We start from the raw sequence: 116,257 nt of genomic DNA, 5'->3' as shown, positions 1-116,257 counted from the left end.
GAGATGTCAGGAGAGATTACAGGTCCTCTATGATGGAAGAAGCATCAAATGTACAAGAGTCACCTACTGCTAAGTAATGTGTCACGTAAGAAGAATGAGGGACATCAGAGCTGCTTTCTTCATATTCTGCTTTTCCCCTCCATACAAAAAACCCTTCAGTAATACTGCCCCTATATACAATAATAAAACTACTATAATATTGCATCATATATATAACAATATAACTACTATAATACTGTCTCCTATGTACAAGAATATAACTACTATAATACTGCCTCCTATGTACAAGAATATAACTACTATAATACTGCCTCCTATGTACAGGAATATAACTACTATAATACTGCCTCCTATGTACAAGAATATAACTACTATAATACTGCCTCCTATGTACAAGAATATAACTACAATAATACTGCCTCCTATGTACAAGAATATAACTACTATAATACTGCTCCTATGTACAAGAATATAACTGCTATAATACTGCCTCCTATGTACAACAATATAACTACTATAATACTGCTCCTATGTACAAGAATACAACTGCTATAATAGTGCCTCCTATGTACAAGAATACAACTGCTATAATACTGCTCCTATGTACAAGAGTATAACTGCTATAATACTGCTCCTATGTACAAGAATACAACTGCTATAATACTGCCTCCTATATACAAGAATACAACTGCTATAATACTGCCTCCTATATACAAGAATACAACTACTATAATACTGCTCCTATGTACAAGAATATAACTACTATAATACTGCTCCTATGTACAGGAATATAACTACTATAATACTGCTCCTATGTACAAGAATATAACTACTATAATACCGCTCCTATGTACAAGAATATAACTACTATAATACCGCTCCTATGTACAAGAATATAACTACTATAATACCGCTCCTATGTACAAGAATATAACTACTATAATACTGCTCCTATGTACAAGAATATAACTCCTATAATACTGCTCCTATGTACAAGAATATAACTACTATAATACTGCTCCCATGTACAAGAATATAACTACTATAATACTGCTCCTATGTACAAGAATATAACTCCTATAATACTGCTCCTATGTACAAGAATATAACTACTATAATACTGCTCCTATGTACAAGAATATAACTACTATAATACTGCTCCTACGTACAAGAATATAACTACTATAATACTGCCTCCTATGTACAAGAATATAACTACTATAATACTGCTCCTATGTACAGGAATATAACTACTATAATACTGCTCCTATGTACAAGAATATAACTACTATAATACCGCTCCTATGTACAAGAATATAACTACTATAATACTGCTCCTATGTACAAGAATATAACTACTATAATACTGCCTCCTATGTACAAGAATATAACTACTATAATACTGCCTCCTATGTACAAGAATATAACTACTATAATACTGCCTCCTATGTACAGGAATATAACTACTATAATACTGCCTCCTATGTACAAGAATATAACTACTATAATACTGCCTCCTATGTACAGGAATATAACTACTATAATACTGCCTCCTATGTACAAGAATATAACTACTATAATACTGCCTCCTATGTACAGGAATATAACTACTATAATACTGCCTCCTATGTACAGGAATATAACTACTATAATACTGCTCCTATGTACAAGAATATAACTACTATAATACTGCTCCTATGTACAAGGATATAACTACTATAATACTGCCTCCTATGTACAAGGATATAACTCCTATAATACTGCTCCTATGTACAAGGATATAACTCCTATAATACTGCTCCTATGTACAAGAATATAACTACTATAATACTGCTCCTATGTACAAGAATATAACTACTATAATACTGCCTCCTATGTACAAGAATATAACTACTATAATACTGCCTCCTATGTACAGGAATATAACTACTATAATACTGCCTCCTATGTACAGGAATATAACTACTATAATACTGCTCCTATGTACAAGAATATAACTACTATAATACTGCTCCTATGTACAAGAATATAACTACTATAATACTGCTCCTATGTACAAGAATATATCTACTATAATACTGCTCCTATGTACAAGAATATAACTGCTATAATACTGCTCCTATGTACAAGAATATATCTACTATAATACTGCTCCTATGTACAAGAATATAACTGCTATAATACTGCTCCTATAGATAATATACATGACATAATACACAATGCAGTTTTGCAGCTTTACAATAAATTACACTTTATTTGGAGGATTATAAATTACAGGACGTTGGAGGAGACATTTCGGTGATGATGACCTTGGTAGCGGTATAGAGGTCAGATTACAGAGGTATATAAGGATATAGATATATACGGGGAAGTTAACCCTTACACCATCCTTTTTCTCCTCGGCAGTGCTGTCCTCCATCACACACTATTACATTATGTCCTCGCGGTGTTTGTTCCCTTCCCCTTCTTTACTTCTAAAGTGACCTTTTTGTCACCTGGAAAATACAAAAACTTTCTATATTATGTACAGTAATGTACAGGCGGGCTGTCAGGTCAGTGCTCTGCAATATGGCCGCCCACACTGTAATGATTCCCTTATAATGGGACCTTCTCTCACTAAACCTCTGGCTGTGTCAGTATGGGGTCTAGATATCACATGGTTACTTATGCCCCTCCCCTCTGAGAACTCTTGTCCAATCACAAGAGAAGTCACAGCCCTGAATGCTCACAATCAGGAAAAGACTTCCTTATAAAGTGTCGGGGGGAGGGGCTTACTTCGAGGGATATTTAAAGGATGTGTTGGCGTCCATTTTTTCGGACTCGATTGGACAGATGATTTAAATATAACAAAAATTGCCAAAAAAATATGGTCATAAATCTCAATTCTAAGAGCGGTGTAACATGAAACCTTGACCTGTCACCCTGAGCAACCGACAACTGATAGGTATAAAAGGTGACTGGTTGCTATGGGTGACAAGCCGGTTTACATGATAGATTTTTTTCCCCCCTAATACAAACATTTTCTTTGGTTTTTTTGAAACAACGAAGATGGTAAAATTGTCGCCTTCCGAACGTCCCGCGAGTCCTGCCGCCGCTGCTTTCTGTACAAAAATGTCAGGAAGTTAAATACAATAAATAATAAATAAAACTACACAATGGTGGATGACGAGCGGCGGGTAAGGGGCGGCTCCGCCATCACACTGGACGTCCGCCATCTTGGTCTTTGTTTAAGTTCTGTACAGGTTTTGTCGGCTGTGTCCAGGTCTGGGGCCGATGCTGAAAATTTCTGTCTTTTTGGCGTTTTATGAAATCGCCCTGTGGCGTCCTCCGCCATCGTCCCTCGTTACTTAGAACAGATTTGTTTTAAGGACGTTTGGTTTCCGATGAAAAGTGGAGAGGACGCCGGCAAAGGGTCCCGGCACGGCATCGGCAGGCTGCCAGGCTTTCAGGAGGTCTGCCGTGCAGGTGCTGCTGCTGGTGGGGACTCCAGGCCACACTGGGGGCTTCAAGGTCTGACTGGTATGACTGGGGGGAACCATGCTCACTCCAGTGCCCGGGCTGGGGCTCAGGCTGCCCCCCGGACTGTTGAGGCTAGTCGCGGTGGGCAGGGAAGCCGTGCTGTCAGGGGTTGGGCTGCAGTTGGATTCCTTGGACTCATCGTCCTCAGATGATGATCTTGGGTCGGACTTTTTGCTGTTGGTTCCTCCACTGCTGCCGCTTCCAGTTTTGGAATTTGCCGCCCTTTCTTGCTTACGGAACTTAGCTCTTCTGTTCTGGAACCAAACCTGAGGAGGGAAGGAGAAGAGTGTAAGACAACTCATAGGGGCACCCCAACCCGCCGCCATCTCAGATACAACTGAACGTGTGTACAATAGTGAGTGCAGCTCCGGAGTATAATACTGGATGTAACTCAGGATCAGTACAGGATAAGTAATGTATGTACACAGTGACTGCTCCAGCAGAATAGTGAGTGCAGCTCTGGAGTATAATACAGGATGTAACCCAGGATCAGTACAGGATAAGTAATGTAATGTCTGTACACAGTGACTGCACCAGCAGAATAGTGAGTGCAGCTCTGGAGTATAATACAGGATGTAACTCAGGATCAGTACAGGATAAGTGATGTATGTACACAGTGACTGCACCAGCAGAATAGTGAGTGCAGCTCTGGAGTATAATACAGGATGTAACTCAGGATCAGTACAGGATAAGTAATGTATGTACACAGTGACTGCACCAGCAGAATAGTGAGTGCAGCTCTGGAGTATAATACAGGAGGTAACTGAGGATCAGTACAGGATAAGTAATGTAATGTATGTACACAGTGACTGCACCAGCAGAATAGTGAGTGCAGCTCTGGAGTATAATACAGGATGTATCTTAGGATCAGTCCAGGATAAGTAATGTAATGTATGTACACAGTGACTGCACCAGCAGAATAGTGAGTGCAGCTCTGGAGAACAATACAGGATAAGTAATGGTCTACTGTTTATGGATATTATTTCTGTAGGTAACCTGTGATGGGGGTTCAGTGGTGACATAATGTATCCGGTCCCTCCTATAGTCCCCATTGCTTTGTCTCTGTATAGTTACCTGCACCCGGGCCTCAGTCAGGTCAATCTTGAGCGCCAGCTCCTCTCGGGTGTAGATATCTGGGTAATGGGTTTCAGCGAATACCCTCTCCAGTTCCTTTAGTTGGGAGCTGGTGAAGGTGGTCCGGATCCTTCGCTGCTTCCTCTTCTCATTGATGCTGGAGGGGTCGGAGAAGAACTTGTAGGGCACTGAGAACAGAAGGAGAAGGGTGAGTCTCACTGAGAGCAGCCCCTGATGTCTTACAGCACAGGACGGTGCTTGTCTGGGGATTGGAGGCTTTTGCTCTCTGGTATCAGGCAGATGGGACTGTTCTCCCTCCTCAGTTTACACAGAGTCCTATCCAGACCCTGTAGACCTGACCAGTGTGTGTGTTATAGGGACACTGCGGCTGTAAGCAGTTGTCCTACAGTTTAGCCTTAGGGTATATTTATTCTGAGAACATGGTAGAATGAATGCAGGTGAGGATTTAGAATGGTGGAGGCTGGCAGGCACCAGCGAGGGACACTGGAGGCTGGCAGGCACCAGCGAGGGACACTGGAGGCTGGCAGGGACCAGCGAGGGACACTGGAGGCTGGCAGGCACCAGCGAGGGACACTGGAGGCTGGCAGGCACCAGCGAGGGACACTGGAGGCTGGCAGGCACCAGCGAGGGACACTGGAGGCTGGCAGGCACCAGCGAGGGACACTGGAGGCTGGCAGGCACCAGCGAGGGACACTGGAGGCTGGCAGGCACCAGTGAGGGACACTGGAGGCTGGCAGGCACCAGTGAGGGACACTGGAGGCTGGCAGGGACCAGTGAGGGACACTGGAGGCTGGCAGGGACCAGTGAGGGACACTGGAGGCTGGCAGGGACCAGTGAGGGACACTGGAGGCTGGCAGGGACCAGTGAGGGACACTGGAGGCTGGCAGGGACCAGTGAGGGACACTGGAGGCTGGCAGGGACCAGTGAGGGACACTGGAGGCTGGCAGGGACCAGTGAGGGACACTGGAGGCTGGCAGGGACCAGTGAGGGACACTGGAGGCTGGCAGGGACCAGTGAGGGACACTGGAGGCTGGCAGGCACCAGTGAGGGACACTGGAGGCTGGCAGGCACCAGTGAGGGACACTGGAGGCTGGCAGGCACCAGTGAGGGACACTGGAGGCTGGAATTCACCAGTGAGGGACACTGGAGGCTGGCAGGCACCAGTGAGGGACACTGGAAGCTGTCACTGGCACAGATGGCAGCTCGTGGCCTCTGGCAGGTAGTATGTGCTGGGCTCTGTAGTCCCCCTCCTGGTCTGGGTGGTCAGAGCTCTTCTGTCCATTATCCAGTAAGAAGCAGTAATTAGACTCATTAAAGGGGCCGTGTCCTCATTTACAGTTGTAATAGCCCCATCGCACAGCTGCAGTGCCGGCACAGGCGGGAGGCGACCTTCCATTCACATTCCACACATTTAGAATGGGCTGGGAGGGGCCCCCGGCTGGGCCCCTGCAGTGAGGGCGCTGGACACAATGCGAACACTTCAAAGGAAGGATCAGTCTCCAGGGGTCTCCACCACTTTGAAGCCTCAGTCCTCATAGGGAGTCGAGGAGCCTCCCCCCCCCCACACACACACACCGGACCCCCATAGCGAGGACACACCCCATCACTGCATTTACTGCGCACCCCTAATTAATAGACCCCCCTCCCCCAACTATAGCAGCACCCCCGAACCCCAACACATCACCGGCATCTACCCTTCTATTATTTCGGGATAGTGATCGCATCCTAATTAATAATTATAATAATAATAATAATAATAATAATAATAATAATAATATCTCCGACAATTTACATCAACTGATGTCGTTATAATCTACAAGTTATTACAAAAGCATATAACTCCTTTAGTAACATTACTGATTTATATCGTGATATGAAACTTTTCTTATACTATAAACATTTCCCAGTGATTTGTATTTCACCCGAAATAAGGTGACACATAACGCCTCCTCCTCCTCCCAATAATAGCAACAAAAAAACAATCCTATTCTTGTATTATCACTAATTATTATCATTAGATCCATTTTGCGATGAATCGGCGTCAAGAATCTTTACAGAAAGTCATTTTCGACGATTTATTAATGATTTCTACTAATACATGTACCTGGTATCTAAACTGCAGAATATTAATCCTTATATCGCAGGTTACATAAGGATATCAGGATATTATATGTACTGTATTTGTTTATATATAGTTGTATCGTGATATTACACGGATATATTATTTTATCGTATGATATAAAAATAATACAAATCATAAAAGAGTAAGCTAAAAGCAGAATCATCACATGATTGTAGAATTACAGTTATATCACGAGATGAGGGTTTCTATATAATGTCAGGACAGTAGAGCGATGTATTTATTTGTATCTGCGTTATTATAAGTGTATATCAGACTCTTAGCCTTATCGCACCATATACAAGATGCGTTAATATAATGTACAGAATATGGTGATGTGATCGATATAATATAAACTTACATTACTTATTGCGATATGGTGATATCAAAGTTTCCTATTTATATTAAGATTTTGTGGTAAAACTGTTACCAGTATAATTGTCGGGATTACTGAGAACTACATGCATCTACAAGCAGCATACCTAATATCGCGATCTAAGGGTTTAATATGGACAGGTCTATTTTCTAGAGAAGTTCAAAGAAGGAAAACTAATATAACAAGAATACAACGAAGATTATACAGTTTTGTTGCCATATGATAATTTTCCTAACAATATAAAGAGAACAAAAAGTTACATTTATTTAACGGGAATTATTCGTTTCAGAACTGTGCAGTAAAGTGTTATAGTAGTATCACGATATTAACAAGAATATTTTATCATGGTATAAATAATTGTTATACCGTAACAGGAAGGTATAAGGATATCACGATATAATTAGAATATAATTATTTCATCTCTATGATGACACAAGCAATAATAATAAAAGCTACAATAGCCTTCTCATTGTGTCGTGATTACAGATCTGATTGGATGACAGCAAATTTATACAAAAATAAACTAATTAGAAAAGTATAAAAATGATTTACTATTAAGCCACCAGATGAGAGAACCCGTTTCCTATAGTTGATGATGGGAGTTATAGTTACCGTAAAGGCGACATTATAATTATTACAGAAATACTGGACAATGCTGTCGTGATATGGTAAATATAAACGATCCTTTCGGACACTAGAATCTTGAAGAAGCCAAGAGAGAAATAAGGTGACCGCCATCCTGAGTGCACTCATAATATAACGAGTTGTTGCCATAAATGTTTATTGATTTGTAAATGTCGCGACTGGCACGATCATTAGATACTGGAAGTCAAGGAAATCCTAACATTATTAGCAGACGAATAATACTAATTTCAAGACTGAACTAATGTAAACGTCACAGCGATCCTATTAGCAGATTGTATCCTGACACGGATGCGATACAGGAGATATACTGATGATTGTCAGCTCTATCACAATATATCATAATATAGAGGGGAAGAGACAGGAAAATAATTCCAAGGGAGCGACAAAACATCCTGGGGAATGAGAGGAGGGGGCAACATTTTTCAGGACCCCTTGTACACAGAGGAGCCCCCCATAGAAGGAACCTCTGAACCTTCCAGGAACAGGGACCCGACCGCACGTAAAGGGGTCCCACTAGCAGAATGGTGGTCCCCGAGAATCCCGGGGGTGGTCGGGGTGTCAATAGCAGCAGCAGAACGGAGGGACCCCATGGGTGACAGCTGACTCGGGGCTCATCTGTGGTGAGGGGGCTGGAGCACTGGTGACCCCCATAAATAACAGCTGACCTCAGGCTGGAGGGGTGCTATAGCTGGTTCAGAGGACCCCCATAGAGGACACTCACCTCTGGAGTAGGGAGGTGGGGGTCCATTACTGGTCAGCAGTGGGTGGACTGGTAGGGGGTTTGGGGCAAAGGACACTAACCTGTGGAATAGGAGGATCTATTGCTGGTTAGGGATTTGGGGGTGCAGTAGGCAATGGTGGTGGGGGGTGCCCTATAGAAGACACTCACCTGTGGAGACTGGGGGTCCATTTCAAGTTATGGGTGAGGTGTAGATTGTTGGGGTCTTAGTGGTTTCCCAAAAAGGACATTGACCTGTAGAGTGGGTATTAGGGGTGAGGTGCACTGGGCTGCAGGTTTGGGGGTCCCTCACTGGCCAGGGGTGAGGTGCACTGGGCTGCAGGTTTGGGGGTCCCTCACTGGTCAGGGGTGAGGTGCACTGGGCTGCAGGTTTGGGGGTCCCTCACTGGCCAGGGGGTGAGGTGCACTGGGCTGCAGGTTTGGGGCTCCCTCACTGGCCAGGGGTGAGGTGCACTGGGCTGCAGGTTTGGGGGTCCCTCACTGGCCAGGGGTGAGGTGCACTGGGCTGCAGGTTTGGGGGTCCCTCACTGGCCAGGGGTGAGGTGCACTGGGCTGCAGGTTTGGGGGTCCCTCACTGGTCAGGGGTGGGGGCTCTCTCACCTGTGGAGTAGGGCGAGGGCTGGTGGTCCCTCAGGGCCCCCAGGGTGCAGCTGGCGGGGGTGAGCGGGGGGCAGCCCGGGCTGGCGGAGAAGCTGCTCCGGATCGGGGTGTACTGGAAGGAGTTGGCCTGGCTGCAGCTGCTGTACTCGGCGTAGGCAGAGGCTTCCATGGCGGCCATGCACGAGTCGTAGGAGTTGAGGTAGGAGTAATCCATGGTGGCACATCCCGCTCTGGTCTGCCGCCGCCCGGGCTCTGCAGCCTCTAATACCCGCACCCCCCCGGCCGGCCCCGCCCCCGGCCCCGCCCCCACCCGCTGCTAGGGCACTGTTCACACTCAGGTGTCATTCTAATCTATGAGATCCCGGCTGTCCTGCGGTTTATAATGTGACGGGACGTCATGCAGATTGTGTATAATACTCCATGTGTCATTATAGTGTTAATGAGCCCGTAACTGGGGGTCACATCATAATAATTACTCCCTACGACTGTAATAATGTTATAATAGTCCAGCCACCTATTATACTGTAATCTATCACATTATACTGTAATCTATCACACACTGCAGCATTATATGGTTATAATAGTCCAGCCACTTAGTATATTACTGTATTACAGTGTTATGTGATATATTGCAGTATGATATTATACTGTAATACTGTAATCTATCACACACTGCAGCATTATAGGTTATAATACTCCAGCCTTCCATACTCCATGACATATAGCTGTACGAGTATAACTGGATCATTATAACCATCAGTAACATTATAGGACGATGCTCTTATATCGGACCTGTATGTCGCCTGTCCCTGTGTCAGTCACGATATGAGGGAGATTTGCAGCTGTTATAATTGCTTCGGGAATAGTGAGATGTAATACCCGCCTCCTGTCATATTATATCATGTAATAAGCTCCGCACCTGAGGCAGATGGCAGACGGTGACGACACAGGGAGGGCTATGACGTGCGGTGACGTCACGCATGACAGATATAATGCCTCTGCCGTGGTTTGCGCTCACAGTCCGGAAATCTGAAACGAAATCCGATTCTAGGAAGAAGCCGGGGGTCCGCGGCAGCCAATGGGTTAATAGCGCCTAATACGGTTATTACACTACAGACTGGAGATTATACACAATATAACAGCATTATATCATCACTATGATGTCACCACTACACGTTATACACGTAGTACAGGAGGATTTACTGCTATAATACTGACATCTCCTGTATTCCTCTCTCCTCACACATTACAGAGGGGGCTCCGTGCACTGCAGTATACACTGATTACAGCTCCGGGGATGGGAATGAGGACGAGCTAATAAAACTGAAATTATCCCAACACGGACCGGAGAGTTCCCCGGGTGCCCCGTATATACTGTGATGAATATACGGACCGTGGTTGTATCATGTGATCCGCAGATGTGAGACGGAGTATTGTGTTTACAGTATATGTGATATGTGTATATGATGTGTATATGATGTGTATATATGATGTGTATATGATGTGTATATGATGTATATATGATGTGTATATTATGTGTATATGATGTATATATGATGTATATATGATGTATATATGATGTATATATGATGTGTATATGATGTGTATATGATGTGTATATATGATGTGTATATTATGTGTATATGATGTATATATGATGTATATATGATGTATATATGATGTATATATGATGTGTATATATGATGTATATATGATGTATATATGATGTATATATGATGTATATATGATGTATATATGATGTGTATATATGATGTGTATATGATGTATATATGATGTATATATGATGTGTATATGATGTATATATGATGTATATATGATGTATATATGATGTGTATACGATGTGTATATGATGTGTATATGATGTGTATATATGATGTGTATATGATGTGTATATGATGTGTATATGATGTGTATATTATGTGTATATGTTGTATATATGATGTGTATATGATGTATATATGATGTGTATATGATGTATATATGATGTGTATATGATGTGTATATGATGTGTATATGATGTGTATATGATGTATATATGATGTGTATACGATGTGTATATGATGTGTATATGATGTGTATATGATGTATATATGATGTATATATGATGTGTATATGATGTGTATATGATGTATATATGATGTGTATACGATGTGTATATATGATGTGTATATGATGTGTATACGATGTATATATGATGTGTATATATGATGTATATATGATGTATATATGATGTGTATATGATGTGTATATGATGTGTATACGATGTGTATACGATGTGTATATGATGTGTATACGATGTGTATATGATGTGTATATGATGTGTATATGATGTGTATACGATGTGTATATGATGTGTATATGATGTGTATATATGATGTATATATGATGTGTATATGATGTGTATATGATGTGTATATGATGTATATATGATGTATATACGATGTGTATATACGATGTGTATATGATGTGTATATGATGTGTATACGATGTGTATATGATGTATATATGATGTGTATATGATGTGTATATATGATGTGTATATTATGTGTATATGATGTGTATACGATGTGTATATGATGTGTATATATGATGTATATATGATGTATATATGATGTGTATATATGATGTGTATATGATGTATATATGATGTGTATACGATGTGTATACGATGTGTATATGATGTGTATATAATGTGTATATGATGTATATATGATGTGTATATGATGTGTATACGATGTGTATATGATGTGTATATATGATGTATATATGATGTATATATGATGTGTATATATGATGTGTATATGATGTATATATGATGTGTATACGATGTGTATACGATGTGTATATGATGTGTATATAATGTGTATATGATGTATATATGATGTGTATATGATGTGTATATGATGTGTATATGATGTGTATATATGATGTGTATATGATGTGTATATAATGTGTATATGATGTATATATGATGTGTATATGATGTGTATATGATGTGTATATGATGTGTATATATGATGTGTATATGATGTATATATGATGTGTATATGATGTGTATATGATGTATATATGATGTATATATGATGTGTATACGATGTGTATATGATGTGTATATGATGTGTATATGATGTGTATATATGATGTGTATATATGATGTGTATATATGATGTGTATATGATGTATATATGATGTGTATACGATGTGTATACGATGTGTATATGATGTGTATATATGATGTATATATGATGTATATATGATGTATATATGATGTGTATATGATGTGTATACGATGTGTATACGATGTGTATATGATGTGTATATATGATGTATATATGATGTATATATGATGTGTATATATGATGTGTATATGATGTATATACGATGTATATACGATGTGTATACGATGTGTATACGATGTGTATATGATGTATATATGATGTATATATGATGTGTATATGATGTGTATATGATGTGTATACGATGTGTATATGATGTGTATATGATGTATATATGATGTATATATGATGTGTATATGATGTGTATATGATGTGTATATGATGTGTATATGATGTATATATGATGTATATATGATGTGTATATGATGTATATGATGTATATATGATGTATATATGATGTGTATACGATGTATATATGATGTGTATATGATGTGTATATGATGTATATATGATGTGTATATGATGTATATATGATGTATATGATGTGTATATATGATGTGTATATATGATGTGTATACGATGTGTATATGATGTATATATGATGTATATATGATGTGTATATGATGTATATATGATGTATATGATGTGTATATATGATGTGTATATATGATGTGTATATATGATGTGTATATGATGTATATATGATGTATATATGATGTGTATATGATGTATATGATGTATATATGATGTATATATGATGTGTATACGATGTGTATATGATGTATATGATGTGTATATATGATGTGTATACGATGTGTGTATGATGTATATATGATGTCTATATGATGTGTATATGATGTATATATGATGTATATGATGTGTATATATGATGTGTATATGATGTATATATGATGTGTATATGATGTGTATATGATGTATATATGATGTGTATATGATGTGTATATGATGTGTATATGATGTGTATATATGATGTGTATACGATGTGTATATGATGTATATATGATGTGTATATGATGTGTATACGATGTGTATATGATGTATATATGTTGTGTATGATACCATGTAGATTGTAATCCCTCACGGGCAGGGCCCTCTCTCCTTCTGTACCCGTCTGTAACTCGTCTTGTTTATGATTAGTGCAATTGTCTGTATTATGTATGTGCACCGCTTATCATATGTACAGCGCTATAGAATGAATGGCGCTTTAATAATAATAATAATAAATAATAATAATAATATATGATGTGTATATATGATGCATGTATGCTATATGTGTACAGGGATCGTTAGCATTTTTATTATTAGGATTGCTGTTGTGTGAGTGCAGTGTGTAATACTAGTTGTGTCATAATAATGTACATGGTATTATTACTGTATAGTATTATCTGGAGACTATATGGCAGTATTATTATTACGTGGACACTATATCGCAGTATTATTATTATTATTATCTGGACACTATATGGCAGTATTATTTGAGCGCTGTATAGTATTGTTAAAGGGGGACTATATGGCAGTATTAAATATTATCTGGACACTATATGGCAGTATTATTATTATTACCTGGACACTATATCGCAGTATTATTATTATCTGGACACTATATGGCAGTATTATTATTATTACCTGGACACTATATCGCAGTATTATTATTATCTGGTCACTACACTGCGTGCAGAATTATTAGGCAAATGAGTATTTTGACCACATCATCCTCTTTATGCATGTTGTCTTACTCCAAGCTGTATAGGCTCGAAAGCCTACTACCAATTAAGCATATTAGGTGATGTGCATCTCTGTAATGAGAAGGGGTGTGGTCTAATGACATCAACACCCTATATCAGGTGTGCATAATTATTAGGCAACTTCCTTTCCTTTGGCAAAATGGGTCAAAAGAAGGACTTGACAGGCTCAGAAAAGTCAAAAATAGTGAGATATCTTGCAGAGGGATGCAGCACTCTTAAAATTGCAAAGCTTCTGAAGCGTGATCATCGAACAATCAAGCGTTTCATTCAAAATAGTCAACAGGGTCGCAAGAAGCGTGTGGAAAAACCAAGGCGCAAAATAACTGCCCATGAACTGAGAAAAGTCAAGCGTGCAGCTGCCAAGATGCCACTTGCCACCAGTTTGGCCATATTTCAGAGCTGCAACATCACTGGAGTGCCCAAAAGCACAAGGTGTGCAATACTCAGAGACATGGCCAAGGTAAGAAAGGCTGAAAGACGACCACCACTGAACAAGACACACAAGCTGAAACGTCAAGACTGGGCCAAGAAATATCTCAAGACTGATTTTTCTAAGGTTTTATGGACTGATGAAATGAGAGTGAGTCTTGATGGGCCAGATGGATGGGCCCGTGGCTGGATTGGTAAAGGGCAGAGAGCTCCAGTCCGACTCAGACGCCAGCAAGGTGGAGGTGGAGTACTGGTTTGGGCTGGTATCATCAAAGATGAGCTTGTGGGGCCTTTTTGGGTTGAGGATGGAGTCAAGCTCAACTCCCAGTCCTACTGCCAGTTTCTGGAAGACACCTTCTTCAAGCAGTGGTACAGGAAGAAGTCTGCATCCTTCAAGAAAAACATGATTTTCATGCAGGACAATGCTCCATCACACGCGTCCAAGTACTCCACAGCGTGGCTGGCAAGAAAGGGTATAAAAGAAGAAAATCTAATGACATGGCCTCCTTGTTCACCTGATCTGAACCCCATTGAGAACCTGTGGTCCATCATCAAATGTGAGATTTACAAGGAGGGAAAACAGTACACCTCTCTGAACAGTGTCTGGGAGGCTGTGGTTGCTGCTGCACGCAATGTTGATGGTGAACAGATCAAAACACTGACAGAATCCATGGATGGCAGGCTTTTGAGTGTCCTTGCAAAGAAAGGTGGCTATATTGGTCACTGATTTGTTTTTGTTTTGTTTTTGAATGTCAGAAATGTATATTTGTGAATGTTGAGATGTTATATTGGTTTCACTGGTAAAAATAAATAATTGAAATGGATATATATTAGTTTTTTGTTAAGTTGCCTAATAATTATGCACAGTAATAGTCACCTGCACACACAGATATCCCCCTAAAATAACTAAAACTAAAAACAAACTAAAAACTACTTCCAAAAATATTCAGCTTTGATATTAATGAGTTTTTTGGGTTCATTGAGAACATGGTTGTTGTTCAATAATAAAATTAATCCTCAAAAATACAACTTGCCTAATAATTCAGCACTCCCTGTATATGGCAGTATTATTATCTGGACACTATATGGCAGTATTATTTGAGAGCTGTATAGTATTGTTTTCGGGGGACTATATGGCAGTATTATTATTATTACCTGGACACTATATGGCAGTATTATTATTATCTGGACACTATATGGCAGTATTATTATTATTATTACCTGGACACTATGTCGCAGTATTATTATTATCTGGACACTATATAGCAGTATTATTCGAGCGCTGTATAGTATTGTTATAGGGGGACTACATGGCAGTATTATTATTATCTGGACACTATACGGCAGTATTGTTATTATTATTATCTGGACACTATATCTCAGTATTATTATCATCTGGACACTATATCGCAGTATTATTATTATCATCATCTGGACACTATATTGCAGTATTATTATTATAATCTGGACACTATATGGCAGTATTATTTGAGCGCTGTATAGTATTGTTATCGGGGGACTATATGGCAGTATTATTATTATCCGAGCACTATATGGCAGTATTATTTGAGCATATTCAACTGTTTTTTCAGCACTGAGGGGCGCTATTATCTAGATGCATTATGAAGATATCTGTCCTGTCGTTCTATATCAGTCGGTTTGAGCTGTACCCTCTATATATATCACACACTTTTTTGCCGTGGAGTGTAGTGCCGCCCTGTCACCGTGTCTCCATGTAAGCTGCTCCCACAGGTTCAGTGACATAAGGGGATGCCCAAGACACTGTTGGGGAGCACTAGGTAATGGCGCCATTATCTGCTCCTTATATACGCCTTCTACCACTATATCTTGTATCCTCCAGAATGTGACACCATGATGTCCCTCAGCAGACAGGCAGTGGTGGATAAGCAGTTACCGATAGCAACCAATCAGATTGCTCCATTCATTTCTACCACAGTAGGTTAGAAAATGAAAGCTGGAATATGATTGGTTGCTACCGGCAACTGCTCCTGCTGTGGGAACTGCTTTCATACAAGAGGCCTCCACCATTACCCCGGACAGAGCGCCGCGTGTAACATACGTGATAACCACTATCAGCTTAGGATTGTACCCTATACATGACATAGGGACTGTCAGGATGATAGAAGGAGCAATGCGCTGCGGGCCCCACAAACTAAGGGCCTCCTCCTGGACTGACAACATGGAAACCTTACGTAGGCAGAACATGGCACTGTTATCTCTGTATGGCGGTGTTATTTATGTACAGTATGGGATTATAGGGACACTATATAGAGGTACTCCCCCACTGTCTAGCAGTGAGCTATTATCCGGGCTCTGTATGGTGCCATTACTACGTCTGTGGCGGTATTATTTGAATATTTTTATAGTACTGTCATGTTTACCCTCTATGGTGGTATTATTTATGCATTGAGGGTATTTCAGCACTGTGTGGGGGTATTATCTGTGCACTGTACACTGCATTGGGAAAGTCCTCACACCCTCTCACTTTCCTCACATTTTGTTCTCTTGCTCCTTGTGCTGTAAATACCCCCAATAATGAGAAAGTGAATCTTTACTGATTTACTGAAAAGGAAAAACTAGAATCTCACATTAAGGCCTTATGCACATGAACGTCTTTTCTTCCAGTGTCCGTTCCGTTTTTTTGCGGACCGCAAAATGCATATGGTTGTGTGCATAAGGCCTAAGTCTTCGGCCCCTTTACTCGGGACATAAGTCTTCGGCCCCTTTACTCAGGATATAAGTCTTCAGCCCCTTTACTCGGGACATAAGTCTTCAGCCCCTTTACTCAGGACATAAGTCTTCGGCCCCTTTACTCAGGACATAAGTCTTCGGCCCCTTTACTCAGGACATAAGTCTTCAGCCCCTTTACTCGGGACATAAGTCTTCGGCCCCTTTACTAGGGACATAAGTCTTCAGCCCCTTTACTCAGGACATAAGTCTTCAGCCCCTTTACTCAGGACATAAGTCTTCAGCCCCTTTACTCAGGACATAAGTCTTCAGCCCCTTTACTCAGGACATAAGTCTTCAGCCCCTTTACTCAGGACATAAGTCTTCAGCCCCTTTACTCAGGACATAAGTCTTCAGCTCCTTTATTCGGGACATATGTCTTCAGCCCCTTTACTCGGGACATAAGTCTTCGGCCCCTTTACTCAGGACATAAGTCTTCGGCCCCTTTACTCGGGACATAAGTCTTCAGCCCCTTTACTCAGGACATAAGTCTTCAGCCCCTTTACTCAGGACATAAGTCTTCAGCCCCTTTACTCGGGACATAAGTCTTCGGCCCCTTTACTCAGGACATAAGTCTTCAGCTCCTTTATTCGGGACATATGTCTTCAGCCCCTTTACTCAGGACATAAGTCTTCAGCCCCTTTACTCAGGACATAAGTCTTCGGCCCCTTTACTCAGGACATAAGTCTTCGGCCCCTTTACTCGGGACATAAGTCTTCAGCCCCTTTACTCAGGACATAAGTCTTCAGCTCCTTTACTCGGGACATAAGTCTTCAGCCCCTTTACTCAGGACATAAGTCTTCAGCCCCTTTACTCAGGACATAAGTCTTCAGCCCCTTTATTCGGGACATATGTCTTCAGCCCCTTTACTCGGGACATAAGTCTTCGGCCCCTTTACTCAGGACATAAGTCTTCGGCCCCTTTACTCGGGACATAAGTCTTCAGCCCCTTTACTCAGGACATAAGTCTTCAGCCCCTTTACTCAGGACATAAGTCTTCAGCCCCTTTACTCGGGACATAAGTCTTCGGCCCCTTTACTCAGGACATAAGTCTTCAGCTCCTTTATTCGGGACATATGTCTTCAGCCCCTTTACTCGGGACATAAGTCTTCGGCCCCTTTACTCAGGACATAAGTCTTTGGCCCCTTTACTCGGGACATAAGTCTTCAGCCCCTTTACTCAGGACATAAGTCTTCAGCCCCTTTACTCAGGACATAAGTCTTCAGCCCCTTTACTCGGGACATAAGTCTTCGGCCCCTTTACTCAGGACATAAGTCTTCAGCCCCTTTACTCGGGACATAAGTCTTCAGCCCCTTTACTCAGGACATAAGTCTTCGGCCCCTTTACTAGGGACATAAGTCTTCAGCCCCTTTACTCGGGACATAAGTCTTCGGCCCCTTTACTCAGGACATAAGTCTTCAGCCCCTTTACTCGGGACATAAGTCTTCGGCCCCTTTACTCAGGACATAAGTCTTTGGCCCCTTTACTCGGGACATAAGTCTTCAGCCCCTTTACTCAGGACATAAGTCTTCAGCCCCTTTACTCAGGACATAAGTCTTCAGCCCCTTTACTCGGGACATAAGTCTTCGGCCCCTTTACTCAGGACATAAGTCTTCAGCCCCTTTACTCGGGACATAAGTCTTCAGCCCCTTTACTCAGGACATAAGTCTTCGGCCCCTTTACTAGGGACATAAGTCTTCAGCCCCTTTACTCAGGACATAAGTCTTCAGCCCCTTTACTCAGGACATAAGTCTTCAGCCCCTTTACTCAGGACATAAGTCTTCAGCCCCTCTGGCAGTGATTCCAGTCTCCAGTGTTCTTGGAGATGATGCCACAAGGTTTACACCTGGATTTGGAGATTTTCGGCCATGCTTCTGTGCAGATCCTCTCCAGCTCTGTCAGGTTGGATGGGGGCGGTCGGTGGACAGCCATTTTCAGGTATATCCAGAGTTCTTCCATTGGGTTCAGGGCTCTGGCTGGGCCCCTCAAGGACATTCCCAGACTTGTCCCTCAGCCGCTCCTGTGTTGTCCTGGCCGTGTGCTTAGGGTCACTGTTGGAAGATGAACCTCGGCCCAGTCTGAGGTCCAGAACTCTGGATCAGGTTTTCATTAAGAATATCTCTGTACTTTGCTCCATTCAGCTTTCCCTCCACCCTGACCGGTCTCCCTCTCCCCCAGCATGACGCTGCCACCACCATGCTTCACTGTAGGGATGGTATTGGGCAGGAGATGAGCGGCGCCTGGTATCCTCCAGACATGACGCTTATAATTTCAGTTTTGGTTTAATCAGAGCAGAGAATCTTGGTTCTCACAGTCTGAGGTCCTTTAGGTGTTTTTTTCCAGTCTCCGGGCGTCTTTCCTATGTTACTGAGGAGAGGCTTCTTTCTGGCCGCTCTCCCCTGAGGAAGCTGACGCGAAGCACGTGTTGGGGTGTTCTGTGGAGGCGCCCATTTAGTCTGTACTGTATTTTATTGTGGCTTATACTTCTAATGCTCGCCTCCTTTATTCCTTAAGATACTTGTAGTATGACCATATCGCACGCATCGTCCAGTGGTTTTGGATTATGATACCAAATATATGTATTTTATTTCATTGCTTATTGTATATTTTATATTGATTTAGTGGAGCCGTGTGCTTTCTTGTTGGAGTTTTTGCTTGGCCATAAAGCCCAGATTGGCGGAGCCTGCAGTCGACCTTCTGGAAGTTTCTCCCATCTGCACGCAGGATCTTTAAAGCTCAGCTAGGGTGACCATTGGGTTCTTGGTGTCCTGTCTTACCAAGGACCTTCTCCAAACTCCTTCCATGTAAGAATTATGGAGACCACAGTGCTCCTGGGAACTTTCAGTGCAGCAGAAATGTTTTTGTCCTCTTCTCCAGATCTGTGCCTCCACACAATCCTGTCTCTGAGCTCTACAGGCAGTTCTCTCCTCCTCATGGTTTGGTTTTTGCTCTAAAGCTTTGTCAGCTGTGAGAATATATATATAAAGGGCTGTGTCCTTCCAAATCCTGTCTAATCCACTGAATTTACCAAAACCAGGGTGTAGAAACATCTCAGAGATGATCCAGAGAAATAGGAGGCCCCAGAGCAAACAAGCTGAGTACTTATTAGTTAGATATGTTTATGGTACAGTACTGTCATGTTTGCCCTGTATGGCAGTATTACACACTGTATGGCCACTATATGAGGGTATTTCAGCTGTCTGGGGGTACTATGTGCAGGGAAATCTATGTGGCCCACACAGGCACCATATGGCACTCTTATTAGGTAATATGGCTGTATTATTTCGTCAATGTAATATTTGCCTTGTACGGTTGAATTTGAATGAGGCTCATGGTAATTTGCACAGATATAGATTCCCAAAACCAGGTCGGGGCGTGAAGCGTATGCTTTATATTTGGAGAATGATGATGTCACATGACGGGTACATGTCAGTGAGGACGTTGTACACCTGGATGTAGGTAGCGCCCCATACCAGACCCCTCGCTCATCATGTATAATTATATGACGAGTCTGAAGCACAGGGATGCGGCGTCATTACTGCACTCTGCCACTAGGGGGCGGTGTTTAGTTAATTAAATTACAGCTCTGGATATCAGAGCACCTGGTATTGAACTGTAGAGGTCCAGAACCAAAGACAGCAAAGCAGAATGTATACAGTATAGCTATAAAGTGGCTTCATGGTGGTGGTGGGGGGCTGGATACCCCCAGGAGAAGGCAGATATCCGTATTACACACGGTGAGGAACAGCGTGGCTGCAGGTGATGACACAGGAGCACATGTGAACTTTAGAGGTCGTAATACTCGCCCCCGAGCCGTGTCACTCCACCAGGGCAGGTGGCCGCTGTCATGGGTGCTCCACCTGTATCTGGGATCCTGTCCAGCAGTCCTGATATTTATCTCTGGAGCCAATGAATGTGGCCTGGGGCAAGGCTGCTGCAGGAAGTCTATTACCCCATGTTATCAGCCATTTCAGGGGAGCGGATGACTGTAGGACAGGAGAATACAGTCTATTGCCCCATGTTATCAGCCATTTCAGGGGAGCGGATGACTGTAGGACAGGAGAATACAGTCTATTGTCCCCTGTTATCAGACATTTCAGGGGGAGAGGATGACTGTAGGACAGGAGAATACAGTCTATTCCTCCCTGTTATCAGCCATTTCAGGGGAGAGGATGACTGTAGGACAGGAGAATACAGTCTATTGCCCCCTGTTATCAGCCATTTCAGGGGAGCGGATGACTGTAGGACAGGAGAATACAGTCTATTGCCCCCTGTTATCAGCCATTTCAGGATGACTGTAGGACAGGAGAATACAGTCTATTGCCTCCTGTTATCAGCCATTTCAGGGGAGAGGATGACTGTAGGACAGGAGAATACAAACTATTGCTCCCTGTTATCAGCCATTTCAGGGGAGAGGATGACTGTAGGACAGGAGAATACAGTCTATTGCTCTCTGTTATCAGCCATTTCAGGGGAGAGGATGACTGTAGGACAGGAGAATACAATCTATTGCCCCCTGTTATCAGCCATTTCAGGGGAGAGGATGACTGTAGGACAGGAGAATACAGTCTGTTGCTCCCTGTTATCAGCCATTTCAGGGGAGAGGATGACTGTAGGACAGGAGAATACAGTCTATTGTCCCCTGTTATCAGCCATTTCAGGGGAGAGGATGACTGTAGGACAGGAGAATACAGTCTATTGCTCCCTGTTATCAGCCATTTCAGGGGGAAGGATGACTGTAGGACAGGAGAATACAGTCTATTGCCCCCTGTTATCAGCCATTTCAGAGGAGAGGATGACTGTAGGACAGGAGAATACAGTCTATTGCTCCATGTTATCAGCCATTTCAGGGGAGAGGATGACTGTAGGACAGGAGAATACAGTCTATTGCCCCCTGTTATCAGCCATTTCAGAGGAGAGGATGACTGTAGGACAGGAGAATACAGTCTATTGCTCCCTGTTATCAGCCATTTCAGGGAAGATGATGACTGTAGGACAGGAGAATACAATATATTGCTCCCTGTTATCAGCCATTTCAGGGGAGAGGATGACTGTAGGACAGGAGAATACAGTCTATTGCCCCCTGTTATCAGCCATTTCAGAGGAGAGGATGACTGTAGGACAGGAGAATACAGTATATTGCTCCCTGTTATCAGCCATTTCAGGGGAGAGGATGACTGTAGGACAGGAGAATACAGTCTATTGCCCCCTGTTATCAGCCATTTCAGGGGAGAGGATGACTGTAGGACAGAAGAATACAATCTATTGCTCCCTGTTATCAGCCATTTCAGGGGAGAGGATGACTGTAGGACAGGAGAATACAGTCTATTGCTCCCTGTTATCAGCCATTTCAGGGGGGAGGATGACTGTAGGACAGGAGAATACAGTCTATTGCCCCCTGTTATCAGCCATTTCAGAGGAGAGGATGACTGTAGGACAGGAGAATACAGTCTATTGCTCCCTGTTATCAGCTATTTCAGGGGAGAGGATGACTGTAGGACAGGAGAATACAATATATTGCTCCCTGTTATCAGCCATTTCAGGGGAGAGGATGACTGTAGGACAGGAGAATACAATATATTGCTCCCTGTTATCAGCCATTTCAGGGGAGAGGATGACTGTAGGACAGGAGAATACAGTCTATTGCCCCCTGTTATCAGCCATTTCAGGGGAGATGATGACTGTAGGACAGGAGAATACAGTCTATTGCCTCCTGTTATCAGCCATTTCAGGGGAGAGGATGACTGTAGGACAGGAGAATACAGTCTATTGCCCCCTGTTATCAGCCATTACAGGGGAGAGGATGACTGTAGGACAGGAGAATACAGTATATTGCCCCCTGTTATCAGCCATTTCAGGGGAGAGGATGACTGTAGGACAGCAGAATACAGTCTATTGCCCCCTGTTATCAGCCATTTCAGGGAAGAGGATGACTGTAGGACAGGAGAATACAGTCTATTGCCCCTGTTATCAGCCATTTCAGGGGAGAGGATGACTGTAGGACAGGAGAATACAGTCTATTGCCCCCTGTTATCAGCCATTTCAGGGGAGAGGATGACTGTAGGACAGGAGAATACAATCTATTGCCCCCTGTTATCAGCTATTTCACTGGAGAGGATGACTGTAGGACAGGAGAATACAGTCTATTGCTCCCTGTTATCAGCCATTTCAGGGGAGAGAATGACTGTAGGACAGGAGAATACAGTCTATTGCCCCCTGTTATCAGCCATTTCAGGGGAGGGGATGACTGTAGGACAGGAGAATACAGTCTATTGCTCCTGTTATCAGCCATTTCAGGGGAGAGGATGACTGTAGGACAGGAGAATACAGTCTATTGCTCCTGTTATCAGCCATTTCAGGGGAGAGGATGACTGTAGGACAGGAGAATACAGTCTATTGCCCCCTGCTATCAGCCATTTCAGGGGAGATGATGACTCTAAGACAGGAGAATACAATCTATTGCCCCCTGTTATCAGCCATTTCAGGGGAGAGGATGACTGTAGGACAGGATAATACAGTCTATTGCTCCCTGTTATCAGCCATTTCAGGGGAGAGGATGACTGTAGGACAGGAGAATACAGTCTATTGCTCCCTGTTATCAGCCATTTCAGGGGAGAGGATGACTGTAGGACAGGAGAATACAGTCTATTGCCCCCTGTTATCAGCCATTTCAGGGGAGAGGATGACTGTAGGACAGCAGAATACAGTCTATTGCCCCCTGTTATCAGCCATTTCAGGGAAGAGGATGACTGTAGGACAGGAGAATACAGTCTATTGCCCCTGTTATCAGCCATTTCAGGGGAGAGGATGACTGTAGGACAGGAGAATACAGTCTATTGCCCCCTGTTATCAGCCATTTCAGGGGAGAGGATGACTGTAGGACAGGAGAATACAGTCTATTGCTCCCTGTTATCAGCCATTTCAGGGGAGAGGATGACTGTAGGACAGGAGAATACAGTCTATTGCCCCCTGTTATCAGCCATTTCAGGGGAGGGGATGACTGTAGGACAGGAGAATACAGTCTATTGCTCCTGTTATCAGCCATTTCAGGGGAGAGGATGACTGTAGGACAGGAGAATACAATCTATTGCCCCCTGTTATCAGCCATTTCAGGGGAGAGGATGACTGTAGGACAGGAGAATACAGTCTATTGCTCCCTGTTATCAGCCATTTCAGGGGAGAGGATGACTGTAGGACAGGAGAATACAGTCTATTGCTCCCTGTTATCAGCCATTTCAGGGGAGAGGATGACTGTAGGACAGGAGAATACAGTCTATTGCCCCCTGTTATCAGCCATTTCAGGGGAGGGGATGACTGTAGGACAGGAGAATACAGTCTATTGCCCCCTATTATCAGCCATTTCAGGGGAGAGGATGACTGTAGGACAGGAGAATACAATCTATTGCTCCCTGTTATCAGCCATTTCAGGGGAGAGGATGACTGTAGGACAGGAGAATACAATCTATTGCCCCCTGTTATCAGCCATTTCAGGGGAGAGGATGACTGTAGGACAGGAGAATACAATCTATTGCTCCCTGTTATCAGCCATTTCAGGGGAGAGGATGACTGTAGGACAGGAGAATACAGTCTATTGCTCCCTGTTATCAGCCATTTCAGGGGAGAGGATGACTGTAGGATAGGAGAATACAATCTATTGCCCCCTGTTATCAGCCATTTCAGGGGAGAGGATGACTGTAGGACAGGAGAATACAGTATATTGCTCCCTGTTATCAGCCATTTCAGGGGAGAGGATGCCTGTAGGACAAGAGAATACAGTCTATTGCCCCCTGTTATCAGCCATTTCAGGGGGGAGGATGACTGTAGGACAGGAGAATACAGTCTATTGCTCCCTGTTATCAGCCATTTTAGGGGAGAGGATGACTGTAGGACAGGAGAATACAGTCTATTGCCACCTGTTATCAGCCATTTCAGGGGAGAGGATGACTGTAGGACAGGAGAATACAGTCTATTGCTCCCTGTTATCAGCCATTTCAGGGGGGAGGATGACTGTAGGACAGGAAAATACAATCTATTGCTCCCTGTTATCAGCCATTTCAGGGGAGAGGATGACTGTAGGACAGGAGAATACAGTCTATTGCTCCCTGTTATTAGCCATTTCAGGGGAGAGGATGACTGTAGGACAGGAGAATACAATCTATTGCTCCCTGTTATCAGCCATTTCAGGGGAGAGGATGACTGTAGGACAGGCGAATACAGTCTATTGCCCCTTGTTATCAGCAATTTCAGGGGAGAGGATGACTGTAGGACAGGAGAATACAGTCTATTGCCCCCTGTTATCAGCCATTTCAGGGGAGAGGATGACTGTAGGACAGCAGAATACAGTCTATTGCCCCCTGTTATCAGCCATTTCAGGGAAGAGGATGACTGTAGGACAGGAGAATACAATCTATTGCCCCCTGTTATCAGCCATTTCAGGGGAGAGGATGACTGTAGGACAGGAGAATACAGTCTATTGCCCCCTGTTATCAGCCATTTCAGGGGAGAGGATGACTGTAGGACAGGAGAATACAATCTATTGCCCCCTGTTATCAGCCATTTCAGGGGAGAGGATGACTGTAGGACAGGAGAATACAGTCTATTGCCCCCTGTTATCAGCCATTTCAGGGGAGAGGATGACTGTAGGACAGGAGAATACAATCTATTGCCCCCTGTTATCAGCCATTTCAGGGGAGAGGGTGACTGTAGGACAGGAGAATACAGTCTATTGCCCCCTGTTATCAGCCATTTCAGGGGAGAGGATGACTGTAGGACAGGCGAATACAGTCTATTGCCCCCTGTTATCAGCAATTTCAGGGGAGAGGATGACTGTAGGACAGGAGAATACAATCTATTGCTCCCTGTTATCTGCCATTTCAGGGGAGAGGATGACTGTAGGACAGGAGAATACAGTCTATTGCCCCTTGTTATCAGCCATTTCAGGGGAGAGGATGACTGTAGGACAGGAGAATACAGTCTATTGCTCCCTGTTATCAGCCATTTTAGGGGAGAGGATGACTGTAGGACAGGAGAATACAGTCTATTGCCACCTGTTATCAGCCATTTCAGGGGAGAGGATGACTGTAGGACAGGAGAATACAGTCTATTGCTCCCTGTTATCAGCCATTTCAGGGGGGAGGATGACTGTAGGACAGGAAAATACAATCTATTGCTCCCTGTTATCAGCCATTTCAGGGGAGAGGATGACTGTAGGACAGGAGAATACAGTCTATTGCTCCCTGTTATTAGCCATTTCAGGGGAGAGGATGACTGTAGGACAGGAGAATACAATCTATTGCTCCCTGTTATCAGCCATTTCAGGGGAGAGGATGACTGTAGGACAGGCGAATACAGTCTATTGCCCCTTGTTATCAGCAATTTCAGGGGAGAGGATGACTGTAGGACAGGAGAATACAGTCTATTGCCCCCTGTTATCAGCCATTTCAGGGGAGAGGATGACTGTAGGACAGCAGAATACAGTCTATTGCCCCCTGTTATCAGCCATTTCAGGGAAGAGGATGACTGTAGGACAGGAGAATACAATCTATTGCCCCCTGTTATCAGCCATTTCAGGGGAGAGGATGACTGTAGGACAGGAGAATACAGTCTATTGCTCCCTGTTATCAGCCATTTCAGGGAAGATGATGACTGTAGGACAGGAGAATACAATATATTGCTCCCTGTTATCAGCCATTTCAGGGGAGAGGATGACTGTAGGACAGGAGAATACAGTCTATTGCCCCCTGTTATCAGCCATTTCAGAGGAGAGGATGACTGTAGGACAGGAGAATACAGTATATTGCTCCCTGTTATCAGCCATTTCAGGGGAGAGGATGACTGTAGGACAGGAGAATACAGTCTATTGCCCCCTGTTATCAGCCATTTCAGGGGAGAGGATGACTGTAGGACAGAAGAATACAATCTATTGCTCCCTGTTATCAGCCATTTCAGGGGAGAGGATGACTGTAGGACAGGAGAATACAGTCTATTGCTCCCTGTTATCAGCCATTTCAGGGGGGAGGATGACTGTAGGACAGGAGAATACAGTCTATTGCCCCCTGTTATCAGCCATTTCAGAGGAGAGGATGACTGTAGGACAGGAGAATACAGTCTATTGCTCCCTGTTATCAGCTATTTCAGGCGAGAGGATGACTGTAGGACAGGAGAATACAATATATTGCTCCCTGTTATCAGCCATTTCAGGGGAGAGGATGACTGTAGGACAGGAGAATACAATATATTGCTCCCTGTTATCAGCCATTTCAGGGGAGAGGATGACTGTAGGACAGGAGAATACAGTCTATTGCCCCCTGTTATCAGCCATTTCAGGGGAGATGATGACTGTAGGACAGGAGAATACAGTCTATTGCCTCCTGTTATCAGCCATTTCAGGGGAGAGGATGACTGTAGGACAGGAGAATACAGTCTATTGCCCCCTGTTATCAGCCATTACAGGGGAGAGGATGACTGTAGGACAGGAGAATACAGTATATTGCCCCCTGTTATCAGCCATTTCAGGGGAGAGGATGACTGTAGGACAGCAGAATACAGTCTATTGCCCCCTGTTATCAGCCATTTCAGGGAAGAGGATGACTGTAGGACAGGAGAATACAGTCTATTGCCCCTGTTATCAGCCATTTCAGGGGAGAGGATGACTGTAGGACAGGAGAATACAGTCTATTGCCCCCTGTTATCAGCCATTTCAGGGGAGAGGATGACTGTAGGACAGGAGAATACAGTCTATTGCTCCCTGTTATCAGCCATTTCAGGGGAGAGGATGACTGTAGGACAGGAGAATACAGTCTATTGCCCCCTGTTATCAGCCATTTCAGGGGAGAGGATGACTGTAGGACAGGAGAATACAATCTATTGCCCCCTGTTATCAGCTATTTCACTGGAGAGGATGACTGTAGGACAGGAGAATACAGTCTATTGCTCCCTGTTATCAGCCATTTCAGGGGAGAGAATGACTGTAGGACAGGAGAATACAGTCTATTGCCCCCTGTTATCAGCCATTTCAGGGGAGGGGATGACTGTAGGACAGGAGAATACAGTCTATTGCTCCTGTTATCAGCCATTTCAGGGGAGAGGATGACTGTAGGACAGGAGAATACAGTCTATTGCTCCTGTTATCAGCCATTTCAGGGGAGAGGATGACTGTAGGACAGGAGAATACAGTCTATTGCCCCCTGCTATCAGCCATTTCAGGGGAGATGATGACTCTAAGACAGGAGAATACAATCTATTGCCCCCTGTTATCAGCCATTTCAGGGGAGAGGATGACTGTAGGACAGGATAATACAGTCTATTGCTCCCTGTTATCAGCCATTTCAGGGGAGAGGATGACTGTAGGACAGGAGAATACAGTCTATTGCTCCCTGTTATCAGCCATTTCAGGGGAGAGGATGACTGTAGGACAGGAGAATACAGTCTATTGCCCCCTGTTATCAGCCATTTCAGGGGAGAGGATGACTGTAGGACAGCAGAATACAGTCTATTGCCCCCTGTTATCAGCCATTTCAGGGAAGAGGATGACTGTAGGACAGGAGAATACAGTCTATTGCCCCTGTTATCAGCCATTTCAGGGGAGAGGATGACTGTAGGACAGGAGAATACAGTCTATTGCCCCCTGTTATCAGCCATTTCAGGGGAGAGGATGACTGTAGGACAGGAGAATACAGTCTATTGCTCCCTGTTATCAGCCATTTCAGGGGAGAGGATGACTGTAGGACAGGAGAATACAGTCTATTGCCCCCTGTTATCAGCCATTTCAGGGGAGGGGATGACTGTAGGACAGGAGAATACAGTCTATTGCTCCTGTTATCAGCCATTTCAGGGGAGAGGATGACTGTAGGACAGGAGAATACAATCTATTGCCCCCTGTTATCAGCCATTTCAGGGGAGAGGATGACTGTAGGACAGGAGAATACAGTCTATTGCTCCCTGTTATCAGCCATTTCAGGGGAGAGGATGACTGTAGGACAGGAGAATACAGTCTATTGCTCCCTGTTATCAGCCATTTCAGGGGAGAGGATGACTGTAGGACAGGAGAATACAGTCTATTGCCCCCTGTTATCAGCCATTTCAGGGGAGGGGATGACTGTAGGACAGGAGAATACAGTCTATTGCCCCCTATTATCAGCCATTTCAGGGGAGAGGATGACTGTAGGACAGGAGAATACAATCTATTGCTCCCTGTTATCAGCCATTTCAGGGGAGAGGATGACTGTAGGACAGGAGAATACAATCTATTGCCCCCTGTTATCAGCCATTTCAGGGGAGAGGATGACTGTAGGACAGGAGAATACAATCTATTGCTCCCTGTTATCAGCCATTTCAGGGGAGAGGATGACTGTAGGACAGGAGAATACAGTCTATTGCTCCCTGTTATCAGCCATTTCAGGGGAGAGGATGACTGTAGGATAGGAGAATACAATCTATTGCCCCCTGTTATCAGCCATTTCAGGGGAGAGGATGACTGTAGGACAGGAGAATACAGTATATTGCTCCCTGTTATCAGCCATTTCAGGGGAGAGGATGCCTGTAGGACAAGAGAATACAGTCTATTGCCCCCTGTTATCAGCCATTTCAGGGGGGAGGATGACTGTAGGACAGGAGAATACAGTCTATTGCTCCCTGTTATCAGCCATTTTAGGGGAGAGGATGACTGTAGGACAGGAGAATACAGTCTATTGCCACCTGTTATCAGCCATTTCAGGGGAGAGGATGACTGTAGGACAGGAGAATACAGTCTATTGCTCCCTGTTATCAGCCATTTCAGGGGGGAGGATGACTGTAGGACAGGAAAATACAATCTATTGCTCCCTGTTATCAGCCATTTCAGGGGAGAGGATGACTGTAGGACAGGAGAATACAGTCTATTGCTCCCTGTTATTAGCCATTTCAGGGGAGAGGATGACTGTAGGACAGGAGAATACAATCTATTGCTCCCTGTTATCAGCCATTTCAGGGGAGAGGATGACTGTAGGACAGGCGAATACAGTCTATTGCCCCTTGTTATCAGCAATTTCAGGGGAGAGGATGACTGTAGGACAGGAGAATACAGTCTATTGCCCCCTGTTATCAGCCATTTCAGGGGAGAGGATGACTGTAGGACAGCAGAATACAGTCTATCGCCCCCTGTTATCAGCCATTTCAGGGAAGAGGATGACTGTAGGACAGGAGAATACAATCTATTGCCCCCTGTTATCAACCATTTCAGGGGAGAGGATGACTGTAGGACAGGAGAATACAGTCTATTGCCCCCTGTTATCAGCCATTTCAGGGGAGAGGATGACTGTAGGACAGGAGAATACAATCTATTGCCCCCTGTTATCAGCCATTTCAGGGGAGAGGATGACTGTAGGACAGGAGAATACAGTCTATTGCCCCCTGTTATCAGCCATTTCAGGGGAGAGGATGACTGTAGGACAGGAGAATACAATCTATTGCCCCCTGTTATCAGCCATTTCAGGGGAGAGGGTGACTGTAGGACAGGAGAATACAGTCTATTGCCCCCTGTTATCAGCCATTTCAGGGGAGAGGATGACTGTAGGACAGGCGAATACAGTCTATTGCCCCCTGTTATCAGCAATTTCAGGGGAGAGGATGACTGTAGGACAGGAGAATACAATCTATTGCTCCCTGTTATCTGCCATTTCAGGGGAGAGGATGACTGTAGGACAGGAGAATACAGTCTATTGCCCCTTGTTATCAGCCATTTCAGGGGAGAGGATGACTGTAGGACAGGAGAATACAGTCTATTGCTCCCTGTTATCAGCCATTTTAGGGGAGAGGATGACTGTAGGACAGGAGAATACAGTCTATTGCCACCTGTTATCAGCCATTTCAGGGGAGAGGATGACTGTAGGACAGGAGAATACAGTCTATTGCTCCCTGTTATCAGCCATTTCAGGGGGGAGGATGACTGTAGGACAGGAAAATACAATCTATTGCTCCCTGTTATCAGCCATTTCAGGGGAGAGGATGACTGTAGGACAGGAGAATACAGTCTATTGCTCCCTGTTATTAGCCATTTCAGGGGAGAGGATGACTGTAGGACAGGAGAATACAATCTATTGCTCCCTGTTATCAGCCATTTCAGGGGAGAGGATGACTGTAGGACAGGCGAATACAGTCTATTGCCCCTTGTTATCAGCAATTTCAGGGGAGAGGATGACTGTAGGACAGGAGAATACAGTCTATTGCCCCCTGTTATCAGCCATTTCAGGGGAGAGGATGACTGTAGGACAGCAGAATACAGTCTATTGCCCCCTGTTATCAGCCATTTCAGGGAAGAGGATGACTGTAGGACAGGAGAATACAATCTATTGCCCCCTGTTATCAGCCATTTCAGGGGAGAGGATGACTGTAGGACAGGAGAATACAGTCTATTGCCCCCTGTTATCAGCCATTTCAGGGGAGAGGATGACTGTAGGACAGGAGAATACAATCTATTGCCCCCTGTTATCAGCCATTTCAGGGGAGAGGATGACTGTAGGACAGGAGAATACAGTCTATTGCCCCCTGTTATCAGCCATTTCAGGGGAGAGGATGACTGTAGGACAGGAGAATACAATCTATTGCCCCCTGTTATCAGCCATTTCAGGGGAGAGGGTGACTGTAGGACAGGAGAATACAGTCTATTGCCCCCTGTTATCAGCCATTTCAGGGGAGAGGATGACTGTAGGACAGGCGAATACAGTCTATTGCCCCCTGTTATCAGCAATTTCAGGGGAGAGGATGACTGTAGGACAGGAGAATACAATCTATTGCTCCCTGTTATCTGCCATTTCAGGGGAGAGGATGACTGTAGGACAGGAGAATACAGTCTATTGCCCCTTGTTATCAGCCATTTCAGGGGAGAGGATGACTGTAGGACAGGAGAATACAGTCTATTGCTCCCTGTTATCAGCCATTTCAGGGGAGAGGATGACTGTAGGACAGGAGAATACAGTCTATTGCCCCCTGTTATCAGCCATTTCAGGGGAGAGGATGACTGTAGGACAGGAGAATACAGTCTATTACTCCCTGTTATCAGCCATTTCAGGGGAGAGGATGACTGTAGGACAGGAGAATACAATCTATTGCTCCTTGTTATCAGCCATTTCAGAGGAGAGGATGACTGTAGGACAGGAGAATACAGTCTATTGCTCACTGTTATCAGCCATTTCAGGATGACTGTAGGACAGGAGAATACAGTCTATTCCTCCCTGTTATCAGCCATTTCAGGGGAGAGGATGACTGTAGGACAGGAGAATACAATCTATTGCCCCCTGTTATCAGCCATTTCAGAGGAGAGGATGACTGTAGGACAGGAGAATACAGTCTATTCCTCCCTGTTATCAGCCATTTCAGGGGAGAGGATGACTGTAGGACAGGAGAATACAGTCTATTCCTCCCTGTTATCAGCCATTTCAGGGGAGAGGATGACTGTAGGACAGGAGAATACAATCTATTGCCCCCTGTTATCAGCCATTTCAGAGGAGAGGATGACTGTAGGACAGGAGAATACAATCTATTGCCCCCTGTTATCAGCCATTTCAGGGGAGAGGATGACTGTAGGACAGGAGAATACAGTCTATTGCCCCCTGTTATCAGCCATTTCAGGGGAGAGGATGACTGTAGGACAGGAGAATACAGTATATTGCTCCCTGTTATCAGCCATTTCAGGGGGGAGGATGACTGTAGGACAGGAGAATACAATCTATTGCCCCCTGTTATCAGCCATTTCAGGGGAGAGGATGACTGTAGGACAGGAGAATACAGTATATTGCTCCCTGTTATCAGCCATTTCAGGGGAGAGGATGACTGTAGGACAGGAGAATACAGTCTATTGCTCCCTGTTATCAGCCATTTCAGGGGGGAGGATGACTGTAGGACAGGAGAATACAGTCTATTGCCCCCTGTTATCAGCCATTTCAGAGGAGAGGATGACTGTAGGACAGGAGAATACAATCTATTGCTCCCTGTTATCAGCCATTTCAGGGGAGAGGATGACTGTAGGACAGGAGAATACAGTCTATTGCTCCCTGTTATCAGCCATTTCAGGGGAGAGGATGACTGTAGGACAGGAGAATACAATCTATTGCCCCCTGTTATCAGCCATTTCAGGGGAGAGGATGACTGTCGGACAGGAGAATACAGTCTATTGCCCCCTGTTATCAGCCATTTCAGGGGAGAGGATGACTGTAGGACAGGAGAATACAGTCTATTGCCCCCTGTTATCAGCCATTTCAGGGGGGAGGATGACTGTAGGACAGGAGAATACAGTCTATTTCCCCCTGTTATCAGCCATTTCAGGGGAGAGGTTGACTGTAGGACAGGAGAATACAGTCTATTTCCCCCTGTTATCAGCCATTTCAGGGGGGAGGATGACTGTAGGACAGGAGAATACAGTCTATTGCTCCCTGTTATCAGCCATTTCAGGGGAGAGGATGACTGTCGGACAGGAGAATACAGTCTATTGCTCCCTGTTATCAGCCATTTCAGGGGAGAGGATGACTGTAGGACAGGAGAATACAGTCTATTGCTCCCTGATATCAGCTGTGTCAGGGGAGAGGATGACTGTAGGACAGGAGAATACAGTCTATTGCTCCCTGTTATCAGCCATTTCAGGGGAGAGGATGACTGTCGGACAGGAGAATACAGTCTATTGCCCCCTGTTATCAGCCATTTCAGGGGAGAGGATGACTGTAGGACAGGAGAATACAGTCTATTGCCCCCTGTTATCAGCCATTTCAGGGGGGAGGATGACTGTAGGACAGGAGAATACAGTCTATTTCCCCCTGTTATCAGCCATTTCAGGGGAGAGGTTGACTGTAGGACAGGAGAATACAGTCTATTTCCCCCTGTTATCAGCCATTTCAGGGGGGAGGATGACTGTAGGACAGGAGAATACAGTCTATTTCCCCCTGTTATCAGCCATTTCAGGGGAGAGGATGACTGTAGGACAGGAGAATACAGTCTATTGCCCCCTGTTATCAGCTGTGTCAGGGGAGAGGATGACTGTAGGACAGGAGAATACAATCTATTGCTCCCTGTTATCAGCCATTTCAGAGGAGAGGATGACTGTAGGACAGGAGAATACAGTCTATTGCTCACTGTTATCAGCCATTTCAGGATGACTGTAGGACAGGAGAATACAGTCTATTCCTCCCTGTTATCAGCCATTTCAGGGGAGAGGATGACTGTAGGACAGGAGAATACAATCTATTGCCCCCTGTTATCAGCCATTTCAGAGGAGAGGATGACTGTAGGACAGGAGAATACAGTCTATTCCTCCCTGTTATCAGCCATTTCAGGGGAGAGGATGACTGTAGGACAGGAGAATACAGTCTATTCCTCCCTGTTATCAGCCATTTCAGGGGAGAGGATGACTGTAGGACAGGAGAATACAATCTATTGCCCCCTGTTATCAGCCATTTCAGAGGAGAGGATGACTGTAGGACAGGAGAATACAATCTATTGCCCCCTGTTATCAGCCATTTCAGGGGAGAGGATGACTGTAGGACAGGAGAATACAGTCTATTGCCCCCTGTTATCAGCCATTTCAGGGGAGAGGATGACTGTAGGACAGGAGAATACAGTATATTGCTCCCTGTTATCAGCCATTTCAGGGGGGAGGATGACTGTAGGACAGGAGAATACAATCTATTGCCCCCTGTTATCAGCCATTTCAGGGGAGAGGATGACTGTAGGACAGGAGAATACAGTATATTGCTCCCTGTTATCAGCCATTTCAGGGGAGAGGATGACTGTAGGACAGGAGAATACAGTCTATTGCTCCCTGTTATCAGCCATTTCAGGGGGGAGGATGACTGTAGGACAGGAGAATACAGTCTATTGCCCCCTGTTATCAGCCATTTCAGAGGAGAGGATGACTGTAGTACAGGAGAATAAAATCTATTGCTCCCTGTTATCAGCCATTTCAGTGGAGAGGATGACTGTAGGACAGGAGAATACAGTCTATTGCTCCCTGTTATCAGCCATTTCAGGGGAGAGGATGACTGTAGGACAGGAGAATACAGTCTATTGCCCCCTGTTATCAGCCATTTCAGGGGAGAGGATGACTGTCGGACAGGAGAATACAGTCTATTGCCCCCTGTTATCAGCCATTTCAGGGGAGAGGATGACTGTAGGACAGGAGAATACAGTCTATTGCCCCCTGTTATCAGCCATTTCAGGGGGGAGGATGACTGTAGGACAGGAGAATACAGTCTATTTCCCCCTGTTATCAGCCATTTCAGGGGAGAGGTTGACTGTAGGACAGGAGAATACAGTCTATTTCCCCCTGTTATCAGCCATTTCAGGGGGGAGGATGACTGTAGGACAGGAGAATACAGTCTATTGCTCCCTGTTATCAGCCATTTCAGGGGAGAGGATGACTGTCGGACAGGAGAATACAGTCTATTGCTCCCTGTTATCAGCCATTTCAGGGGAGAGGATGACTGTAGGACAGGAGAATACAGTCTATTGCTCCCTGTTATCAGCTGTGTCAGGGGAGAGGATGACTGTAGGACAGGAGAATACAGTCTATTGCTCCCTGTTATCAGCCATTTCAGGGGAGAGGATGACTGTCGGACAGGAGAATACAGTCTATTGCCCCCTGTTATCAGCCATTTCAGGGGAGAGGATGACTGTAGGACAGGAGAATACAGTCTATTGCCCCCTGTTATCAGCCATTTCAGGGGGGAGGATGACTGTAGGACAGGAGAATACAGTCTATTTCCCCCTGTTATCAGCCATTTCAGGGGAGAGGTTGACTGTAGGACAGGAGAATACAGTCTATTTCCCCCTGTTATCAGCCATTTCAGGGGGGAGGATGACTGTAGGACAGGAGAATACAGTCTATTTCCCCCTGTTATCAGCCATTTCAGGGGAGAGGATGACTGTAGGACAGGAGAATACAGTCTATTGCCCCCTGTTATCAGCTGTGTCAGGGGAGAGGATGACTGTAGGACAGGAGAATACAATCTATTGCTCCCTGTTATCAGCCATTTCAGAGGAGAGGATGACTGTAGGACAGGAGAATACAGTCTATTGCTCACTGTTATCAGCCATTTCAGGATGACTGTAGGACAGGAGAATACAGTCTATTCCTCCCTGTTATCAGCCATTTCAGGGGAGAGGATGACTGTAGGACAGGAGAATACAATCTATTGCCCCCTGTTATCAGCCATTTCAGAGGAGAGGATGACTGTAGGACAGGAGAATACAGTCTATTCCTCCCTGTTATCAGCCATTTCAGGGGAGAGGATGACTGTAGGACAGGAGAATACAGTCTATTCCTCCCTGTTATCAGCCATTTCAGGGGAGAGGATGACTGTAGGACAGGAGAATACAATCTATTGCCCCCTGTTATCAGCCATTTCAGAGGAGAGGATGACTGTAGGACAGGAGAATACAATCTATTGCCCCCTGTTATCAGCCATTTCAGGGGAGAGGATGACTGTAGGACAGGAGAATACAGTCTATTGCCCCCTGTTATCAGCCATTTCAGGGGAGAGGATGACTGTAGGACAGGAGAATACAGTATATTGCTCCCTGTTATCAGCCATTTCAGGGGAGAGGATGACTGTAGGACAGGAGAATACAATCTATTGCCCCCTGTTATCAGCCATTTCAGGGGAGAGGATGACTGTAGGACAGGAGAATACAGTATATTGCTCCCTGTTATCAGCCATTTCAGGGGAGAGGATGACTGTAGGACAGGAGAATACAGTCTATTGCTCCCTGTTATCAGCCATTTCAGGGGGGAGGATGACTGTAGGACAGGAGAATACAGTCTATTGCCCCCTGTTATCAGCCATTTCAGAGGAGAGGATGACTGTAGGACAGGAGAATACAATCTATTGCTCCCTGTTATCAGCCATTTCAGGGGAGAGGATGACTGTAGGACAGGAGAATACAGTCTATTGCTCCCTGTTATCAGCCATTTCAGGGGAGAGGATGACTGTAGGACAGGAGAATACAATCTATTGCCCCCTGTTATCAGCCATTTCAGGGGAGAGGATGACTGTCGGACAGGAGAATACAGTCTATTGCCCCCTGTTATCAGCCATTTCAGGGGAGAGGATGACTGTAGGACAGGAGAATACAGTCTATTGCCCCCTGTTATCAGCCATTTCAGGGGGGAGGATGACTGTAGGACAGGAGAATACAGTCTATTGCCCCCTGTTATCAGCCATTTCAGGGGAGAGGTTGACTGTAGGACAGGAGAATACAGTCTATTTCCCCCTGTTATCAGCCATTTCAGGGGGGAGGATGACTGTAGGACAGGAGAATACAGTCTATTGCTCCCTGTTATCAGCCATTTCAGGGGAGAGGATGACTGTCGGACAGGAGAATACAGTCTATTGCTCCCTGTTATCAGCCATTTCAGGGGAGAGGATGACTGTAGGACAGGAGAATACAGTCTATTGCTCCCTGTTATCAGCTGTGTCAGGGGAGAGGATGACTGTAGGACAGGAGAATACAGTCTATTGCTCCCTGTTATCAGCCATTTCAGGGGAGAGGATGACTGTCGGACAGGAGAATACAGTCTATTGCCCCCTGTTATCAGCCATTTCAGGGGAGAGGATGACTGTAGGACAGGAGAATACAGTCTATTGCCCCCTGTTATCAGCCATTTCAGGGGGGAGGATGACTGTAGGACAGGAGAATACAGTCTATTTCCCCCTGTTATCAGCCATTTCAGGGGAGAGGTTGACTGTAGGACAGGAGAATACAGTCTATTTCCCCCTGTTATCAGCCATTTCAGGGGGGAGGATGACTGTAGGACAGGAGAATACAGTCTATTTCCCCCTGTTATCAGCCATTTCAGGGGAGAGGATGACTGTAGGACAGGAGAATACAGTCTATTGCTCCCTGTTATCAGCTGTGTCAGGGGAGAGGATGACTGTAGAGTCCGGCAGTGGGTCTTGCAGTTGGCTTATTTCCATATCTGTGTTCCTCGTATCTACACTGGTCCTCGTTCAGATGTGAATTTTAAAGGATATTATCACGTAGATTTTATCACATGGCTGGAAGCCCCCGCTCCATGCATCTCACAATATCTACTCCTCATGTGTAACAACCTGCGCACAGAAGGCGAGGAGTCAAACATAGCAACCAATCAGATTCCAGCTTTTATTTTTACAGCACAGGAATATATATTCTGTATACTGATTGGTTAGACACACAAGGCTTATAGATAGATAGATAGGAAATAAATAGATAGATAGATGATAGATAGGGATCACAGCATTTCTAAGGGATGAAGGTCAGACTTGTCCATTCCAGAACACAAATCTTCTTCTTTTTCCGCCACTCTTTGATAATAACGTTCTTCTCACCTCGGCGCCATGTTTCTAAAGACCGGGATCTTCTGTCTGATCAGTCAGTTCCTGAGAAAGCTGGGTGACAACCATCATCCACTTCGGCTCACACTTTCCCATATTCTTGAATGGCACATCTACTTTATTATGTAGGATTATGGAAGCTGGGTCAGAGCTCCTGCTGTGGCCATATTGTTGTCACCCAGCTTTCCAGAAACTGGAAAAAACGTTCAAGAACTTGACAGAAAGCAACTTGAAGGCTTCACTCATTTCTAAAAGTATTTGCCCCCCTTATCGACAGGTCTGTTGCACTGTGTGAGAGGAAGTGAAGGAATTTATGGACTAAGAAATGCTGGATTAAAGGACCTGTCCTAATTTTGTGTAGGGCGGTGGGCATGCAGGGACTTGTAGTGCGCAGGAGAATGACCCCTCCTCCAGGCACATCAAGCACAGAGGGTCGTATTTGCCTAGAGCTTAGTGAAAGCAGAGAAGCCCCACTGGGCGGCAGAAACCGGAGCCCGGCCACATCACAGGGGCAGCGCTGAGGACGGACACTCCGAATAATCCGGATTAAAATAGTCTAATTGTTACAGAATTCGCCCTCCATTGTCAGCCCCATTCATGTGCAGCCGCTGATCTCATGAGGGAGACAAGCCATTGTATGACTGCTCAGAGCACTGCCGCTGCCCCGCCACATGATCCGGGGGAGATAGAAAGATAGATATGAGATAGATGGATAGATGGATAGATATGAGATAGATGGATAGATATGAGATAGATGGATAGATATGAGATAGATGGATAGATATGAGATAGATGGATAGATATGAGATAGATGGATAGATATGAGATAGATGGATGGATAGATAGATACAAAGAAATATAGAAAAATATGAGATTGCTAGATTACATGATAGATAGATATGAGAGATAGATAGATATGAGATAAATTAGATAGATAATAGATAATAGATAGATAGATGATAGATATATAGATAATAGATAATAGATAATAGATAGATAATAGATAGATAGATAGATAATAGATAGATAATAGATATGAGATAGATAGATAGATAATAGATATGAGATAGATAGATACATACATAATAGATATGAGATAGATAGATACATACAAAGAAATATCGAAAAATATGAGATTGCTAGTTTATATAAGCAAAACTTCGTGGCACTCTGCCGTCCGTTTGCCGCTGGAAGTCGGGTTCCCACCCCGTTTCAAGAAGAATATAAAAACTCCAGCAATTGCGTTGCAAAAAAGGAATCTTTTAATAGACATTTGCGGCTGTGTACAATTCGTGACGTTTCGGACACACATTGGCCTTCATCAGACTACAGCAAAAAGGAAAAGAAAGAATAAAAATAAAGTGAACAATGTAATCACATCTTACATATAAATATTTGCATAGTGTGCCATGGCAAGTGACATGGAATAAGACACAGGTATAAAGCAATAATTGAGGTCCAGAGGGTTCTGTAATCTTGTCCACCTGTCGGTCAGTGGCCGGACATATCCTCAGTGCAGGTACTGTGATCCGGTCCCATCTCTAATGAGAACATGTTAAGGGGTATAATGTTCATATAAACAGAAGTCCATAGTGTACTTAAATAATCTGTGCGCATCAGCAGCGTTACAGGAGTGAAGATTGCTAGTTTAGATATGAAATAGATAGATATGAGATAGATATGAGATAGATATGAGATAGATAGAGAGATAGATAGATAGATAATAGATATGAGAGATAGATAGATAGATAGATAGATAGATATGAGATAGATAAATAGATAGATAGGTTACTGGGTTAATGTCCTATACATAATGCACCAATAGAGCCCGGGAGGAGTTGGTGACCCGCTGCCAGGGTTCAGGGTGCTCCCCCCATGGGCGGTGGGTGCTGGGCCGGTGTCTTTGCTCTGGAGCAGGTTGTTAAACAAGTTAATTAGATCATGAAGATGGGTCCTGTCTGCTGAATGAGAAGCACCAACTGTCAGGCTGCAGCATCCCGAGGAGCTCGGAAACTTAATTCAATTACATTTCTTCTCTTATAAACTAATTAGACAACAATCTGCCACGAGAACTCTTTCCTGCCTGAGATGTAAGAGGAGGAGGAGGGGGCGAGGGGGCAGCTGGAGGAGGGGGCACTATACCCTCACTACATCTGGAAGTCCACTAATGTGATGCCTGGGATCCTGCTCCATGGATGGTGTGTGGAGACCTCTGCGCAGAACATCTAAAAGACACAACAATGTACGAGAAAGAAAGAAAAAAAAGAGAGAGACAAAAAAAAACAAAAAAAAACAACAAAGTGAGAAAGAAGGAAAAGTAGAAAGATACAAAAAAGAAAAAACATAATATTGCAAAGAACAAATAAAAATGAGGAAACAGAAATTCAGATTGAAAATTAATACTTACAAAAAAAGAATCCCAAACAATGGAAATCCCCAAAAAATCTAAAAAAGCAAAACTCTGAAAAAACCCCCCTCTAGAAATGCAAAATAAAAACAGTATAATAAAGAATTAAAACAAAAAGAAACAGACAAAAAGAATAAAAAGATAAATTATACAAAAAAAGTATTTAAAGCAACAAAATGCAGAATAAATAATAGAGAAGTAAACACAAAAAAACAACAAAACAGAAATACATATAAAATAAAAAACAAAACAAGAAACAAGAGTAAATATAACAACTATATATATAAATTCTAAACTAAACAAAATTAAATTAATTTAAAAAGATGGCGCCAGTTTTATGGACCGGTGACGGCGAAGGGAATATTTACAAACGGTGCGTCGACTGTGTTTGGCCGGAACGTCTGTAACTTATGTGTAGAATCCCATCTTTGTCAGGCGGCGCGGAGACATGTGACCAGCTATGTCATTTATTATTCTGCGTGCCCTACTGAGATAAATTTGGCGGGTTTCGCCATTTGTACGGCTTGTAAATGCACGGTACACCTCTATATCACCGATACCAGCGCCCGCTGTCAGTCATCATAAACATGGATCCATGGAAAATGAACTAAGCAATAATTGGTGCCACTCCGCAGATCTAAGGGAACAGGAATCGGAAACCCCCAACGCTGTGCTCTGATTGGTTGGTTGTTATCACCACTGGATGAGAATCTCCATCTTTAGTTTGATATTAAATTAACATTGAAGCAGCTGAGAAAATGGTAAAAAGGTAATATGGAGTCTGCGGCGAACGCTTACCGGTCAGAATGTCGGACTGTTCCTGGTCACATGTCTGTATCCATGGAAACATGAAATATGAAAATATATTACAGCCTGAATCCAGATGAGAAAAACATAGGCCCCTGACAGGCACAGATCATCTGCTGTAACAATGACATGGCCCCTGAGCCGTCTCCTTATAACCTTGACTGAGCGTGTAATTAGATTGTAAGCTCAGCGGGGAAGGAATGCTGCATCTGCGGAACAAAGTAACAGTCTGCACGTGTCAGCAATCCAAAAGATGCCCGGGTTATACCATCTGTACATAAATAATTATATACAGGAGATGCCCAGGTTATATCAGCTGTACATATATATTTATATACAGAAGATACCCAGGTTATACCAGCTGTACATAAATAATTATATACAGGAGATACCCAGGTTATACCAGCTGTACATATATAATTATATACAGGAGATGCCCAGGTTATACCAGCTGTACATATATAGATATATACAGGAGATACCCAGGTTATACCAGCTGTACATAAATAATTATATACAGGAGATGCCCAGGTTATACCAGCTGTATATATATAATTATATACAGGAGATACCCAGGTTTTACCATCTGTACATAAATAATTATATACAGGAGATGCCCGGGTTATACCAGCTGTACATATATAATTATATACAGGAGATGCCCAGGTTATACCAGCTGTACATAAATAATTATATACAGGAGATGCCCAGGTTATACCAGCTGTACATATATAATTATATACAGGAGATGCCCAGGTTATACCAGCTGTACATAAATAATTATATACAGGAGATGCCCAGGTTATACCAGCTGTACATATATAATTATATACAGGAGATACCCAGGTTTTACCATCTGTACATAAATAATTATATACAGGAGATGCCCAGGTTATACCAGCTGTACATAAATAATTATATACAGGAGATGCCCAGGTTATACCAGCATGCTCCATATCACTATATATAGAAGATGCATAACTTATACCAGCTGTACATATATAATTATATACAGGAGATGCCCAGGTTATACCAGCTGTACATAAATAATTATATACAGGAGATGCCCAGGTTATACCAGCATGCTCCATATCACTATATATAGAAGATGCATAACTTATACCAGCTGTACATATATATTTATAAATAGGAGATGCCCAGGTTATACCAGCTGTACATATATAATTATATGCAGGAGATGCCCAGGTTATACCAGCTGTACATATATAATTATATACAGGAGATGCCCAGGTTATACCAGCTGTACATATATAATTATATACAGGAGATACCCAGGTTATACCAGCATGCTCCATATCACTATATATAGAAGATGTATAACTTATACCAGCTGTACATATATAATTATATACAGGAGATGCCCAGGTTATACCAGCTGTACATATATAATTATATACAGGAGATGCCCAGGTTATACCAGCTGTACATATATAATTATATACAGGAGATGCCCAGGTTATACCAGCTGTACATATATAATTATATACAGGAGATGCCCAGGTTATACCAGCTGTACATATATAATTATATACAGGAGATGCCCAGGTTATACCAGCATGGTCCATATCACTATATATAGAAGATGTATAACTTATACCAGCTGTACATATATAATTATATACAGGAGATGCCCAGGTTATATACCAGCATGGTCCATATCACTGTATACAAGAAGATGTATAACTTATACCAGCTGTACATATATCATTATATACAGGAGATACCCAGGTTATACCAGGTGTACATATATAATTATATACAGGAGATGCCCAGGTTATACCAGCTGTACATATATAATTATATACAGGAGATGCCCAGGTTATACCAGAGATATCCTGAGTAGAGGTCGGTGCTGGGGTCAGTGATGAGTATTTCATTACGGCCTCATTAGCAGATTATATCTTTACATCCCTGACGTTAATTTTCATTAGTTCCTATGTTATACCGGACAATGTAATTTCTTGTAGGAAACCTGAAAATATTGTAAATCCAATACAAACCTTATTACGGGCTGGAGTAAGATGATAATGGGATGGGAACAGTCAGGAGACGTCGTCCTCTGGGGACTGAGATGAAGACAGTTCCCGATCAATAACATAGTCGCTACGAATGTTTCCTGTAGATTGTCAGCTCTTATTCACTGCGAGTGATAGAAGGAAGGGATCGGGCTTGTGATTTAGGGAGCATGTCCCTTTAAGACAGAAAAACATAAGTCCTTCACTTCACAGACTTCTGTCATTACCTCTGGGACAGTTGGTGACAACTATTATGGCCGCCATTATAGAGGTTGTCACCCAATCCTGACTAGGATTTCAGCACTGAGGCTGCACTACTGAGACAGTGTGACAACATGTCCCCTTCTGATAGCTGTCAGATGTGTGGAATCAGATCGCCATCCACATCACTGTCCACATTGCTGACACCATTCAGGTAGGATGTGGATATTGATATGTCTTGTGATCTTCACTTCATCATGTCTTAGATACTCCAGTCACATCCAGAGCTGCAGTCACCATTCTACTGTTATGTCGTTATATTCCACTCACAACCAGAGCTCAGCATTCTCATATCTTAAACTCCAATCACATCACAGCTGCAGTCACATGTCTTATACTCTAGTAACAGCCTGCGCTGCAATCACCATTCTACTTTTACGTTATGTTATACTCCAGTTACATCCAGAGCCGCAGTCACCATTCTACGTTTACGTCAATCTTATACTCCAATCACATCCTGAGTTGCGGTCACAATACTGCAGTTACATCATGTCTTATACTCTAATCACAGCCTGAGCTGCAGTCAACTTTCTACTGTGACACAATATCTTATACTCCAATTACATCCAGAGTTGTAGTCACCATTGTGCTATTAAATCATCTTATGCTCCAATCACATCCAGAGCTGCCATTACCATTGTGCTATTACATCTTACGCTCCAATCACAGCCAAAGTTGCAGACACCACTCTATTACGGCATCTGTTAATACTGAAGTGACATCCAAAGCTGCAGCCACCACTCTGCTTTACTTCATATCTTTTACTCCAATCACATGCAGAGCTGCAGTCACCATTGTACTCTTAGGTCATATCTTCTCCTCCAATCAAACCTAGAGCTATAGTTGCTATTCTGCTGTTACGTCATATCTTATACTCCAGTCACATCCAAAGCTGCAGTTAACACTCTTCTGGCTTCCACCTTGGCCATCAGTGCTGCACTTAGGAAAACAACTAGTGAGGGTCTGAATAAGCAGAGGGAAGAGCCCCCCGTCCCTGCTCTCAGAAATAGTGCCACCCCTGCCCGTGCCTGGTACTGCAGCTCAGCCTCCGTCACCACCCCCAGTTTACCGATAAGATGGTGCTGCCCCTTTAAGATGCTGTGATCTGGTGCAGTACAATATGGGATATGTTTCTACATCTGATTTCTATGCTTTCCCTGATGTCCACAGTAGATCCCCCTTAGTGGACCACAGCGACAGTACTGGAGCAGAGATTTGGAAGCAGCTCTGGGTGTGACTGGAGTAGAAGGCAGTGCAGACGGTGAGATGGAGCCGAGGTGTGAACTGTAGGCGACGTGTTCCCCAACCGCCATCGCCCCCTGACAGTCAACACTGCAAAATGAAAGCCAATAAATAAAGCGATTTCCTATTTGGTTGCCGGAGGCGTCAGAGGTGGCGGCTGCGAGTCACCGGCACCGGGACAGATCCGCGCCGTCACCGAGATGAATGATCCGACAAACGGAATATTCTACAGCACGAAACTGATGAATTATTAATCAGCAAAAGTGATGCCGGCGCTCGCAGATTTATTAATACCCCCCCCCTCATCACGTTATATCACCCCGGAAATTATACAAACATCAGGAGGAAAATCACAGGCAGAAGACGAAATCCGAAATATCATCTTATGATCAAGAGTTATATCACATCTAAAACTCCAGTCACATCCAGAGCTGCTGCCCAAGCTCCACTCTTACATCATACAGCGGACTAGGGGACAGTGGAACTTTTCCAGTGAAAAAAACTTGGTTTCACATCTTATTACAGTACAGCAGTGTTATAAGAGGAGCGGCTGATATCAGTCCCATCTTATTACAGTACAGCAGTGTTATAAGAGGAGCGGCTGATATCAGTCCCATCTTATTACAGTACAGCAGTGTTATAAGAGGAGCGGCTGATATCAGTCCCATCTTATTACAGTACAGCAGTGTTATAAGAGGAGCGGCTGATATCAGTCCCATCTTATTACAGTACAGCAGTGTTATAAGAGGAGCGGCTGATATCAGACATCTTATTACAGTACAGCAGTGTTATAAGAGGAGCGGCTGATATCAGTCCCATCTTATTACAGTACAGCAGTGTTATAAGAGGAGCGGCTGATATCAGTCCCATCTTATTACAGTACAGCAGTGTTATAAGAGGAGCGGCTGATATCAGACATCTTATTACAGTACAGCAGTGTTATATAAGAGGAGTGGCTGATATCAGTCACATCTTATTACAGTACAGCAGTGTTATAAGAGGAGCGGCTGATATCAGACATCTTATTACAGTACAGCAGTGTTATATAAGAGGAGCGGCTGATATCAGACACATCTTATTACAGTACAGCAGTGTTATAAGAGGAGCGGCTGATATCAGACATCTTATTACAGTACAGCAGCGTTATAAGAGGAGCGGCTGATATCAGACATCTTATTACAGCACAGCAGTGTTATAAGAGGAGCGGCTGTTATCAGTCCCATCTTATTACAGTACAGCAGAGTTATATAAGAGGAGCGGCTGATATCAGTCCCATCTTATTACAGTACAGCAGTGTTATCAGAGGAGCGGCTGATATCAGACATCTTATTACAGCACAGCAGTGTTATCAGAGGAGCGGCTGATATCAGACATCTTATTACAGTACAGCAGTGTTATATAAGAGGAGCGGCTGATATCAGACACATCTTATTACAGTACAGCAGTGTTATAAGAGGAGCGGCTGATATCAGACACATATTATTACAGTACAGCAGTGTTATAAGAGGGGCGGCTGATATCAGTCCCATCTTATTACAGTACAGCAGTGTTATATAAGAGGAGCGGCTGATATCAGACACATCTTATTACAGTACAGCAGTGTTATAAGAGGAGCGGCTGATATCAGTCCCATCTTATTACAGTACAGCAGTGTTATAAGAGGAGCGGCTGATATCAGTCACATCTTATTACAGTACAGCAGTGTAATATAAGAGGAGCAGCTGATATCAGTCACATCTTATTACAGTACAGCAGTGTTATAAGAGGAGCGGCTGATATCAGTCACATCTTATTACAGTACAGCAGTGTTATAAGAGGAGCGGCTGATATCAGTCCCATCTTATTACAGTAAAGCAGTGTTATAAGAGGAGCGGCTGATATCAGTCCCATCTTATTACAGTACAGCAGTGTTATCAGAGGAGCGGCTGATATCAGTCCCATCTTATTACAGTACAGCAGTGTTATAAGAGGAGCGGCTGATATCAGACATCTTATTACAGTACAGCAGCGTTATAAGAGGAGCGGCTGATATCAGACATCTTATTACAGTACAGCAGCGTTATAAGAGGAGCGGCTGATATCAGTCCCATCTTATTACAGTACAGCAGTGTTATAAGAGGAGCGGCTGATATCAGTCCCATCTTATTACAGTACAGCAGTGTTATAAGAGGAGCGGCTGATATCAGACACATCTTATTACAGTACAGCAGTGTTATAAGAGGAGCGGCTGATATCAGTCACATCTTATTACAGTACAGCAGTGTTATATAAGAGGAGCGGCTGATATCAGTCACATCTTATTACAGTACAGCAGTGTTATCAGAGGAGCGGCTGATATCAGTCCCATCTTATTACAGTACAGCAGTGTTATAAGAGGAGCGGCTGATATCAGACACATCTTATTACAGTACAGCAGTGTTATAAGAGGAGCGGCTGATATCAGTCCCATCTTATTACAGTACAGCAGTGTTATAAGAGGAGCGGCTGATATCAGTCACATCTTATTACAGTACAGCAGTGTAATATAAGAGGAGCAGCTGATATCAGTCACATCTTATTACAGTACAGCAGTGTTATAAGAGGAGCGGCTGATATCAGTCACATCTTATTACAGTACAGCAGTGTTATAAGAGGAGCGGCTGATATCAGTCCCATCTTATTACAGTAAAGCAGTGTTATAAGAGGAGCGGCTGATATCAGTCCCATCTTATTACAGTACAGCAGTGTTATCAGAGGAGCGGCTGATATCAGTCCCATCTTATTACAGTACAGCAGTGTTATAAGAGGAGCGGCTGATATCAGACATCTTATTACAGTACAGCAGCGTTATAAGAGGAGCGGCTGATATCAGACATCTTATTACAGTACAGCAGCGTTATAAGAGGAGCGGCTGATATCAGTCCCATCTTATTACAGTACAGCAGTGTTATAAGAGGAGCGGCTGATATCAGTCCCATCTTATTACAGTACAGCAGTGTTATAAGAGGAGCGGCTGATATCAGACACATCTTATTACAGTACAGCAGTGTTATAAGAGGAGCGGCTGATATCAGTCACATCTTATTACAGTACAGCAGTGTTATATAAGAGGAGCGGCTGATATCAGTCACATCTTATTACAGTACAGCAGTGTTATCAGAGGAGCGGCTGATATCAGTCCCATCTTATTACAGTACAGCAGTGTTATAAGAGGAGCGGCTGATATCAGTCACATCTTATTACAGTACAGCAGTGTTATCAGAGGAGCGGCTGATATCAGTCCCATCTTATTACAGTACAGCAGTGTTATAAGAGGAGCGGCTGATATCAGTCACATCTTATTACAGTACAGCAGTGTTATATAAGAGGAGCGGCTGATATCAGTCACATCTTATTACAGTACAGCAGTGTTATAAGAGGAGCGGCTGATATCAGTCCCATCTTATTACAGTACAGCAGTGTTATCAGAGGAGCGGCTGATATCAGTCCCATCTTATTACAGTACAGCAGTGTTATAAGAGGAGCGGCTGATATCAGTCCCATCTTATTACAGTACAGCAGTGTTATAAGAGGAGCGGCTGATATCAGTCAGATCTTATTACAGTACAGCAGTGTTATAAGAGGAGCGGCTGATATCAGTCCCATCTTATTACAGTACAGCAGTGTTATAAGAGGAGCGGCTGATATCAGTCCCATCTTATTACAGTACAGAAGTGCTATAAGAGGAGCGGCTGATATCAGTCCCATCTTATTACAGTACAGCAGTGCTATAAGAGGAGCGGCTGATATCAGTCCCATCTTATTACAGTACAGAAGTGCTATAAGAGGAGCGGCTGATATCAGTCCCATCTTATTACAGTACAGCAGTGTTATAAGAGGAGCGGCTGATATCAGTCACATCTTATTACAGTACAGCAGTGTTATATAAGAGGAGCGGCTGATATCAGTCATCTTATTACAGTACAGCAGTGTTATAAGAGGAGCGGCTGATATCAGTCCCATCTTATTACAGTACAGCAGTGCTATAAGAGGAGCGGCTGATATCAGTCCCATCTTATTACAGTACAGCAGTGTTATATAAGAGGAGCGGCTGATATCAGTCACATCTTATTACAGTACAGCAGCGTTATAAGAGGAGCGGCTGATAGACACATCTTATTACAGTACAGCAGTGTTATAAGAGGAGCGGCTGATATCAGACACATCTTATTACAGTACAGCAGTATTATAAGAGGAGCGGCTGATATCAGTCTCATCTTATTACAGTACAGCAGTGTTATAAGAGGAGCGGCTGATATCAGTCCCATCTTATTACAGTACAGAAGTGCTATAAGAGGAGCGGCTGATATCAGTCCCATCTTATTACAGTACAGCAGTGCTATAAGAGGAGCGGCTGATATCAGTCCCATCTTATTACAGTACAGAAGTGCTATAAGAGGAGCGGCTGATATCAGTCCCATCTTATTACAGTACAGCAGTGTTATAAGAGGAGCGGCTGATATCAGTCACATCTTATTACAGTACAGCAGTGTTATATAAGAGGAGCGGCTGATATCAGTCACATCTTATTACAGTACAGCAGTGTTATAAGAGGAGCGGCTGATATCAGACATCTTATTACAGTACAGCAGTGTAATAAGAGGAGCGGCTGATATCAGACACATCTTATTACAGTACAGCAGCGTTATAAGAGGAGCGGCTGATATCAGTCTCATCTTATTACAGTACAGCAGTGTTATAAGAGGAGCGGCTGATATCAGTCACATCTTATTACAGTACAGCCGTGTTATAAGAGGAGCGGCTGATATCAGACACATCTTATTACAGTACAGCAGTGTTATAAGAGGAGCGGCTGATATCAGACACATCTTATTACAGTACAGCAGTGTTATAAGAGGAGCGGCTGATATCAGTCCCATCTTATTACAGTACAGCAGTGTTATAAGAGGAGCGGCTGATATCAGTCACATCTTATTACAGTACAGCAGTGTTATAAGAGGAGCGGCTGATATCAGTCCCATCTTATTACAGTACAGCAGTGTTATATAAGAGGAGCGGCTGATATCAGACATCTTATTACAGTACAGCAGTGTTATAAGAGGAGCGGCTGATATCAGTCACATCTTATTACAGTACAGCAGTGTTATAAGAGGAGCGGCTGATATCAGACATCTTATTACAGTACAGCAGTGTTATAAGAGGAGCGGCTGATATCAGATACATCTTATTACAGTACAGCAGTGTTATAAGAGGAGCGGCTGATATCAGACATCTTATTACAGTACAGCAGTGTTATAAGAGGAGCGGCTGATATCAGACACATCTTATTATAGTACAGCAGTGTTATAAGAGGAGCGGCTGATATCAGTCCCATCTTATTACAGTACAGCAGTGTTATAAGAGGAGCGGCTGATATCAGACATCTTATTACAGTACAGCAGTGTTATAAGAGGAGCGGCTGATATCAGACACATCTTATTACAGTACAGCAGTGTTATAAGAGGAGCGGCTGATATCAGACATCTTATTACAGTACAGCAGTGTTATAAGAGGAGCGGCTGATATCAGTCCCATCTTATTACAGTACAGCATTTGGAATGGGAACAATATACCCTGAAATTAAAATAAAATACTTTTCAGAGCTGAGGGTTTGTTAAAATTGTATCCAGTTTAGAAATCTGTCATGTAAACATCTTTGACTCCAGACTGATACATTGTAATAAACGATCAGGACATAAGAGAGATTGGTGCAGCTGATGTGTCTACCTGAGTATTGTCTCGATTGGATACATTGTAACAAACCCTCAGCTGTGAGAACTATGTATATTAAGAACCGTCCTAGAAATGTGCTGATTTTCTAGGTGCAGGATTTGTTAAAGCTGATAACTGGTGAAGAAATGAAACATAATTTCTATTAGAAAGTTAACAAAGGTTTTATTAATCAGTGATTATGATTTATTTACATGAGTCTCGACACCGGCCCTTTAATTCTGCCCTTCTCACCCACCCCCTGATGGAGGCAGCGTCGAGGTAAGTGCCGCGCTTCAGTCTCCGTCCTGTACATTGTCTTTGTGCGGCTGTCACTCCACGTCGCTCCCCGCAGGCAGCTCCGCAATCAGATCCTAATAAATTCAGCATATACATCACCCGCGACAGTCACACGTTACTTAAAGTTCAGCCTCATCAATACCGGCCAATTAGAGGAGCGGGAGGGGGCGCAGCCCGGCGTCTACGCCAAATGAATGTTCATCCCTCATCCGGGCTCCATTATCTGCACCGCTGCAAGGTTCCTGGAGCAGCAATCACAGGGAGCTATCATTTACAGTCACTTCCCACAATGCCATTCTGGGCCTCCTGGTTCATGAATAGAATGCCGGAACAGTAGTGAAGACTGGCACACAAAAAAAAGACATAGGAGCTGTTAAGGAGTAAGGCGAATGATCGGGAAAACCTCCCTTATGACTGCACAATCAGCAGATTAATGGAGCATGTAATGTGAATGACTGCAGGGAAGACAACTCTACTTCCACCAGATGTGATAATAACTACAGAGGACTCAGATACAATCACACTGGGGTCATGTGACCTATCTGGGAAGCAGTGATGTCACTGGTGTCAAGTAACATATCTGTAGGGCAGTGATGTAATTATTGTATAATTTAACTCATTTGTGGAGAGCAGTGATGTCACTGGTGTATAATATCTGGAGAGCAGAGATATCACTGGTGTATAATATAACATCTGGAGAGCAGTGATGTCACTGGTATATAATATATCTGGAGAGCAGTGATGTCACAGGTGTATAATATAACATATCTGGAGAGCAGGGATGTCACTGGTGTATAATATGACATATCTGGAGGGCAGTGATGTCACTGGTGTATAATATAACATATCTGGAGAGCAGGCATGTCACTGGTGTATAATATGACATATCTGGAGGGCAGTGATGTCACTGGTCTATAATATAACACTTCTGGAGGGCAGTGATGTCATTGGTGTACAATATAACATATCTTGAGGGCAGTGATGTCACTGGTGTATAATATAACATATCTAGAGAGCAGTGATGTCACTGGTGTATAATATGACATATCTAGAGAGCAGTGATGTCACTGGTGTATAATATGACATATCTGGAGAGCAGTGATGTCATTGGTCTATAATATAACACTTCTGGAGGGCAGTGATGTCATTGGTGTATAATATAACATATCTGGAGAGCAGTGATGTCACTGGTATATAATATAACATCTGGAGAGCAGTGATGTCACTGGTGTATAATATAACATATCTGGAGAGCAGGGATGTCACTGGTGTATAATATGACATATCTGGAGGGCAGTGATGTCACTTGTCTATAATATAACACTTCTGGAGGGCAGTGATGTCACTGGTGTATAATATAACATATCTAGAGAGCAGTGATGTCACTGGTGTATAATATGACATATCTGGAGAGCAGTGATGTCACTGGTGTATAATATGACATATCTGGAGGGCAGTGATGTCACTTGTCTATAATATAACACTTCTGGAGGGCAGTGATGTCATTGGTGTACAATATAACATATCTTGAGGGCAGTGATGTCACTGGTGTATAATATAACATATCTAGAGAGCAGTGATGTCACTGGTGTATAATATGACATATCTGGAGAGCAATGATGTCACTGGTGTATAATATGACATATCTGGAGGGCAGTGATGTCACTGGTGTATAATATGACATATCTGGAGGGCAGTGATGTCCTTGGTGTATAATATAACATATCTGGAGGGCAGTGATGTCATTGGTGTTTAATATAACATATCTGGTGGGCAGTGATGTCATTGGTGTATAATATAACATATCTGGTGGGCAGTGATGTCATTGGTGTATAATATAACATATCTGGTGGGCAGTGATGTCATTGGTGTATAATATGACATATCTGGAGGGCAGTGATGTCATTGGTGTATAATATAACATATCTGGTGGGCAGTGATGTCATTGGTGTATAATATAACATATCTGGTGGGCAGTGATGTCATTGGTGTATAATATAACATATCTGGAGGGCAGCGTTGTCATTGGTGTATAATATAACATATCTGGTGGGCAGTGATGTCATTGGTGTATAATATGACATATCTGGTGGGCAGTGATGTCCTTGGTGTATAATATAACATATCTGGAGGGCAGTGATGTCATTGGTGTATAATATAACATATCTGGTGGGCAGTGATGTCATTGGTGTATAATATAACATATCTGGTGGGCAGTGATGTCATTGGCTCTGTGAGCCGTAATGATAATGTGGCATCAATTGGTGGAACTAATCGTTCCATGAGTAATACCAGTGATGATTTTTTTATCTGAAATAAGTGACGATGGCGGGTTAGGCGAGGATTATGCAAACCCCAAAAAGAGAACATACGGTCATCGGATGGGCAACAGTCAACCCCCCCCCCCACCCCCGACCCGCAAGAAACGGTTCCAACAGTAATAAATGAAGGTGGTAACAGTCCAACAAGTGAGGAGGAGGATTCCCTGAAGATTATAACTCTTTCTAGACACACTTACGCAGGTTGCACAATCAGTCTCGTTAAGGGGTCGATCCTCTTACCCTATGAACAAATTGGATACATTTGAATTTATCAAATGTTTACTTATTTTGCAGAAAATTGTGCTTTAAAGCTCTTTATGCTCAACCATCCATATTGCATCAGCTTCCGGATGACGAGAGGGGAGTGTTTATGGATTTGATGGATCAGGTAGGCGACCATTCACACCTCGCAGACCTTCCTCCATTACCCCTCACACTTAGCCGTTTTCCAAATATTTATTTATTCTTTTAGGCCACGATTTTAGAAGTGAAAAAACTACAATCTAATTGCGTTAGAAATAAGAATTCCAGGCCACCAGGAGCTTACAACAGAATCCTGCTTTTCTGATTAAAGAGGCGGATAAGGTGGGTAACGTTGTGCTGTGGGATACTGATCTTCAGACAGAATCGTCACCTTTATACCCCTCTACCCACAGATCCAACGCAGACTTTCATGGGAGAGGCTTCTCATTTCTGCATTTCAAATGAATATTATCACCAAGAAAGAAAAAGACATTTTGGAGGTCAAACAACCAGTGGTACCTACCTTCTACATGCTCTCTAAGGTACATAAGGATGTGGTTGATCCTCCGGGACGTCCCAGTGGGGCGGGCATAGGGGGTCTGTGTGAACAGGCTTGTGTTTACTTACTTTTTTCTAAAAACATTTGTTTTAGGTCTCAAGTCCTTACCTTAGGGATTCAATGCATCTGATTGAGAATCTTCAGGGGATCCAACGTCCTCCTGGGACCTTGGTTCTTACCTGTGATGTTGAATCATTGTACTCGAACATATCGCATGTGGACGGAATTGCGGCAGTCCAATATTTTCATGAAAGATCCCCTTTTGGAGATCCGGCACATCACACTTTTTTCATTAGCCTTCTTAATTTTGTTTTGCACCAAAATGACTGTATTCGACTGTACTTTTTACAGGCAGGTCTCGGGGACCGCGATGGGGGCACGTTGCGCGCCCTCTTATGCCAATCTGTTTTTAGGTTGGTGGGAGGAAACACACGTGTACCCCTCACCCCTTTTTCAATAAGCATGTCATCACTTGGTGTCGTTATATCGATGATCTTTTGATATTTTGGCAGGGTACACGAGAACAGGGTACATTGTGGAATAATAACTCCTTCAATATTATATTGACCCACAGGATATCTGACACTTCAACCGACTTCTTGGACTTACGGATACATTTGGATGACATCGCTATATCGTAAACAGACGGCGACAAACAGCTTACTGCATTTCAGCAGTTTCCATCCATCTCATTTGCGAAGGGGAATACCTTGAGGTTGCGCCGGAATTGTACAACTACACAAGCTTTCAATGAAGCATCTACTGATTTGACTGCACGGTTTCGGTCACGTGGTTATCCTGAGAAGGTAATATCTGAAGCATATGAAACGGCGAAAAAGGCTGATTGTTCGGAACTTTTTAAACCCAAACTTAGAACGCAGAGCAGTAAAGTGCATCTTGTTACTAGGTTTAATAATCAATGGCATGCTCTCTACAACGTGTTGAATTGGTATCTCTTATTGGCTGATTCCAAGTTACGGGATTGTTAATCCACATGCGAAACTGATTGCACGGAGAGCTCCGAATTTACGAGATAAATTGGTACGTAGCCATTTTCAGACCCACTGAGTTTGGGGAGAGGGGTCAAATTACGGGGTACATACCCCTGTGGCGACTGTAATATTTGCCAGTTTATGATCAGCACTCATTCCTTCCCTACTCTCAGACATCCTGAAAAGATTTCCCTTAGACACTATATCAACTGTCGTACTCGAAATGTTGTATAAGCGCTTATTTGTAAATGTGAGAAGATTAATGTTGGTCAGACTAGCCAGGAATTACGGAAGCGCATTCAACAGCATTTCTCAAACATCGCCTTGGCACAACGTGACCGGGCACGAGCTGAAAAACCCTCGACTCCGGTGGCTGCACAATTTTTGGATTATCATCAATGCAACACTCAATGGTTAAAAATTTCTGGACTTGCATTGGTACGCAAAAATTTGAGAGGGGGGGGTTTCAGTCACTTCACAATGACTTTTTTTTGGAATCCAAATGGATCTTTTCCTTGGATTCATTAGCACCTCACGGATTCAATGAGGAATCACATCGTTAAATGGTCACTTTATATTCAGATTTATTTTCACGGGTACGCATACATTTTACACACAGATTTTTGTGGAATACAAAAGACAAAATGTATTTTTATTTTTTTGCGGTTTATATCACGATTTTTCATCTTTTTACAAACTTTATGAATTTGGGGATTTTTTTTTTGGCCAAGAAATATTAGCTCATCTTCTGTATATTATAATGTGTTGCGTGTTTTGATTCTTGGCAGTATTTTGTAGTCACTGTCCACAGTTTATTCATTCACTTTTTAGGGGTTTATGACATTTATTATTGATTATCTGATCGATCTGCCAATCATTGATATTTTTAATCATGAAATTAAATTGTTCATTGATCATAATCCTGTATGTTTATTAATTTTCCCTTTTTTCCCTCTTCTAGGATATTAAATTATGTTAATTTTGATTATGGGTAAATGTCCACATCACGAGTTTATTATACAATCATGCCATTGATTATTTTATATTGATCATGTATTAATGTTCGTATTGTAGATTATGATGAATGCCATACATTGTATGTCTTTGACGGTGGCGGATCTTCTGGTTTTTATGCACATGCACTTTGTCTCTGTTCTGCTTTTGACTCATATAGTTGCGCTCTGAGCGGACTGTGCACTTCCGGCTTGTATTCTGCCGGTGGAACGCATGTGCTTGCGTTCTATTGCGGCCATCTTCTTCCAGTCACATGTTTTAGATAGTTCCTGTTGCCCGGCCATCTTGCGCATGTGCGATTCAACTCCGGGAACTCACACAGGTGAATATGATTCTTTGGATATGTTTAGTCAGGATATATATGACACGCTAGTACATGGTCTGATACCCCTGAGGAAGCCGGACTGCGCCAGCGATACACAGGGGCGTCTTTCTTCATGTCGTACAGGTCCACTTTACCAGCTCCTCCACAGGTCATGGCTCTTATAGTCTGGCCAGATCTGATCCTATACCTTTGATGCCACATTATATTTTGATGTAAGGTTTATGTGCTTCATATACACTCACCTAAAGAATTATTAGGACCACCATACTAATACGGTGTTGGACCCCCTTTTGCCTTCAGAACTGCCTTAATTCTACGTGGCATTGATTCCACAAGGTGCTGATAGCATTCTTTAGAAATGTTGGCCCATATTGATAGGATAGCATCTTGCAGTTGATGGAGATTTGAGGGATGCACATCCAGGGCACGAAGCTCCCGTTCCACCACATCCCAAAGATGCTCTATTGGGTTGAGGTCTGGTGACTGTGGGGCCATTTTAGTGCAGTGAACTCATTGTCATGTTCAAGAAACCAATGTGAAATGATTGGAGCTTTGTGACATGGTGCATTATCCTGCTGGAAGTAGCCATCAGAGGATGGATACATGTTCTCATTCTGTTTACGCCAAATTCGGACTCTACCATTTGAATGTCTCAACAGAAATCGAGACTCATCAGACCAGGCAACATTTTTCCAGTCTTCAACAGTCCAGTTTTGGTGAGCTCGTGCAAATTGTAGCCTCTTTTTCCTATTTGTAGTGGAGATGAGTGGTACCCGGTGGGGTCTTCTGCTGTTGTAGCCCATCCGCCTCAAGGTTGTGCGCGTTGTGGCTTCACAAATGCTTTGCTGCAGACCTCGGTTGTAACGAGTGGTTATTTCAGTCAACGTTGCTCTTCTATCAGCTTGAATCAGTCGGCCCATTCTCCTCTGACCTCTAGCATCCACAAGGCATTTTTGCCCACAGGACGGCCGCATACTGGATGTTTTTCCCTTTTCACACCATTCTTTGTAAACCCTAGAAATGGTTGTGCGTGAAAATCCCAGTAACTGAGCAGATTGTGAAATACTCAGACCGGCCTGTCTGGCACCAACAACCATGCCACGCTCAAAATGGCTTAAATCACCTTTCTTTCCCATTCTGACATTCAGTTTGGAGTTCAGGAGATTGTCTTGACCAGGAGCACCCCCCTAAATGCATTGAAGCAACTGCCATGTGATTGGTTGACTAGATAATTGCATTAATGAGAAATAGAACAGGTGTTCCTAATAATTCTTTAGGTGAGTGTATATATGGTTATTGATATGGATGTTCGTGGACGCTGTTTAGCTGTTGGTTTTATTTTTCACCAACACAAAGTTCTATTGTATACAATTTATAAAATGTCACCGTGTTAGTGTCGTCTAATACAAAATTGTTGTTTTTTTACTTATTGGCATTTGTGGGATGTGCATTTTAGTTGTGGGTCTCTTGACTGTACTTTAGTCTTGGTTTTTGCTTAGTGTGTTTTGGACCACTTTTGCGCTCCCGACTGTTGATTCATATCTGTGTGCCCCCTTAATCTCATTGTTGCAACAGGTCTATAATATAACAAATCCGGAGAGCAGTGATGTCACTGGTATATAATATAACATATCTGGAGAGCAGTGATGTCACTGGTGTATAATATAGAGAGCAGTGATGTCACTGGTGTATAATATAGAGAGCAGTGATGTCACTGGTGTATAATATGACATATCTGGAGAGAGAGGCATACATGAGGTGGCGGGGCTGAGTTTTCCTGCAATCGCTTTTCACCAGCCCCTCCCCCACAGTTTAGTCATAGTCTTATCCACCTGCACACAGGTGACCTGTGTTCCGTCAGAGTTGTCATAGGGCCCGTGGTGGCTCCCCCACTAGTCCGCTCCAGCAGGACAGCGTGTTACCCCACCTGAAGTTACTGTCCTCCTGGTACAGAGGTGGAGTGCAGGTGTGATCTAGTGAGGGGCGTGAATACTTTTGCAGCCCCTTTTTTTTTTTAATGAAGGCCGAGAGGGGTTCGTTTTCACTCTGATGTTAACGTCCTCGGTGCAGGCGTGTCGCTGTTTTGGGGGTCAGCGCAGTAATCACACATGTGTGCGTGACGCGGCTCCTCTGTCACCGTCTGTCTCTTCCGAGTGCTTGGGTTTGCTCTCTGCTCTAATCGGATTATCGCCCCCTGCACGGGGCCAAGGGCTGGCGCTAATTGAATTGCTCTCGTCACAGGCTGAAGCCTCTCCCCTCCGGACGCTGCGGCTCTTATTGTTTCTGGGGCGGACGGGACGACACATTTATTTGATTTGTCACAAGGAGCCCTCTAACCCTGCGCGCTTAAAGGCACGGCGCCCCCACAATTAAAAACAAATCAAACAGACCATCCCTTTATTTATGTATTCTCACGGCCGAGAGGAGCGCGACATGAGCTCTGCAACTACAGGCGTATCTCATCCTGTCATGTGGGATACTGTCTGCTGTGTATCTAATCCTATGTGATACAGTCTGCTGATCTGTGTATCTCATCCTATCCTGTGTGATACTGTCTGCTGATCTGTGTATCTAATCCTATCCTGTGTGATACTGTCTGCTGAGCTGTGTATCTAATCCTATCCTGTGTGATACTGCCTGCTGATCAGTGTATCTAATCCTATCCTGTGTAATACTGTCTGCTGAGCTGTGTATCTAATCCTGTCCTGTGTGATATTGTCTGCTGATCAGTGTATCTAATCCTATGTGATACAGTCTGCTGATCAGTGTATCTAATCCTATGTGATACTGTCTGCTGAGCTGTGTATCTAATCCTACCCTGTGTGATACTGTCTGCTGAGCTGTGTATCTAATCCTATGTGATACTGTCTGCTGAGCTGTGTATCTAATCCTATCCTGTGTGATAGTCTGCTGAGCTGTGTATCTAATCCTATCCTGTGGGATACAGTATGCTGAGCGGTGTATCTAATCCTATCCTGTGTGATACAGTCTGCTGAGCTGTGTATCTAATCCTATCCTGTGTGATACCGTCTTCTGAGCTGTGTATCCAATCCTCTCCTGTGTGATACAGTCTGCTGAGCTGTGTATCTAATCCTATCCTGTGTGATACTGTCTGTTGAGCGGTGTATCTAATCCTATCCTGTGTGATACAGTCTGCTGAGCTGTGTATCTAATCCTATCCTGTGTGATACTGTCTGCTGAGCTGTGTATCTAATCCTCTCCTGTGATACAGTCTGCTGAGCATGTCCCTAAGCCTGTCGTGTGTTACAGTGCTGGATCCATTGGTTACGCTGAGGCCTGGATCAGTTAGAGCGTCAGCTCTTCAGCCAAGCCTCCCTGCAGCGCTGGCTCATCACAGTAATGTGATTTGCTCTCATTCCTCTGTAGGGGCTCGGCCCCCCGGCGGTGAGAACAGTAATGGAGGCCGCTCGGTGCACAGTCCTGCATTTATTGCCCTTTGTGTGGTGTACATCGGAGAACAGCGCCCCCTGCAGTTTGCGTCACCTCCAGGACGGGGCTCCCGGCTGTATCACCTCAATGGCCGCCATCCAAGCCCCTCCCACTACGGCAGTGATCAGGTCCACCTGGTGTCCATGCTCAGAAGGGCGTGTCCTCTGCGGACAGCGGCTCCATGATGTCCAGTCTGCGGCCCTTGCTGCCCTGCTCCACTATCTCCAGGCGCAGTCGGGGCGTCCTCGCCTTCAGCCCCTCGCCGTCTTCGCTCGCCCCTTTACCTTTCAGTAAGTGTTTGTCGGAGTCGTCCACCGTGATCCGCAGCGTGCAGCCGTGCGGCAGAAGGTCCTGTTCATAGGCGGCCGCCAACTGGTTCACCACCCGCCTGTCCACCTGGAGGGCAAGAAACAAGATGGCCACAAGTGAGTGAGGTCACTGATATGTGGTGCCCCCCAGAGACACCCTGAACCCTGTCAGCTCGCCTATAAGTCAGGGGTTGTCACCCAGCTTTCCCAGGATCCTGTACATGACTGTATGACTAGTCTGGGAAAGCTGGGTAGCATCCACTATGGCCGCCCGTCACCCAGATAACCCCGTACTGGGGCACCACCGGTACCTCATGTTTAATGGAGCGGGCGCCGTAATGCACGTTGTATCCGTCGGTGAGGACGTCCGTCACTTCCCGGTCCCAGGTCAGCGTGATGTCGTGTCGCTGCTTGGCCTGAGGAGGAGAATCACACAATGAGCGGGGAAGAGGAGACACGGTGTGATGTGGCGGCACTGCGGCCATCCGCGCCCACCGACCGATGGGTGACAACAACCCACCAGAGTCAGTCACCGGGCACTCGCTTCCTGACAACTGTGATCCTACTGCCCTGACAACTGCATTCCCTATCACTTCTGACAACACATTCCCTACTGCTCCTGACAACCATATTCCCTATCACTTCTGACAACTCTTTCCCTACCGCTCCTGACAACTGCATTCCCTGCTGCACCTCACATTCTGTCACTTCTGACAATACATTCCCTACTGCTCCTGACAACCCTATTCCCTATCACTTCTGACAACACATTCCCTACTGCTCCTGACAACCATATTCCCTATCACTTCTGACAACTCTTTCCCTACTGCTCCTGACAACCATATTCCATGCTGCACCTAATTGCTATGTTCCCCATTACCTCTGACAACCACAATCCCCGTTGCTTCTGAAAAACACAGTCCCCAACGCTCCTGACAACCACTTTACCTGCTGCACCTGACAACTGCTCCTCACTGCCCGACCAGCAGGCACATGGTCCAACTCTTCTGATATCCCTTTAACGACACCACTTTCTTTACAGTTCCCGACAACCATAATCTCTGATGTAGCTGACACCCATGTTTTCTATCGCCATTCCCTACTGCTCCTGACAACCCTATTCCCTATCACTTCTGACAACCCTATTCCCTATTGCTCCTGACAACCATATTCCCTACTGCTCCTGACAACCCTATTCCCTATCACTTCTGACAACTCTTTCCCTACTGCTCCTGACAACCCTATTCCCTATCACTTCTGACAACTCTTTCCCTACTGCTCCTGACAACCACATTCCCAGCCGACTCTGACAACTAAAGAACAAGAGCGACAACCACAGAGGAATTACTGCAGGTGAACGTGCAGCGCTGCAATATGACGGCTGTATACAGAGCGCTGTAATAACTGTGGGCGGAGTCCCGTGCCGCCGTCTGTCTCTGAATGACGCCTCTGTCCTGGACCTACAACGCTCCATTCTCTGCTCGCGGTCTCGTCTCCAGGGCAACGACGGGTCACCAAGATACTGCTCGGGGGCTCGCTGCAAAGAAATGTCCCTTAAAGGAGAATCGCACCTTCTCTTAGAATATGACACTATTGAGGTCAGTGAGCGGGGACCTTTACTGATTCCTGGGGAACGTCCCTAAGCACCCCGAAAATGGCGCCCGTCACAAATAGATTCACCTTTAATCCAGTACACTCAACAACCGCTGGTAGAATACGCTATGGGGGGTCACATGACTGCGTGAATGCCACCAATCATCCGCCACAATGTTACCTGGTTTTCCTTCTTTGTTGAGGGGGCCTCCCCAAAGTGCGGCTTGGGACAGAGGAGCCGCCATGTTTATACCATGTGACCTGCCCACGGACTTGGTGTGATCCTCCAGTTCTAAGCCCCCACAAGTTTCCAGCACCCTAAATATATCCCTAAACGCAGCTTTGGATGTGACTTGAGTACCATGATGGAACAGGACTGAGCTCAGCATGTGATTGGAGTACTTAACATGATGGAAGAGGGCTGAGATTGCAGCTCTGGATGTGACTGAAGTATTTAGCTTGCTATAACAAGACTGAAATTGACGTTATGGATGTTACTGGATCACTTAGCGCGATACAAAAAATAATGAGATTTCAGCTCTGGATGTGACTAGAGCATTTAAAATGTTGTAATAAGAATGAGATTTCAGCTCTGGATGTGACTAGAGCATTTAAAATGTTGTAATAAGAATGAGATTTCAGCTCTGGATGTGACTAGAGCATTTAAAATGTTGTAATAAGAATGAGATTTCAGCTCTGGATGTGACTAGAGCATTTAAAATGTTGTAATAAGAATGAGATTACAGATGTGGTTGTGACAGTAGTATCCAACTAGATCTAAAAGGACCGAAACTGCAGCTCTGGATGTGTCTAAATTAACATGTAACAGTAATGTGACTGCAGCTCTGGATGTGACTGTAGTATCCAACTGGATGAAAAGGACTGAAATTGCAGCTCTGAATGTGACTGGAGTATTTAACATGATGCAACAAGACTGAGATTGCAGCTCCGGATGTGTTTAGAGGATAAAATGGGATCTGAGTTTAGCTGGTGAGGGGTGACTGGGGCGATGCAAGGCTAGTCCTAATCTCCGGGGTCAGACGCTCCGTTGCTCAGTGTGGGGTACGCAGCCCCCGCCTGCAGCCGTCTGACCCAGCCCCATTACTACCTCAGGGGTCACCCATGCTCCCTAGTTGCCATAGAAACACAGCATTATTTTTCTGGGGTCAAATTCAGGATTATTAACAAGGAAAAGGAAGGAGGGAGAATAGTACGTCCCGAGGGGGAGATCAGCGGCCAAATCTTAAAGGGAAACTCCGGTAAAAACGTCCCCTCTGTCAATAGTGGCAATTTACTGATAATCTTTTTTCCAGCGCATTGTAGATTATAATCTTCTGTGATGTAATCATCTCTCCACGTACTGACCCCCTGCTCCGTATACACAGCAGCCAATGTGAACAAGCAGAGCTGCAGTGTAAAACAGGGGGAGGGAAAAACGTCTAATACGATATAAGGTACAGTTCACATTACCGCAGATAATGCAGCCATCACTGCTCACAGTGGTGCACTAAGGGAGCACAGCTGCAGTGTAAAGCATAGAGGAGACACAGAGCAGTGACCTGAGCTGCAGGGAGATTTTACCTTCTTGGCCCAGGAGTTCAGCTCCTTGAGGACCAGCTGAGACAGCTCCGAGCGGCAGAAGGGCAGGAAGTAGACGATCTCATTGATCCTCCCCAGGAACTCGTCTCTGCGGAAGTGCGCCTGTGAACGAGAGAGCAAAAAGAACGTCTTATACTCTAGTCACATCCAGAGCTGCATTCACATTGCTGGTTTGAATCCACCAGCCCTGGGCTGACTGACGAAGTCCTTACTTAGGGGAAAACGGTTTGCCAAAAAATGGAGGGTTGATGGGGGGCACTCTAACTAAAGCTAACGCCACACCTCCCCCCCTGCTGGTTCAGTGACTGGACAGAGCCACGTCTCCCAGAATGCAATGCAGGCACACACGTTAGATGTAAAGGGGCCGTACCTTCCGATTGCAGCAGGACCGGCCGACAATCTGATGTGTATGGGGGCCTCCCGACTCCAGATGTTGAGGGTGGGAAGGACTGGGCAACGGAGTTACAACATGCCCGATCCATCTGTCTGACAGTGGGGCATGCCCCTCTCCACATTCAGAACACATGCATGCTCAGCCAGTGCATGGGGGATTCAGGTGAGACAGGTGTGTACGGCCAGCGGTCAACTCAATGCTAATGGATTCTGAGCAGGTGCTTTGGATGTAACTTGAGCATAAATTCAGATGTCACTCAGGACCAGTATAAGACCAGTAAAGGTAGAATTTACACGTAGATGTCGCATGCTGTATGCTATATGGCCGGGGGCCACAAGGCATCTTCATTATGTGAGGTCAAGGAGGCAGCGGGGTTATCCCTCCATCACAGACCTACCCAGGTTGTGGGGGCAGCTCATCGCTACGGTCAGCCCCCGCCCCAGTACTGTGCGATACCTGTGAGGGACATGTGAATCACCGGACACAGCGGCTTCTTCATCATCATCATCATCCTCTAATTCCATCAGGAACGTCCGCCTCAGTCTGCGCCCACAGGAGCCGCGGCCCCCCACCCCGGGGTAATGACATCAGCAGCAGATACATGGAAACTGAATTATCCTGCAGATCTGGATATCCTCACAGAGGACTGATCTACCAGAGCACCGCGCCACACTGCAGCGGTCACCGGGGGTGGAGGAGGCTGCCGGAGGGGAGCGCCCCCCCACTAACTGCTACTGCCAACCATGCAGCGGAGAACACAGGGTTAACAAGCGGCAGCTAGTCAGTCATCAATAGGAAAACAGTAACCCAGAGTATTTCAGCAGAGTGTGCTGATCTTGTAGGATGTTACAGACTGAGCACTACATAGTTGAAGGAACACGCTCTCCGGGCAGCACAGAGTATTTAAGGAGGAGAATGCACTGATTATGTAGGATGTTACAGACTGAGCATTACATTGTAGACGGAACAGGCACTCCAAGCAGCACAGAGGATTTCAGGAAAGGAGTGCGCTGATTTTGCAAGAGGTTACAGACTGAGCGTTACATTGTAGAAGGAACATGATCTCTAGGCAGCACAGAGTATTTCAGGAGGGGAGGGCACTGATCTTATGGCAGGTCACAGACTGAACGTCACATAGTAGAAGGAACATGCTCTCCAAGCAGCACAGAGGACTTCAGGAAAGGAGTGAATTGATCTTGTGGCAGGTGACAGGGTGAGTGTTACATAGTGGAAAGAACGTGCTCTCCCCAGCAGCACAGAGGATTTCAGGAGAGGAGTGTAATGATCTTGTAGTAGATTGTGAGTTGTATGGTAGAGGGAGCACAGTTTCCCAGCAGCACAGATAATTTCAGGAAAACCATCTTCATGAAGTTGTGTTATCTGGGGCTTTGACGGCATGTAGCTGGGATATGTCACCAGTGTCAGATAAGCACAGGTCCCACCTATCTCCAAAACAGGTCCCTGAAAATAAAGGCGAGAGCGCATTGCGCATGCGCAGCATGCTCTCTATTCATTTCTATGGGAGTTCCAAAAAAAGCAGAGCAACTGTGCTCAGATATATTCGAACTGAATGGAGGGTGGCTGCGCATCTCGTTCTGCAGATAGGTGCAGGCCTCATAGGTGGGACCCACATCTATCTTCATTGGTGGCATATCCATGTGTCAGATGAGACAACCCAGTTAAAGGAACACTGCAGGAAAAACTGATCATCTGAAATACAGCTAGTTCAGGGCCGGTCACATCTATCTGAATTCCTGTGTCCCTCTAAAGCCCAATCTTCATCCATCCGCTTTACCTATTTGACTGCAGAGGGTTAATCTGAGCTGTGCCCGCGGTCCTGGCATAGGGAGAAGAACCATCTGTAATGAAACCTCTGGGCAACAACAATCAATTTGGCGTTTACGAGAGGTCCATTATTTGTGCCGCCATTAAGTGCAGAGACCAGCGCAGAATTAATCCCGGGTACAGTTACTGCCCTGGGCAATCAGATTTTGGTCAGGAGCGGCTGCAGTGCTGGGAGGCATCCAAACCAGAGCAGAGAACGGATGTGCGGCGCCCAGGAATCGGCTGCAACCGCTTCTCTACTTCATCTCATATCATCCATGGGATTTATCTCACACCCACAAGAATGTGAGCAAATATGGCTTATATCAGGACGGTGGTGATGTCATATATACAGTATAAAATAGCGTGCAGCATGACATCACAGAGGCCCATGGAGAAGCAAGTGGTTGAAGGGGTCACTGTTATGGGGGTACTGATCCTCAGCTACATCCTGTATTATACTCCAGAGCTGCACTCACTATTCTGCTGGTGCAGTCACTGTGTACATACATTACTTATCCTGTACTGATCCTGAGTTACATCCTGTATTATACTCCAGAGCTGCACTCACTATTCTGCTGGTGCAGTCACTGTGTACATACATTACTTATCCTGTACTGATCCTGAGTTACATCCTGTATTATACTCCAGAGCTGCACTCACTATTCTGCTGGTGCAGTCACTGTGTACATACATTACATTACTTAGGCTACTTTCACATTAGCGTTTTTCTTTTCCGGCATAGAGTTCCGTCACAGGGGCTCAATACCGGAAAATAACTGATCAGGCATATCCCCATGCATTCTGAATGGAGAGAAATCCATTCAGGATGCATCAGGATGTCTTCAGTTCAGTCATTTTGACTGATCAGGCAAAAGAAAAAAACTGTAGCATGCTACGGTTTTATCTCCGGCGAAAAAAACTTGCCTGAATGCCGAATCCGGCATTTTTTTCCATAGGAATGTATTAGTGCCGGAGCCGACATTCCGATCTGCGCAGGCGCAGACCTTTAAAAATGAGAAAAAAATAAATGGTGCAGTCACTGTGTACATACAGTACAGACCAAAAGTTTGGACACACCTTCTCATTCAAAGAGTTTTTCTTTATTTTCATGACTATGAAGGCATCAAAACGATGAATTAACACATGTGGAATTATATACATAACAAACAAGTGTGAAACAACTGAAGATATGTCATATTCTAGGTTCTTCAAAGTAGCCACCTTTTGCTTTGATTACTGCTTTGCACACTCTTGGCATTCTCTTGATGAGCTTCAAGAGGTAGTCCCCTGAAATGGTCTTCCAACAGTCTTGAAGGAGTTCCCAGAGATGCTTAGCACTTGTTGGCCCTTTTGCCTTCACTCTGCGGTCCAGCTCACCCCAAACCATCTCGATTGGGTTCAGGTCCGGTGACTGTGGAGGCCAGGTCATCTGGCGCAGCACCCCATCACTCTCCTTCATGGTCAAATAGCCCTTACTTTCAAAGTTTTCCCAATTTTTCCGCTGACTGACTGACCTTCATTTCTTAAAGTAATGGTGGACACTCGTTTTTCTTTACTTAGCTGCTTTTTTCTTGCCATAATACAAATTCTAACAGTCTATTCAGTAGGACTATCAGCTGTGTATCCACCTGACTTCTCCTCAACGCAACTGATGGTCCCAACCCCATGTATAAGGCAAGAAATCCCACTTATTAAACCTGACAGGGCACACCTGTGAAGTGAAGACCATTTCAGGGGACTACCTCTTGAAGCTCATCAAGAGAATGCCAAGAGTGTGCAAAGCAGTAGTCAAAGCAAAAGGTGGCTACTTTGAAGAACCTAGAATATGACATATTTTCAGTTGTTTCACACTTGTTTGTTATGTATATAATTCCACATGTGTTAATTCATAGTTTTGATGCCTTCAGTGTGAATCTACAATTTTATATAGTCATGAAAATAAAGAAAACTCTTTGAATGAGAAGGTGTGTCCAAACTTTTGGTCTGTACTGTATATACATTACTTATCCTGTACTGATCCTGAGTTACATCCTGTATTATACTCCAGAGCTGCACTCACTATTCTGCTGGTGCAGTCACTGTGTACATACATTACATTACTTATCCTGCACTGATCCTGAGTTACATCCTGTATTATACTCCAGAGCAGCACTCCCTATCCTGTATAAGTTATGTAATGTATATACACATGTATCCTCTGGACTGGTGGATGATGATGATGATGATGATGATGATGATGATGCTGCACCCACAAACCTTCAGGATAGGCCGGATGACGTTCTCCTTGAATTGCTTGGAGATGGTGATCTTCTCGGTCTGTATGTCCTCTGAAAAGTTAAAGACAGAAATCGTCAGTGCGTCCATGACAGGAATACACACTGGTATCCACGGGGTAATCCTATGCCAGATTACCAGATATTCTGGACTATCAGACATTCCAAATATCAAAAAGACAAAGTGGCTTCATGCCTACGTTAACTGGTCGCACTGGGGCAGTGTCACATTTTGGGGTGTGCGGCTGGACCCTCCACTCACCCAGGTTGTCGGCCAGTCTGCTCCTGTTCATCTCCAGCGCTTCCTGTCGCAGCTGCAGGGCGTACTGGGCGATCTCATCGCTTCCTGCATTGCAGGTCATGATAAAAATGGCGTCTTTACATTCAATGGTCCTTCCCTTCCCGTCCGTCAGCCGACCCTAAAAACACAAAGGGCGTCATGTATGGGGACCGTCCGCCCGCACGCCCAGAACCATGAACCCCTGGCGTGTGGAGATGGCTGGCTCTGAGCATGCACACTACTACTACTACTCCCACCATTATTATGATGCAGTGTAATGGGGCCGCGGCGTGCGTGCGCTCGCTGACAGATGGAATCCGTTTCTGGGCGCTGAAGATTAACATGCCGTTTATTGCTCCTGTCGAGTGCCGCTCCTGGAATTGATTTTACATTTGGCGGCTGCGGTTATGATCTATGCAAGGAGGACTGCTATATTAATCCTGGAGATGGGAAGACAGAAGACGTGGCGAGGGGACGAGAATAAAGTTTTATTAGAGGGAGGGGGGAGCGTGTCCTCGGAGGAGACGTCGTGAAAACTCATATGCTGCTCGCAGTCTCCAGTCCTGCAGAGTAATGACATCCGGGGACCTCAAGTGCGTGTCTGCTGCAAAGCCATGCCATGTGCCGGGGCAGGGAGGGGGAGGCGCCATGCCCTGCGGTCTGGCACGTTCTGCAGAACACACTCCGTCCATCCATCACCTGCTCTTTTACTACATGCTTTCTGTTTCTACTCCCCACCAAAGCCAGACCTGTCCTGGCTTAATACTTCTCACCGCTGAGGGTTTGTTACAACTGGAACGTGACCACTGTGACCAAACAGGAACAAATCAACTGCTGATTGGCTGTTAATGGTCACATGATCTCGGCAGGTGTAGAAAAATCTAATTAATAAGGCAGGCTGGGATGGGGAATGAGGTGGGGTGGTCAGGCGGAGTCCGCCCACGGCCATAGCGTCTCTGACCTGAAAGGAGAGAAAGGGCAGGAGCTGCATCACAATCATCTTCCTTCTCTCCTTAGGAATTAGATTTTTCTAAAACAAAATATATAAGTGTAATTGAACCCACGGCAGCACCTCCTGGCTACCTCTGTGCCAGATCTGAAGCTGCCCCCGCTCCCCCTACCTGTTCTCCTCCCTCCATTACGATCATGAAGCAGGAGACTTTAGGACCACGCGGGAATTGTTTCCGAACGTACTTTTGGGGGGGGGGGGGGGCGCTGGACTACACCCCAAATCCCTTTACCTCGTCAAACAACTGCAGCATTATGGTGAGGACGTCGGGGTGGGCTTTGTCCACCTCGTCAAACAGGACCACCGCGTTGGGACACTCCTTCAGCTTCTTGGTCAGCTGACCTCCGTCCTCGTGTCCAACGTATCCTGGCGGAGACCCAATGAACTTGGCTACCTGCATGGGGGATGGGTAATAGTATTATCGATGATGTCACCCCTGCGACCACACCGATGCAGGACTATAACACCCAACAGGCCGTACCTCATGCTTCTCCTGGAATTCAGACATATCCAGCCGGATGAAGCCCTGTGATGACAGAGGAGAGGTCAGGGAGATCCTACATGCGCACCATAAGTAGTCCGGAAACATGGGGTTCACTTTATAAGGACGCCATGAACCCCAATGTAGAGTTTGATAGGGTGACTCCAGGTCAGGGTGCCCCTACCATTTGGGGGGAGCGTCCCTGGGTTGAGGGCTATATAGGGCACTATAGGGACAGGCCATCCCTTCCCATTTCCCTCTCCTGACCCATACCTGTGACTCGCACTATGCCGAGTACATTTTACCATCCATGACATTATCTATGGTTAGCTTTTTCTTTTTGTTATATATTTTGAGTATTTTAAGAATAATTTAGGGTTTCTACTCGGTAAAAATAATTTCATGAACCCCAATAACATTAATGGCCGCAGACTGGTTTACAATCTGACCGAACACATTGTGCGTAAACATTCAATCGGGTGGAAATAGGACCCGGATTATCAGATATTCTGGATTATCGGATGTTCATAGAAAAGATCATAAACAGTAAAACGTTACCATCACCTTTCAGAGAAACTCCACATTATACCACATTTCTGAAATAAGTGCCGGATTATCAGACTCTCTGGATTAAAGGAATTTCCAGTAAAACAGTTTATTACCTTCTTGATGTCCTTGTGCAGGTAGCGCGCCGTCTGCTTGGCCAATTCCGTTTTACCTATCAGAACAATATATATATAAATTTATAATAAAAAACAAAAAACAAACCATCAGCCGATCTGTGCCGCTGCCCCCCCAAGTGTCTGCATGTATGCAGGTAATATGTGACACGTGACATGTGGCAGTGCATGCAGATAATATGTGACATGTGGCAGTGCATGCAGGTAATACGTGACATGTGGCAGTGCATGCAGATAATACGTGACATGTGGCAGTGCATGCAGATAATACGTGACATGTGGCAGTGCATGCAGATAATACGTGACATGTGGCAGTGCATGCAGGTAATACGTGACATGTGGCAGTGCATGCAGGTAACACGTGACATGTGGCAGTGCATGCAGGTAATACGTGACATGTGGCAGTGCATGCAGGTAATACGTGACATGTGGCAGTGCATGCAGGTAATACGTGACATGTGGCAGTGCATGCAGGTAATACGTGACATGTGGCAGTGCATGCAGGTAATACGTGACATGTGGCAGTGCATGCAGGTAATACGTGACATGTGGCAGTGCATGCAGGTAATACGTGACATGTGGCAGTGCATGCAGGTAATACGTGACATGTGGCAGTGCATGCAGGTAATACGTGACATGTGGCAGTGCATGCAGGTAATACGTGACATGTGGCAGTGCATGCAGGTAATACGTGACATGTGGCAGTGCATGCAGGTAATACGTGACATGTGGCAGTGCATGCAGGTAATACGTGACATGTGGCAGTGCATGCAGGTAATACGTGACATGTGGCAGTGCATGCAGGTAATATGTGACATGTGGCAGTGTATGCAGGTAATATGTGACATGTGGCAGTGTATGCAGGTAATACGTGACATGTGGCAGTGCATGCAGGTAATATGTGACATGTGGCAGTGCATGCAGGTAATATGTGACATGTGGCAGTGTATGCAGGTAATATGTGACATGTGGCAGTGCATGCAGGTAATATGTGACATGTGGCAGTGCATGCAGGTAATATGTGACATGTGGCAGTGTATGCAGGTAATATGTGACATGTGGCAGTGCATGCAGGTAATATGTGACATGTGGCAGTGCATGCAGATAATATGTGACATGTGGCAGTGCATGCAGGTAATATGTGACATGTGGCAGTGCATGCAGGTAATATGTGACATGTGGCAGTGCATGCAGGTAATATGTGACATGTGGCAGTGCATGCAGGTAATATGTGACATGTGGCAGTGTGTTGCAGGATGCACCAGTCCTCACGCTATGGAAAGAATTCTAGAAAATAAACAAAATGTTGCAAATGTTGAAATAACTGCAACTATGTATCAGTTGAAGCTGTAAACACTGTATAACCAGCCTCTGGCCTGTGACAGACCTGACTACATGAGATTGTGCGCGACGCTGATCATGTGACGCTCACATCCTATCTTGTCCCCCCCCCTGACCAATGGTGATAAATCTCACCTGCGGCCGGGCGCTCGCCTTCCCTTAATGTTTTTATAGAGTGGCGGTGACAGTGATGGATGGCGTCAGTGGCAGGACTGTAATATCACATACTGAGCTGTAATCATTACAGGGGGCCGGGCACAACGTGTCCACACGAGCCCCCGACACTAATAGAGGACGCTGCAGCAGACACGGGCGCCACAATGTTATCTGTGCCCTAAATAGAACGATAATTATTATTTGTAGTGGACCTGGAGAGATTATATTGATAAGGGCACCCTGCAGGGTTCTATGTGATCGCCCAGGTAGATGTCGTCACTGGTGGGTTTACAGGGGGGGTCCTTTTTCTGTTGGAAAAATCCACGGCAGAAATATGAGGCTGACCAGGGTGGATTTGCAGTTGTTTAGGCCACGAACATGGCGCATTTTACCCCATGATGCAGATTTCAAGCATCTGCTGTGCAAGCAATGGTAGACAGATGTGAGCGGATTCTGGTGCGGAATAATCGGAAAAATCTGTGTGGAATATCTGCCATGTGAACATAGCCAGAGTGTACCAAAATGATTAACCCCTACATGTACGCCGCTGGTCGGGTCTTTAAAGACTCAGGGCTAATGTCCGTTTCACACAGCAGAGACCCATGGCTAAGGCCCGTGATCGGCATTAACGCCGATCACAGACATTTAACCCCCTCAATTGTTACCAAGTCATCAGAGTGCTCTCCTGGGGACCGTTCATTCCTTGCGACAGCCTCGTAGGAATCTACTGAACTTTTGGGGGTCTGATCCCCTCTGAAATACATTACAATACATCTGTATTGTAATCATTGCCTGTTAGTGTATGACACTGAGTAATACACTAACAGGTTGCCTAGGAGACGGGCCTGGGGCTGGATATCATCGGCCCCCGTAGAAGGCAGGTCCGGATGCCGTGCAAGGCATTGGGCAGCCTGTGCATGGCATCGGGTCCCCGCCACAGCAGCACGGGGATCCGATGGGCTCCCTCACCTGCCGTATGACCGCGGCATAGAAGGGGTTAATCCAGCTGATACAGCAGGGGCCCGGCTATCAGGGACTGCCGGGCCCCTGCAGTGATCACGCGCGCACTTCTCCGGTGCCCGCCCGATCACCATGACGTAATAGTACGTCAAAATGCGGCAAGTCACTTGCTGCCATGACGTACTATTACGTCATATGTTGGGAAGGGGTTAACCCCTTCAGGACACTATCATTTTTCACCTTAAGGACCCGGCCATTTATTGCAAATCTGACCAGTGTCACTTTATGTGGTGATCACTTTAAAACGCTTTGACTTATCCAGGCCGTTCCGAGATTGTTTTCTCGTCACATATTGTAATTCACGACACTGGTAAAATGGAGTCAAAATATTTAATTTTTATTTATAAACAAAATTACCAAATTTACCCAAAATTTGGAAAAATTCACAATTTTCTAAATTTTTATTTCTCTGACATTAATACCTCCTAAAATAGTTATTACTTTACATTTCCCATAGGTCTACTTCAGGTTTTCTTTTTTGGGATGTTACAAGGCTTAGAAGTTTAGAAGCAAATCTTGGAATTTTTCAGAAAATTTCCAAAACCCAATTTTTAAAGGACCAGTTCAGGTCTAAAGTCACTTTGTGAGGCTTACATAATAGAAACCACCCATAATTCACCCCATTTTAGAAAATAAACCCCTTATGGTATTTAAAACTGATTTTACAAACTTTCTTAACCCTTTAGATGTTCCACAAGAATTAAAGGAAAATGTAGATGAAATTTCTGAATTTCACTTTTTTGTAGATTTTCCATTTTAATCCATTTTTTCCAGTAACAAAGCAAGGGTTAACAGCCAAACAAAACTCAATATTTATGGCCCTGATTCTGCAGTTTACAGAAACACCCCATATGTGGTTGTAAATCGCTGTACGGGCACACGGCAGGGCGCAGAAGGAGGGAACGCCATGCGGTTTTTGGAAGGCAGATTTTACTGGAATAATTTTAAGCTGCAATGTTACATTTGAAGCCCCCCTGATGCCCCCCTAGAGTAGAAACTCCAAAAAAATGACCCCATTTTGGAAACTACAGGAAGGTGGCAGTTTTGTTTTAGGGTACATATGATTTTTGGTTGCTCTATATTACACATTTTGTGAGACAAGGTAACAAAAAATAAGCTGTTTTGGCACAGTTATTTTTTTATTTACAATGTTCATCTGACAGTTTAGATCATGAGGTATTTTTATAGAGCAGGTTGTTACGGACGAAACAATACCAAATATGACTAAAAAGGATTTTTTTGTGTCTCCATTCTGAAAGCCATTTTTTTTTTTGGTGACTCTTATGTAGGGGCTCATTTTTTTCGGTATGAGGTGACGGTTAGAATGGTACTATTTTGGGGTGCATATGACTTTCTGATCGCTTGGTATTACACTTTTTCTGATGTAAGGTGACAAAAAATGGCTTTTTTGACACAGTTTTTATTTTATGTTTTTGACGGTGTTCACCTGAGGGGTTAGGTCATGTGATATTTTCATAGAGTCGGTTGATACGGACGCGGCGATACCTAATATATATACTTTTCTTTTTTTCCCTATTTTTTATTTATTTTTTTACTTTATTTTGGGAAAATTTTTATATTTTTTCTTCCCTCCACCTAAAAGATTCCAGTTTGTTTTTCAATTGAGTTGTACAGTTTATAGGTCACATTAAAGGTGGAAAAAGTTTTGAAATTATTTATCTTTGTCTCATTTTTTTACATCACAGAAACCTGACTTTTTATATCCACTGTATAATGTATGTTTTCAGTTATTGTGTACACCGGTATCTATTATATATTTACCTTACTTTTTTGCAATGTTTATATTATTTATCTAAATTTCATACATTTATTTTGTTTTAGCTTTTTAATTTTTCTGTGTACTTATTTTGCACTTTTTAAACTTTCCTTTTACAGTTTTAGGACCGTTTACCATATTATTTTATATTTATCTTATTATTTGTCCACATCTTGCAATTTTTTATGTTTTATTAATATTTTAAGGATTTTTTTCTATTTATTACCACTTTTCTACTAATAATTGCACCAGATTTATACTTTAAAGCTTTTTTATATCTTGTGAAATTATGAATAACAATAAATAGTATAGAAATTTATAGATGAAAGCAAAAATAAACAAACAAATCACCTATCCCAGAGGATCCCAAAAATAAGAAGACGAGGGGGTGTTCTTCGTCGTACCAGCCGTTCTCCTTCCTGCGGATGGCTTCAGGTTCACATCGCAGCATATGGAGGGGAAAAAAGAAAAGAAGCAGCAGAAAAGCTTATAAATCAATGCCAGAGCCGGGAGTGTAATTATCACTAAGTATCCAGCGCGTTTCACTGCTCTGCTCTCACTCACAGTCCTCAGGACCATTAGAGGGGTAATGTGATTAGCTGGCAGTGCCCCCACAGCAGGATAATCAGGTTAGTATGGATATGGAGAGCTGCCCAGAGCCCATCTCAGATAAACTTTTCCTGTATATGCACTTAGGGTTTCCAAGGAGACGGGGCGCAGGAGGGACGCGGAGTAGATGGCGAGGAGAGGGGAGAAGGGGCGTGCCACCGACTCAGGGCTGCTTATCTCCTGCAGATGAAGGACGAGGTGTCCTTCATCCAGAGTCTTCCCCTAAATACTGTCAGGAGGACAAGGAGACCACTCCTGATACACAGTATATGAGGGAGGCCGCAGGGAGACCACTCCTGATACACAGTATATGGGGGAGGCCGCAGGGAGACCACTCCTGATACACAGTATATGGGGGAGGCCGCAGGGAGACCACCCCTGATACACAGTATATTGGGGGAGGCCGCAGGGAGACCACTCCTGATACACAGTATATAGGGGGAGGCCGCAGGGAGACCACTCCTGATACACAGTATATGGGGGGAGGCCGCAGGGAGACCACCCCTGATACACAGTATATGGGGGGAGGCCGCAGGGAGACCACTCCTGATACACAGTATATGGGGGGAGGCCGCAGGGAGACCACTCCTGATACACAGTATATTGGGGGAGGCCGCAGGGAGACCACTCCTGATACACAGTATATTGGGGGAAGGCCGCAGGGAGACCACTCCTGATACACAGTATATGGGGGGAGGCCGCAGGGAGACCACTCCTGATACACAGTATATGGGGGAGGCCGCAGGGAGACCACTCCTGATACACAGTATATGGGGGGAGGCCACAGGGAGACCACTCCTGATACACAGTATATGGGGGAGGCCGCAGGGAGACCACCCCTGATACACAGTATATGGGGGGAGGCCGCAGGGAGACCACCCCTGATACACAGTATATGGGGGGAGGCCGCAGGGAGACCACTCCTGATACACAGTATATGGGGAGACCACTCCTGATACACAGTATATGGGGAGACCACTCCTGATACACAGTATATGGGGAGACCACTCCGGATACACAGTATATGGGGGGAGGCCGCAGGGAGACCACTCCTGATACACAGTATATGGCGAGACCACTCCTGATACACAGTATATGGGGGGAGGCCGCAGGGAGACCACTCCTGATACACAGTATATTGGGGGAAGGCCGCAGGGAGACCACTCCTGATACACAGTATATGGGGGGAGGCCGCAGGGAGACCACTCCTGATACACAGTATATGGGGGAAGGCCGCAGGGAGACCACTCCTGATACACAGTATATTGGGGGAAGGCCGCAGGGAGACCACTCCTGATACACAGTATATGGGGGAAGGCCGCAGGGAGACCACTCCTGATACACAGTATATTGGGGGAAGGCCGCAGGGAGACCACTCCTGATACACAGTATATTGGGGGAAGGCCGCAGGGAGACCACTCCTGATACACAGTATATGGGGGGAAGCCGCAGGGAGACCACTCCTGATACACAGTATATGGGGGGACCACTCCTCATACACAGTATATGGGGGGACCACTCCTCATACACAGTATATGGGGGGAGGCCGCAGGGAGACCACTCCTGATACACAGTATATGGGGAGACCACTCCTGATACACAGTATATGGGGGGAGGCCGCAGGGAGACCACCCCTGATACACAGTATATGGGGGGAGGCCGCAGGGAGACCACTCCTGATACACAGTATATGGGGGGAGGCCGCAGGGAGACCACTCCTGATACACAGTATATGGGGGAGGCCACAGGGAGACCACTCCTGATACACAGTATATGGGGGGAGGCCGCAGGGAGACCACTCCTGATACACAGTATATGGGGGGAGGCCGCAGGGAGACCACTCCTGATACACAGTATATGGGGGAGGCCGCAGGGAGACCACCCCTGATACACAGTATATGGGGGGAGGCCGCAGGGACACCACTCCTGATACACAGTATATGGGGAGACCACTCCTGATACACAGTATATGGGGAGACCACTCCTGATACACAGTATATGGGGAGACCACTCCTGATACACAGTATATGGGGAGACCACTCCTGATACACAGTATATGGGGAGACCACTCCTGATACACAGTATATGGGGGGAGGCCGCAGGGAGACCACCCCTGATACACAGTATATGGGGGGAGGCCGCAGGGAGACCACCCCTGATACACAGTATATAGGGGGAGGCCGCAGGGAGACCACTCCTGATACACAGTACATGGGGGAGGCCGCAGGGAGACCACCCCTGATACACAGTATATGGGGGGAGGCCGCAGGGACACCACTCCTGATACACAGTATATGGGGAGACCACTCCTGATACACAGTATATGGGGAGACCACTCCTGATACACAGTATATGGGGAGACCACTCCTGATACACAGTATATGGGGGGAGGCCGCAGGGACACCACTCCTGATACACAGTATATGGGGAGACCACTCCTGATACACAGTATATGGGGAGACCACTCCTGATACACAGTATATGGGGAGACCACTCCTGATACACAGTATATGGGGAGACCACTTCTGATACACAGTATATGGGGGACCACTACTCCAATAAAGGGGGAGACTAATCCTTACATATACAGGCAGTCATCAGGTACAGTATATAATGGACAGGTGCGGGTGGAGTTCCAGGTACAGTATATAATGGGCAGGTGCGGGTGGAGTCCCAGGTACGGTATATAATGGACAGGTGCGGGTGGAGTCCCAGGTACGGTATATAATGGACAGGTGGGGGTGGAGTCCCAGGTACGGTATATAATGGGCAGGTGCGGGTGGAGTCCCAGGTACAGTATATAATGGACAGGTGCGGGTGGAGTCCCAGGTACAGTATATAATGGGCAGGTGCGGGTGGAGTCCCAGGTACAGTATATAATGGGCAGGTGCGGGTGGAGTCCCAGGTACGGTATATAATGGGCAGGTGCGGGTGGAGTCCCAGGTACGGTATATAATGGGCAGGTGCGGGTGGAGTCCCAGGTACGGTATATAATGGGCAGGTGCGGGTGGAGTCCCAGGTACGGTATATAATGGACAGGTGGGGGTGGAGTCCCAGGTACGGTATATAATGGGCAGGTGCGGGTGGAGTCCCAGGTACGGTATATAATGGACAGGTGCGGGTGGAGTCCCAGGTACAGTATATAATGGGCAGGTGCGGGTGGAGTCCCAGGTACAGTATATAATGGACAGGTGCGGGTGGAGTCCCAGGTACAGTATATAATGGGCAGGTGCGGGTGGAGTCCCAGGTACAGTATATAATGGACAGGTGCGGGTGGAGTCCCAGGTACAGTATATAATGGGCAGGTGCGGGTGGAGTCCCAGGTACAGTATATAATGGGCAGGTGCGGGTGGAGTCCCAGGTACAGTATATAATGGGCAGGTGCGGGTGGAGTCCCAGGAACAGTATATAATGGGCAGGTGCGGGTGGAGTCCCAGGTACAGTATATAATGGGCAGGTGCGGGTGGAGTCCCAGGTACGGTATATAATGGGCAGGTGCGGGTGGAGTCCCAGGTACGGTATATAATGGACAGGTGCGGGTGGAGTCCCAGGTACGGTATATAATGGACAGGTGGGGGTGGAGTCCCAGGTACGGTATATAATGGGCAGGTGCGGGTGGAGTCCCAGGTACAGTATATAATGGGCAGGTGCGGGTGGAGTCCCAGGTACAGTATATAATGGGCAGGTGCGGGTGGAGTCCCAGGTACAGTATATAATGGGCAGGTGCGGGTGGAGTCCCAGGTACAGTATATAATGGGCAGGTGCGGGTGGAGTCCCAGGTACAGTATATAATGGGCAGGTGTGGGTGGAGTCCCAGGTACAGTATATAATGGGCAGGTGTGGGTGGAGTCCCAGGTACAGTATATAATGGGCAGGTGTGGGTGGAGTCCCAGGTACAGTATATAATGGACAGGTGTGGGTGGAGTCCCAGGTACAGTATATAATGGGCAGGTGTGGGTGGAGTCCCAGGTACAGTATATAATGGACAGGTGTGGGTGGAGTCCCAGGTACAGTATATAATGGACAGGTGTGGGTGGAGTCCCAGGTACAGTATATAATGGACAGGTGTGGGTGGAGTCCCAGGTACAGTATATGATGGACAGGTGTGGGTGGAATCACAGGTACAATATATGATGGACAGGTGTGGGTGGAGTCACATGTACAATATATGATGGACAGGTGTGGGTGGGGTCACATGTACAATATATGATGGACAGGTATGGGTGGAGTCACAGGTATGGTATAGGATGACAGGTGTGGGTGGGGTCACAGGTACAGTATAAAATGGACAGGTGTGGGTGGGGTCACAGGTACAATATATGCCACATGTGGGACGCCTTATAAGGATGATAAATGGCAGGATGTGGGTGGAGTTACAGGTGTGGTATATGACAGACAGGAGCAGTGGGTGGAGTTACAGGTATGGTATATGACGGACAGGAGCAGTGGGTGGAGTTACAGGTATGGTATATGACGGACAGGAGCAGTGGGTGGAGTTACAGGTATGGAATATGACGGACAGGAGCAGTGGGTGGAGTTACAGGTATGGTATATAGGACAGACAGAAGCAGTGGGAGGAGTTACAGGTATGGTATATGACGGACAGGAGCAGTGGGAGGAGTTACAGGTATGGTATATGACGGACAGGAGCAGTGGGTGGAGTTACAGGTATGGTATATAGGACAGACAGAAGCAGTGGGAGGAGTTACAGGTATGGTATATGACGGACAGGAGCAGTGGGAGGAGTTACAGGTATGGTATATGACGGGCAGGAGCAGTGGGAGGAGTTACAGGTATGGTATATGACGGACAGGAGCAGTGGGTGGAGTTACAGGTATGGTATAGGACAGACGTGTGGGTGGAGTTACGGTGGTCATGCCGCCATCTCGCTCTGTGGTAAGAACAGACAGTTGAGATTTGGTTGCGCCCTGGTCTCCATAATGGTCAGCACCCGACTTCCAGTTCGTCGGCAGGGGACAGGAATCGCTCCATTGGAAATATAGCAAAACATCCCAGCGGACGCTCTTTGTCTTCAAAACATCTCTATCTTAATTTCATCAGTACAGATACATATTGAGGACGCGTCCAAGAGCCGGTCAGGTGTGGGTGGAGTCCCAGGTACAGTATATAATGGACAGGTGTGGGTGGAGTCCCAGGTACAGTATATAATGGACAGGTGTGGGTGGAGTCCCAGGTACAGTATATGATGGACAGGTGTGAGTGGAGTCACAGGTACAGTATATGATGGACAGGTGTGGGTGGAATCACAGGTACAGTATATGATGGACAGGTGTGGGTGGAGTCACAGGTACAGTATATGATGGACAGGTGTGGGTGGAGTCACAGGTACAGTATATGATGGACAGGTGTGGGTGGAATCACAGGTACAATATATGATGGACAGGTGTGGGTGGAGTCACATGTACAATATATGATGGACAGGTGTGGGTGGGGTCACATGTACAATATATAATGGACAGGTATGGGTGGAGTCACAGGTACGGTATAGGATGACAGGTGTGGGTGGGGTCACAGGTACAGTATAAAATGGACAGGTGTGGGTGGGGTCACAGGTACAATATATGCCACATGTGGGACGCCTTATAAGGATGATAAATGGCAGAGATGTGGGTGGAGTTACAGGTGTGGTATATGACAGACAGGAGCAGTGGGTGGAGTTACAGGTGTGGTATATGACAGACAGGAGCAGTGGGTGGAGTTACAGGTGTGGTATATGACAGACAGGAGCAGTGGGTGGAGTTACAGGTGTGGTATATGACAGACAGGAGCAGTGGGTGGAGTTACAGGTATGGTATATGACGGACAGGAGCAGTGGGTGGAGTTACAGGTATGGTATATGACGGACAGGAGCAGTGGGTGGAGTTACAGGTATGGTATATGACGGACAGGAGCAGTGGGTGGAGTTACAGGTATGGTATATAGGACAGACAGAAGCAGTGGGAGGAGTTACAGGTATGGTATATGACGGACAGGAGCAGTGGGAGGAGTTACAGGTATGGTATATGACGGACAGGAGCAGTGGGTGGAGTTACAGGTATGGTATATAGGACAGACAGAAGCAGTGGGAGGAGTTACAGGTATGGTATATGACGGACAGGAGCAGTGGGAGGAGTTACAGGTATGGTATATGACGGGCAGGAGCAGTGGGAGGAGTTACAGGTATGGTATATGACGGACAGGAGCAGTGGGTGGAGTTACAGGTATGGTATATGACGGGCAGGAGCAGTGGGAGGAGTTACAGGTGTGGTATATGACAGACAGGAGCAGTGGGTGGAGTTACAGGTATGGTATATGACAGACAGGAGCAGTGGGTGGAGTTACAGGTGTATTATATGACAGACAGGAGCAGTGGGAGGAGTTACAGGTATGGTATATGACAGACAGGAGCAGTGGGAGGAGTTACAGGTATGGTATATGACGGGCAGGAGCAGTGGGAGGAGTTACAGGTATGGTATATGACGGGCAGGAGCAGTGGGTGGAGTTACAGGTATGGTATATGACGGGCAGGAGCAGTGGGAGGAGTTACAGGTATGGTATATGACAGACAGGAGCAGTGGGTGGAGTTACAGGTGTATTATATGACAGACAGGAGCAGTGGGAGGAGTTACAGGTATGGTATATGACAGACAGGAGCAGTGGGAGGAGTTACAGGTATGGTATATGATGGGCAGGAGCAGTGGGAGGAGTTACAGGTGTATCATATGACAGACAGGAGCAGTGGGAGGAGTTACAGGTATGGTATATGACGGACAGGAGCAGTGGGAGGAGTTACAGGTGTGGTATATGACGGGCAGGAGCAGTGGGAGGAGTTACAGGTATGGTATAGGACAGACGTGTGGGTGGAGTTACGGTGGTCATGCCGCCATCTCGCTCTGTGGTAAGAACAGACAGTTGAGATTTGGTTGCGCCCTGGTCTCCATAATGGTCAGCACCCGACTTCCAGTTCGTCGGCAGGGGACAGGAATCGCTCCATTGGAAATATAGAAAAACATCCCAGCGGACGCTCTTCGTCTTCAAAACATCTCTATCTTTATTTCATCAGTACAGATACATATTGAGGACGCGTCCAAGAGCCGGTCCGCGTCCTCAATATGTGTATGTTTGAAGACGAAGAGCGTCCACTGGGATGTCGGACCCACGAGGTGCAGCAGTCTCCTGTGTGGCTTCTCCTGACTGACTGCCCGGGTGAACAGAGCGTCTGATAAATCCTTTACTGATTAGGACTTACACACAAGTCACATCCAGAGCTGCATCACAACTTTCATTTATGCCCTCAGGCTTCCAAACGTCACATCGCGAGCCCTGCTGCGCCGGAGTCTGCAAAGCGCATGCTCCACTGCAGTGCATTGTGGGAGATGTTTCCCTCCACAGACCCTGCAGTCCGATGTACTAGAGCTCCATCACCCACAATGCAGTGCATCAGTGGAGCGGGATGGGGCTGATAGTGTGGATGCAGCTTTGGATGTGACTGGAGTAGAAGACCTGATGTAAATCAAGCAAAGGATTTACACAATCATAAGATCTGATCTGCGTCCAGGACCCTTCACAGGTGATGGTGGGCGCGCGTCCCCCCAGAAGAACGTCCCTTCCAACCGGGGAGCGGCTGTTTTGTGTTTACTTCAAGGAAATGGCAAGACAAAGGACCCCCTCCCCCGGGGCAGAGCAGACGCGGCTTTTATTTCCTCCATTTGTATCGGTGGCGCTGCGCCCGCGGCTCTATTGAACGGATAAATTCTCTGTATTGTTTTACACAAATCAATAGCTGCGCAGTTATCAGCCCTTCACGCATCCCCACAAATTGGTTTCAGCCGAGAGGGTAATAAATGTGGCGTTATCACATCTATTCATTGTGGGGTGAAGCCGAGACAGAAAGCTGGGTGAAAACCAAGATGGCCGCCCAGCTTTCCCAGACTCCTGAATGGCCTAGTGCGCTATAGTCCAGATCCTAGAAGGTGCAGAACTAATGTCTGGGAAGGTATCGGACACCAAAGGCAGCTGCTGCAGGGATGATCACCCAGCTTTCCCAGGCTCCTGAACGGCCAAGCCCTGCAGTGATGCATCTATGCTCTCAATGCACTGCATATAGAGGCAACACTGCTGTTCAGGAGTTTGGGAAAGCTGAATGATGGACAATAGGACTGCTACGAGACCTCCTGAAGAGGTAGTCACCCAGCTTTCCCAGGCTCCTCTACACCTGCTCTTCCGTAGCACTGCATATAAACGCAAAACAGCTTCTCAGGAGTCAGGGAAATATGGCTGCCATCAGACCTCCTGTAGAGACAGTCACCCAGCTTTCCCAGGCCCCTGAATGGCCTAGCCAGGCTGTCATTCATGTCTGCTCCCAATACACTGCTGTTCAGGAGTCTGGGAAAGCTGGCTGATGGACAATATGGCTGTAGAGGTAGTCACCCAGCTTTCCTAAACTTTTGAATGGTCTAGGTGTGCTGTGATATCTGCTCTTCAGGGGTCTGGGAAAGCTGGCTGACAGACAATGCGGCTGCCATCAGACCTCCTGTAGAGACAGTCACCCAGCTTTCCCAGGCACCTGAATGGCCTAGCTATGCTGTCATACCTCTCTCGGAGACCACAGCTATTCAGGGGTCTGGGAAAGCTGGCTGACAGACAATATGGCTGTAGAGGTAGTCACCCAGCTTTCCCAGAGCCCTGAATGATGATGACCCCTGTGGTATGCACAGTAGGACAGAGGTCACAGCCTGACACCGGGGCTGGTATAATGGGTGCAGGTGTCGGATTCGGGCTCATCATGTGACCATCTGCTCAGCTTGTGGTCTGCAGGGTGACAGCCAGATGTCTCTATGTACATAACATCAGGAAGGTAATCTATCCCCCCCCCCTCCGCCTTACATGGCGCATTCCAAGTGCTTATACATCCTGTTCAGCTGCTCAATCATCTGTGTCTGGGAAAGCTGGGTGACAGCCACCATGGCTGTCACTAAGACCCCAGCAGGGATGGTCACACAGCTTACCCAGACCCCTGAACAGCATACGGTCATGTATTCCCCGACACTCCTGTACAGGGGCCTGGGAAAGCTGGGTGACATCCCCTGTGGGCGCGCATAGGCCCTGCTGGTAGTATAGTCCAGCTTTCCAGACCCCTGAATGGCATCCCCATCACACAGACCGTCAGTCAGGATTCTAGGAAAGCTGGGTGGCCGACCTTACAGGCAGCCATATTGGATGACACCAGCTGGGAAGGGCGACACAACTTGTACCGCAGCCTCATGGTCAGAAGTGTTTTGCGCCATTATCCGCCATGTTGAATCACCGGCTCAGTGAGTTTTAGTTCCCTCAGGGGGGGTCGGATCTGGATGGAAAGAGTTAATGCTATCCCCCCCGAATCAGCACTAATGAGAATCCTTCCCATCCACTTAGCTGCGTCCAGAGCAGAACCGACCCGGACAGCTCCGCTCCGCCTGGTGAGCCGGCGTGCCCCGCGGTGGGGGGAGGGGAGGGAACGTTTCCTATAATTCAATCAGGGGGAGCATAAAGAGAGCGGCAGTAATGGGCACAGACACCACCTGTGACAGCCGCAGACACCGGCCATTCATCACCCGCCGACAATTAGCTGCTGCAGCCCCGGGGCAGAGCGCTGCCGAGCCGCATGACGCTCGCTGCTGCAGCACAGACACTGCCGGGGCGCCCTCCGCTCTCACATGTGGATATGAAACTGCCTTGTTCCTAAAGAGCTTCCTACCTGTCAGTCTTTACTGAAACGCTGACATTCTATTCCTGACACATGGAGCAGTGCCATAATCCTCCATGACCGACATGGCACTTAATGCCATGCGGTTACATAGAATGTAACCTTTCTCTGCTTGTCATGAACCAGGAGGCTCGGGCTGAACAGCACCAGTCAGGAGAGCCGAGGCGGCAGTTGTACCAGGCGCGGTCTTGGAGAGCGGCAGACGACACGTACAGGCTTGTATGGATTCAGACACCTTCATGTGGCCTCGGTGAGCAATAACGCGCCCGCAGGATGGGGCCCCGGAGAGACACTGGGCAAGGAGCTGCCCTATATATAGAAGGCGAGCGGGGGAGGAGCAGCGGCGAATGACCCCCAAGGGGACGACACACTTTATGAAAGTAGTAAAAATCTCAGCTCAGGAGTAACGATGCAAAGGCCAAAAATAACGGCATTATTATAAGTTTGTGCCCCCCCACGCTGGAGGCACGGGTTGTCACTGGCTGTGGCCCCTCTATGATCAGAGGTGTGGCCCCTGGTGCGTGTTCTGGACAAGGGTTCTCAAGTGCCCAAAGCGGACTCTGATTCAACTCCTAACCATTTCCCAGATCTCTGCTTGCTGTCAGTGAATGGGGACAGAGGCTGAAAACCACCCGGATTCCGTCCCGCTTACTCAGCTGAGGTTTCTCTCTCTCCTCCGCTGACACACTGTAACAATCCCTCAGCTGAGTGAGCAGGACGAGGACACCATATGATATTTATAGACTTTTGTCATCGATGCCTCTGGCTATGGAAAAGTCTGAATGACAACCCTCGTAGGGGAGATGTAGGCGGCCATACTGGCCTCCACCCAGCTTTCCCTGAAACACACGACTGTAGGAATCAGGACGCCCCGTCTCACGTGCTCCCTGGGTCACTCAGGGCTACAGAAAAGCTGGGTAAAGCAGCTGTGGGAGCTGAAAATGTCGGCCATGTTGGTGGTCACCCAGCTTTTCCAGACATCTTGCCGGGCCTGTGATGACTGGATTTGGGGTGATTGCCCTCACCTGCGCCCACTGTGGCGATGGCGCTCTCCTGACCCACGATGTGCTCCTTCAGACGCTGCTCCAGGGGAAACCTCCTCCGCTCCTCCAGTTCTCGCCTCCTCTGCTCCACCTGAAACTGTAAGAGAACCCAAAATATAATACAAAGCAGCGACTCCCCCGCTCCGGGGCTGGAGGACCCCCATCAGTGCAGCTCTTAAAGTGACAGCCCCCCTTATAAATCCAGCCATAGTGGCATGCTTCAGCAACCTTCTAATAGACTTTATGTTTACGTTTCTGTTTTCAAGACCTCTGCTTGCTGTCTTCTAAACATCCAGAGGCTGCATAGCGTGTCCTGACCTTGGGGTAATGTTTTGGTTTCTTGCTGGGTATCAGATTCTGGGAAAGCTGGGTCCCAGCTCAGTGCGGCTGTCGACACCCAGACTCCTGCGCAGGATCATCTGCCGTTCAGGAGTCTGGGAGTCAACCAATATGGCTGCCATTACTGTTCCTAAGGGCTCATGCACACGAACGTGTTTTATTTCCGGAAGTTACTCCGTGTGCATTCCGTTTCTATATGTCCTATTATTGTCCGCATCACGGACAAGGATAGGACTGTTCTATTAGGGGCCAGCTGTTCCGTTCCACAAAATACGGAATGCACACGGACGTCATCCGTATTTTTTGCGGAACGCAAAATACCGTACATATGGTCGTGTTCATGAGCCCTAAAGGGGATAACAAACTGCTTTTTGGAGCCGCTTGGCGGCTGGGGGTATGATGATATCCTATGTGACCCCCTGCAGGAGCCGGCAACACCCAGCTTCCCCAGATTCAGAAATATCAGAGGGGCGTTTACCTTGGCACACTGTGGGTGAGGGTCAGTACCGGGGCCCTGTTGTCCCCGTTGTACCTTCAGACGCCCTGACTCGGGTCCCGGTTCTGCGGTTTCGGGTCGGCTCCGGTTGTTTATCAGCAGAGAGAACACACAACAGATGTAAGCGTCTGCGGCTGTCGGCGGCACAGAAAACGGATGTCCCGGCCTGGCATTAAATACTCCTGTCTATTCATTCTCGTCTGTGATTAAAATGAGCCATAAATTCCGGGGGAGTCCCAGAAGAGAGGGGGATACAGAATCGCTACCTGCCAGCAGCCTGTCCCCATCAGCCAGCCGTTCATCACCCGCCCCTGTCACCCAGCTTTACGGCTTTATAAGCAGATTCATCTCCCGCGCAGAGAGAAATACGGCGGCGAACGGCTGCAAACAGGTCGTCTTCCTGCGTCTGATCGCTTATTTATGAGGGCGATGCATAATCCACCGCCCTGCACCGGCTGACAGACGCTGAGCGACGACACTCATCACACGGGGGGTCACACAGCGGAGACCATGGAATTGCATCGGAAGCAATTGCCTTCATACTATGGAATCGCACCATAAGCAATCATCACTATATCACGGTACAGGGGGGATATTTAGGAATTGCACTGTAAGCAGTTCCCTCTATATTATTAAAGTGCACCATCAGCAATTATCGGTTTATTACAGTACAGGGGGATCTTTAGGTGATTGCACTGTAAGCGATTCCTTTTATATTATGGAAGTGCCTCAGCATCAATCATGGGATATCTGAGAATTCACTGTAAGAAAGGTCTAACATATTATGGAAGTGCACCGTAAGCAATTATCAGTACACTATGGGTATTTAGAATTTATATTTTAGGCAATTACCCTCATATTATGGACGTGCACCATAAGCAATGATTAGTATACTGTGGTACAAAGGGTATTTAGGAATTACATTGTAAGCAATTACCTTTATATTATGGACGTGCACCATAAGCAATGATTAGTATACTGTGGTACAAAGGGTATTAAGGATTTATATTGTAAGCAATTACCTTTATATTATGGACGTGCACCATAAGCAATGATTAGTATACTGTGGTACAAAGGGTATTTAGGAATTACATTGTAAGCAATTACTTTCATATTATGGAAGTGCACCATAAGCGATTATTAGTATACTATGGTACAAAGGGTATTTAGCAATTATATTGTAAGCAATTACTTTCATATTATGGAAGTGCACTGCAAGCAATTAGCAGATTACTACAGCACAGGAGGCATTTCTGAATGACAGATTTTCTCTAGATTTTGGAAGTGCACCACAAGCAATTATCAATATACTATGGTTATTTAGGAATTACATTGTAAGCAATTTGCTCCACGTTATGTAAGTGCATCATAAGCAATTATATTTTTTTTACAGTACAGGGGCTATTTAGGAATTACAGTGTTAGCAATTGCCTTCAGGGACTGTTAGGAAAGTATATCAGGATGCTGGTGATTATTTGGTAAGTGTATTATGAGCAATTTTCTTTTGATTAGGGAACTTTATTCGAAGAAACTACCTTTATTTACAAAAGTGCACAGTAAGCAATTCCTTATGTTTGGGGGGTGTATTGGGGGCTTTTATTCTAAGCAAACCCATATGTATTAAGGGGAACTTCTGGGAATTGTATTCTAAGCAATGTCCCAATATTCAGACTGCATAGTACAAATCGTGGGTAACTTCAGCTGCCTATTGGTCAGTTTAATGGAGTTGTAATGTGGGCGATTCTCTAATACATATCCCCTGCAGCTGCCGCCATCAGGGCGTCTATAATTTGTCAATGGAGAAAGGACGCGAGGGGCGCCATCAGACCTCAGTACAGAATCGGGGACAGGTTTCATAGGCTCCTCCCTTCTGTCAGCCCTCTCAGCCATTCATCAGACCTGAGAGGGGTCACATGACAGCACAGCCGTCCAATGAGCTTGCAGGAGTCCTAATAAGGAGTCTGGTGGGCGGAGCTCACTTCTTCACATCTCCGTTCAGTGGACACAATTATGGCCCCAAGGCATTGTGGGGACCCCAGATCTCACATGAGCCCCACCTGGTGAGCGGGTCCCTTTAAGGGACTCATCCAGAAGCAGACTGGTCCCTACCCCTGCTCCTCCGCATAATATTTTAGTTCCTAGCAGTATATTATCAACTGGGTGCACAAACATATGCAAAACGGAGGCAGTGAAGATGACTATGGGTGAAGCAAAACCCCAACCTTAGTCCTGCTCCTGGGGCTCCTAGGGCCCCTGATGCTTGTGGCCCATATTGAATAACATAGAACTGAGAGAGGTCGGAGGATCTTCCAGAGCTGCCCTTAAAAGGGACACAGCATTTGGTAAAAGTTCTGCAACTTTCTACCAGATTTTTTGTGTTTAACTCTTCCCGATTGTCAAGATCTCTGCTTTCTGTCAGTGAACAAAACCTGCTTAGGGATACGATTAGAAAGAGGCTTATACAGCAATTTCAGGCTTCTCGCGCTCACCTTGGTCTCCCAATCTCTCAGCGTCTTCTTCAGCTCTCCTTCCCGGGCGTAATCCAGGGGGGTGTGCCCCATCTCATTCTTCTGCATGGGGTTCGCACCTGGGGGACGAGACGTGAGAGTCACAGGATGCAGTGTAATTCTTAAAGGAACCTATCTACTCAAATGCGGCTTCATTATTCATGAATAGAATGCCAGAACTACAGTGTAGACTGACATCTCCTGGGGTCCCTGTGATGGTGAATGTGAAGAAAGTTTCCCGTGCTGCCACACACAAGACGGGGGCTTACAGGGAAAACAAACATATTTCATTTAAAGGGGGGCTGCAGATAAAGCGCATGCTGGGAGTTGTAGTTTCACACCAGCCAAAGAGCAGCAGGTTAGAGACGACCGTAGAGAAAGATCTGGAACGCTCTAACAGGCTTTGCGTTTCAATTCCTTGATTTTTTTTTTTCAAGAGCTCTGCTTGCTGCCAGTGAACAATCAGAGGCTGAAAACCACTTCTGACCTTGTCCTGTTCATCATGTGAAGGTTTGGTACAATGTATCAGCGCAGGTAAGAGCCATCAGCCTAGAAACAGAGAAGCCTTTGTGATGCTGGGGTATTTCAGCTTAGACCGGACACAACTGTAACGAATCTTCAGCTGTGAGAAGCCCAAATTATGAAAGTGGCGCACAGTAACAAATTTGGCGCAAGTGCAATGAGGATGCGCCCATTTCAGTAAAAGTGCGCCGGGGGGGGGGGGGGGGGTGGAGTTTTTTTAAAAATGTGACACAAAAAGTGGCGTTCTCTGAAAATCTGTCCAAACCTGTAGGTGGCGCTGGAGAGCGGAGTGCGCCAAAAGTCGCAAAACTGAGCCCAAAAAGCTGCAAAAATTCCTACTTATTTGAAGCCAGAATTCTGGCACGCAGAGCTGTCTACCTAATCATGCTCACAGCTGAAGATTTGCTACAATTGTATTCGTAGCACAAACCTCTGTCCTGTTCTGGACAGCTGCACTGATACATTGTAACGAACACTGCGCTGTGAAAAAGGCTGGCCTCTGGATAGAAATTATCTACTGCTGCTCGTAAAGGACAGACAATGAAACGATGAGATCTGGGGGGGTTTGGGTAATTTTTCTTCTGCGCCGATATTGATTGCTCGGGGCTGAATCCCCTCCAGCAGTCTGAGGGTTAAAGACCCCCCCCCCCCTCTTCCCCGATGTGGCACATAAAGTGGCCGGGATATAAAGGCCATTGATCAGAGGACGGAGCGGCCGCTCTCTGCCGGGGCCCCGGCTGACAAGACGGATAGTCAGAGGAGCGCGCGCCCGCGCGCTGGCGTTAACGTGTCCCCGGCCGCTGGCTGATGACAGCCCAGAGGCCGCACATCTATTCTGCGCTCTGCTCTTCCTCAGGATCGATCGATGCCGCGCTCCAATATTAGCTTAATCCCCCTGTTAATGCTTCTGACGACTTGACTAATTGCAGCAATAATTGATAGGACCTGACCGGTGGAGGGCGGGGGGGCTCATCGATTCGCCGGGCGCACAACCAGCAGCGATCGGATATTACACCTTCATAAATTACAAGTGTCAACAGCCGAGGGGCGGACGTCCACAGGTACCAACCGCCCAAACCCAGCTTTTCCAGGATCCTGATTGGCCTCCTCATATCATACGCTGCTGTATTACCAAGGAGCGTGGGAAAGCTGGGTGAGCTGTAAGGATACGTTTAGACTCTTTCTCTTTATGATCTGACAGTGTCAGTCTTTACTGTCATTCTAGCATTGTATTCAGGAACCAGGAGGCTCAGGATGAACAGGGCTGTAGGTTCCTCTCAGGAGGAGGAGACTTTTTATTTTATTTTTTTTTATAACCTACGGTAATCACCCGTGACCAATGTCATGTAAGCAACTGGTGTCAGTGGAAGGCTGGGGCGTGGCTTACTTCAACCAATCAGGTCCCTGCTTTAATGTTTCCACTGCTGCTGATTGGCTGCATTTAGCCACGCCCCCTAGTCTATGAGACCTAATGAGCCGATCCAGTAAAATCCCTTTAACTCACTGGAAAAGGGACCAGATGAGAGTGGATTATACATATTCCGGATTATCGGATAGCTATAGAAAAGTAATTCATACGGCATCTGCACTTTATGGCCTGGAAATCCCGATAATCCGGCAGATGATGTGGAGGGGCCCCGGGGGTCTGATGGGGCTCCTATGCAGGCAGTGGCCACTTGGTGTGATTACAGTCTGGACTAACAGGAATCGGATTAATGTTTACTGCTGTGCTGACAACCACCACGGTCCACATTATTATTAACCATGGTTGTCAGACAGTTTTCCCAGGCTCCACCGCATCGTCAAATAAAAATCCTTTAATCTGGAACCTGATGGCCTGAGAATTCTTCTAGACTGGATGCCGGATTAGCAGGAGATTACTTGATAATCCAACACTTGAGTTGCGCTGCTGCAGCACCACAGCACCAGTAAGGGTTAAATGGATGCATGCAGCTGCTGATTATGTGTGAGTGTCCCATAATCCGGCATCCGAGCAGCCTGCATAATGCCGGATTATTGGAATTTTCCAGAATTTATAGTTTTCTATAGAAACCGGATGACGACGACGGCTGCAGTGACAGGGAGGACTTCAATCTGCAAACTGGGGGGGCGGCCAGGAAGACAATGGAGTCCTGTGCTGGGGCCGCGGAGGGTTAATTGGCGGAGGATCAGGCAGTCCATTGTGCTCATGCCGAAGGGTCTACAACCTTAAGACCCCTTAATAGTCCGGGTAATTAGTCACCACCCACAGTGCGCGCCTATGTGCTATCTGATGGGGGGCGGTGGCACCTGGTCCGCACCCCGGGCTGTGCTCGCCCCCCTCGTGAGGCATTAGCCGCAGCATCTTATAATATTTGATAAATGAGGCGCTGCCTCGGTGCCTCCGCTGAAGAAGGTCACTCATTGGGGAAATATGTTTCTGTCGCTGCTATTGAAAAAAGTTTATGGCGGTGACAGCGGCGCATTACTCACGTTTTATTAACTCCGTCCGCCTCACAATTTGTCTTTCGGATTCTTGGCTTCCGGGGTCCCTGTCAATAGCCCCTGTTAGGGTCCTGCATCAGCGCAGCTGCTCGCCCTCCGCCCGGGAGTCCATGTCCTGCAGGGGGCGCACAGCGATTCAAGAGCGTGTCCCCCTAAAACCTACACATCCCCACTAAACACAAGGCCCAGAGTGGTCTTGTATTCAGTTCTTTTATCTGTGCCTGGGAAAGCTGGGTGACAATTAATAGGGTCCTGTCAATGTCTTGCAGGGAGCGTGCCACAATTATGGAGCACTTCCCCCTAAAATGTAAAAATCCAACCCCCCCCCCCCTCAATCAACTGTGTTATCTCTTCCTGGGAAAGCTGGGTGACAACCGATATGGCCAATACTACAGCTGGTTGTCAGGGGGATTTTTCAGACTCCTGAATAGCAAAGGGCTATATCCGAGAGAAAGGAGGCTGACTTACCAGTCAGGACCTCAGGAAAGCTGGGTGACAACCCCAGTGGGATCTGTAATGGCGGCCGTATTCAGTCACTTTCCACTGTTTTCCCTAATTCCTAATACGACCCCATCCAACCTCTGCATAACGAGGCAGACTATCTGTTCAGGAGCCTGGGAAAGCTGACAACCCCTGTCAGAGCTGTAGTGGCGGCCATAGTGGTTGTCACTCGGCTTTCCCAGAAACGGACAGAACTGGAACATCCTGACAGAAGACGACGACTCAGGGGCGTCCGTTTACTGGGATCTTGGGGGGTTCCCATAGTATAACAGCCACCGACCTCCCCATCAGCAGCGCTCTGCTCTTCCTGTAGGGGGCGTCAGTCAGCACAACGCCGCAAGAGGCGATACGAATAATAGTGACTGCGCTGTCACACTGTGACGGATGAGAAGCTGATAAACTTAACAGCAGGAGGCACCCTAATGGGCCCAATATATATTTACATTACTGGTCTCCAACTACAACTCCCAGCATGACTCCTTGTAATAAGTGGTCATGGGCAGCGGTGGCACCCTCCCCCGATGTGTGTTCAGATCGGGACGGTTATAAACCCTGTATTGATTCTTTCAGTGGAGCCGTAAATAATGTGCGCCATGATTAAAACCATATAAAGCGCAGTGGCCGCGATGTGACACCGCACTGACCCCTTGTCCCAGCTGTCAGCTTAATGAAAGCTGCACTTTAGTCGCAATGGCCCTTCTCACAGTCAAAGTGGTCTTGTTCCCTATCGCAACCAATCAGAGCACAGCTTAGATTTCTTAAACTGCTCTGGTAAAATAAAAGCTGTGCTCCGATTGGTTGCTATGGCCCTTTTTACAGTCAAAGTGGTCTCTTTGCCTATAGCAACCAATTGAAGCACAGCTTAGATTTCCTAAACTTGTCTAGTAAAACGAAAGCTGCGTTCTGATTGGTTGCTATGGGAAACAAATTCAACACCTCTGCTTGCTGTTCATCCTGACCTAATACTTCTCAGTTTGCGATGCCTTACTTTTTCATACAGGCACCCAGGGCAAGGCCCCCAGTGCCGTCCTGTGATATTGCCTGTGCAGATTTTAATAATAAAGCAGCTATAAGGCACCAATTGCTGTGTTCATCCTGAGCTTTCCCTTTCATGAACAGAATGCCAGAACTGCAGTAAAGAATGACACAAAGCAGAGCTGCGGGAAATATAACTCAAAATAGCAACACATTGCCATTCAGGGAGTAGGGAAAGCTGGGTGACATTAGAGAATGACACCTGGCATCTGTCACGATAAATGGCTGAACAGAACATGAGAAGACTTCACACACTGTAATCCAGGTTAACCAGTCTGCGGCAGGCACCTCCTCCTGCGCCATCTGTAGGTCTAGACACCTTGGTGGGGGCTTTGTGTACAGTCGCAGGTGACAGGGAGCAGATAACATGGGGTAAACAGCTCCAGGGCGCACATCTGTCCCCTCACAGTCACTTTCCCCTTCCATCTCTGGGGCACATTAACTCTTTGCATGGATCACCGCACACACAGACTGGGGGCCACGCGGCATCTTGCAGCAGGCTGGCACTGACAGGGTTAATGTGCTGCTGTGGCGGTCATGCTCTGGTCACACAAAGTCCATCAAAGGTCAAGTGAGTCATTAAGAAGAACCCCCCCCTCAGGCTCCTGAATCCAGCCGCCTGTTTAAGTGGCCAGCTAATGGCTTAGACCCGGAGGACGGCTGCCCCAGGGCTCAAATGGGCAGGTGGAGAGGAAGCGCAGGACAATGGGGCGAGAGCTCACCCAAGCGACACCTTCCCGCCTGCCGCCATCGGAAGCAAACACTTTGATTACAAAGTGGTGAGGAAACAGGAGAGGGTGACCTCTGGGATCAGGTCCAGCAAGAAAATGGCGTACAGGTATGGTGCTGCCCATGGCGGTGCCTGCAGAGCAGCCCCCACGGCAGCGCCCACAGAGCCAGGGGCAGCCCCCACAGAGCCAGGGGCAGCCCCCACAGAGCCAGGGGCAGCCCCCACAGAGCCAGGGGCAGCCCCCACAGAGCCAGGGGCAGCCCCCGCGGCAGTGCCCACAGAGCCAGGTGCAGCCCCCACAGAGCATGGGGCAGCCGCCGCGGCAGTGCCCACAGAGCCAGGGGCAGCCCGCGCGGCAGTGCCCACAGAGCATGGGGCAGCCCCCGCGGCAGTGCCCACAGAGCATGGGGCAGCCCCCGCGGCAGTGCCCACAGAGCATGGGGCAGCCCCCGCGGCAGTGCCCACAGAGCATGGGGCAGCCCCCGCGGCAGTGCCCACAGAGCATGGGGCAGCCCCCGCGGCAGTGCCCACAGAGCCAGGCGCAGCCCCCGCGGCAGTGCCCACAGAGCCAGGCGCAGCCCCCGCGGCAGTGCCCACAGAGCCAGGCGCAGCCCCCGCGGCAGTGCCCACAGAGCCAGGCGCAGCCCCCGCGGCAGTGCCCACAGAGCCAGGCGCAGCCCCCACGGCAGTGCCCACAGAGCCAGGCGCAGCCCCCACAGAGCCAGGGGCAGCCCCCGCGGCAGTGCCCACAGAGCCAGGCGCAGCCCCCACAGAGCCAGGCGCAGCCCCCACAGAGCCAGGCGCAGACCCCACAGAGCCAGGCGCAGCCCCCACGGCAGTGCCCACAGAGCCAGGCGCAGCCCTCACAGAGCCAGGGGCAGCCCCCGCGGCAGTGCCCACAGAGCCAGGCGCAGCCCCCTGTATGATGCTGCATTACATGTTCATGGTATAGAATGTTCTTTCCTGGTTCTCAGGAACATTACATATAGGACTCACCCCCCTCCAGTAAAGCTTGGACCGTCCCATAGTCATCCACCAGGACGGCGTAGTGCAGAGCCGTGCAGCCCCGGAAACTGGCGCGGTTATTCAGCCGGTTACTGAACTCATCCTCCCGGGTCACTAGAACTAAAAGAGCAGAAAGATGTCACCCATCATCATCACTGAGAACTTTCCCTATATGCAATATATGTATCAATTCCTCACAGATTTTAAGATCTCTGCTTGCTGTCAATCAAGCTGTTTACAGGTAATAATGAGTCCTGGTCATGCGATGGTCACACGTGTGCACCCCTCGTACACCTGAAACGAGCCACGCTCCTGTGTGACCAGCAAAGGCTCGTATCCCCCTAGGAGCAAACGATGAATGATTCCATTCACCAAACGGAAGCAGAGATCCTGAACAGCAGGAGGAAGGTTATTCTGTAACTTTTAGTTGTACAAAGAGTAACATTTATTTAACCCTTTCTAACCTTGAGTCTGCCATGGTTTTTTCAGGCCTCTCTCTGCCTAGATGGCGCTGCAGGACGGACACATGATGCATGGACAGACAATATTTTCATCATCGGAATCATCGCAGTGGACGCCGCGCGCTGACACGGACATGAACATTAACCGGTGATTAGAGTGGAAGAATCCATTATACTCCTGCCCGGGGGCTCCTTGACCTCTGAGCCTTTCACCCCTGCAGGTCAAACGCCCTGGGATCCCCGGAAAGAAGACGAGAGCGAGTAACACGGCCCAAAAACGGTCACTAGAGCCATCATCACATGACCACAAAGAGTCTCCAGTTATAGCGAAATTATAAGGGAATTTTTCCATCGCTTCTGTGTCCGCAGCCTCTCCCCGGCCGATAACAAGTGTAACGTCTCTCATCCCCCCCTGTCAGGCAGGACAGATGCAGCCCCCGGGGGGCGCTCTCTGTGGGTGATGTCACCACTGATAATCAGCAGCTGCAGTGTAGAGCGGCCGCACTACGGGACCTAATCAATGATAACCACCCACCCGGAGCCACACGTCCACCTGCTGGGGGCGGGGTACGGAGTCTGCACCCCCAGAGACCCCGGAGTCGCCCTTCAATGTCAAAAAGTTCTCTTCTTTCTGTTTGTGGAAAAGCAGGACAAAATTCCAGCTGCCCACCGATTCAGGGCTCTGGGAAAGCTGGGTGATAGCTCCTGTAAGTGAAGAAATGGCTGTCACAGGTCCAATCACTCAGCTTTCCCAGACTCCTGAATAACAAATCTTCCAAGTATAGTAGACGCAAGACATTCACACGTCCGTATGCGCTTTGCGGATTCGCAAATTGCGGATCCGCAAAACACGGACACCGGCAATGTGCATTCCGCATTTTGCAGACCGCACATCGCTGGCACTCTCACAGAAAATGCCTTTTCTTGTCCGCAATTGCGCACAAGAATAGGACATGTTCTATTTTTTTGCGGAACGGAAGTGTGGATCCGGAAGGGCGGATCTGCAAATGCGGATGCAGACAGCACATTCCAGCCCCATTGAAAATGAATGGGTCCGCACCTGTTACGCAAAATTGCGGAACTAATGCAGACCCATTTTGCAGACGTGTGAATGGACCCTAAGGGTTCATTCACACGTCCGCAAAATGGGTCGGATCCGTTCCGCAATTTTGCGGAACAGGTGCGGATCCATTAATTTTCAATGGGGCCGCAAAACATGCGGACAGCACACAGGGGGTCATTTATCAAACTGATGTAAAGTAGAATTGGCTTAGTTGTCCTTAGCAACCAATCAGATTCCACCTTTCATTTTCCAAAGTAGCTGTGAAATATGAAAGGTGGAATCTGATTGGTTGCTATGGGCAACTAAGCCAGTTCTACTTTATACCAGTTTGATAAATGACCCCAACAGTGTCTACCATTCAGGTCTCCGGGAAAGCTGGGTGATAGGCTCAGTACCAGCTGGCAAGGTGGCACATTGGTCGCCTTCCATGGGTTTTTGTCCTGCAGGACTCTGGGAAAGCTGGGTGAACCCACAGAGAAGCTGGAATGACGGGCTTAAGGGTCACCCCGCTTTCCTCAGACCAGATAAAACAAAGAGACCGATGATGAAAACGCTAGAATGACTATTCACACTGGAGATTTTACGGGGAAGCGCTCGCTGTGACAGTCTTAAAGGGCCACACACGTTACGATTTTACGGTAATAAAACGCATTTTACAGACAACTCTCCGTACAGGATGGAAAACTTCTGCCTCTGTCACTTCCCAGGACTGGGGTGGTGGGGTTTGACCAGAGGCCGCCCCACGTAGGGTTAACGGGCCCCTGGTGCAGGCTGAGCGCGGCGTGTCAGGGAAGATGAATCTGAGATACTAGGCAGGAGAGCAGTAAAGAGATTAAAGTCTTATTATTACCGGGCGTCTGCTCCCCTCCCCCGCCCGCCATGACAGCTCAGTCATCATCTGTAAGAAATACCGGAGCGCGGCGTTATGATGGCAAACTCGATAAAGCGTCAGGGGGAGCCGCGCCTCACATCCATCACCGGGACGCCTGGAACATCTCAGCTCGCTGCCGGCCGCGCAAATGTCTGTAATATATTTCTGGTGATGCGGCAGTTTAGATGATTTTATGAAATAGAAATATGTGTATGGCGGGTGGGGGAGGGGCACCGTCAACAAGGGACACAATGGTAGAGCCGGGCACAAGAGCTGACAATTAGATTCAAAATCCCTGCAAATCACATAATGGACGTGGCTTTACCCCAGGAGAGCTCTCCATCGGTGCAGGCCCCTTTAAGGGAGGACATCCTATTCTAGGGTGCGATAATATTTACACTGTGGCACCTGCAGGGGGCGATGAAAGTGGCAAATTATGGCTTCCTGATCCGCAACCAATCAGGAACAGCGAAAGGGGCAAGATGTCTGTTACTCCGCCCATTAGACTCCAGACTATGGCCTATGGCCGCATTCACAAGGCCATTTTATGGACCGCGTAATAAGATGGGTCTGATATCAGCCGCTCCTCTTATAACGCTGCTGTACTGTAATAAGATGTGTCTGATATCAGCCGCTCCTCTTATAACACTGCTGTACTGTAATAAGATGTCTGATATCAGCCGCTCCTCTTATAACACTGCTGTACTGTAATAAGATGTGTCTGATATCAGCCGCTCCTCTTATAACACTGCTGTACTGTAATAAGATGGGACTGATATCAGCCGCTCCTCTTATATAACACTGCTGTACTGTAATAAGATGGGTCTGATATCAGCCGCTCCTCTTATAACACTGCTGTACTGTAATAAGATGTCTGATATCAGCCGCTCCTCTTATATAACGCTGCTGTACTGTAATAAGATGTCTGATATCAGCCGCTCCTCTTATATAACACTGCTGTACTGTAATAAGATGTGACTGATATCAGCCGCTCCTCTTATAACACTGCTGTACTGTAATAAGATGGGACTGATATCAGCCGCTCCTCTTATAACACTGCTGTACTGTAATAAGATGTGACTGATATCAGCCGCTCCTCTTATAACACTGCTGTACTGTAATAAGATGTCTGATATCAGCCACTCCTCTTATAACACTGCTGTACTGTAATAAGATGTCTGATATCAGCCGCTCCTCTTATAACGCTGCTGTACTGTAATAAGATGTGTCTGATATCAGCCGCTCCTCTTATCAGACATCTTATTACAGTACAGCCGTGTTATATAAGAGGAGCGGCTGATATCAGACACATCTTATTACAGTACAGCAGTGTTATAAGAGGAGCGGCTGATATCAGACATCTTATTACAGTACAGCAGTGTTATAAGAGGAGCGGCTGATATCAGTCACATCTTATTACAGTACAGCAGTGTTATATAAGAGGAGCGGCTGATATCAGTCCCATCTTATTACAGTACAGCAGTGTTATAAGAGGAGCGGCTGATATCAGACATCTTATTACAGTACAGCAGCGTTATAAGAGGAGAGAATGATATCAGACATCTTATTACAGTACAGCAGTGTTATAAGAGGAGCGGCTGATATCAGACATCTTATTACAGTACAGCAGTGTTATAAGAGGAGCGGCTGATATCAGTCCCATCTTATTACAGTACAGCAGTGTTATAAGAGGAGCAGCTGATATCAGTCCCATCTTATTACAGTACAGCAGTGTTATAAGAGGAGCGGCTGATATCAGACACATCTTATTACAGTACAGCAGTGTTATAAGAGGAGCGGCTGATATCAGTCCCATCTTATTACAGTACAGCAGCGTTATAAGAGGAGCGGCTGATATCAGACATCTTATTACAGTACAGCCGTGTTATATATCAGCCGCTCCTCTTATAACGCTGCTGTACTGTAATAAGATGGGACTGATATCAGCCGCTCCTCTTATAACACTGCTGTACTGTAATAAGATGTGTCTGATATCAGCTGCTCCTCTTATAACACTGCTGTACTGTAATAAGATGGGACTGATATCAGCCGCTCCTCTTATAACACTGCTGTACTGTAATAAGATGTCTGATATCAGCCGCTCCTCTTATAACACTGCTGTACTGTAATAAGATGTCTGATATCAGTCGCTCCTCTTATATAACACTGCTGTACTGTAATAAGATGGGTCTGATATCAGCCGCTCCTCTTATAACACTGCTGTACTGTAATAAGATGGGACTGATATCAGCCGCTCCTCTTATAACTCTGCTGTACTGTAATAAGATGTGTCTGATATCAGCCGCTCCTCTTATAACACTGCTGTACTGTAATAAGATGACTGATATCAGCCGCTCCTCTTATAACACTGCTGTACTGTAATAAGATGTGACTGATATCATTCTCTCCTCTTATAACACTGCTGTACTGTAATAAGATGGGACTGATATCAGCCGCTCCTCTTATATAACACTGCTGTACTGTAATAAGATGTGACTGATATCAGCCGCTCCTCTTATAACACTGCTGTACTGTAATAAGATGTCTGATATCAGCCGCTCCTCTTATAACACTGCTGTACTGTAATAAGATGTGACTGATATCAGCCGCTCCTCTTATAACGCTGCTGTACTGTAATAAGATGTCTGATATCAGCCGCTCCTCTTATAACACTGCTGTACTGTAATAAGATGTCTGATATCAGCCGCTCCTCTTATATAACACTGCTGTACTGTAATAAGATGTCTGATATCAGCCGCTCCTCTTATAACACTGCTGTACTGTAATAAGATGTCTGATATCAGCCACTCCTCTTATAACACTGCTGTACTGTAATAAGATGTCTGATATCAGCCGCTCCTCTTATAACACGGCTGTACTGTAATAAGATGTCTGATATCAGCCGCTCCTCTTATATAACACTGCTGTACTGTAATAAGATGTCTGATATCAGCCGCTCCTCTTATAACACTGCTGTACTGTAATAAGATGGAACTGATATCAGCCGCTCCTCTTATAACACTGCTGTACTGTAATAAGATGTCTGATATCAGCCGCTCCTCTTATAACACTGCTGTACTGTAATAAGATGGGACTGATATCAGCCGCTCCTCTTATAACACTGCTGTACTGTAATAAGATGTCTGATATCAGCCGCTCCTCTTATAACACTGCTGTACTGTAATAAGATGTCTGATATCAGCCGCTCCTCTTATAACACTGCTGTACTGTAATAAGATGTGTCTGATATCAGCCGCTCCTCTTATAACACTGCTGTACTGTAATAAGATGTGTCTGATATCAGCCGCTCCTCTTATAACACTGCTGTACTGTAATAAGATGTGACTGATATCAGCCGCTCCTCTTATAACACTGCTGTACTGTAATAAGATGTCTGATATCAGCCGCTCCTCTTATAACACTGCTGTACTGTAATAAGATGTGACTGATATCAGCCGCTCCTCTTATAACGCTCCAGCACTATTATAAGCTGCAGTCTTCGGCCCTTTAAGGCTCACGCAGTTTATATCATGAGGACTATTCCTGGACTGTGAGGTCATTGCTCGTTACCGCTGATCTCCGGTAGAGGCGACGGTCGCTGTGCGGTCCTTTTATCGCGCCTCTTATTACACGGCAGTCGCACAGTCCGGGTGTCGGTGAGCGATCGGACACGTCCTCGTGATGAAGACTTTACACTTGACAAGTATCAGATTATTCGGCAGTAAAATAAACAGCCATAAAGCAGGCGGCGGCGCATTACCATAATAATCACCGCTCTGCGTGCCGGGGACGCTTTATTTACAAAGACGAGAAGCCGTCTGACAGGGATATTAAACCGCGCTGCAGAGCCCGACCGCTCCTCAGTCACTGCGGCGCGCTGCCGGCGATGGGGGGTCTGAACTACGCACATCACAAATAGTGATTACATATTGTGTCAGCTACTCCAGTCACATCCAGAGCTGCATCCACAATCTTCCTACTTTAGACCCCTGAGTTCCCTTATAGCTGATTTCCACCACCTTATATGATGGCCCTGCTGGTTCAGGGTCTTCCCCTTCTGTGGTGCATTGTGGGAGATGTAGTGTTCAGACCAAGTGCAGCACCTCAGTCTATGGTGCAGTGCATTATGGGAACTAATAGAGCTGCTGGCCAGCAGAGTTATGATTGCAGCTTCGGGTGTGACTGGAGTTGATCACCTATGCCAATATTTGCTGTTCTTACCTTCCAGCGAGTGCAGGTTTTTCTCCTTCGCCACCTCGTAGACGCTGGAGAAGTCGTCGCCCAGGTTCGGGTCAGCTCCGGCGCGCAGCAATGACCTGACGATACTGTGACGAGAGAGAACAGGAGTAAGGAGCTGAGCCCAGGAGCTGACAATCTATCATAAGGCCTGGGGTTACACTGCTGCACTGCACTGTGGGAGAAGGTTCTTATCGATCTATCTCCACTAAGTCTTATACTCCAATCACATCCAGAGCTGTTTTTACAATTTTGCTGTCTGTGTCACAAAGCCGACCCCAGCTTCACTTATATTCTGTATTCAACTCTAGTCACATCCATAGCTGCATCACCGATTTTACTGACCACCTTGTTGGGACACGGAGGACAAGGGGAATATTTAAAGGTGGGATGAAGCAATCCACCAGCAGGGAGCAGGCAAACATACAAGGCCTGAGCAGAAGTCTGATTTCAGCTCTTGAAGTAATCAGAAAGTAAGATCTGATGTAACAGCAAAAATGTGAATGCAGCTCTAGATGTGACTGGAGTATAAGACATGACGTAACGGCACAATCTTGCGTGCACCTCCGGATGTGACTGGAGTATGAGAAATCATTTAAAAGCAGAATTGTGCCTGCAGCTTTGGAGGTTACTAGACTATAACACGTGATGTAGCAGTAGACTTGTGTCTGCAGCTCTGGATGCGAGTGGAGCATTAGACACGATGTAACAGCATAATAGTCTGCAGCTATGGATGCGAGTGGAGCATTAGACACGATGTAACAGCATAATAGTCTGCAGCTCTGGATGCGAGTGGAGCATTAGACACGATGTAACAGCATAATAGTCTGCAGCTCTGGATGCGAGTGGAGCATTAGACACGATGTAACAGCATAATAGTCTGCAGCTCTGGACGTGAGTGGAGCATTAGACACGATGTAACAGCATAATAGTCTGCAGCTCTGGATGTGAGTGGAGCATTAGACACGATGTAACAGCATAATAGTCTGCAGCTCTGGATGCGAGTGGAGCATTAGACACGATGTAACAGCATAATAGTCTGCAGCTCTGGATGCGAGTGGAGCATTAGACATGATGTAACAGCATAATAGTCTGCAGCTCTGGACGTGAGTGGAGCATTAGACACGATGTAACAGCATAATAGTCTGCAGCTCTGGATGCGAGTGGAGCATTAGACACGATGTAACAGCATAATAGTCTGCAGCTCTGGATGCGAGTGGAGCATTAGACATGATGTAACAGCATAATAGTCTGCAGCTCTGGATGCGAATGAAAGACTGCAAGGACTGTGTCTGCAGCTCTGGATGTGACAGGAGTAGCATAACGGTCTGTATCATTGGACACTAAGGGTCGCAGGCCCGGACATCTGCGGGTAGAGCAGATGATGAAGCCGCTCCCGTCCTTCGTGGGGATGCGCCTCTATTGATCCCACTACACATTCATGGCTGGGGTGGTCGATAGAGACAAGGAGTCCACGTGTATTTGGGCAGCGCGGCCTGAACACCCCTGAGCCTGGCCGCGGACAGCTGGGACCAGTCAACCAGTGGGGTGTGACCTCCGGGCGTGCCCGCCTATGGCCTCCTCTAATTACCTCTGCCAGGGGGTGAGGAAATGAGGCTCAGCCCGGGGCAGGAGGGGCCCTGACGTGTGCCCTGCTGCACTGCAGTTTGGTTCCTTTAGGGCTCGTTCACTCAAACGTTTTTTGCGTTCCGTATATAGAACCATTCATTTCAATGGTTCCGCAAAAAAAACTGAATGTACTCCGTATGCATTCCGTTTCCGTATTTCCGTTCAAAGATAGAAGAACATGTCCTATTATTGCCCGCAAATCACGTTCCGTGGCTCCATTCAAGTCAATGGGTCCACAAAAAAAACAAAAAACTGAACACATACGGAATGTACTCCGTATGTCTTCGGTATCCGTTCCGTTTTTGCGGAACCATGTATTGAAAATGTTATGCCCAGCCCAATTTTTTCTATGTAATTACTGTATATGCCATATGGAAAAACGGAACGGAACCACTACTGAAACAAAAAAACGGATCTGTTAAAAACGGCCCGCAAAACACTAAAAAAACAACAACAAAAAAACAACATACGGTGGTGTGAACGAGCCCTTAATCTGGCATCTGATAATCCAACACAGAACAGTAATATAATGAGGGACTGAGGGAAAAAGTCAGGAAATTATCCAACGACCGATCGCCACGTGTCATATCCGTATGTGAACAGGGCCTAAAATACCAGTGATGATTTATAAAACAAAAAAAAATCCTAAAAATTTAGAAAAAAAACTGGAAATAGAAAAAAAATATAAAAAATATAAAACTAAATATATAATATTGTCTCTGGCATATAAAAAAAACACTGATATATAGGACAGAATAAAAAAAAAAAAAAAAAAAAAAACATAATACAAATAATAAACCAAAAAATTAAATACTTAATTAAATAAAATTAAACATTTATTTTTTTATTTCATTTTAATAAAATCTAAAAATGTAACTTAAAGCGGCGGTCGATGATCCCACATGGTAAACATCAAATAAATGCATACACAATGCCAGAACCGCAGTTTGTCACCCCCCCCCCCCCCACAAAAAAAATAAAATAAAAATAAGATGAATAAAAAGTGATCAAAAAGTCACATATACCCCAAAAATGTACCAATAAAATAAAAAAAATAATATAAAAAAAAAAAAAATTTAATTGGTTCTTGCGCAGCTCCATCCATAGAAAAACTAAAAACTACGTCTATCAGGACACGGTGACGCAAAAAAATGTGTTGTACAGAAAAAAGGCTTAAAAGTGGTAAAGCAAAAAAAATAAAAAATAAAACTCTGGTATCGCAGAATCAAGGTTCTCACCAGCGTTAAGGTTTCGTCAACAGGACTTTTTTTCTTCCTCATGAATAACATAACAACAAAACCGAACCGTTATTTGCGCCCATAGAAATATATTAGGACGGAACAAAACAGAGCGCCTCTTAAAGGGTCCCTAAAATTCCGTTATAACGGAATTCCCAACGCTGGCGAGAAACCGCCCTTACAAGTAACTTAACACAAACTGGAGGCCGTAAGTTTAAAAAAGCAAAAAAGATGGCAGAATTGCAGAATTTGATTTTTTTTCTATCCTCCGACCAAAAAAAAACTAAAAAAGTATAATAATGGCGCACACAAACACAAAGCCCTCATATGTCTGCAATGACGGAAAAGCAAAAAAACAAAAACAGGGTTAAAAAAATAATAATAATCTCAAGAAAAAAAATAAAAATAAATGCTACAAAGTAACAGGTGATAAGGGTAAGATGGGGGCGCAAGCATTTCCTCTCCTCACAGGTCATGTCCCCCTCTTTCGGCCGTGACCCCATGGACAGGGGGGGGGGGATGCGGACCTTCCCAGCAGAGATCAGACGCGGCTCCTGTGATACTTCTCCTCCACTTGGGTTCTGCTCCGGCGATCACCTGGAAGAGTCAATAGTGTCGGGGGCTCAGGCGGCCATTGTCCTCGCCTCTCAGTAACAGGATGAGCACTAAGACATGAAAGGAAAACAAACAGGGGGCCGAGAAAGCCTCTTACCAGACGACCTTGAGGGGCTCCTCCTGGCATTGAGCTTGTCATGGCATCTTGTCAAAACCCGGCGCCACACACGAACTCATCGCACGGGTCGTGCCGCTTGAGAGCGGATATGCAGCCATTGTCCCGCCGGCGCTAATCCTGTGTTGGTTCAAGTCATTTACGTCCTTTTTGTCACTTATGAACTTGAAACATCAAAAGTCGCCAGTGCGGACGGTCCGATGCCGTTCCGAAATTGGATTTCTTTTCAGACGACTCATTGGATCTGGTGGGCAAACACTGGAAGGCGGCAGAGACCATCACCCTGGGAACAGAGTCAACATGGAGGCGCGGGGGAAAAACATCAAGATGCGGATCACAAAGGGGGAGGGGAGGGGAACAATATGTGTGCCGTACGAGGACCGAACCACACAGGCCCCATGTGCAACCATCATGGAAGACATGAGCCAAGATGGAGGCCAGTCTGAAGAGCAAACTGATACATAGAGAAGACCCCGCAGCCAAAGCGGGTGCATGCAAGGATTAGGGGTCATCTGTCTGCAGTGCAGACCTAACCAATCCTGCGGGGAGCGCCATATCTCCCATGTACAGCTCAGACCTAACCAATCCTGCGGGGAGCGCCATATCTCTCGTGTACAGCGTAGACCTAACCAATCCTGCAGGGAGCGCCATATCTCCCATGTACAGCTCAGACCTAACCAATCCTGCGGGGAGCGCCATATCTCCCGTGTACAGAGCAGACCTTACCAATCCTGCGGGGAGCGCCATATCTCCCGTGTACAGCGCAGACCTAACCAATCCTGCGGGGAGCGCCATATCTCCCGTGTACAGAGCAGACCTTACCAATCCTGCGGGGAGCGCCATATCTCCCGTGTACAGCGCAGACCTAACCAATCCTGCGGGGAGCGCCATATCTCCCGTGTACAGCGTAGACCTAACCAATCCTGCGGGGAGCGCCATATCTCCCGTGTACAGCGCAGACCTTACCAATCCTGCGGGGAGCGCCATATCTCCCGTGTACAGCGTAGACCTAACCAATCCTGCGGGGAGCGCCATATCTCCCGTGTACAGCGCAGACCTAACCAATCCTGCGGGGAGCTCCATATCTCCCCTGTACAGCGCAGACCTTACCAATCCTGCGGGGAGCGCCATATCTCCCGTGTACAGCGCAGACCTTACCAATCCTGCGGGGAGCGCCATATCTCCCGTGTACAGCGCAGACCTTACCAATCCTGCGGGGAGCGCCATATCTCCCGTGTACAGCGCAGACCTTACCAATCCTGCGGGGAGCGCCATATCTCCCGTGTACAGCGCAGACCTTACCAATCCTGCGGGGAGCGCCATATCTCCCGTGTACAGCGCAGACCTTACCAATCCTGCGGGGAGCGCCATATCTCCCGTGTACAGCGCAGACCTAACCAATCCTGCGGGGAGCGCCATATCTCCCGTGTACAGCGCAGACCTAACCAATCCTGCGGGGAGCGCCATATCTCCCGTGTACAGCGCAGACCTAACCAATCCTGCGGGGAGCACCATATCTCCCGTGTACAGCGTAGACATAACCAATCCTGCAGGGAGCGCCATATCTCCCGTGTACAGCGTAGACATAACCAATCCTGCGGGGAGCGCCATATCTCCCGTGTACAGCGCAGACCTAACCAATCCTGCGGGGAGCGCCATATCTCCCGTGTACAGCGTAGACATAACCAATCCTGCAGGGAGCGCCATATCTCCCGTGTACAGCGTAGACATAACCAATCCTGCGGGGAGCGCCATATCTCCCGTGTACAGCGTAGACATAACCAATCCTGCAGGGAGCGCCATATCTCCCGTGTACAGCGTAGACATAACCAATCCTGCGGGGAGCGCCATATCTCCCGTGTACAGCGTAGACATAACCAATCCTGCGGGGAGCGCCATATCTCCCGTGTACAGCGTAGACATAACCAATCCTGCGGGGAGCGCCATATCTCCCGTGTACAGCGCAGACCTTACCAATCCTGCGGGGAGCGCCATATCTCCCGTGTACAGCGCAGACCTAACCAATCCTGCGGGGAGTGCCATATCTCCCGTGTACAGCGCAGACCTAACCAATCCTGCGGGGAGCGCCATATCTCCCGTGTACAGAGCAGACCTTACCAATCCTGCGGGGAGCGCCATATCTCCCGTGTACAGCGCAGACCTTACCAATCCTGCGGGGAGCGCCATATCTCCCGTGTACAGCGCAGACCTTACCAATCCTGCGGGGAGCGCCATATCTCCCGTGTACAGCGCAGACCTAACCAATCCTGCGGGGAGCGCCATATCTCCCGTGTACAGAGCAGACCTTACCAATCCTGCGGGGAGCGCCATATCTCCCGTGTACAGCGCAGACCTCACCAATCCTGCGGGGAGCGCCATATCTCCCGTGTACAGCGCAGACCTTACCAATCCTGCGGGGAGCGCCATATCTCCCGTGTACAGCGCAGACCTAACCAATCCTGCGGGGAGCGCCATATCTCCCGTGTACAGAGCAGACCTTACCAATCCTGCGGGGAGCGCCATATCTCCCGTGTACAGCGCAGACCTCACCAATCCTGCGGGGAGCGCCATATCTCCCGTGTACAGAGCAGACCTTACCAATCCTGCGGGGAGCGTCATATCTCCCATATACAGCGCAAACCTAACCAATCCTGCAGGGAGCGCCATATCTCCTGTGTAAAGGGTAGTACCTGAGCCTGGTTCTTCTTCCTCTGAGTAGGGTCCTTGGGCCTGGTTCTCCTTCCTCTTGGGCAGGGTCCTCAGGCCCCTTTCTCCTTCCTCCCAGGCAGTCATCGGGCCTGGTTTTCCTTCTTAATGGGCATAGTTCTTGGCCCTTTTCTCCTTCCTGCTGTTCAGGGTCCCCAGGCCCGGTTCTCTGTCCTCCCGAGCAGGTTCCCCGGTTTCTCCTTCCTCCCTGGCAGGGTCCCCGGGCCTGGTTCTCCTTCCTCCCTGGCAGGGTCCATGGGCTTGGTTCTCCTTCCTCCCTGGCAGGGTCCATGGGCTTGGTTCTCCTTCCTCCCTGGCAGGGTCCCCGGGCCTGGTTCTCCTTCCTCCCTGGCAGGGTCCATGGGCTTGGTTCTCCTTCATCCTGGCAGGATCCCCAGACCAAGCTCTCTGTCCTCCCGGGCCTGTTTCGCCTTCCTCCCCGACAGGGTCCCCGGGCCTGGTTCTCCTTCCTCCCAAGCAGGGCCCCCAGTTCTCCATCCTCCCAGGCAGGGTCCCCGGGCCTGGTTCTCCTTCCTCCCAGACAGGGTCCTCCGGCCTGGTTCTCCTTTCTCCCGGGCCGGGTCCCTGGGCCTGGTTCTCCTTCCTCCCAAGCAGGGCCCCCAGTTCTCCATCCTCCCAGGCAGGGTCCCCAGCCATCCCCTGATTCGGTCTCCACCTGTAGGGCCCGACACATAATCTGGTGTCAGTGACTAAATGTTTACATGTCCTTTACGGTTGTGTCAGAGCAGAGACACCGCCCTCTCCTGGAGGTGACAAGATGGAGAACAAGGAATTCTGGGAAGTCTAGTGATGTCATCAGAGAGTGAGGAAGTAGCTAAGTTCACCTCTAACACGAGTGTCATGAGTGCAGCTGGGGACTTACCTGCAGGAAGCGCAGACCTGGGAGCCTATTGTGAACAGATTTATTGTCCCCGCGCCCTCGTGTACGGGTAGTACCTACGATCACCACCTACCTCTGATTCCTCCCGATGGCAGCCACCATGAGCGCCGTCCAGCCAAGCTTGTGCCTAGAGTTGGGGTCCACCTTCTGCCGCAGTAGTCTACAAGGAGAAGAATCCACCATTACTGTGGGCACATCAGGAAGTCCTGGGCTCCGCCAGCTTCATTCTGCTGCTCTCCGTTCACAACTTGTTTTTCCCTTTGTGCAAAATGGAAACGGTCAGAAAGCAGGGCAGCCGCTGTCATAAGATCTGTCAACAGCAACTTGCTAACGGTTTCTACACCGCACAAAATTAAATACAAGTGAAAATGGCGAACGCCGATCCCTGGCGGATTTGACATCTGACGGCTGCCACAGGTGCAGTGTCGCTTTAAGGCAGGGATGCTCAACCTGCGGCTCTCCAGCTGTTGTAAAACTACAACTCCCACCATGCCCTGCTGTAGTCTGATAGCTGTAAGCTGTTCGGGCATGCTGGGAGTTGTAGTTTTGCCACGGCTGGAGGGCCGCAGGTTGAGCATGCCTGCTTTAATGGATCCCACCGCCCTGAGCGGCTCACCTGTCCACATCGCTGAAGTTACTGGTCCGGGCCGCCTCTAGTAACTGCTCACCTGGAGGCAGAGAGGAGAGAGGGGAGAATGCACAAGGTCACGTCATGTCCTATATTCCAGTCACACCCACAGCCGCACGGCCTCAGATCTGTGATTTCAATGATCTTTTCTGACTGCTGTCCACTACTGGGTGTACTACAACTCCCACTGGGATAGCATGCTCTGTACTGAGACAGCAGGGGGCAGTAGCGAATAGCCTGAGATCAGCAGAGTTGTGATTTCAGCTCTGGAGGACTGACCAGAAGAACGACACACAGCGCGGCACAGCAGCCTCCAGGAGACAGCGCCACCTACTGACTTAGCGCTGGCAGCCGTCTACCTCCGGGATTGATCAGAGCCTTGACAGATGGGCGACAAATCTACGCAGAGAGTGCAGATATTGGGGGGATTCTCTCCTATCCCAGACACCCCCCCCCCCCCCAAAATATATCATCAGTGCATCCCTCTATTTCTTTGTGAAGCTGAACCAAGAATAAAGGGGGAAGGAAAGGTAGAGGACGAGGGCGCCACCTGCAGGACGTCACAGGGATGGCAAGCACTGACAGCTGCAATGTGCAAGAACTAGAGACACGATCTGCAGCAGAGGGAAGTCGGGGGCCGCAGGGGCTGTTTACATGCATGGGGGAGGGGGGGCCACTCCTGGGGCATTAAAAATACTGGGGGGCCACTCCTGGGGCATTATTAATACTGGGGGGCCACTCCTAGGGCATTATTAATACTGGGGGGCCACTACTGGGGCATTATTAATACTGGGGGCCACTACTGGGGCATTATTAATACTGGGGGGCCACTACTGGGGCATTATTAATACTGGGGGCCCACTCCTGGGGCATTAATAGAACTGGGGGCCACTCCTGGGGAATTATTAGAACTGGGGGGCCACTCCTGGGGCATTATTAATACTGGGGGGCCACTCCTGGGGCATTATTAATACTGGGGGGCCACTCCTGGGGCATTATTAATACTGGGGGGGGGGGGGCACTCCTGGGGCATTATTAATACTGGGGGGCCACTCCTAGGGCATTATTAATACTGGGGGGCCACTACTGGGGCATTATTAATACTGGGGCATTATTAATACTGGGGGCCACTCCAGGGGCATTATTAATACTGGGGCATTATTAATACTGGGGGCCACTCCAGGGGCATTATTAATACTGGGGGGCCACTCCTGGGGCATTATTAATACTGGGGGGGCCACTCCTGGGGCATTATTAATACTGGGGGGGGCCACTCCTGGGGCATTATTAATACAGGGGGGCCATTCCTGGGGCATTATTAATACAGGGGGGCCACTCCTAGGGCATTATTAATACTGGGGGGGGCCACTCCTGGGGCATTATTAATACAGGGGGGGGCACTCCTGGGGCATTATTAATACAGGAGGGGGGGCACTCCTGGGGCATTATTAATACTGGGGGGGGGCACTCCTGGGGCATTATTAATACTGGGGGCCACTAATAAGACATTTTTAATACTAGGCCCCCGGTATTTTTCAGGTTATTGCCAGTTGGCCCTCTGTGATAAATGAGGGGTCTTGGTTGCAGTTTGGGCACTCGGTCTGTAGACGGTTCCCCATCACTGCTCTAGCGCCACCTGCTGTCTGCTCTCTCTGCGATTTGTCTGTCCTGTACCGGTGGAGAACAGCCTGTCCGATCACAGCCTCCCCCGGTCACAGCCTCCCCCGGTCACAGCCTCCCCGGGTCACAGCCTCCCAGGGGTCACAGCCTCCCAGGGGTCACAGCCTCCCAGGGGTCACACCTCCCAGGGGTCACAGCCTCCCAGGGGTCACAGCCTCCCAGGGGTCACAGCCTCCCCGGGTCACAGCCTCCCCCGGTCACAGCCTCGCTGTCCGGCCCCGTTCTCTATAATCTGACCACAACCCGGCAAATATTTGAGTGCGTGCAGCGGCTTTCTTCTGGCCGCGTCCTGCATGTTTGCCGGGGTGCGATCGCTGCCGGTCCCCATTATAGTGGATGAGACCAGCGGGGGTCCAGTAGCTTCCGGCCGGAGATAATAAATGCTAGTATGAAACTAACCTTAGACCAAAGCAAAAGATTAGTTCCATCCTTCCACTGCCCCCCGCCCCCCCCCCGCCCCAAACCAACAGCTGGATATACAGGGTGGGCCATTTATATGGATACACCTTAATAAAATGGGAATGGTTGGTGATATTAACTTCCTGTTTGTGGCACATTAGTATATGTGAGGGGGGAAACTTTTTAAGATGGGTGGTGACCATGGTGGCCATTTTGAAGTCGGCCATTTTGAATCCAACTTTTGTTTTTTCAATAGGAAGAGGGTCATGTGACACATCAAACTTATTGGGAATTTCACACGAAAAACAATGGTGTGCTTGGTTTTAACGTAACTTTATTCTTTCATGAGTTATTTACAAGTTTCTCTTTGTTTACAGCCATTGACATGTCGCCGAGGTTAACACGTGAGGAGCGGATAGAAATTGTGTTGATGTCTGGTGAACGCAGTAACCGGGTCATTGCAGCAGATTTCAATGCAAGACACCCTACGAGACCACCCATCTCCCATGCTACAGTTAGCAAACTGCTTGCTAAGTTTCGTGAAACTGGTTCAGTGTTGGATTTGCCAAAATGTGGAGGCATGAAATCTGTCTCTAATGAAGAGACATCAGTGGCTGTCCTAGCTTCATTCAGCAAGAGCCCACAGCGTAGCACTCGCCGCATGTCACTGGAGAGCGGCATTAGTCGGACATCCCTTCGGAGGATATTAGCTACTCACAAATGGCACCTTACAAACTCCAGCTACTGCAGCATCTCAACGAGGATGACCCAGATCGGCGCACTGAATCTGCAGAATGGGCAAAACAAAAATTGGAACAGGACCCTCAGTTTACGCAGAAGATTTTGTTCAGTGAGGACGCAAACTTTTATGTGAATGGTGAAGTTAACAAACAAAACCACCGCTATTGGTCTGACACTAACCTACATTGGATAGATCCCTCCAAGACTGATGGTATGGTGTGGTATATGGGGTACAAAGATAGTGGGGCCATTCTTCATCAATGGAAACCTCAAGGCCACTGGATATGTGAAATTGCTACATGATGATGTGTTTCCCTCTTTATGCACTGAAGCTGGCACGTTCCCTGAGCTTTTCCAGCAAGATGGTGCACCACCACATTATGGGTGTCAGGTCCGAGCATTCCTAGATGAACAGTTTCCTGGAAAGTGGATTGGTCGTCGTGGGCCAGTTGAATGGCCCCCAAGGTCTCCCGATCTGATGCCCTTAGACTTTTATCTTTGGGGTCATCTGAAGGCAATTGTCTATGCTGTGAAGATACGAGATGTGCAGCACCTGAAACTACTGATACTGGAAGCCTGTGCTAGCATTTCTCCTGCGGTGTTGCTATCAGTGTGTGAAGAGTGGGAGAAGAGGGTTACATTGACAATCCAACACAATGGGCAGCACATTGAACACATTTTATAAGTGGTCAGAAACTTGTAAATAACTCATGAAAGAATAACGTTACGCTAAAACCAAGCACACTATTGTTTTTCTTGTGAAATTCCCAATAAGTTTGATGTGTCACATGACCCTCTTCCTATTGAAAAAACAAAAGTTGGATTCAAAATGGCCGACTTCAAAATGGCCGCCATGGTCACCACCCATCTTGAAAAGATTCCCCCCTCACATATACTAATGTGCCACAAACAGGAAGTTAATATCACCAACCATTCCCATTTTATTAAGGTGTATCCATATAAATGGCCCACCCTGTAGATTGCCATGTACTATATGATCCCTGATTTTTTTTTACCATTAATCATGGGATAAACCCTTTAACTCTTTGCTACCCTTGACTACTACTCTTCTGACCCCGCCCCCCTCATCACCTTTGGTCGTGTCTCCTCCGCTATAACAATAGGCCAGCAGGGCGGCAGCAGCGAGCAGGGGCGCTCCATGCTGGGGAGATCCGTCCCAATCATTACGTTCTCTTTGGCGGCCTCCAGCGACGGATGTTTGATACTGCAGTCCCTTAAGTTGTGAGCGATGACTGACGAGCTCGGCGCGCCCTCCAGTGTTGAGAAGCCGGCACTGCAGTCCTGACGCTACACGCTGCCCGGTTGTCACGCGTTGGCGCAGAACCTCCGTTCTCCCGGCCCGAAATGAAAGCACCGGACAGGAAGCGAGGAGCCGGGAGAGACCGAGCCCGGACACTCGGGTGCTGCACATGAGCAGGAACCACACAGGGAACGGCTATACGAAGCGGCAAAGATAGACGCGTCCTGTCACTTTCCCAGACCTCTGGCGGTGGTGACCTAGATGACGTCACTGGCGCGCTGCATCTTGGGAGTTGCAGTTGCTCAGTGAGAGGCGAAGGCAAAGGTGTCAGGAGGAGGAACTACATTTCCCGACAAGCTCCGGCGCGGTGTCCCGGTGCATGCCGGGAGCTGTAGTTCTCGCAGCTGACGTTAGGTTACATTACATCAGCTGAGGTCATTCCTCGCGTATTATAAACGTTGTGACGTCATTTCTACACTAGAATAAAAAGAATAGTGCGCGCCCCCTGTAAGTCTCCGTTTATGTTAATGTAGAGGAGGATTGCTGAGGTAAGTATAGTCGCCATGGACGGTTCCAGAATGGCTTCCTTTTGTGGTTAGACTTTCTAGGCGCTGTACGGCAGGGCCGTCTTTTCGAATGGGCACGCTGGGCAGTTGCCCGGGGGCCCCACTTGCCTGGGGGCCCGCCTGCCCAGTGAACCCACCAGCCAACTTCCCAACCGTCATTTAGCAGCGTTGCCGCCAGGGCCGTCTTTACCAAGGGGCAAAAGGGGCAGCTGCCCTGGGCCCAGTTGCTCCTGGGGGGGCCCAAGGCAGCTGCCTCTTGAGCCCTGCTAGCTACTGCCCCGGGTGTCAGGCTGTCGGCTACACAGGCATCATGATCGTACTGTGTTAATGATCTTAATTCTAGGACCTTAATGAGTTTTGATCTAGGACCTTAATGACATCATTACCATGTGACCAGTAACCTAGCAATTACTGGTCACATGGCTATGAAGTCATCACAGGTCCTATCAGGAGTGTTGCAGAAGTTAACTGTGGAGCTTTTCTGTGTAAAGATTACATCAGAAAAAGGTGACATGGGGTTGTTATTTTAATATACTGTAAACTACTGTATAGTGGGGTGCTGTGTACTGTGTGGGGGGCTGTATACTGTGTGGGGGCCTGTATACTGTGTGGTGGGCTGTATATTGTGTGGTGGGCTATATATTGTGTAATGGGCTGTATATTGTGTGGTGGGCTGTATACTGTGTGTGTGTGGGGGGGGGGGGGGGGTGGCCTGTATACTGTGTGGTGGGCTGTATAGTGTGGGGGGCCTGTATAGTGTGGGGGGGGGGGGGGCTGTATAGTGGGGGGAGTGCTATACTGCTGTACTGTATAGTGTGGGGGGCTGTATACTGTGGGTGCGGTATAGTGTAGAGTGCTGTACTGTATAGTGTGGGGGGCTGTATCGTGTATAGTTTGGGGTGCTGTATACAGTGAGGTGCTGTATAGTGTGGGGGTCTATACTGCTCTACTATATACTGTGGGGTACTGTATAGTGTGGGGTGCTAAACTGCATACTGTGTGGTGCTGTATACTATAGGGTGCTATACTGCATACTGTGTGGTGCTGTATACTATAGGGTGCTATACTGCATACTGTGTGGTGCTGTATACTATAGGGTGCTATACTGCATACTGTGTGGTGCTGTATACTATAGGGTG

At 46.5% G+C, this 116,257-nt stretch overlaps 2 protein-coding genes across 2 annotated transcripts; both read right to left on the bottom strand.

The window, feature by feature from the left end:
* Window positions 1-3,347: 3,347 nt before the first annotated feature.
* PHOX2A (paired like homeobox 2A) lies at window positions 3,348-9,307 on the bottom strand. The gene is made up of 3 exons (XM_040422662.1): window positions 9,094-9,307; window positions 4,594-4,781; window positions 3,348-3,785 (listed from the first exon to the last, which is right to left on the bottom strand). Exons 1-3 carry the CDS (start codon window positions 9,305-9,307, stop codon window positions 3,348-3,350), a joined length of 840 nt encoding a protein of 279 aa, XP_040278596.1.
* A 50,927-nt stretch (window positions 9,308-60,234) lies between these two features.
* Window positions 60,235-114,820, bottom strand: CLPB (caseinolytic mitochondrial matrix peptidase chaperone subunit B). The gene is made up of 16 exons (XM_040426573.1): window positions 114,384-114,820; window positions 110,460-110,511; window positions 109,917-110,003; window positions 102,625-102,728; window positions 96,000-96,128; window positions 89,714-89,811; window positions 86,372-86,486; window positions 75,344-75,421; window positions 70,681-70,736; window positions 70,019-70,063; window positions 69,770-69,931; window positions 68,511-68,667; window positions 68,232-68,302; window positions 63,737-63,856; window positions 60,874-60,978; window positions 60,235-60,650 (listed from the first exon to the last, which is right to left on the bottom strand). Exons 1-16 carry the CDS (start codon window positions 114,721-114,723, stop codon window positions 60,402-60,404), a joined length of 1,968 nt encoding a protein of 655 aa, XP_040282507.1. The 5' UTR covers window positions 114,724-114,820; the 3' UTR covers window positions 60,235-60,401.
* Between the last annotated feature and the right edge of the window lie 1,437 nt (window positions 114,821-116,257).

The sequence above is a fragment of the Bufo bufo genome, chromosome 3 (genome assembly GCF_905171765.1).
Source record: "Bufo bufo chromosome 3, aBufBuf1.1, whole genome shotgun sequence".
In the NCBI taxonomy this organism is placed as follows: domain Eukaryota; kingdom Metazoa; phylum Chordata; class Amphibia; order Anura; family Bufonidae; genus Bufo; species Bufo bufo.
The sequence above is the reverse complement of the archived record's forward strand: the minus strand, read 5'-3'. Positions and strand labels throughout refer to the sequence as shown.

Excerpts from the sequence above, each read along its gene's own strand:
- CLPB (XM_040426573.1), bottom strand. The coding sequence starts at position 114,723 with ATGTGCAGCACCCGAGTGTCCGGGCTCGGTCTCTCCCGGCTCCTCGCT. Across the intron at positions 70,064-70,680 it reads TGCACAAGGACATCAAGAAG|GGCTTCATCCGGCTGGATAT; the intron begins GTAATAAACTGT and ends CTGTCATCACAG. Across the intron at positions 68,303-68,510 it reads CAGACTGGCCGACAACCTGG|AGGACATACAGACCGAGAAG; the intron begins GTGAGTGGAGGG and ends TTAACTTTTCAG.
- PHOX2A (XM_040422662.1), bottom strand. The coding sequence starts at position 9,307 with ATGGATTACTCCTACCTCAACTCCTACGACTCGTGCATGGCCGCCATG. Across the intron at positions 4,782-9,093 it reads GCCCTCGCCCTACTCCACAG|TGCCCTACAAGTTCTTCTCC; the intron begins GTGAGAGAGCCC and ends TTCTGTTCTCAG. Across the intron at positions 3,786-4,593 it reads TGACTGAGGCCCGGGTGCAG|GTTTGGTTCCAGAACAGAAG; the intron begins GTAACTATACAG and ends TTCCCTCCTCAG.